Below are 144,179 nucleotides of genomic sequence, written 5' to 3'. Positions count from 1 at the left end.
GTCAATTTGTGTTTGTGTGTGGGTGTGCAAATTTTAATCATGTGACTTCATTAAATATTCAAAATGGCCACCACTACTGTAACAATAAACTTATTGAAGTTTTCACAAATTCTTCATTTTGTATTAGTGAACCTAAAAAAGTCTTCATTTTTCATTGGACTTTGTTGTTCAATGTCATAAATATGTGGAATTACTTGCAAATATATTATAATATGTAAATATTTGGGCACAAAATGTTAGTTTTATAGATATTATATAAATGGTAAACAGCTAATATATCTGTGTGCCATGATGCAAAAAGTGTAAATACATGTATCATATGACAAACATGCTCGAGTCCAAACTGGCCAAGTGTCTTCTGGTATAACCATATATTTGTGGAATCAAAATGCAACATGAAACCTAAATATATGCAAATTACTATAAGCGAACGAAGTTCGCAGTGAGGGATTGCCCAAACAGTCTAGCAAATGTCATTTTCAGACTGGACATTCCATTGAGATGACTTTAAGTGGTGGGTTGGGCCATGTATGCATATACTTTAATATATTCAAGCTCTGCATGCAGGTGTTGACAAACACATTTATGTCATTACTATGTCTTATCGGTTTATGGTAATTGTGTTTGATGAGTGTGTATAGACGTCATTCACACATTTCAGTTAACGCATTGGTGGTTATTTTTACAAGCCCCTCCTTAAGATGAATATGCATGAAAAATAAGCTATTGTCCTCTGTTTGTGTTTGTTGCTAATGTGGTTCGCTGATTGGAGTTATTTATATCCTGATGACATTTGCTCGACCTTGGATGTTCCATCCTCGATAGCGATGTTCGGTCGTGTGTCGTATTGTATCGGAAGAACATCCGAGGTCTAGCAGATAGGCTAAGGTGTACCAGTTTCCCCCTTGACAACTTGAGCACAACTTAGGATGCATTAGGGACGACATCAAAATCAAAAGCATCGTAATTATGCATTGTAACGAGTAAAGATGAGTAGCTACTAGTAGTTACGATGTACTACATGAAACAGGAGATAATGAGGTGTTCAAGTTCATGAATAACTGACAATAGACAAAAATGGTCGACATGTTTGTTGACTAGCCGAAAAGTGCATAAGGAACTTGTGAGGCAGTCCGAATAAGTAGATGTAAAATCCGACGTTTCGAATAAAAACTCTTCTTTAAGGTATTTTTAGGCAAGACATATTAGGTAAACATCTGAATATATCTGAAACACTTAGTTGACTAGCCGACTATACGAATGCCATAGAAGGCATCGAATGAATAACATTGAAAAAAGTAAGTGTTAAACTGATTTGCAAAGGAAAGAAATTTTTTTTGTTTCGTTATTTTTTTCATGATGAAGACTACGCGTAAATGGTCGTAGTTTGTGCTCATGAATAACAGACAATAGGTGTTTACTTTTTATTGTCTGCAACCCAAAGTACACGAATATGCATTGAGACTTATGAATATTCACCGTAGTACATCGTAACTAGTCTAGCTACTCGTCTTTACTCATTACGACGCGTAATTATGATGCTTTTGATTTCGATGTCACCCCTTATACAACACACAGGTGTATGTGACCCTTAATTGATACTATTTGTGCAAGACTCTGAATGAATTCATTTTTGGAGTTGGACGCCAAGCTTTCATGCTAGATGATAAGTCCAGGGATATGTCACAGCTATGCCATTAGAAGTGGGGAAAACATGGGGGGTGGGGGTGTGGTGGGTGGGGGTGGGGGGTGGTTAGATGTATGTGTGTGTGTGTGTGTGTGTGTGTGTGTGTGTGTGTGTGTTCCAACAACAGTTTATGGTATATTTATATAGTGTATACTTAGTTAGGTTCCCAAAGGGGACTATTTGAATGGGCACTGTCCGTCATCCGTAATGTACCATTTGTCACTCATGCAATATCCAATTTCTTTCAATCCAGGGAACAAAGATGATTAACTCAAAAACTGTAATAAATGACACTCCATTCAAGTGTCTACCCCCTATTATTAGATACAACATTTCTTTTGCAACATTGACCTTGACCTTCAAGGTCAATTATTAAAATCAGAGACACGTCTTTATTTGTTGCTAATTTCTTGAAATCATGTTCACATTATAGAAGGGAAATATACACAATTATTACTTTTAAGTGTTCTTATCTTTATTAACCAAATGATGACCATATTTGGAGTAACAAATCAATGTAATATGCTACATAACTCAAACCTCAAGGAATAGACTCATTCAAGTGTTTAACCCCATATAATCACTTGCAAACACCTTGGGGAGTTAATTCTATGACTCAAAAAAATCATGCATTATAAGTGACTCCATTCAAATATATACTCGATGTTTTCAGTATTTAAACTCTCTTTAAAGATCTTGACCTAATAATTTCAGCCAGAGTCAATCAGGAAAATCAAGCTGTCTGATATTGCCTTGATGCTTTGTGGTATTTAGGTGTGATCAATATTTCATACATGTACTCATGTCATATATTTTGTTGCTGCTTATGTGTATCACTAAACGGCGGCCATATTTGTTGTGAACATCCACCATTTGTTCAATAATAATTCAAGAACAAAAAATAAATAAATAAAACAATCAGATACTGTTGTCCGCATATGCAGATCACTTTAATTGAAATCTGGAAGAGATGTTCTACAATTGAACATATCATATTTCATGACCTGTACAATAATATGACAATGATAGTCATATTAATAAAATAATTACTCTGTTCCATTGGGAGACCACATTTGAGGGGTTATACCCATGCTGTTTCATTACTGCTTTCCAATAAGACTTTGACCTTGACCTTTATGTTCAATGTCAATTATTAAAAAAATGTTAGAATAATGGGTACACAAATGACGTGCACAGGTCATTTTCAATCAAACCTGGTAAAAATGACAACACTGGTATGGAATTCAATATATGCACAATATTTTGCTTTGTTACCTTCACAATAATGACCATTTGAGTGGCCATATTTGTCAGAGAAATAATGTTTTACTGCTAATGCTTGAAGCTTATTGGATAGAAATCTCATTTGAATGTGTACATGTACACCCATGATGAAAAATCTGTATGGGACCTTGACATTTGGCCTTTACTCAATGTTACCCAAATTGTTTGTGTGTATGTATGAATGCATTTTGACCAAACCTGCCACAATTTTCAGATTCTATAGTACAAATATGTACACCACTTTACATGTAACTCATCCCAATAATGACATATTTTTGAGAAAAAAAATCAGAGGAGGAATAAGGAGAAACATTTGGAGTGTGTTGGGATGAAGGCTTGTTATATACCTTATAACAAACTAACCAACCAGCTAACTTGCTAATGAAATAACTATCTAATTAACTAACTAACTTCACAAGTTTTCATCTCATAGACACATTTCCAACATATATCTTTATTCGTATTCTGAATATTTAAGACAAATGATGTTACTGCCTAAGGTCATTATTGTGTAGACAATTACCAGTAGACGACAATATCAGACAGTTGTGCCTGTATGTTTTGGTCAAAACTGGTCTATTCATCATTCAAAGATAAACATAAATACTGGATATTTTGAATCTGACATACCTTTCAAGCTCAAGTTTATTGTTTCATTGAAAGTTCATCATGGATAACACAGTTGCAAACACTCAAATGATGCCACTATCTATTAAGCTTAAAAAGTCAGTAGGGAAACATGTATTTTAATGACAAATATGTCCACCCTTCAACCATTTTTGCCAGGGTTGGACAATTTGTCCTAAGTTAGGTTGGAATCAGCTATCCAGGTCAGATGTGTTCGAGCATGTTTTTAGACTTACTTATCACTAAGAAGTGTAGGAATATATATACAAATATTTACAAATTTGATAATGCACCCTTACAAAACACCAAGGAGTAAATCATATCAGGCAAAGCTAATTTATAAGCTTACTTTTATATCAGTTGTTATCAGTTTTATTGGCCCATTATCAGTAATCTGCTGGCTCACCAAGTTGGATTTGTAACACTTGAACGGCTAATAGGGGAAAATCATCATGAGTCAGACCTCAATGAATAGACACATTCAAGGGTATAACCCCATATAATCACTTGCAAACACCTTGTAAGAAAGTGACCTTTGACCTTGACATTGAAATTCTTGGTCAGTTATCACAATCAAGCTATTTTTTGCATATTTGGTTCTCACATAACTTTTAATTGAATGGTAGTCATGTTCGATCGTGGTGAACAATAATAATTTTCTGCATAACTTAAAATTTCTAGTATCTTAAGATTCCATTCAAGTGCCTAGCTCTATATTGTTAGGTGTAAATAATCTTTTGAGATAATGACCTTGACTTTGACATCCAGGGTTATTGAAGGACTTAAACCTTTTTTGTTAGTTTTGAAAATCAAGCTATTTGTGACACATTCTTTTGACTCGTGTTTACAAGTAATAAGCGTTATTATTTTGGTATTCATACCACTTTCACTGAATGGCAATCATATTTGTGGTAATAAATCTTGATTAACTGGATAAGTTATAGTCTCCATTGAACTGTGTACTCCTTTATAGTGAGGTGTATACTTTCTTTTCAGATATTGGCCTTTGACCTTGACATTGATCTTCAGGGTCAGTTATCACTTTACTTTCATATCTGACATCACAGATATTTAAATCACTTTACAGACAAAGGAAAAGTGTTGTATAGATATTATAAACATTATAACTAAAGAAAATCAGACAGAAATAAAGTATTGGAGTGTGTACTATGTCTTCAAGGAAGACTGTAGTTGCTTAGCTAGTTAGAGTGAGTTTGTTAGCTTGTGGAGTGATTAGTATATTTAGTTTGATATTTGAGAGAATGAGTTAGTGAATGAATTGTGTAGGTAATTGTATAAATTCTATAGCTCAAAAAAGTCATGCATAGAGACTCTCATGATAATGCATATTTTCATAAGATTTGGTAAACAGTTGCAAATGCTACCACAGCTTAGAAAGGTTTAGCTTGTAGGTAGTAAATTTATACAGTAGGCATATATATGTAGTACTATACAGTAGGTATTGATATATAGCCATAGATAGGTTTAGATTGGAGGTATATGTACAAATGCAGGAGGTAATGATATATAGCCATAGATAGGTTTAGATTGGAGGTATATGTACAAATACAGTAGGTAATCATATATAGCCATAGATAGGTTTAGATTGGAGGCATATGTACAAATACAGGAGGTAATGATATATAGCCATAGATAGGTTTAGATTGGAGGTATATGTACAAATACAGTAGGTAATCATATATAGCCATAGATAGGTTTAGATTGGAGGTATATGATGTACAAATACAGTAGGGATTGATATATATAGCCTGGTAGATAGGTTTAGATTGAAGGTATATGTACAAATACAGTATGGATTGATATATAGCCATAGATAGGTTTAGATTGGAGGTATATGATGTACAAATACAGTAAGGATTGATATATAGCCTGGTAGATAGGTTTAGATTGGAGGCATATGTACAAATACAGTAAGGATTGATATATAGCCATAGATAGGTTTAGATTGAAGGTATATGTACAAATACAGTAGGTACTGGTATATAGGCATAGATAGGTATATAGTTGATTGATGTAGGTATATACAAATGCATGATATGATAGCTGGGTTTATGTCAGTAGGGAATATGGTAGAGAGAGTGAATGTTTGTGTAGTTGGGATAGGGTGTGGGGGTGTGGGTTTTCGGGGTGGGGGGTGGGTCTTTTCTCTGCTTTTATTGGTCTAACCATGACATATTTCTGGGCTTCTCATTCAGCATGTTAAGCTTGGCGGCACTTACTCCAAAAATGGATTCATTTGGACTCCTGTGCAAATAGTGTCAGGGTCATTACATCTGTGTGAATGATATGCATCCTAAGTGGTTGTTGGGCTATTGATGGCTGGTCTATTTAGCCGCGTCGAGTCCATGGAGTCATGATGGGCAAATGGTTATTGTGGCTGGCTTGGAATCTGGAGGTTGCAGATACAAGCCCCATCGATGCCATTTGTTTCTGAGTGACTAAAGTTCTTGGGCAAGAGTTGAACCATGACTGTGCATTAGTCAACCCAGCTGTATAATTGGGGACCTGGTAAGATAGAGGTTGCAATGTGAATGCTTTAATCCTATGCACTTATAAAGGCTGCAATGGATTGTATGCTCCCTAGGGAGTTGAGGAAGTATAGAGGGCTGCTGTGCTACTATAGATCCAAGAAGCCAGGTGTAATAATTGTAATGTGCTTTGAGCACTGAGACTGGGTTGGAAAACACTATATAAGAATAAACATTATTATTAGCTTCAGTGACTAATTACATCTGTCATTACATCTGTGTGAATGATATGCTTCCCAAGTGGTTGCTGGACTATATATGGCTGATCCCTTTACAAGATTATAACAGGGAATCTTAGACAAGTGAAGAAAGGGGGGATACCTGTCATGTGATACAGTATTTACAGGGATTAACAGGCAAATGAATAAACATTCATAAAATGTATGCTAATATGTCGAGCAACATGACCACACCCATAGCAACAGCCGAATGATTGTGTATATTGCACAGATACCAGCAGGGTTGGATAGGTAACTGGATAGTCATTCAGCAAATTAACAACTATACCTGGCATGATTCAGCGTGTGAGTAAATATTTTTAAAAACTGTACAGTTGTGCTACAACACCATTGGCATTATTTTTTTTAAAATGGGGACAAGAAGAAAATCAAGGGATACTTTGCTAGAACAAAGTGTGCTTCCTCCATCATTAAGACAGCTAGCGCTGACATTGTCGGTTGATGGTAACTGTATTTTTGGTGATGGATTACTGGCTATTATTGATAAACATGGCAAAAGTTTTACATAATTAGCCATAGTGTCAGCTACTACACAAGCTCAAACTAAATGTACTCAGACTAATACCTTTAAACAGCCTTATCAGGGCAAAAAGTCAGAGATATCTCCAAGTAAAAAGCAAAGAAATCCTAAACAATACACTGGCTCTTGGCAGACACATTACTTTCATCCTAACCAGTCTAAAGGTACTTTTAGCAAAGGACAGTCTACCCAAAAAGGGAAGTCTTTTGGACTTAAATAAGGCAGTGATATCTTTATCATGACTGACCTCTCATCCCTGACTAGACTTAAAAGTGTCTGTAATTGCTGCACGATAAACCTTCAGGGTACTTATTTGTAATTTCTTTTATTCAAACAAAAAAATAAAGAAATACGTTAGCTGTGGCATAGAGGCTCTGAGAGGATTAATGTTCCTTCTGATACGTCCAATCAGAGAAAATATGCCATTTGGCCTCATAGGTTGAGAGGGTGCTATCTCTAGTGGTTCTGGCAATGAGTGTGGAAGCCTTTTGACAAAATCCTTTTGCAACTGCTTGTTGTTGGACAATCTCTAGATTCAGCATTGCTGCATCTGGGTGAAAGGTCATCCTGTCCTGCTGGGCTAACAAGTCCTGTCTCTAAGGTAACCTGCGAGGCAGGTTGACTAGAACAGACAATAGGAAAGGAAACCAAGACCACTTTGGCCATTTTGATGCTATCCGAAATCACAGTGCACTGGTCTCTGCTTATTTTGTTCAGTACTTGTGGGGTCAGAACAAATGGAGGGAAGGCATAGACTTCCATTCCCGCCATGAGACTACCAAAGCATCTGTCTCCAGAGCAAGAAGATCGGGATGAGAGGAGATGTAAATTGGCAACTTGTGATTGGTTACCATGGCAAACAGATCTATCTGCAGACTTGGCCATAATAGCATTATTAATTGAAAAACTACATTGTTTAAGCACCATTCCATTGGGACCACCTTCTTGCATGAGATAGCATCTGCTATCAGGTTGTGTTTTCCAGCCAGATGAATTGCCTTTATTAGAATTGCCTTCTGTTTGCACCACAGGATCATTTCCTGTACCAGACAGTACAGAGTGAAGGAATGCATTGGGTACTTCCTTGTTGATTTATGTAGGATACAACTGTGAGGTTTTCTGAGCCTGTTGTCCTTGGATCTGACTCTTGAAATGTTGCAGTGCCAACCAAACTGCTTTCATTTCCAAGCAGTTTTTGTGCTGTTGACATTCTGAATTTCCTCTGTGATCACAGCTTGCTTTGTTGGATCTAGAGGCAATTGGAAGGCAGGGGAGGCCGACTCTATATTCTTGAAAGGGAGTTGGTATCCATTCGCCACTACTTACAAAACCCTGTTGTCCTGTGTAATGTCCTGCCATTGGTTGATAAAAAGTTTCAAATGCTCTCCCACAGGTAGATAACTGAGGGCAGAATGAGCGGGTAGTGGGGGTACAGTTGCCAATTTACATCTCCCTTCATCACGATCCTCTTGCTCTGAAACTACAGTTCTTTTTAACATGTTTTCCAAGTCCTGCTTAATGCATGCAACTCTAGCATCCAAAAACAATGCTTTATAACTACATATGTGATGAATTCCATTGCCACCTATATTAATATGACCACTGCTTGATTTGTTAGGAGTTTCCTTTTCTGTACTAGTTTCAGGTTTCTCAAGGTGTAACAAGAGATTTGACTTTTTTTGGCTATTTCCAGCTTTTGAATGTCTCAGTATACAAATACAGTAAGGATTGATATATAGCCATAGATAGGTTTAGATTGAAGGTATATGTACAAATACAGTAGGTACTGGTATATAGGCATAGATAGGTATATAGTTGATTGATGTAGGTATATACAAATGCATGATATGATAGCTGGGTTTATGTCAGTAGGGAATATGGTAGAGAGAGTGAATGTTTGTGTAGTTGGGATAGGGTGTGGGGGTGTGGGTTTTCGGGGTGGGGGGTGGGTCTTTTCTCTGCTTTTATTGGTCTAACCATGACATATTTCTGGGCTTCTCATTCAGCATGTTAAGCTTGGCGGCACTTACTCCAAAAATGGATTCATTTGGACTCCTGTGCAAATAGTGTCAGGGTCATTACATCTGTGTGAATGATATGCATCCTAAGTGGTTGTTGGGCTATTGATGGCTGGTCTATTTAGCCGCGTCGAGTCCATGGAGTCATGATGGGCAAATGGTTATTGTGGCTGGCTTGGAATCTGGAGGTTGCAGATACAAGCCCCATCGATGCCATTTGTTTCTGAGTGACTAAAGTTCTTGGGCAAGAGTTGAACCATGACTGTGCATTAGTCAACCCAGCTGTATAATTGGGGACCTGGTAAGATAGAGGTTGCAATGTGAATGCTTTAATCCTATGCACTTATAAAGGCTGCAATGGATTGTATGCTCCCTAGGGAGTTGAGGAAGTATAGAGGGCTGCTGTGCTACTATAGATCCAAGAAGCCAGGTGTAATAATTGTAATGTGCTTTGAGCACTGAGACTGGGTTGGAAAACACTATATAAGAATAAACATTATTATTAGCTTCAGTGACTAATTACATCTGTCATTACATCTGTGTGAATGATATGCTTCCCAAGTGGTTGCTGGACTATATATGGCTGATCCCTTTACAAGATTATAACAGGGAATCTTAGACAAGTGAAGAAAGGGGGGATACCTGTCATGTGATACAGTATTTACAGGGATTAACAGGCAAATGAATAAACATTCATAAAATGTATGCTAATATGTCGAGCAACATGACCACACCCATAGCAACAGCCGAATGATTGTGTATATTGCACAGATACCAGCAGGGTTGGATAGGTAACTGGATAGTCATTCAGCAAATTAACAACTATACCTGGCATGATTCAGCGTGTGAGTAAATATTTTTAAAAACTGTACAGTTGTGCTACAACACCATTGGCATTATTTTTTTTAAAATGGGGACAAGAAGAAAATCAAGGGATACTTTGCTAGAACAAAGTGTGCTTCCTCCATCATTAAGACAGCTAGCGCTGACATTGTCGGTTGATGGTAACTGTATTTTTGGTGATGGATTACTGGCTATTATTGATAAACATGGCAAAAGTTTTACATAATTAGCCATAGTGTCAGCTACTACACAAGCTCAAACTAAATGTACTCAGACTAATACCTTTAAACAGCCTTATCAGGGCAAAAAGTCAGAGATATCTCCAAGTAAAAAGCAAAGAAATCCTAAACAATACACTGGCTCTTGGCAGACACATTACTTTCATCCTAACCAGTCTAAAGGTACTTTTAGCAAAGGACAGTCTACCCAAAAAGGGAAGTCTTTTGGACTTAAATAAGGCAGTGATATCTTTATCATGACTGACCTCTCATCCCTGACTAGACTTAAAAGTGTCTGTAATTGCTGCACGATAAACCTTCAGGGTACTTATTTGTAATTTCTTTTATTCAAACAAAAAAATAAAGAAATACGTTAGCTGTGGCATAGAGGCTCTGAGAGGATTAATGTTCCTTCTGATACGTCCAATCAGAGAAAATATGCCATTTGGCCTCATAGGTTGAGAGGGTGCTATCTCTAGTGGTTCTGGCAATGAGTGTGGAAGCCTTTTGACAAAATCCTTTTGCAACTGCTTGTTGTTGGACAATCTCTAGATTCAGCATTGCTGCATCTGGGTGAAAGGTCATCCTGTCCTGCTGGGCTAACAAGTCCTGTCTCTAAGGTAACCTGCGAGGCAGGTTGACTAGAACAGACAATAGGAAAGGAAACCAAGACCACTTTGGCCATTTTGATGCTATCCGAAATCACAGTGCACTGGTCTCTGCTTATTTTGTTCAGTACTTGTGGGGTCAGAACAAATGGAGGGAAGGCATAGACTTCCATTCCCGCCATGAGACTACCAAAGCATCTGTCTCCAGAGCAAGAAGATCGGGATGAGAGGAGATGTAAATTGGCAACTTGTGATTGGTTACCATGGCAAACAGATCTATCTGCAGACTTGGCCATAATAGCATTATTAATTGAAAAACTACATTGTTTAAGCACCATTCCATTGGGACCACCTTCTTGCATGAGATAGCATCTGCTATCAGGTTGTGTTTTCCAGCCAGATGAATTGCCTTTATTAGAATTGCCTTCTGTTTGCACCACAGGATCATTTCCTGTACCAGACAGTACAGAGTGAAGGAATGCATTGGGTACTTCCTTGTTGATTTATGTAGGATACAACTGTGAGGTTTTCTGAGCCTGTTGTCCTTGGATCTGACTCTTGAAATGTTGCAGTGCCAACCAAACTGCTTTCATTTCCAAGCAGTTTTTGTGCTGTTGACATTCTGAATTTCCTCTGTGATCACAGCTTGCTTTGTTGGATCTAGAGGCAATTGGAAGGCAGGGGAGGCCGACTCTATATTCTTGAAAGGGAGTTGGTATCCATTCGCCACTACTTACAAAACCCTGTTGTCCTGTGTAATGTCCTGCCATTGGTTGATAAAAAGTTTCAAATGCTCTCCCACAGGTAGATAACTGAGGGCAGAATGAGCGGGTAGTGGGGGTACAGTTGCCAATTTACATCTCCCTTCATCACGATCCTCTTGCTCTGAAACTACAGTTCTTTTTAACATGTTTTCCAAGTCCTGCTTAATGCATGCAACTCTAGCATCCAAAAACAATGCTTTATAACTACATATGTGATGAATTCCATTGCCACCTATATTAATATGACCACTGCTTGATTTGTTAGGAGTTTCCTTTTCTGTACTAGTTTCAGGTTTCTCAAGGTGTAACAAGAGATTTGACTTTTTTTGGCTATTTCCAGCTTTTGAATGTCTCAGTATTCTTTTAAGAGCAAATCTTTCAACATAACCATAGACAAATGACATAGAAGGATCAATGTCAAACTTTTCAAGAATCTTGCATATTGGCACATATTAGGATTTGAAGTGTTATGGCAACCAGCCAGTGTGAGCACAATTTTATTAATGAAAAGTTTGTTGCCTACCTTAAGCAGTCAACAGATTTATTTACCAAACTTGAGGTACCTACATGTGATCTCAATGTGAACATGATCCATTTGATTAGGACATTATACTATCAGGTACCAGAGACAGTGAGCAAGCTGTACTATCAGATATTAAAGTTGAACTATCAGCCTCTGAATGACCTCTATCCTCTGAAGCTTCTTGTTGATGATCCTCAGAATGTCCCACATGAGAACGAGCAGTTTTCACATTATTTTCATCAGTGGAAACAATTGCACTATTTAGTACAGTATTATTCATAGCACTGGATCATAAAGTTGGTTTGGTTTGGTATGACTTACAGCAATTGAATCACTAGGATTTTGAATATCAGGTCTATTAACCAAGATATAAGACCTGCTGGCACTACAGTTTCACAAGCAGGCTTAGTATTTATTGAGAGAGAACACCTCATTCTTTAAAGGTAATTTTTTACCTCCTGAAACTAATGTATTTACACAGCTGAACCTTTGGTAAACAACCAACTGTACTGCTGTATGTTTTTCATTTGAGATATCAACAGATGAATGGATGTTATCTGCACTACCAGTGGCAGAAAAACAGTTATAAAAAGTTGGATTTTGTTTTAGGTCATCTAAAATGCAAACTTTATCATCTATATTGAACACAGTCCAGAAGTGGCCAGGGTTCAATTGAACAGCACTTGTTAATCTACACTGTAAACCAAAGAAATCTCCATTTTCTGGCATTGTGATTGACAGCGTCTATTCTTCCTACTGTAAATACCAATTTCGTTTATAAAAAACTGTGGTAACTTAACAAATCCTCACAAACAGATAGTGAATTGCAACATATTCAACAACCATGTCTATTCAAACTATTGATACAGTCCCTCACCATCTCCTGCACACTAGCTGACAGATTACCACTGATAGCTAACTGTTATCGAGCCTAAAGTTGTGTCAAATGAGAATTCAAATATACTGTGATCACACTTTAATTATAAAGGCACTGATGTTGAAAATGCATTTAATTATGATCATCATACTTTGACAGTGATTCAAAATCTGCAAAACGTTCAGCATCACCATGATCCATTGGGTACAAAGAAAATGGGACTTCATTGACAACCAACAGCCATACACACTTTCTGACATGTGTGCCTCACAACATACTCTGCACAGTTTGTTTCCTACAGAAGCAAGACCCCTATAAAATATTTTGGCATTTTAAAAAAAAGGCCAAAAAACTAAACATCTGCAAATGGGCACGGTCTTGTCGCTAGGGAAATTTCCACACATTTTTATATCTTTACTGTAATATGAAACATTTCACTGTTGCTGGGGCCATGGTCATGGTTACTGGGGCCAGAAAACAGTCATCTTTATTATCTCAGAGTTGTTCCATGACAAATACTGACATAGGTAGATATAGAATATGGATAAATGAAGAAATTAGTCATTTTCTAAGGACTGATGACAATAGATAATGAATCCCTTACATTTATATGAGATCTATCAGAACTTGCCAATACTCCATACATGTACATCCTCTGAACAGCAAATATGCAAAGATGTTTACTGTACATGACGCTTTCAGTTTACAATGGATATTAAAGTTTTCCTATTTTGGAGATCTGCTATCAAAATGTGGATAAAACTGTAATAATAAAAATCATGTATTGATGCTAGTTTATAGGTATGGTATTCTCCCTAGGATAGATTACAAGGAAAATGGGTAATTAGTATAATATTTACAGGTTAATATTAGTAGTAATTTGCATAATGATTTGAACAGGACAGTAAAACACTTTAGAAGTACAGCCAATGGGGTGGCAAACACAGTGTTTGCACGGTAGTTACCCCTATGGAATATAGCCCCCATACATGTTTATAAATGCATGTTTCTTCCCCAAGGTAGTTAGCCAGTGATGATTAATTTCTACAAATTGACTACTCAAGGTAGTGTCCTCAAATCGCTTGCATTTGTAGATAACTTAAAAATGTATCTGATATCTGCACCCTTTGTTAAATCATGTGCACTTGTATTTTAGGTCAGGAGATGTATTTACTTTGGAATGATACTGTACCTCTCTTGATATGGTACTCCACTTTATAGGCCTAGTTGTTCAGGTCAATAAATGTGTGTTTACTTAGTAATCATACTGTACCCAGTGTTTTACATCACTTTTGGATTAAATTGGTCATTGGGTCTGAAAATTTGGGCGTGCCAACTGCAAATCTGGGGAACATTCACAAAATCAAGAAATTAATGTTTGTTAAATTTGGTAATATGGCCAATGGAGAGGTTAGACTAAGATACGCCGTGACATTTCACCCTCACTGGCCTCCTCTCACAACAACTAGGGGTTGGCCGATGTGTGAGGGAACCCTGTCATGGCGTAGATAAGACTAAAGATACGTCGTGACATTTCACCCTCACTGGCCTCCTCTCACAACAACTAGGGGTTGGCCAATGTGTGAGGGCACTCCGTCACGGCATACCTTACAGACTACTATGGAGAGGTTAAAATAGGCAAGAACAGAATTGAATTGAAGTATATTGGCAAATGAAAACACAAATAGATACTACTATTAAGTCCCGTCTTTATTCGACTGTGATTAGACAACAACTTTGTTATACATGTAGTTTGTAGTTTGCAGTGTATTTTACCTGTAAACATTCTAGGTGCTCTCCAGTAAATTCAAGTAATTTATGACAGGACCAATCAGTATAATAAACATTAACCTGTTCAGTCTTACAGGATTCAATCTATTTCTGGCCCATTTGCTTCTCCATCATCAACATATAGGTCATTGACAGAAATTAATTTTCATGTGTATACTATGTATGTCAAAAGTTTCAAGCATAATACTAACATAAACTCATATTCACTTATAAGTATCTGGCCAAGAAGAGATTTTGAAAGGACCTTTTCAATGCATTCTGGAACTCCATTATGATCTTTGGCTATATGTAATAGGTAATGTCTGAACCGTTCAAATTTTGAACTTTAATGATATCAGTAAATACATGGCAAGGGGGGATCCCATTTAACTATAACATAAACAAAGTGTAATTGAGCAGCTTGTGATTTTAGATTGTCAATCTTCTCTTGAGGTCTATACTTTCATTGGCTACATACATTATGAGCACAGTCATCAAATACTGTTAATGTGACTTCTAGGAGTCGATCATCATATCATGTAACAGTTAAGTTTGGAAATTTGTACATCCCTTCTGTGAGGGATTTTTTGCCTTCATTTTCAAACAAATCTCATATTTCAGATCTCACGTTCAGGTGAGTTCAATGGATTAAGTCCTGAAAAGCATGAGATGAAATTTAGAATTGATCAACAGCCACCCACACAGTCGTTATTATCATGTTTAGTTTTATCATTGACAGAATTCTAACCAAAAACAAGTTTATAGTGGTTCTTGAAGGCATTTACAGAATGTCCAAATAGGGTATATTTGTCACCTCAGGATGCTACTTATTGGTACACTGTTTTCATCATTATAACAGTTAGGGTCCACTAATAGGATGAACAACTTTTGGTTATGATTGAGTTGCTATGGGGTTAGTCTTGTTGCTAGGCATATTTGCACACATATTTTGAATGTTTAGTCCCTCCACTTGTGTATTAATGCCTGCTGTTAATTTTGCAATACACACCATGATTTGGCTATTACTGTGACATTATACCAGAGTATTGATAGTGCCAATCGAGATATCTGATTGGTCAAGACATCAAACTAACATGTAGTTTGCATCCATTTTGACTACTGCATCTGTGCCATTGATCACCTGCACACCACTATAAAGTCATCCATGCCAAATGCTAATATTTCCCTATGAATAAGATATCCAAAGCTGTAGAATTCACAAAGTTAACTCAAAACTACCACCTTAGAGAGGCTCAGCATAAATCTTTGGCCAATTAAAATGCTGCCACTGTGAGACAGCTAATGTATGTAAATCTATCACAAAATGAATGTAATGTCAGACCATTAATAAATGAATTTGCCGCGGTACAAACTAAGCAAAAACTGCATATATATGCTGCACATTAATGAAATATTCATTGTTTCAATATAAATTTAGTGACATTGTCCTTGACTTCATGTCGTGTCATCATTTACGATGCTTAGTTAGCAAAACAGGGAGACGTATGGAATGTGAAAATCGTAAAATGTGATGATTCAGATTACTTTCTTATAGATATTACCCCATATCTCTATACAACAAGGTAAATCTGTCTGGGGTCAAGGCCTACAGTAACAGTTTTTTCGCTCAATTTCTCATGTCAGGTTCATTTTTCATTATCATAAAACTAGTTTCCTTTTGTTCTTAGTCTAAAATAAACACAATAAGCAAATGTTATTACATGTAATAGCATTTCATGTTCACTGCAACAAAACAGAATTGACACACAGCTAGTTTTGCCATATTACTCAATTTGGTTAGGAGTTAAAGATTCCATTTAAATTTTAATCATGGATATGGTACACTGATATTGTTATCGGACAAATTTCAATTTGGTGTTATGAACTGTCAAGATATACCTGTGTCAACATTAAAACTTTTATTTTATTCATACGTGATCATATTCAGTGTTACAGTGCTGAAGATATAAAATTCCTAGCCATCTATTTTAAACCTAAGTGTTCTATTGATGTATGTACTTAGTATGATAAGAGTCATTGAAAATAGTGGGGGCCTGTACAGTAAAGTATAATCAAGTGGTATGTTTGTGTGAATAAATGAAAAAAAGACTGGCCAGTCAATGTATGTTTGTGGTATGATTTGGAAGTACATATATCAATAGCCACTCAGGGACTATTTATTCTAAGATTCAATTGTCTATTTGTCTGTGAATCTGATTCAGAATTTGAGATTTTCAGAAGTCTTATATCCAAAGTTTGTATACAGTATAAGTTTTCACCTTTATAAAACAGTAAACTGACTGTCAGCGTGAATAATTTAGCTTATTATGTTTATTTTGCCACAATAATAAAGGTAAACCAGTTTTATGGTAATAAAAAATCTCTGATGTGAGAAATTGAGTAAAACAATGTCCAGGCTCTTATACATAGCTCCTCGGGGATTCCGTGTTTTTTCATGGCTATATCAATGGTTCAGATCTGAGAAATTTGTGACAGTACTCTTGGAAAATATTAGATGTTTTTGAATGGTGTAAATGGCCGACGTGATGTCAAACACGATTCTGCAGACTTCAACTAGGAGTTTTCTATGTCGTCAAAAAATTATAAGAGATTCAAATACCCTTTGCTTTTAAGTCTGGACATCATGCCCGATCATCAGTTTTGTGTTCAATTTTACTCAGAAAACATTTTTAGTTAGTAGTTTGACATCTATATCGCACGACGATGAAAAGACATGTTTTTGAAAATGGCAGGTAACAACATCACAAACTATCGCAAGATTTTGGAGTCTCCAACAGTAAGGTATAGCAAGTCTCATGTATCACAAGATTTCGTCCAGTTCCTTGACGTCTATGTACTTATTGCAACTTTTTAGAGTTTTGAAAATGTACCTGTCATTTGATATTTACTTTGAAACAATTTTAGCTTTTCTTAGAAATTTAATCAAAATGTTGATTTTTTGTTTGAAAAAAAAGTTGATTTGCAAAGATTGAAATTAGTGTTTTAAATTGACTAAACAAGAAAAGTGAGCTTTTTTCATTTGCAACTTTATGTGACCGCTACCATGATCCTTACATATACCAATTGTGTCCCAACCCTTAGGTAAATACATCTTATTTTCAAATATACTGAAGTATCCTTACCTTTAGATAACCAAGCCTTTTATTATAAATTGAAAAAGCAGGTTTGTGCAATTTGATATTACCTTTGAAGATGTAGTCAAAGTTATTGATAATATCAAGAATAAGATACTGGCCACTAATGGCACTATGTATACTTTCACAGTCAAAGAAAAATAGCCTATAATGTCTTTGACCACATGGTCAGGTATTGTGTTTGTATTGCATGTGATTCTAGTAGGGATGTATCTTCTCCACTAACATGATGCAATCAATCTATATCAATCAATCGTTTATTCAGTACTGTTGGTCATCGGCCAAAAAAATACAAACCTTAATAAATCTATATATATATATATATATCTATATATTTGTAATTTAATGATGTGTACATAATAGTATTTAATATATTGTATATTTTGAGTACTGTTCTCTGAATTTCTGTAAATAAATACCCACTGTTATAGTTATTTCGAAAAATAAACTTATAATAATAAATTATTTTTGTTTTAAATAAGGCTTTTGTGTTGTCCATCTTCTTCTCATTATCTCAAGTGAACTCACTTCAATAGAGTTATATGCATGCATGGTGAAGTATGTGTGTGTTTGGGGTGAATAAAAGTGTTGGTGGCATACAACATAATAATGGCTGACCACTTCATTATGTGTACCTGCAAGTTTGATGACTTTCAATCTTAGATAAATCACATACGTTGGGTGAAAACGACATCAGACAATTTGATGAAAACTACATGTACATCATATATTTGATATAGGCTACTTAAACTTATGCAAGCTAAGTTAGTAGAGGTTTCTTAAACTAATACAGACTGATCGAGTTGATAATGGCTAATATACCTGTTGAGATTCAGTCTATTGGCTCACGCATGAATTTTAAAAAGACAGTGTTGAGAGTTGTTATTCTCAGAATATGTATAACTATAATGTCATGTACAACTTTATATTTCTTTCGTGAACTGACTCGTGATTGTATGTGTATCAATTTTACTGTTCCTCTGTTGATTGTTGTGCCTTGTCAGTTTGTTATGTTTCTTATTTTTTTATAGTTTCTGTGGCAATCTTGAACATCGAATATATACACCTACAAGTACGAGTGTGCTTGTTAGTCACTAAGGGGATACAAGCTTGACTAGCTTTGCTATTTCTTGATCCCTTTTGCCATTTATTCTGTATGTATCTTTTTTAAGATTAATATTTATTATTATTATTATTATATTGGTGAACAAGCTTATTACTAATTAAAATACTACAAACTGAGTTGATATAGGTTACTTAAAGTGATACAAACTAAGTTCATATAGGCTACTTAAAGTAATACAAAGTGTAAGCATCCACTGATCCAATTAATGGAGGTGACATGTCTGTCCATAATGCGTTGATTTTAGCAAATAGTGAGTATGTTTTACTGTATACTAAATGGGCCAGGATGGGAAGACTCTATACCGATTGGGCCAGGATGATATGTTTTACTGTATACCAAATAGGCCAGGATGGAAAGTTTTACTTTATACCAAATGGGCCAGGGCGGTGTGTTTTACTGTATACCAAATAGGCCAGGATGGGAAGACTCTATACCGATTGGGCCAGGATGATATGTTTTACTGTATACCAAATAGGCCAGGATGGAAAGTTTTACTTTATACCAAATGGGCCAGGGCGGTGTGTTTTACTGTATACCAAATCTACCTATCTATCTATCTATCTATCTATCTATCTATCTATCTATCTATCCAGTAAGTATCTATATATCTATATGCATGCATGCATGTATGTATGTATGTATGTATGTATGTATGTGTGTATGTATGTACATGTATGTATGTATGTATGTATCTATCTAGTAAGTATATATATATATATATATATATATATATATATATATATATATATATATATATATATATATATATATATATAATATATATATATATATATATATATATATATATATATATATATAGTTTTGCAAAACTATTACGCTCTGCCACTGCGGTATAGAGCACTGTCTTAGCAGATTGATACTCACCGAGTTATATATATATATATATAACTATATATATATAACTATATATATATATAACTATATATAACTATATATATATATATATATATATATATATATATATATATATGGACTCCATCAACCTAGAGGCCACTCATTCATTAAACCAACAATAAGATTCACCAAAATTGGTAAAAAAAAATTCAAAAGCTTCTAGGGGAGATCCCCTAGGACCCACTTAAAAGGTAGACATGTCCAAGCCTCAAATCAAAGTTCTTCCCTCCACCACTGTCAAGATGCTTTGAAACTTTATTTCAAAAATGTTTCAACCATGTGCAGTTGCTTTTTACAATTGTTGGAGCTGTCTTGTAAAGCTTGCAAATTATTGTCTGAAAGTGTCTGTTAATAGCCTGAAAATTGGCTTTAAGAGTACAAATCATCCAAGGCTTCTAGGGGGAGACCCCCTAGAAACCCCTCCCCCATAAGAGGTATACATGTTCCAGTTTCAAATCAAAGTTCTTTCCTCCACCTCTTACTGTCAAGATGCTATGAAACTTTATTTCAAAAATGTTTCAACCTTATGTAGTTGCTTTTTACATGTTAGAGCTGTCTTGTAAAGCTTGCAAATTATTGTCTGAAGTTTGAATAGCCTAAACATTGCCTTTAGAAGTAAAAATCCTCCAGGGCTTCTTTCCAGAGACCCCCTAGACCAGCCCCCCCCCCCCATTCACACACACTCACACAAGAGGTGGACATATCCCAGTCTCAAAGCTCTTCCCTCTACAGCTTACTGTCAAATGCTATGAAACTTTATTCACGGAGGTCAGTGACTTTTTGTTGGCCCAGTGGAAAAAAACACTGACACACCCCCCCATCCCCCCCAAGCTGGAGAAACTGACCAGTCTATCTGAATGTTGAGCTAACCAATCAAGTTTCCGATTTGTATTTTCAGTGTGGTATAAAAACTGTCAATGATGTGAAAATCAAACATGTATGAAATATGTAGTTTTCTAAATAAAATCTGTGTGTGAAAGAACAGCATCTTTTTACTCTCTGCGAAAACCAAACAGAAAATTGTAGCAACAAAAGTAGGTGTTCAACATTGTCGTAAAAAAAACTGGATATCTCAAAGAAGCAAAAAAAAAAAGTTGCCAGCATAGGCGAAGGAGAAAAAAAATAATTCTCAGGCAAGCAGGTGGGGAAAAAAATAATGACTCTTCGCCAATCTTCCAAGCCCCCCCCCCCCCCGGATATCGTATGGTCTACCCCTTATGTCACTGAAATTGCTTTCCTTCTTCTCATGAACATTTCATATAAACACTTTGAGAATGATTTAATGTGGTTTCATGAGAATAGTTGCGCAACGGCTCGCCGTATGTGGACCATCTTGTGTGTGATTTACTCACAACCAGAAATAGTTTAAATTTTAAAGGTATCTCAGACATGCAGCATTCTGTTTGTTTACAAAACTAATTTATTTGAAAGTTGACAGTTTCTTCTAATAATGTACAGAGTTCATACACATTGTGATTATGTCCTATATGTAATATCTCGGGATAAATTCTCAGAATTGGGGTTGGAGAACTAAACATTTTGCATCAGAACTTAGGGAAGGGTTTGCCTGTGATCACTGATAGTGGTAACATTTACCTGTTAGCAGTGCATATCACTTTGATGACAAAAAATTTCATTTGTCCTTAAAACAGAGAGGACTTAATTTTGATTCTGATTGCTGATTGAAAGATGAATATTTTGACCATGTATCTGGTACTATGAGAAAACATTTAGTCAACATCACAAAAATATTGGCATTTTGCTGAAATCTACTGACAATCTGAATAGCTGTTGGTGAATGGTAAACTAAATAACTATCGATTTGCTTGGAAAAATCATGGAAGTATAACCCACTACCTGGGATATCCTTAAACTCATGTTCATTGTCGAAATGTATTAACATGACAAAAGAGTGACAGTCACCCTTGTATTCAGATTGTAGCAATGTCTGTATGTACTTTACTTTTGCACTCACAGTGATAACACAACATTGTCTTGGCCAGTAGATGTTGTCTCTCTTGCATGATCATATAAATATATCTGTAAGTGAAGCACATCATTTCTGACATATTTAATATTTCATGGGTGCACCATTGAAATTTTTTCTTACTCAGATATGTATATAGGGCTTAAAAGTATATTTTACGCCTATAGTTACCTGACATTCCCCAAATGTTGTTTTCAAGTCAATTAAAAAAATTGTGCATTTTGTCACGGACAAGAAACACTGTCTGTGCTGAATGCTACATTTGGAAATAATTAGCACACTGTCATTGGTTATAAAACATGCCCAACATAATACAAAATATGTAAATAGTATGCAAATGAGCATTTTCCGAATATGATTTAATGACCTGACAGTGTTACGTACTCATGATAAAATATCCTGAGATTATCACAGTCTACATGTCATAATCTGCAAAAGCAGCATACTAGTGCTTGATCGAAAATCATCACGCGTCATGTTCTAGTCTTCAAATTTAATGCTTAGATGGCAATGTTACCATCATATGGCAGATCAATGGAAAGAAGGAAAACTTGCCCTAGTGGAAATGTCACTTTGATACAGAGTGGAAGTGAAAGTTCCGAGATTGTGGTAAGTGTAGCTCTATCATTTTGGAAAGTTGATTTCTGTTGTTGTGAATGTTATCGTCAATAGAAATTTTACATCCATCCTTGGAGTAATTAATTACTCAAAGATCCATCTATGGTACTTCCTTTCTTCTGTCCCACTTCTAGGGTGTATTTTTGACAAGAAATGACTGTTGATCTTAATCAAATGTAGTTTCATTCGCTATTAAAGTCGCTGTGTTGACTATAGACACAGACCACCACAAACTTTTTTACTACGATCTCAAAACTGTTGTTCGATGTTGCACGTTTTTAAATTTACCCGTATGTATGTGCACATATGGTGTTGGCACAGTGTAGACTACCATGCATTGACATTGTATATGTTTTGCAATGACAAAGTGTGGGGCAACAGAATGGTTGATTTTCAAGTGAAGATGGTAATTTTATGGTAACAATTACTAACATGTCATTGTCCAAAACGTGTGAACAGTAAGCATTCTACTGTGGAGTGGCCTTGCATTTCATTTGTTTTCTCAAAGTGTTGAACGAATCACAGACAACTAAGAAGTTAGTTGTCTGTGAACTAATTAAAGTGTAGCAGTCTTTGTTGTTTGCTTTAGAGGTGCTTCCTTATCAAAGTTTCAAACCTTCAATTACTCTTGGAAGCCTTTAGGATATTGTGACCCCAACCCATTTTTACCGGTAAAAGCTGAAACTTCTAGCATAGGCAGTGGATCACATTTGTCCATAAAATATAATGAAGAGGTTAGTCAAGACATGGTGTGAATGGACACCATCTGGCATGGAGTTCTTCTGTACATCAGGCCTCAACATACATATGTTATATCACAGACAAGTAACTTGTCTGTGGTTTTATAATTGGGGTGTGGGCTTTTCTGTACAGTTTATTGTTCTGCTTCCTTGGGCACCTAAGTGCCATCTAGTCTTGCTGCTAGACCCCTCGGGCTATTTTCCTCACTATGATGGCTACCAAAGGTTGCCAGTAAGGGCTAGCCCGAAGTGTCTAGCAAAAGTTGAAATTTTCCTTTGAGCTAATTTCTATTTTGTGGGTTGAGTAATGTATGCACACATGGTAATCTATTCAATAACCCATGACCTCTAGGATATGTACATTAACATACATGGTTATAATGTTTGTGTTCTTACTGAGGATTACATCTTAATGTTTGTATAGCAACCGTTTTGCAATTCTATGCATATCTTTTCTTATTCTGTGTATATGGTGTGAACTGTTTCTTTTGTCTGTGCTTTGTGAAGTATGATTCATTTCACTACTAGTGATGTGATGTGACCCCTAGCTGTACTGTCTGTGGTTGCATTTTAGCCCACATAGCGTATTCCAAGTTCAGACTGGTGATACCGCTTACTTAGTTTCAAATTGATTTCTCACAAAAAGGCAACTAAAGCTTAATTTGGAACATTTCCCTTGAAGCATATGTCAAGAGAAAGGTTCTTGTATCTGATGCCTTTTTCAGTTAGGTTCTATGCTCAGTCATGATGGTAATCTCACTACTGTTATACATGTATGGTAATTGTGAGTTTGATGAGTGTGTAGACATTGTCATTCACACATTTTGGTTGATCCATTGTGGTTATTTTTACCTCAGACCACTAAAGCCACTGTTCTCTGCTGCTGTCAACTACCTTCTCTGATCAGCTGTTATATATATCATTGAAGTGTGGAGATGACTTTAGCTCGACCTCAGGCTTTCACCCTTGATTGTGTCCCACCTATCAGAAACACAGTGTTGAGAAGAAAACCTTACTGCAAAAAATTTTCAATTAACATAATGAGAATGAAGATTTTTTTCCAAAAAGCCTTCAATCATCATATGGATATAATTGGAGCCATTTATAAATTGTATGTTTGTACCAAGCCAAAGCATCTCACAGGGTTGAATGAAAATGTATTCTTTGCCTCAGTAATTATTAATAACATCTGTGTTATTTTGTGATGAAATCTATAAATTTTTCATTGGTTTGATAATCTACCTTAAGTATATTCAGTTACGTAATACAAGATTTGATACAAACTCCTTTTTTTGTTTTTCAGGTTAAAGCTGTAATGACTGCCTTATGGAGGGTGAATGGATTGTGACAGTATATGATGAACTATGTGTGGGAAAGATCATAAAAACTAACTGGAAAAATACATTTTTTTGGAAAAAAATGGTGTTCATGATTTGTGGAAAGGTAATTCTGTTGGGGAGGGAAATTTCAAAATAGAAACTTTGTCTTGGGAAGGGGCTGAGATAAAGATAAATTTATGAAGTAAAATGATACAATTAAGTTAGATGTTTCAATAGTACATTTATGCATCATGGTCTTTTTTCAACATGTGTATGTGTGTGCCATTTCTCATTGTTAACTCTTCACCATGGTTACAAAAAGAACTGTAATTATTGAGAAAGTTTCAAGAATTTTTGTGCTTTGTATCAAACACTTTTTCTTTTTATATTCCATATGGTATGTAAAATTGCTGCATATTTGGCTTGTCAGTATACCTTGTATATGTGTGATGGTCATTGTTATTGTTGCAAGAAAGTTCAAAAGGTCAGTCACAAACACTCATTCGATTGATCTGCCCAGAGCAATGAAGTTTTGCAACCCCCCCCCCCCAAAAAAAAAAATAAATAAATAAAATATATATATATATATATATTAACGTCAAAGCAAGAGTTCATGGTGGAAATTTTGTTGAGGAAGCTTCCAACACTGCAGCAGCTAGGAAGTGGGGAACATAGAATTTTGGATAGTAAATACACAAGAAAGGATTACTTTCAGCTGTATTTCCCATCTACGATAGCTCTCCCAATATTGTCACTGTTATTATACTAGTTTGAAAGTGGTCATTTCTTTTGTCCTGGTCCATAATGTGTAACCTAGCAAAGCAACTAGGCTCATTTAAAATTAATGTTCAAATATTTTAAAGTAAATTGGCAATAACAAGGTGTAGATAGGGGAAATGATAGATAGTGTATAAAAGTAAAATATTTCACAACGTTTACATTTGATGCAACATTTCGTATTAAACATTATGGGATGGAAAATTTGATAAAAAAAATAAGGGAATAATTTCTAAAAATACTGCAAATGGCACTGTAGCACAACTGTATAGTTTTTATAAATGTTTATCCACATGCCAGGTCCACGCTAACAATAGGTGTTCATTTGCTGGATGACTATCCAGTTGCCTATCCAACCATGTTGCTATCTTTGCAATGTAAGCAATCATTTGGCTGTTGCTATGGGCGTGGTCATGTTGCTGAATGTTTACTCACTTGCCTACCTGATGATCTACGTTACCAGCCATTCAGCATTCATCTAAATTACCAGCCATTCAGCATTCATCTAAGTTACCAGCCATTCAGCATTCATCTAAGTTACCAGCCATCCAGCATTCATCTAAGTTACCAGCCATCCAGCATTCATCTAAGTTACCAGCCATTCAGCATTCATCTAAGTTACCAGCCATCCAGCATTCATCTCATACCAGCCATCCAGCAGTCATCTAACACCAGCCATCCAGCATTCATCTAAGTTACCAGCCATTCAGCATTCATGTAAGTTACCAGCCATTCAGCATTCATCTAAGTTACCAGCCATCCAGCATTCATCTAATACCAGCCATTCAGCATTCATCTAATACCAGCGATCCAGCATTCATCTAATACCAGCCATTCAGCATTCATCTAAGTTACCAGCCATCCAGCATTCATCTAAGTTACCAGCCATCCAGCAATCATCTAAGTTACCAGCCATCCAGCATTCATCTAATACCAGCCATCCAGCATTCATCTAATACCAGCCATTCAGCATTCATCTAAGTTACCAGCCATTCAGCATTCATCTAAGTTACCAGCCATCCAGCATTCATCTAAGTTACCAGCCATTCAGCAATCATCTAAGTTACCAGCCATCCAGCATTCATCTAATACCAGCCATCCAGCAGTCATCTAACACCAGCCATCCAGCAATCATCTTATACCAGCCATCCAGTATTCATCTAATACCAGCCATTCAGCATTCATCTAATACCAGCCATCCAGCATTCATCTAAGTTACCAGCCATTCAGCATTCATCTAAGTTACCAGCCATCCAGCATTCATCTAAGTTACCAGCCATCCAGCAGTCATCGAAGTTACCAGCCATTCAGCATTCATCTACGTTACCAGCCATCCAGCATTCATCTAAGTTACCAGCCATTCAGCATTTATCTAATACCAGCCATCCAGCATTCATCTAATACCAGCCATCCAGCATTCATCTAAGTTACCAGCCATTCAGCAGTCATCTAATACCAGCCATCCAGCATTCATCTAAGTTACCAGCCATCCAGCATTCATCTAAGTTACCAGCCATTCAGCATTCATCTAAGTTACCAGCCATCCAGCATTCATCTAAGTTACCAGCCATCCAGCATTCATCTAAGTTACCAGCCATTCATCTAAGTTACCAGCCACCCAGCATTCATCTAAGTTACCAGCCATCCAGCAGTCATCTAAGTTACCAGCCATCCAACATTCATCTAAGTTACCAGCCATCCAGCATTCATCTAAGTTACCAGCCATCCAGCAATCATCTAATACCAGCCATTCAGCATTCATCTAAGTTACCAGCCATCCAGCAATCATCTAATACCAGCCATCCAGCAGTCATCTAACACCAGCCATCCAGCATTCATCTTATACCAGCCATCCAGTATTCATCTAATACCAGCCATCCAGCAGTCATCTAACACCAGCCATCCAGCAATCATCTAATACCAGCCATCCAACATTCATCTAAGTTACTAGCCATCCAGCAATCATCTAATACCAGCCAACCAGCATTCATCTAAGTTACCAGCCATCCAACATTCATCTAAGTTACCAGCCATCCAGCATTCATCTAAGTTACCAGCCATCCAGCAATCATCTAATACCAGCCATTCAGCATTCATCTAAGTTACCAGCCATCCATCATTCATCTAAGTTACCAGCCATCCAACATTCATCTAAGTTACCAGCCATCCAGCAATCATCTAATACCAGCCATCCAGCAATCATCTAAGTTACCAGCCATTCAGCATTCATCTAAGTTACCAGCCATCCATCATTCATCTAAGTTACCAGCCATCCATCATTCATCTAAGTTACCAGCCATCCATCATTCATCTAAGTTACCAGCCATCCAGCAATCATCTAATACCAGCCATCCATCATTCATCTAAGTTACCAGCCACCCAGCATTCATCTAAGTTACCAGCCATCCAGCATTCATCTAAGTTACCAGCCATCCAGCATTCATCTAAGTTACCAGCCATCCAGCATTCATCTAAGTTACCAGCCATTCATCTAAGTTACCAGCCACCCAGCATTCATCTAAGTTACCAGCCAACCAGCATTCATCTATGTTACCAGCCATCCAACATTCATCTAAGTTACCAGCCATCCAGCATTCATCTAAGTTACCAGCCATCCAGCAATCATCTAATACCAGCCATCCAGCAGTCATCTAACACCAGCCATCCAGCAGTCATCTAACACCAGCCATCCAGCAACCATCTTATACCAGCCATCCAGTATTCATCTATTAAATACCAGCCATCCAGCAGTCATCTAACACCAGCCATCCAGCAATCATCTAATACCAGCCATCCAGCATTCATCTGAGTTACCAGCCATCCAGCATTCATCTAACACCAGCCATCCAGCATTCATCTAAGTTACCAGCCATCCAACATTCATCTAAGTTACCAGCCACCCAGCATTCATCTAATACCAGCCATCCAGCATTCATCTAAGTTACCAGCCATTCTGCATTTATCTAAGTTACCAGCCATCCAGCATTCATCTAAGTTACCAGCCATTCATCATTCATCTAAGTTACCAGCCATTCAGCATTCATCTAACACCAGCCATCCAGCATTCATCTAAGTTACCAGCCATCCAACATTCATCTAAGTTACCAGCCACCCAGCATTCATCTAATACCAGCCATTCAGCATTCATCTAAGTTACCAGCCACCCAGCATTCATCTAAGTTACCAGCCATTCAGCATTCATCTAAGTTACCAGCCATCCAGCATTCATCTAAGTTACCAGCCATTCAGCATTCATCTAAGTTACCAGCCATTCAGCATTCATCTAATACCAGCCATTCAGCATTCATCTAAGTTACCAGCCATCCAGCATTCATCTAAGTTACCAGCCATTCAGCATTCATCTAAGTTACCAGCCATTCAGCATTCATCTAAGTTACCAGCCACCCAGCATTCATCTAATACCAGCCATTCAGCATTCATCTAAGTTACCAGCCATCCAGCAGTCATCTAAGTTACCAGCCATCCAGCAGTCATCTAAGTTACCAGCCATTCAGCATTCATCTAAGTTACCAGGCATCCAGCATTCATCTAAGTTACCGGCCATCCAGCATTCATCATTCCTACTCCTATTTCCACACAACTTCCAAACATAGCCTGTTTGGGGCTCAAAAAAGAAACTAAAAAACATCAGTAAGTGTGTCACGCAAAAACCCTCTTTATTCTATTCATGTTTAAGTCTTTAAGCAGTTTCTTAGCTATGTGTGTACAGAGATTAGATTTGCTGCAAAAACGACAAGATATGATGTCATCACATGAATTCTTATGATATACCAATTATACTACTAATGTTTGTATGGAGATATGTGAATAAACTAAATATCTTGAAAACTGAATAGAATAGCCATTTACAATGAGGACTTTATGTGTCAAATTTAACATTGGATTTGGCAACTTTGCAAAAGTTTGCAGTGCTAGAGATAACCCTAAACATACACACCATGGATGGAAGAACTTCAAAGGGAGTATGCTGCCAGTTTTACAGTTAAAATGTATTGTACATAAGTTATAATCTGGCAAAAAATTGAACACACAAAACAATTGGCTACAGTTCTCAAACATATTCTTAGAATGGGACACACAGACATATGAAGGAAGTAAGATCAAATACTGAAGAATAATGAAGACAGAGAATAGCAATGTTAGACATTATAAGACATAGCTTGTAAAATAGAATGGTGACAAACGTTTTGACAATACACCAATAACTGAGATTAACTACAGTTGTTGGCATAAAAGTCTTGACAATACACCAATAACTGAGATTAACTACAGTTGTTGGCATAAAAGACTTGACAATACACCAATAACTGAGATTAACTACAGTTGTTGGCATAAAAGTCTTGACAATACACCAATAACTGAGATTAACTACAGTTGTTGGCATAAAAGACTTGACAATACACCAATAACTGAGATTAACTACAGTTGTTGGCATAAAAGTCTTGACAATACACCAATAACTGAGATTAACTACAGTTGTTGGCATAAAAGACTTGACAATACACCAATAACTGAGATTAACTACAGTTGTTGGCATAAAAGTCTTGACAATACACCAATAACTGAGATTAACTACAGTTGTTGGCATAAAAGACTTGACAATACACCAATAACTGAGATTAACTACAGTTGTTGGCATAAAAGACTTGACAATACACCAATAACTGAGATTAACTACAGTTGTTGGCATAAAAGTCTTGACAATACACCAATAACTGAGATTAACTACAGTTGTTGGCATAAAAGTCTTGACAATACACCAATAACTGAGATTAACTACAGTTGTTGGCATAAAAGTCTTGACAATACACCAATAACTGAGATTAACTACAGTTGTTGGCATAAAAGTCTTGACAATACACCAATAACTGAGATTAACTACAGTTGTTGGCATAAAAGACTTGACAATACACCAATAACTGAGATTAACTACAGTTGTTGGCATAAAATACAACATAATCTAAGACGATTTTTCTTTTATGGTAGCTTCCAAACAATATAAACAATATACAAATATCTGATTGGTTGAATTCATAAATGAAGTATCATTCACACAGTTTTTTAGGTTTTAGGTTAGATAGTAAAGTATCTGACACTGCATAGAATAGTGTAACAATACATAGGAGTTAGTTAACATCAAATGGATATTTTTCTAAATTAAAACTTGTTAAGCACAGTTGGGTTCAAAGCAAAAGTGACATTCACTTTAAACAATGACAAATTGATGTGACCTTTTATCTGGAAATCATCCAACTGTCACAAGCTGAGTTTATTGGTATTAATGAGTGCCAAACCTGATGGTTTCAATCTTTGAATAGTTTCACAACACAGTAGACTTTTTCAAAAAGCTCACTTGTAAGTAGCCTTGTTCACTTGTGTGAAAATATATAAAACATCAATAATGTTGATGTATACCTTTGGTGTTGTCACATTGTTACATTTGTTACTAGCTAAGGGGTCTTCTTGACATTGTAGTATGCATTGTACATATACAATCCACATGTTTTCACAGTATAATACAACAGATAACTTTTTAAAATGCAGAAACATTAGCTCAAATACTACATACACTCAACTTATGCCCCTTTAAACTTATCTTTGGATTTGAACACAAATAGAAAGTAGTAAGTAAACTGGTTATATTATAAGTATGCAAGTATTTGAAAACAAGGACGGATATTACATAAACATTGCAACAAAGACACGTAATACTGACAGTACAGTGATGAAAATAACACCACAATTCATTTCATCACAGCATAGAAATACAGCTAAGGCCCTCTTGTACTGCATAGTATTATTAAATATCTTTCTAAGTTTTTAAAGTAATTTGAGTGATTTGGTCAACTAGCTGATCTGCATATAGTCCGTACCACAAAGTGAGAGAAAATGTCATTGATAACATTTTGGATTGAAAATTTCTGGACAAAGTCAAGAAATTGAATGCAATACAAACAGAATTGAATATCTTACTCTATCTTATCCTATATAAACAACATTCAATTATTGAAAGTCCTTGTAAATACTGCCCTCTGGTGGTAATAGCGATGCTCTATATGGGGATCAAAGGTCAATACACGAAATCCTAGAATACATTTTTTTCGTCTATAAGTTGAAGGCAAAATTTAGTGCAGTCATCATTGTGTTCAGAAAGAGCCATTAGATGGCTGATTTTTATAATCAAAGGGACTATTGTTTCATGAAATTAAGAAGTTAGTGTTTTACTACAATAATGAGATTTGATGTGATCTTACTCTTTAAAATATGGTCTACTTCATTGATAAACTTTGAGAGAAATAAAAGAATAGTTTAACTTGTTTACAAGTATTAACATCAATTCTTGGTACCTGCAAATTTACCCCATGCTAGAGGGTCAAAATAGAACAAGAAGGTTGACTTCTCATGCATGCCTATAGTAATGCATGTGTAGCATGTGGAGCGGAAGTTATGGTGTCAACCACGGAATTGAATAGTCATTACTTTCATGACAAACCTAGGTGGTAGAACTCTACACATGTATTGCAGGTGCCAAGAATATGTGTAACATTATATCACTAGAGGGCACACTTCAAAACATAAATGTAACAGACAAATTCAGCATCATTACGGGGAAATCAGTTTATTAAAAAGATAATAAGTATATCAAGCAAACAAACAAATATCTGTAACTCATGGCGTGCTAGTAGTCTTAGGGAAAGTAAAGACTGTGAGCTGTTTTCATAAAAGTAGGAGGAATCTGAACACAATAAATTTGAGATGTAGAGTGGGTGCATGTCTACAACACAAGGTGTAAAGACACAACATGGTAATATGGTGATATAGAATATGTCAGATCATTACAAATTGTTATTGTCTGTGATAGCTTTCTAAGTATCTCATAATACAACCATTCTGACATTACTGTTACATTTAACAACTGTGTGACTACAGATTTTGTTGATGAGCATGAAGCAGAATTTCTCAAATAAGCATTACAATTGATTGAATGACATGTCCAAAATGTTTCAAGTCAAAACTTTTGTCACAAATTGTATAAGTTGTACAACAAACAGACAGACTGCACAAACTTTTGTTTTGAAAAGCACAGATGACTGTGGTGGCCATATTAGAAATTCTGACACTTGGATCAAAGCTTTCATCAAATTGCATGGGTTATGTGAAAACAGTTGTATGATAGAAGGTGATGTGACATTGTCATAAACCACAGCCACTTTTTTTTACATCAATGGCTAAGATGCTTGATATATCACAATGTCAATGTCTGAGACACTTGATATTTCACAGTGTCAATGTCTAAGACACTTGATATATCACAGTGTCAATGTCTAAGACACTTGATATTTCACAGTGTCAATGTCTAAGACACTTAATATTTCACAGTGTCAATGTCTAAGACACTTGATATATCACAGTGTCAATGTCTAAGACACTTGATATTTCACAGTGTCAATGTCTAAGACACTTGATATTTCACAGTGTCAATGTCTAAGACACTTGATATTTCACAGTGTCAATGTCTAAGACACTTGATATTTCAAAGTGTCAATGTCTAAGACACTTGATATTTCACAGTGTCAATGTCTAAGACACTTGATATTTCAAAGTGTCAATGTCTAAGACACTTGATATTTCAAAGTGTCAATGTCTAAGACACTTGATATTTCAAAGTGTCAATGTCTAAGACACTTGATATATCACAGTGTCAATGTCTAAGACACTTGATATTTCAAAGTGTCAATGTCTAAGACACTTGATATATCACAGTGTCAATGTCTAAGACACTTAATATTTCACAGTGTCAATGTCTAAGACACTTGATATTTCACAGTGTCAATGTCTAAGACACTTGATATATCACAGTGTCAATGTCTAAGACACTTGATATTTCACAGTGTTAATGTCTAAGACACTTGATATTTAAAAGTGTTAATGTCTAAGACACTTGATATTTCACAGTGTTACAGGAGAAATATCACCTCTGGTTTGTGAGAATGATGATGTGAATATCTTTCACATCATGTCAATGTCATCTACAGTACTTATAGATACTGAGTAATTCATAAAAGCTACCATGTGGGTGAAAGCACCATTATTTATCAGTTTGTCAAAACACATCAACTAAGTACAGAAACCTACTACATTCTGACATCCAATTATACTTTCTTGTGACAAATTCCAAATCTGATTCACAGAATTCCATGACAAATGTTTGAATTTTAACTTTTTCAATCGCATGGATTTCATGAAATCCTAGATAGCACAACAAATGTTGTCCTGGTAGGATTATTTTCAAAAATCTTGGTAACATTTACCAAGAGCATTTTAAGTTCACACAGTGTTACCTAAACAAATCTAGAACAAGTGAAAATCCAAATCTGTGCTTTGCATTCATGATAAGTACAAACTAAATAAAAGTACATAGTTACACATCTCTATATTGCTATCTAGTGCGTCATACAGTGCTTAGTACTTTCATTTATCCGTATAAGGTAGACAATAAAAATTCCCTGAATATGCCTATTAGTATCTTAGCAATGCTGGCAGTTCACATCTAAGGTTGCCACAAATGTGACACATTTTAGAGCTTGACTGGAATTTTTGGACTGCTCTTACATTTGTAGCATACAAGTCAGGATATATGCTTAGTAGATTTTAGTTTGGGTAAAGACAAAAGATTAGAAAGTTTGGCCACTAGGAATGCTGTTCAGACTCAGACTTTTCACCAGAACCGAGAGGTCAGGATAATGATTACGTAACTAACATGTAGTATCATTTGAAAGTTACATTTTTGAACTGATTTAGTGCCAACATTAATGGCATTCTTATAGAGTTCAACTTGAACATGTACATTCCTTACAGCAATTCCCTGATAAGAACCGTTTATGCTTCATCAAGTACAAGTTCATGTGAAGCGTTTTCACAGATTGAACCATACACAGGTTACAGAAAAAACCAAGGTATTTTCAAAGACCAAAGTTTTAAGAAGAAAGCAATACTACCATGTACAACTATAGTAGTAACTTAAAACATGGGAGGGTGGCTATCAACTCAAAACCACTTGCAGCTATACACTATACATAGTCAACCACAAAACAAGTACAGATATCACAACTTAGAACAGTGCAATTACTGTGTTATTTCTCATGTATTTCTCTAGTACTTACACTGTTCCCAAACTTACATTTCCCAGTCAAAAAATACTGAGGTTGAATAAAGTGTCTAGTCCATATTTTCAGGCTGGCTTTCATATTTTGGTAATATGATAAAACAAAATCAATTCTAAATTCAAACAACTTCAAATAAAATATAAAAAAAAACACATATGGAATGTACATTACTGATGCAGTAATTAGACTCTGCTGTTATTGGGTAAGATGTCTGGAATGTAAAACAGCACAAATGAAATCTACAAAATCTACTGTTAATATTTCTACACTAATCATATCTGTCAAACCATGCTGATAACAATAGTAAATAATATGAAATCAAATATTGTCACTCTAAATCTGGGATTTCATGAAATTGACGAATGTCAAAATAAAAATGAATTACACACATAATATTTTTATCACTAATGGTCATATTATATTTTTACAATTATTATGCACATTCTTCTGTATGTTTCCTAAAATTTACATGTAAATTTCACTTGAAAATTCTGGCTAAGTACAAACACAGCAAATCTTACAAAGCAGGCAGCAAAGTTTCAAAAATGAAAAAAAAAAATGTCTATGAACTAACTTAAAGCTTTGATAAATGATTCCTTCCAGAGTTTTGATTCATTCTTGTTGCCTTTTTTGTCTTTTGTAAGTGCAGCTGTAAAGGTTCTTGCTCAACAAGAAGAGTGTGCAGTGAAAATGTTCAGGCAATTCAGTCATTATCTGCAAGTAAGAAGAGAAATAGACATGTGTAGATTTCAACATTGATTGCAATAGAGGAAATTTACATCAAGAGGTATTGGTGTGTGGCGCCCCCTGATATAGAGCATCTATGAACAGTGGGATCTCCCAAATCTGTGCTACCTAGCCTGACAGACATATACAGAGAACAAGACTTTAGCAATAATTTACCATCCCAGTTCTCCATACTGTGTCTTTACATATATGTTAGCTTAGCAAATATTTCAAGTAGATCGTGATATTTCTTGATAGCCATCAGATTTGAGATTATTGTATCATTTAGTGAAGACAGAGTACATTGCTTTATTTGATAAGCTGAAATCTTTGCAATAGATTGTTTGAATATCACCAGTGTTCTCCCCAGCTTTGAAGCCAAGCATGGTGGATAATTTTCTTATCATTAGCATAAAATTTACATATATTTTGCATATCTCAAACGTTCAAAGTCTCACTTGTTTATAACACTTATTCACATTAAATGGGTTTGAGTCAAGATTCCTCTTCGTTTAAAAGTATGTATATTTCCAAATATCATTTAAATCACATTTGATTTTTGATTCAGTAATTACTCAAAGCAATTTATTTTAGATCATCCGGTAGCCAGAATGTCAGAAAGCAAATGATATCATTCCAAAGTTAGTACATGTACTAAAAATAAGGCATAATAGTAATTATATTTAGTTGTTGGTGACAGTGGGTATATAGGAATACAACACACATGTAGTGCTATGCAACAAATCACACAGTGTGAGTGCCAAGGTAAAATACACCAATTTGCATACATGCATTAGGTATGGAGCAACACATATAGTAAACTAGCTATGCCAAATAGTTGATTGTTAAGAGAAGGACAACAGCTAAGTATCAGCCTTGAACACCTCACCATCCATATACTCTACATTATTCTGTGACTTAGTGGTATGGTATGTAATCCATATTGATACAGTTCTACATCTCATTCAGTAATTTAAACAATTTTAAATGACAGCCCTGTTTGCCATAATAAAAGTGTGGATTCTTACCACCTTTTACACCCAGTGCAGTCTACACGTTATGCAGACACACATGTCCAGAAATTCCCTGGCTATAAGATATCTCTAAGTCAGCTTTACTAAAACTGCCAATATGTAACTCTAGCTTTAGTTTTGTTTGATACTGTGACTGCACACAATATCATTGCCAGGACAATGTCTTGAGTACACTAAGTCTCACTGCATACCCTATCATTGCCAGGACAATGTCTTGAGTACACTAAGTCTCACTGCACACCCTATCATTGCCAGGACAATGTCTTGAGTACACTAAGTCTCACTGCACACCCTATCACTGCCAGGACAATGTCTTGAGTACACTAAGTCTCACTGCACACCCTATCATTGCCAGGACAATGTCTTGAGTACACTAAGTCTCACTGCACACCCTATCATTGCCAGGACGATGTCTTGAGTACACTAAGTCTCACTGCACACCCTATCATTGCCAGGACAATGTCTTGAGTACACTAAGTCTCACTGCACACCCTATCATTGCCAGGACGATGTCGTGAGTACATTAAGTCTCACTGCACACCCTATCATTGCCAGGACAATGTCTTGAGTACACTAAGTCTCACTGCACACCCTATCATTGCCAGGACAATGTCTTGAGTACACTAAGTCTCACTGCACACCCTATCATTGCCAGGACAATGTCTTGAGTACACTAAGTCGCACTGCACACCCTATCATTGCCAGGACAATGTCTTGAGTACACTAAGTCTCACTGCACACCCTATCATTGCCAGGACAATGTCTTGAGTACACTAACTTAAAGTCTCACTGCACACCCTATCATTGCCAGGACAATGTCTTGAGTAAACTAAGTCTCACTGCACACCCTATCATTGCCAGGACAATGTCTTGAGTACACTAAGTCTCACTGCACACCCTATCATTGCCAGGACGATGTCTTGAGTACACTAAGTCTCACTGAAACCCTATCATTGCCAGGACGATGTCTTGAGTACACTAAGTCTCACTGCACACCCTATCATTGCCAGGATGATGTCTTGAGTACACTAAGTCTCACTGCACACCCTATCATTGCCAGGACAATGTCTTGAGTACACTAAGTCTCACTGAAACCCTATCATTGCCAGGACGATGTCTTGAGTACACTAAGTCTCACTGCACACCCTATCATTGCCAGGATGATGTCTTGAGTACACTAAGTCTCACTGCACACCCTATCATTGCCAGGACAATGTCTTGAGTACACTAAGTCTCACTGCACACCCTATCATTGCCAGGACGATGTCTTGAGTACACTAAGTCTCACTGCATACCCTATCATTGCCAGGACAATGTCTTGAGTAAACTAAGTCTCACTGCACACCCTATCACTGCCAGGATGATGTCTTGAGTACACTAAGTCTCACTGCACACCCTATCACTGCCAGGACAATGTCTTGAGTACACTAAGTCTCACTGCATACCCTATCATTGCCAGGACAATGTCTTGAGTACACTAAGTCTCACTGCACACCCTATCATTGCCAGGACAATGTCTTGAGTACACTAAGTCTCACTGCATACCCTATCATTGCCAGGACAATGTCTTGAGTACACTAAGTCTCACTGCACACAATATCATTGCCAGGACAATGTCTTGAGTACACTAAGTCTCACTGCACACCCTATCATTGCCAGGACAATGTCTTGAGTACACTAAGTCTCACTGCATACCCTATCATTGCCAGGACAATGTCTTGAGTACACTAAGTCTCACTGCACACAATATCATTGCCAGGACAATGTCTTGAGTACACTAAGTCTCACTGCACACCCTATCATTGCCAGGACAATGTCTTGAGTACACTAAGTCTCACTGCACACACTATCATTGCCAGGACAATGTCTTGAGTACTAAGTCTCACTGCACACAATATCATTGCCAGGACAATGTCTTGAGTACACTAAGTCTCACTGCACACCCTATCATTGCCAGGACAATGTCTTGAGTACACTAAGTCTCACTGCATACCCTATCATTGCCAGGACAATGTCTTGAGTACACTAAGTCTCACTGCACACACTATCATTGCCAGGACAATGTCTTGAGTAAACTAAGTCTCACTGCATACCCTATCATTGCCAGGGAGGTATGTAATTCGCCCAAAACTGACCAAGTACGGGCAGAGTTACGAGCTCGTAAGTCTCAAGTACGAGTGACGTCAGAAGTCATAATTTCCATATATGGGTGACGTCATACTCTTGCAGTTGGCCTAATTTTCGATGAGTACGCAGAGGACTCACGCTTGTCGTATTCCGCGAGTACGTGGCGAATATCTGAATTGATCGGTCATCCGAGCTGACTACGTGTCCCACGAAAAAACTTGTTGTTCTGATATCAAAGTAATGTTTCGGTAAAAATTTGAAGTTTGATGAATGACGATCGACTTGTGAATGAGCGCGGTTTGTCTTGGAGCTACAGTGTGCATAAAATCACTGTCCACCACTTGAATGACGTGAGCAAAAGACGACTGCATCGCCGGGGTGCATTGGAACGATCACACCTTCAATAACATCTCAATAAAGTTGTTCTCCTATTGACCGCCCCGTTGTCTTTTGTATGATTCATAAAAGATTTGAGATGATTGTGAAATGGTGAGAACGGCATGTCACACTCTGACTATAGTGGCGACTTTCAAACAACTTGTCGGCATGAGATGTAACGCAACCATTGATGATTGACTGCGATACCGAAAAGATGATTGTCGGTCAGAAGTGAAAGGAGTTTCGTTTCTTTTTCCAATAAAGATTTTCAAAGGTGTAAAACTTTTTCAGCTTCGGCCTACCTATAAATCTGCGATGTCTAGGAAGGAATCCTCATTCGATCGTGAACCTAAAAAGCCGAAAAAGATGTCCCGTGTGAACCAGTACCATTGCACGGCGAAGCGGCAGCTATGCTTTCTCCGTGTTTGTTATGGCTAGAGTCGCAGCCTGATTGTGAACCTACCCAGTTGTTATTGCTCCGTAGTTTACCCAGAAAAGCAGCAGACAGCCGTGCAATGAAACAGAAACCCCTGACTTCGTTTTTCTGAACTTTATTTTTTCTTCTCATTGAGTGGCTAAATTGCGGACACATCGTTTTATACACATTGGTACAATTTGATTACATTTACATGTCAGTGAACACTATTTATAGATGCAACCATGACAACAATACGTTCTTATCAGCTGTCCACCATGTCGTTGTCTTTCTTGTAAATACGTTTTTTGATTTATTCTACACATATTCAATTCAACAATCTTATATTCAACTCTGTATTTAGTTTTAGTATTAAATAAGTACAATTCATTAAAAAGGGTTTCTATGTAGTACGGTACGTTTCATTTGTCTGAGAGTGCATGTAACATGTGTAAGTGTGATATGCAGCGTACGTGTACGTTCATTCTGTATGAGTGACGTCACTCGTACTTGAGACTTGCGAGCTCGTAACTCTGCCCGTACTTGGTCAGTTTTGGGCCAATTACTTACATGTGCCAGGACAATGTCTTGAGTACACTAAGTCTCACTGCATACCCTATCATTGCCAGGACAATGTCTTGAGTACACTAAGTCTCACTGCACACCCTATCACTGCCAGGACAATGTCTTGAGTACACTAAGTCTCACTGCACACCCTATCATTGCCAGGACAATGTCTTGAGTACACTAAGTCTCACTGCACACCCTATCATTGCCAGGACAATGTCTTGAGTACACTAAGTCTCACTGCACACACTATCATTGCCAGGACAATGTCTTGAGTACACTAAGTCTCACTGCACACCCTATCATTGCCAGGACAATGTCTTGAGTACACTAAGTCTCACTGCACACCCTATCATTGCCAGGACAATGTCTTGAGTACACTAAGTCTCACTGCACACCCTATCATTGCCAGGACAATGTCTTGAGTACACTAAGTCTCACTGCACACCCTATCATTGCCAGGACAATGTCTTGAGTACACTAAGTCTCACTGCACACCCTATCATTGCCAGGACAATGTCTTGAGTACACTAAGTCTCACTGCACACCCTATCATTGCCAGGACAATGTCTTGAGTACACTAAGTCTCACTGCACACCCTATCATTGCCAGGACAATGTCTTGAGTACACTAAGTCTCACTGCACACCCTATCATTGCCAGGACAATGTCTTGAGTACACTAAGTCTCACTGCACACCCTATCATTGCCAGGACAATGTCTTGAGTACACTAAGTCTCACTGCACACCCTATCATTGCCAGGACAATGTCTTGAGTACACTAAGTCTCACTGCACACCCTATCATTGCCAGGACAATGTCTTGAGTAAACTAAGTCTCACTGCATACCCTATCATTGCCAGGACAATGTCTTGAGTACACTAAGTCTCACTGCACACCCTATCATTGCCAGGACAATGTCTTGAGTAAACTAAGTCTCACTGCATACCCTATCATTGCCAGGACAATGTCTTGAGTACACTAAGTCTCACTGCACACCCTATCATTGCCAGGACAATGTCTTGAGTACACTAAGTCTCACTGCACACCCTATCATTGCCAGGACAATGTCTTGAGTACACTAAGTCTCACTGCACACCCTATCATTGCCAGGACAATGTCTTGAGTACACTAAGTCTCACTGCACACCCTATCATTGCCAGGACAATGTCTTGAGTACACTAAGTCTCACTGCACACCCTATCATTGCCAGGACAATGTCTTGAGTACACTAAGTCTCACTGCACACCCTATCATTGCCAGGACAATGTCTTGAGTACACTAAGTCTCACTGCACACCCTATCATTGCCAGAACGATGTCTTGAGTACACTAAGTCTCACTGCATACCCTATCATTGCCAGGACAATGTCTTGAGTACACTAAGTCTCACTGCACACCCTATCATTGCCAGGACAATGTCTTGAGTACACTAAGTCTCACTGCATACCCTATCATTGCCAGGACGATGTCTTGAGTACACTAAGTCTCACTGCATACCCTATCATTGCCAGGACAATGTCTTGAGTACACTAAGTCTCACTGTCAGTTTAATAATGGAAACCATAATTCTAAATATACTAGAGTCCTTTTAGTTCAGCACTGTGTTCAAAATATACTTGTATACTAGTATCCAAACTATAATTTTGGTACAAACCACAACTTTTCAATTCAAACGATGATCTTAATAATAACTATTTTCTTACAATATCGTCCTATTTTGCCTATTCTAAAGACTACGCCTGACATCATAAACAGAAATGTGACAATATCAGTAATACTTGATACACTTGTCAGTCACTGTCACTTCCATCTTTGCTGAATTTACCTTCAGTAAAAGCTCCATCTGCCATAACTAGCTGTAATATTTTAGGATAAAGATGTTGCTTCTCGTCTCCTAGGATACCAGTGATAACTTTGATGCCATCTTCCATATTTTCATCTTCATCTTCATGGATGGCCTGAATATGACAAAAATATGACTTTGAAATAACCATAGAGATAATGATAAAAAAACCCAATAATACTGGAAATAGAACTAAGTTTTATTTATATTGATTACATGTACAGTCACTTGGTTCTAAAATTGTACTTAAATAACTGTCAGTGCTCCCTCTAAAGTACAATCCTGGTCCACAATGGCCAAGTAAAGTACTTACACTGTGTATTGCTATAAAACTATACACTACTAGTGATACACCATCCAAATACAATATTCTAACACTATTAACAGTCTAATTTGACAGTATCATGGGTCATTATTTTATACCAAATGAAGGCTTCTTTATGAGGCCATTAAATCCTTCAACATGAGAACAGTAACAACACAGTACAATGAAGGTGACTAGTAACATTATAGATATGGATATTACAGTACAGACTATGTTGATAAAATGAAGGTGACTAGTAAATTATAGATATGGATATTACAGTACAGACTATGTTGATAAAATGAAGGTGACTAGTAACATTATAGATATGGATATTATAGTACAGACTATGTTGATGAAATGAAGGTGACTAGTAACATTATAGTTATGGATATTATAGTACAGACTATGTTGATGAAATGAAGGTGACTAGTAAATTATATATATGGATATTACAGTACAGACTATGTTGATAAAATGAAGGTGACTAGTAACATTATAGTTATGGATATTACAGTACAGACTATGTTGATAAAATGAAGGTGACAAGTAACATTATAGATATGGATATTACAGTACAGACTATGTTGATAAAATGAAGGTGACTAGTAACATTATAGTTATGGATATTACAGTACAGACTATGTTGATAAAATGAAGGTGACTAGTAACATTATAGTTATGGATATTACAGTACAGACTATGTTGATAAAATGAAGGTGACTAGTAACATTATAGATATGGATATTACAGTACAGACTATGTTGATAAAATGAAGGTGACTCGTAACATTATAGTTATGGATATTACAGTACAGACTATGTTGATAAAATGAAGGTGACTAGTAACATTATAGTTATGGATATTACAGTACAGACTATGTTGATAAAATGAAGGTGACTAGTAACATTATAGTTATGGATATTACAGTACAGACTATGTTGATAAAATGAAGGTGACTAGTAACATTATAGATATGGATATTACAGTACAGACTATGTTGATAAAATGAAGGTGACAAGTAACATTATAGTTATGGATATTACAGTACAGACTATGTTGATAAAATGAAGGTGACTAGTAACATTATAGTTATGGATATTACAGTACAGACTATGTTGATGAAATGAAGGTGACTAGTAACATTATAGTTATGGATATTACAGTACAGACTATGTTGATAAAATGAAGGTGACTAGTAACAAACTGATCACATCCAAGTTTAAATAAAACTGACCTGTATTGATTTGTAAGCTTGCATAAACTGATCACATCCAAGTTCTTGTTCTAGTTGTACTCTGGATTCTTCAAGTCGACTGAAAACACTCTCTGCATCATCATCACTGTGTGCTTCATCATCACTCTCTCCTACAGAATAAAAGAAAGGTTTCTCAGTTTACATGCATACATACAGATGTATGTCATATGATATAAATACAGCAACAAAACTGAAAAGCCATAGCATGGCTCAGATTGACATACTGATGACACACCCTAAAATATTATGGTTATTGCAAATTTTATCAGAATTTCTCCTATCTGTGAATACCTGAATTCTAGACCTTAAACTTAAACAGGTAATTTTAAGGTCTAGAATTCAGGTATTCACAGATAGTATGGAATAAACCATTCAACAATAAAGGATCAGGTACGGGGTGGGGGGGTGGGGGTCAAGTATGTTCAAGCATGTCTGAGTTATGGCTTTGGACATGAAAACTGCACCAACAAAATGGCTGCCAGGCAGCCATATCGGATTGTAACACGACGAAAATGGATATGCACATATATGTCATTTAACACTGTCCTAATAGCAACTTTGAATGAGATCTGTTCACGCATGTCTGAGTTATGGCTTTGGACAGGGATAATTCGCAAACAAAATGACTGCTAGGTGGCCATATTGGATCGTATCATAAAACAAATTGACGTGCATATGTATGCCATAGTATGTTTCCCCTGTACCAAGTTTGAAAAAAATCGGTCCAGGCATTTCCAAGAAACGGCTTCGGACGGACGGACGGACGGACGGACGGACAGACGGACGGAACCCAATCCATAAGTCTGACTAATTACCTGAACCAGAGTCCCAGTTGGCCACTACTTCAGGATCTGGTCCAATAGCACCATCTTCTGGTGACAAGCCATCACTATCCATGGTTCCATCTTTTCTACTGTCCATGGTACTTTCTTTATCTGTACTTTGAGCACTGTCTGATCGTGTCAAAGTTTTATCTTCCTGTGATGTTTCACTGCTAGATCTTGCAATGACTGTTCTGGCAGGTGAATCAACTTCAGCGTCATCCTCATCTAAGATGTACAGAAAAAAACAACACTTTTTTCTTTATTTATTCAAGATTTGGAATCATTCTAAACTATCTCTTGACTCTGTGAATAGAAACATTTTATGTTTACCGTTTTATTTATACAGCCTGTAACAATGATAGCGAGTGATTCACTGTATGCCAAAACTGTTTTTAGTGATTGATCTATTAACGGTACTAATTTTTCTAAAATTTCTAAGCTATGATACACTTGTCGTCATACTTTGACCAGAAAATATACAATTGATAGAGTTGTTTTTGAAGTCAAACCAAGTTAGCATAACTATGGCTCACCATCATCTAATATGTTCCTGTAGGATTGCCTAATACTGGCCATATCATCATCATCATCATCATCATCTTCATCATCGTCATCATCATCTTCATCATCACTGCAAACATAAAATGTATATTCACATGAAATGTCACTCACAAACATATTGTTTTGCTATCATCAAATTCAAATTTAAAGTTCAGTATTTGTCTTAAACACATATTCCCTTTGACAAATATGATGAGTCACGTCATGCATGATCAATACAAAAGTGTATGCAAGCTCTGACCAATCTAAAATTCTGAACCCCACATCGAATGCCTGTGTCTTATTTGTATGATGTCAGGACTCACTTGGGGGAAAGTCTTTCAGAAATCATGTAAATTTCTGATCAGAAACAAAATTTAGTTTTGGCACCCTACATTCATATTGCTCACCAATCTCATCAACACTTTACAACACTTTGTAACATCAACAATTTCACTGATTCATTTTCAGGGAGTTGACTGCATTTTTCGAATACCTTTCCAGGAGTCCTTTGAAATTCCAGAACTTTCTCTAGGTGTTTTCAGGAGCATATACCCTGTAATCTTCCAATTACCCACTTTGAAGCCACTTTCAAAAGAAGCTTTGCATTTAGAAATCTTATGAGGAAAACTGAGGGCTAAAGGCAATATTATGGATGCAAACCACAATGGAAATAAAAGAAACCTACCAGTCAGAAGATATGTCCCTCTGTATTTTGGCAAAAAACAAACAAAAACAAACAAATACAAACAAACAAACATGTAAAGAGGACCATATATTTACAATATACAAATGAACAAAGTTCTAAAAAAAAAGAGGAGCCAAATGATTACACACCTCTCATCACCATCATCATCATCATCATCATCATCATCATCATCATCATCATCTTCTTCTTCTTCACTTCTACCATTTTCCTGGTCCTCTTCCTCCTCCTCCTTATCATTACTGTCATCATCTCCATCCTCAATATCTACAAGATTGACATCCAATGACATTCTCTCCGCTTCAAAGAAAGGATTGAGAGCTAGATTGGTTTTGAACAGTTTGCTTAGGTCTGGCTCTGAACACGTTCTAAGTAACTGTGAATGAATAAAGGAAGTCAATGTGATTGGTGTATATAGAACCCGTTTCAAGTTTCCGTTCACTGCCTCTGTCTGCTACAACACAGAAACCAATAAGAAGCTGCATATTCTACACTTTAAGGTAGAAAGACTGCAATTTCATGCTACATTTTGTCTATTATTAAATAAACCATTGAAATGTACTACAACAAGATGCAGACATGTGGGTACCAATGTTTTGATATCTGCATTTGATGTCTGTATGGTGGCACTTTAGTTTATTTCATTTATTGACAAAATGTTGAAAGAAAACTGTATTCATTCAATCTTGGTATCTTTGAAGTGTAGAATGTGTAGTTTCTTATTGGTTTTTATAATCTATGGTGAGAATCCTAGCTAACTGTCATGTACTGTATACTTCATATCACCATCATAATCTATGGTGAGAATCCTAGCTAACTGTCATGTACTGTATACTTCATATCACCATCATAATCTATGGTGAGAATCCTAGCTAACTGTCATGTACTGTATACTTCATATCACCATCATAATCTATGGTGAGAATCCTAGCTAACTGTCGTGTACTGTATACTTCATATCACCATCATAATCTATGGTGAGAATCCTAGCTAACTGTCATGTACTGTATACTTCATATCACCATCATAATCTATGGTGAGAATCCTAGCTAACTGTCATGTACTGTATACTTCATATCACCATCATAATCTATGGTGAGAATCCTAGCTAACTGTTGTGTACTGTATACTTCACATCACCATCATAATCTATGGTGAGAATCCTAGCTAACTGTCATGTACTGTATACTTCATATCACCATCATAATCTATGGTGAGAATCCTAGCTAACTGTCATGTACTGTATACTTCATATCACCATCATAATCTATGGTGAGAATCCTAGCTAACTGTCATGTACTGTATACTTCATATCACCATCATAATCTATGGTGAGAATCCTAGCTAACTGCCATGTACTGTATACTTCATATCACCATCATAATCTATGGTGAGAATCCTAGCTAACTGTCATGTACTGTATACTTCATATCACCATCATAATCTATGGTGAGAATCCTAGCTAACTGTCATGTACTGTATACTTCATATCACCATCATAATCTATGGTGAGAATCCTAGCTAACTGTCATGTACTGTATACTTCATATCACCATCATAATCTATGGTGAGAATCCTAGCTAACTGTCGTGTACTGTATACTTCATATCACCATCATAATCTATGGTGAGAATCCTAGCTAACTGTCGTGTACTGTATACTTCATATCACCATCATAATCTATGGTGAGAATCCTAGCTAACTGTCGTGTACTGTATACTTCATATCACCATCATAATCTATGGTGAGAATCCTAGCTAACTGTCGTGTACTGTATACTTCATATCACCATCATAATCTATGGTGAGAATCCTAGCTAACTGTCATGTACTGTATACTTCATATCACCATCATAATCTATGGTGAGAATCCTAGCTAACTGTCATGTACTGTATACTTCATATCACCATCATAATCTATGGTGAGAATCCTAGCTAACTGTCATGTACTGTATACTTCATATCACCATCATAATCTATGGTGAGAATCCTAGCTAACTGTCATGTACTGTATACTTCATATCACCATCATAATCTATGGTGAGAATCCTAGCTAACTGTCATGTACTGTATACTTCATATCACCATCATAATCTATGGTGAGAATCCTAGCTAACTGTCATGTACTGTATACTTCATATCACCATCATAATCTATGGTGAGAATCCTAGCTAACTGTCATGTACTGTATACTTCATATCACCATCATAATCTATGGTGAGAATCCTAGCTAACTGTCATGTACTGTATACTTCATATCACCTTCATAATCTATGGTGAGAATCCTAGCTAACTGTCGTGTACTGTATACTTCATATCACCATCATAATCTATGGTGAGAATCCTAGCTAACTGTCATGTACTGTATACTTCATATCACCATCATTATCTATGGTGAGAATCCTAGCTAACTGTCGTGTACTGTATACTTCATATCACCATCATAATCTATGGTGAGAATCCTAGCTAACTGTCATGTACTGTATACTTCATATCACCATCATAATCTATGGTGAGAATCCTAGCTAACTGTTGTGTACTGTATACTTCATATCACCATCATAATCTATGGTGAGAATCCTAGCTAACTGTCATGTACTGTATACTTCATATCACCATCATAATCTATGGTGAGAATCCTAGCTAACTGTCGTGTACTGTATACTTCATATCACCATCATAATCTATGGTGAGAATCCTAGCTAACTGTCATGTACTGTATACTTCATATCACCATCATTATCTATGGTGAGAATCCTAGCTAACTGTCGTGTACTGTATACTTCATATCACCATCATTATCTATGGTGAGAATCCTAGCTAACTGTCATGTACTGTATACTTCATATCACCATCATAATCTATGGTGAGAATCCTAGCTAACTGTCGTGTACTGTATACTTCATATCACCATCATAATCTATGGTGAGAATCCTAGCTAACTGTCGTGTACTGTATACTTCATATCACCATCATAATCTATGGTGAGAATCCTAGCTAACTGTCATGTACTGTATACTTCATATCACCATCATAATCTATGGTGAGAATCCTAGCTAACTGTCGTGTACTGTATACTTCATATCACCATCATAATCTATGGTGAGAATCCTAGCTAACTGTCATGTACTGTATACTTCATATCACCATCATAATCTATGGTGAGAATCCTAGCTAACTGTCATGTACTGTATACTTCATATCACCATCATAATCTATGGTGAGAATCCTAGCTAACTGTCATGTACTGTATACTTCATATCACCATCATAATCTATGGTGAGAATCCTAGCTAACTGTCATGTACTGTATACTTCATATCACCATCATAATCTATGGTGAGAATCCTAACTGTCATGTACTGTATACTTCATATCACCATCATAATCTATGGTGAGAATCCTAGCTAACTGTCGTGTACTGTATACTTCATATCACCATCATAATCTATGGTGAGAATCCTAGCTAACTGTCGTGTACTGTATACTTCATATCACCATCATAATCTATGGTGAGAATCCTAGCTAACTGTCATGTACTGTATACTTCATATCACCATCATTATCTATGGTGAGAATCCTAGCTAACTGTCATGTACTGTATACTTCATATCACCATCATAATCTATGGTGAGAATCCTAGCTAACTGTCATGTACTGTATACTTCATATCACCATCATAATCTATGGTGAGAATCCTAGCTAACTGTCATGTACTGTATACTTCATATCACCATCATAATCTATGGTGAGAATCCTAGCTAACTGTCGTGTACTGTATACTTCATATCACCATCATAATCTATGGTGAGAATCCTAGCTAACTGTCGTGTACTGTATACTTCATATCACCATCATAATCTATGGTGAGAATCCTAGCTAACTGTCGTGTACTGTATACTTCATATCACCATCATAATCTATGGTGAGAATCCTAGCTAACTGTCATGTACTGTATACTTCATATCACCATCATAATCTATGGTGAGAATCCTAGCTAACTGTCGTGTACTGTATACTTCATATCACCTTCATAATCTATGGTGAGAATCCTAGCTAACTGTCATGTACTGTATACTTCATATCACCATCATTATCTATGGTGAGAATCCTAGCTAACTGTCGTGTACTGTATACTTCATATCACCATCATAATCTATGGTGAGAATCCTAGCTAACTGTCATGTACTGTATACTTCATATCACCATCATAATCTATGGTGAGAATCCTAGCTAACTGTCGTGTACTGTATACTTCATATCACCATCATAATCTATGGTGAGAATCCTAGCTAACTGTCATGTACTGTATACTTCATATCACCATCATAATCTATGGTGAGAATCCTAGCTAACTGTCATGTACTGTATACTTCATATCACCATCATAATCTATGGTGAGAATCCTAGCTAACTGTCGTGTACTGTATACTTCATATCACCATCATAATCTATGGTGAGAATCCTAGCTAACTGTCGTGTACTGTATACTTCATATCACCATCATAATCTATGGTGAGAATCCTAGCTAACTGTCGTGTACTGTATACTTCATATCACCATCATAATCTATGGTGAGAATCCTAGCTAACTGTCGTGTACTGTATACTTCATATCACCATCATAATCTATGGTGAGAATCCTAGCTAACTGTCATGTACTGTATACTTCATATCACCATCATAATCTATGGTGAGAATCCTAGCTAACTGTCATGTACTGTATACTTCATATCACCTTCATAATCTATGGTGAGAATCCTAGCTAACTGCCATGTAATGTAAACATTGCATTGAAGTTACAAGACAATACAACCTATTACAATCCATAGTTGGTGAAGTCATAAAATAACAAAAGTTTTTACAAACCATGAATAAATTCATTGCAAAAAGACATCCCAACAGTATTAATATGAATTGATTTACTTGACAGAGTATCAGCATCAATGTACTAACAACTGAATGCCAATTAACCACTCAAACCCAAACCCATCCCGCAAAAAACCAGCAAACAACAAAAAACAAACAAACACAACAACAAAGTAAATAAATAAACATAGGAATGAATATGAATTTGTCAATTTTAATACATGACTTCATCCATATCAATGTGTGACTGCCAACTGACCCCTGACCTCCCCCCCAAACAATCAAGAACAACAAAACAGTGTCAATATGAATTGATTTATCTAACTTACCCTGACATCAGCATCAAAGAATCCAGTCTGTAATCCCTTGACAACACCACTGTTATTACCTGTCTTGCTACTGCAGGGAAAGTAAAGACAAACCTATAGTTGCCTGTATCAATTGTATATATATAGATACATGATATACAAATGTAAACAAGGTTTTGATATGTCCAGCCAACATTGTTTTTTCCTGCCAATTGTGAACATTTCAGACATTGTCAATAATGTAGACATAAAACCTAGCATTGGTTTAAATGGGACACTGATAATAAACTAACTGTAACCACCTGTGGATAAATTGCCATGAATGAACAGCTGTAAGAGTTTTCCTTAAATAGATTGCATCTGAGTGATACATGTTCATCTAACATGTTCATCTGAGAGCTAGAGATGCATGTTCATCTGAGAGCTAGAGATACATGTTCATCTGAGAGATACCTATTGATCTATTTTTTGTAATTCATTATCAAACCACCTGTCAATTGGAATCATGACAAAATGTGGTCAAAGTAAACTTGACATACTGCTGTAACAGCCATATCATTCAATGTAAACTTGACATATTGCCGTAACAGCCATATCATTCAATGTAAACTTGACATATTGCTGTAACAGCCATATCATTCAATGTAAACTTGACATATTGCTGTAACAGCCATATCATTCAATGTAAACTTGACATACTGCTGTAACAGCCATATCATTCAATGTAAACTTGACATACTGCTGTAACAGCCATATCATTCAATGTAAACTTGACATACTGCTGTAACAGCCATATCATTCAATGTAAACTTGACATACTGCTGTAACAGCCATATCATTCAATGTAAACTTGACATACTGCTGTAACAGCCATATCATTCAATGTTACAGATACACCTATTTTCAGCTACTTGTTTGTCAGCCCAATGGTTTTGAAACTGATATGATTTCTTTGAATTGTACTAGCAATCATTCACTGGACATTGTACAACATGTGTTTCATGAAGTAATGCAAAGAGACTATACACATAAGAGGTCTGTGTCAACTTACAAAGTAGGGTCCTCTTTATCCTCATCACTGTCAAGTTCTACTTTATCCATCAAAGCTGTAGATAGTAAAGACATAAATTCACTCACTTTATTATTAGTTTACTTTAGTTATAATGTCAAATTATTACTGTATTTAGCAAGACAATATTCTTGGAGTATGTATTTATTTTGACACATAAAATGAAGCATATTGGTAGTTAATTACATCATCAAACTTGTATTGTACATTTGTATTTGGGAAAGGCAACACATTTGGGGATTTTGATTTGTAGGAAACACATCTGTTAGCCACATTAAACTTCACCAGTCAAGTATGAGTTTGAAAATTGATAACTTATTGAATGTCTACTACTAGGATATTTCTAAGTTTGAAGTACAGCAACTAATTTGAGACTTTTCAAATGTCCATATTTATTTAATATTTTATCTATTTATTTACAATCGATGAATAAAGTCCAACCTAATTTCCCATTGAAACAATTACATTTTAAATTAGATTAAAGGAGATATATCACTCCACCTTATTTCAACCTGTTATTGACAGCTTACTAGGTTATGTAAATTAGTAAGTTGGTCAGTATATATACAGTGACACAGCAAGGGAGGCTGGGAAGGATGAGGTATCATAAGGTTATGTAAATTAGTAAGTTGGTCAGTATATATGCTGACATTGACACAGCAAGGGAGGCTGGGAAGGACATGGTATCTATCATAGGTTTAATAAATGGATAGATCAGTAATATTGGGTAAATACTATAAAATCAACTACTACTACTACAAATCAAACACTGCTAGTATCGTTAGTAGTCAATGATTCTACTATCATATCATAACATGCCTTTTAGTTCTTCTTGGACTTGTTCTTTTTCTTCATCTACACTATCATTTTTATCTATATTCCTTTCTGGTGAACCACTGCTAGGACGAATTAGCCCCTTTTCACCAGGACTTTCTGTCTTATTTGCATGCCCTACAAGATTGACCGGGCTCAGCTTAGGGGGTTCTTCATCTGAGCTTGCCCGATCAGGGGTATTTGGTGGTGTCTTGGGGGAACCTTTAACTGGTCTACTTTCCAGATCAGGTTCTGATTCAGGGGTGTCTTTTGGAGGGCTCCCTATCTTACTATATATTTGAGGTGTTTCCAAAGGAGGTTCATTCTCTATACCTACAAGAAGCAAAACAAGCACTTAGCACAAAGCATGAAAAGAAAGAGAAAGAAGACATTCCAGCAAAAAACCTTAACAGAAAATTATTAGCAGAATAAAAATCCATACGAAGCAGAATGAAAGGATTGATTGAAGTTTTAAACAAAAAGATGTTACAAACAAAGATAGATATATCAGATGCTCAGATAACAACGAGATATCACAAACAAACATGGACATATCAGACATTGAGATGACAAGAAATGAAGACTTTCAATAGCACATAGTTACACACAATAATTGTAACAATAATTTGAGTAATACCAGAATGTTATACAACATATACATGTACAGGAAATGATATACTAGATCAGCACCCATTACAACATAAAAGCATGCAGCATTTTAATTTGTGCTGTGAGTTTATTGTCCATATTCTTTCAAATACCAATAGTGACAAATGAATTATTGAGATCAATCCCTTTCAAATTAAAGTCAGAATTACCAAGTATTTTAAAATTGTGGTTACTTATATATATATATTGTTCATCCTTATTCTTTCAATTATCTGATACTAACAAAATGTTATTGAGATTGGTACCTCACAAAAGACTCATACAGAATTCCATTCTACACTGCTGTGAGTTTTTGTTTCCATTCTTTATAAGACCAATATTAACAAAGTGATATAGAGATCATCATTTGATCTCTCGTAGTACAAATCTATACTTACATGCATCTTTTTCATCCTCATTTTTTCGGTTCTTCTCTTTGGCTGTTTGTTCGCCATTTTCTTTTTTCTCTTCCACTGGAGTTTCTGCTTCCTCCTTGTCCTCCTTTTGAGTGTCTTCTTTCTTCTTAGCAGTTTCATTTTCTTGTGTTGTTTTGTCTTCTTCTGGTGTCATTTTCTTGTCAGGTGATGTCACTCCATCTGTCTTGGCTGCACCACCCCATGCATCTTTGACTGTGGGGGCATTATCACCTTTCTTTGACTTGTCATCCGGGACATCAACAGTTTCCTCTACTTCACCAATGTCATCTGGATAACATATACAGAACCACAGACAGAGATGTTTTAACATTATTATAATTTCATTTCTAATTCTGAACACTTAATCATCCTTTAAAAAGCCATGCCACCTTGTGTTACCTAACCATGAAAACAAGTACAAAGGACAATCTAGTGTATAATACCTACTGAGAAATCCAATGATTCAACACCATTGAATTAATATATAATATATATCACTACATTTAGCACATTAAAATATAACATATGTGATGTCCACTCATTCAAGTATTTATGTGATGTCCACTCATTCAAGTCTTCATGTGATGTCCACTCATTCAAGTCTTTATGTGATGTCCACTCATTCAAGTCTTCAAGTGATGTCCACTCATTCAAGTCTTCATGTGATGTCCACTCATTCAAGTCTTCATGTGATGTCCACTCATTCAAGTCTTCATGTGATGTCCACTCATTCAAGTCTTTATGTGATGTCCACTCATTCAAGTCTTCATGTGATGTCCACTCATTCAAGTCTTTATGTGATGTCCACTCATTCAAGTCTTTATGTGATGTCCACTCATTCAAGTCTTCATGTGATGTCCACTCATTCAAGTCTTCATGTGATGTCCACTCATTCAAGTCTTTATGTGATGTCCACTCATTCAAGTCTTCATGTGATGTCCACTCATTCAAGTCTTCATGTGATGTCCACTCATTCAAGTCTTTATGTGATGTCCACTCATTCAAGTCTTTATGTGATGTCCACTCATTCAAGTCTTCATGTGATGTCCACTCATTCAAGTCTTTATGTGATGTCCACTCATTCAAGTCTTTATGTGATGTCCACTCATTCAAGTCTTTATGTGATGTCCACTCATTCAAGTCTTTATGTGATGTCCACTCATTCAAGTCTTTATGTGATGTCCACTCATTCAAGTCTTCATGTGATGTCCACTCATTCAAGTATTTATGTGATGTCCACTCATTCAAGTATTTATGTGATGTCCACTCATTCAAGTCTTTATGTGATGTCCACTCATTCAAGTCTTTATGTGATGTCCACTCATTCAAGTCTTTATGTGATGTCCACTCATTCAAGTCTTCATGTGATGTCCACTCATTCAAGTCTTCATGTGATGTCCACTCATTCAAGTCTTTATGTGATGTCCACTCATTCAAGTCTTCATGTGATGTCCACTCATTCAAGTCTTTATGTGATGTCCACTCATTCAAGTCTTTATGTGATGTCCACTCATTCAAGTCTTCATGTGATGTCCACTCATTCAAGTATTTATGTGATGTCCACTCATTCAAGTCTTTATGTGATGTCCACTCATTCAAGTCTTTATGTGATGTCCACTCATTCAAGTCTTTATGTGATGTCCACTCATTCAAGTCTTCATGTGATGTCCACTCATTCAAGTCTTTATGTGATGTCCACTCATTCAAGTATTTATGTGATGTCCACTCATTCAAGTATTTATGTGATGTCCACTCATTCAAGTCTTTATGTGATGTCCACTCATTCAAGTATTTATGTGATGTCCACTCATTCAAGTATTTATGTGATGTCCACTCATTCAAGTCTTCATGTGATGTCCACTCATTCAAGTCTTCATGTGATGTCCACTCATTCAAGTCTTCATGTGATGTCCACTCATTCAAGTCTTCATGTGATGTCCACTCATTCAAGTATTTATGTGATGTCCACTCATTCAAGTCTTTATGTGATGTCCACTCATTCAAGTCTTCATGTGATGTCCACTCATTCAAGTCTTTATGTGATGTCCACTCATTCAAGTCTTCATGTGATGTCCACTCATTCAAGTATTTATGTGATGTCCACTCATTCAAGTCTTCATGTGATGTCCACTCATTCAAGTCTTTATGTGATGTCCACTCATTCAAGTCTTCATGTGATGTCCACTCATTCAAGTCTTTATGTGATGTCCACTCATTCAAGTCTTCATGTGATGTCCACTCATTCAAGTATTTATGTGATGTCCACTCATTCAAGTCTTCATGTGATGTCCTCTCATTCAAGTCTTTATGTGATGTCCACTCATTCAAGTGATGTCCACTCATTCAAGTCTTCATGTGATGTCCACTCATTCAAGTCTTCAAGTGATGTCCACTCATTCAAGTCTTTATGTGATGTCCACTCATTCAAGTTTTTATGTGATGTCCACTCATTCAAGTCTTTAAGTGATGTCCACTCATTCAAGTCTTCATGTGATGTCCACTCATTCAAGTCTTCATGTGATGTCCACTCATTCAAGTCTTCATGTGATGTCCACTCATTCAAGTCTTTATGTGATGTCCACTCATTCAAGTATTTATGTGATGTCCACTCATTCAAGTCTTTATGTGATGTCCACTCATTCAAGTCTTCATGTGATGTCCACTCATTCAAGTCTTCATGTGATGTCCACTCATTCAAGTCTTCAAGTGATGTCCACTCATTCAAGTCTTTAAGTGATGTCCACTCATTCAAGTCTTCATGTGATGTCCACTCATTCAAGTCTTCATGTGATGTCCACTCATTCAAGTCTTTATGTGATGTCCACTCATTCAAGTCTTTAAGTGATGTCCACTCATTCAAGTCTTTAAGTGATGTCCACTCATTCAAGTCTTCATGTGATGTCCACTCATTCAAGTCTTTATGTGATGTCCACTAATTCAAGTCGTTATGTGATGTCCACTCATTCAAGTCTTTATGTGATGTCCACTAATTCAAGTCTTTATAGTGTCTAAATATATCTAAATATTCAACAACCAATCATCCAAACTCTCACAAGTTACATAGTATGTAAATTTGTATCTAAATATTCAACAACCAATCATCCAAGTCTTTACATTGTATGTAAATTCATATATAAATATTCAACAACAAATCATCCATGACCTTAGAGTGATAAAGACATGTTATCCCTACCTTCTGTAATAGGTGCTGGTTTGATAGGCAGTTCAGGTTTTGGTGATTTCTCTATAGTGATAGTTTTACCAATTGGAGTACTTGGAGCAAGTTTAGGTGTTTTATCTATTGTTATAGTCTCACCAATAGCAGCAGCTTTAGTTGGTGATATTACCTCTGTCTTACCAGGTACTGGTTTAGTATCTTTTACCTGCTTACCAGAATCTGAGGTAAAAGACAATACAAATTATCACTTGTTTATTATTAGGGTTGACTGGTTCTGTTTGATACAACCATACAGAAACCAATCATTCAGATAACAAGATTGCAATTTATTGCTACATTTTGTCTAAATGAAATAAACCATGTAAACATACTGCAACTAGACAGGGGCACACCTGTGCCGATGTGTTGTCTGCTTTTTGCTGTCTGCATGGGGGCACATTTACATGATTTATTTCATTTCGATAAAATGTTGCAAGAAACTGTATTCATTCATTCAATCTAGCTATTTAAAAGTACAGTTTTATAATGGTTTCTATGTGCTTGTATCAAACAGAGGAACAGTAACGTGAAAAGTACACTTACATATTGGGTTCTATGTGCTTGTATCAAACAGAGGAACAGTAACGTGAAAAGTACACTTTCATATTGGGTTCTATGTGCTTGTATCAAACAGAGGAACAGTAACGTGAAAAGTACAGTTTCATACTGGTTTCTACATGCTTGTATGAAACAGAGGAACAGTAACATGAAAAGGGCAGTATTCCACTGGAAATTAACACACAAGGTTCAACTTTAAGTTTTTCAGTTGCCATGGATATAATCATGCCATACGGAATATGATATCTAGCCAAGACTAACAATCCTTTTTGGAGTGACACATTTTTCCTAAAGAATTCTACACTGAAACATTCCTTTCAGGATATGGACATGTACGTGTTCTGTAGTCAAAGAAAACAAGGCTAGATTTGTCTCATTGATACCAATTCAAACTCTATATTGTGTTGATAGACTTACATTTCATTACAAGAAAATATGGCTGTTTATTTACAATTAAATTATATTATTTTGTAGATATGGCCACTTGAGTTTTCCTAGGGTATATAATAGACAATGTATTGAGTTCACTCTTAAGTATTTCATACCAGTGTCATCCTTAGATATTATCATAGTTTCTGAAATAGCAGCTTTCTGCAAAGCATTGAGGATTGTAGCACTGGGGGCATTCCATCTCTTTCTGTGAGCATCATCACCAACTTCACCACCACCAACACCACCACCAGCTGATGGTTTAAGGTCTGGATTCTTGACAACCATGTCACCAGCACCAGTGGCTGTAGTCAAGGAATAAGATGGTACATCATTATCAATCACATTAATTTAAACTGTTTATATTATAACTTTCTCTATATTATCATTGTAATGAAGACATACAACATTATTTCTATCACATATTTAATATTTGTAAAAAATACATAAATTTAATGGGAGTATAAAATAGCAACTGAAGTGGAGACTATTTTCATACTTATGAACTTGACAAATAAATTGTGCCCTATATACAAAATTTACAAAAATCTAGATGTGTACACACATATCAGAATACATTCATTCACACATACAAATGTAAACAGACAAATATACACGCACATATGTAGATACCCATATGGATAAACAGACACACACATGCATGCATGCATGCAAACACCACACATACATACATGCATTCACACACACACACACACACACACACACACACACACACATACATACATACATACATACATACATACATACATACATACATACATACATACATACATGCATACATAAGTACATACATAATATGTACATATGTACATACATACATACATACATACATACATACATACATACATGTACATACATACATACATATATACATACATACTGTACATGAACACATATACATATGGACAGACAGACAGACAGACATGTAGAAAGACACAGACACAGACACAAAGACAGGCAGACACAGACAGACAGACAGACAGACAGACAGACAGACAGACAGACAGACAGACAGACAGACACACACACACACACACACACACACACACACACACACACACACACACACACACACACACACACACACACACACACACTCTTACCTTCCATGACTGAGGCAGTCTCCTCTAAAGGCATGTTTTCAAATGGATTTGCTCCAGGAACCCATTTTCTACGATCTGCAGGCTGAAATTAACCAAACAAATAATAAACAAGTCATTGAAAATGACATACATGTAGTCCTCGCTATGATTGGGTTTTAAGGAACTAGCAGTTTATGTTGTCATTTTCAAACCTGGTTAATGTTGTGTTGTTTGGCCTCATATGGTTGTTTTTGATATCACTACTCTGTTCAAGCATGTCTGAGTTATGGCTTTGGACATGAAAACTGTGCCAACAAAATGGCTGCCAGGCAGCCATATCGGATTGTATCACGACGAAAATGGATATGCACATGTATGTCATAGAACACTGTGCTAATACCAACTTTGAATGAGATCTGTTCAAGCATGTCTCAGTGAGTTATGGCTTTGGACAGGGAAAATTCGCAAACAACGGACGGACAGACGGACGGATGGACGGACAGACAGAACCCAATCTATAAGTCCCTGTCCGGACTTTGTCCGGCAGGGACTAACTATTACCATAATGAAGCCAGATAAATATACATGGTTTACTTTGTAATTGGTACATGATAACTTATTTAACTGTACAGTTTACTTTGTAATTAGTAACTGGTACTTTGTAATTGGTACATAACTTCATTTAACTACATGGTTTACTTTGTAATTGGTACATAACTTCATTTAACTATACAGTTTACTTTGTAATTGGTACATAACTTCATTTAACTACATGTTTTACTTTGTAATTGGTACATAACTTCATTTAACTACATGGTTTACTTTGTAATTGGTACATAACTTCATTTAACTATACAGTTTACTTTGTAATTGGTACATAACTTCATTTAACTACATGTTTTACTTTGTAATTGGTACATAACTTCATTTAACTATATGGTTTACTTTGTAATTGGTACATAACTTCATTTAACTACATGGTTTACTTTGTAATTGGTACATAACTTCATTTAACTACATGGTTTACTTTGAAATATCATGATGTACAAAAGAGAGTATACTTTCAACACATTCAGTGCTGATCAAAGTACTTACTTTATCATTGAGTTTTTTCAAAATCTTATCTTTCTTCTGTTGCAGAGGTGATCTGCAAAAATTAAAGTAATTATGTTACCATGGATTTTTAGTTGAGGATATTAATATCAATACAGATGGTAAGGTTGGTGATACATCACTCAAAACAGACATAGAAATGTTATTACAGATGGTAAGGTTGGTGATACATCACTCAAAACAGACATAGAAATGTTATTACAGATGGTAAGGTTGGTGATACATCACTCAAAACAGACATAGAAATGTTATTACACATGGTAAGGTTGGTGATACATCACTCAAAACAGACATAGTAATGTTATTACAGATGGTAAGGTTGGTGATACATCACTCAAAACAGACATGGGAATGTTATTACACATGGTAAGGTTGGTGATACATCACTCAAAACAGACATAGTAATGTTATTACAGATGGTAAGGTTGGTGATACATCACTCAAAACAGACATAGAAATGTTATTACAGATGGTAAGGTTGGTGATACATCACTCAAAACAGACATGGTAATGTTATTACAGATGGTAAGGTTGGTGATATATCACTCAAAACAGACATAGAAATGTTATTACAGATGGTAAGGTTGGTGATACATCACTCAAAACAGACATGGTAATGTTATTACAGATGGTAAGGTTGGTGATACATCACTCAAAACAGACATAGAAATGTTATTACAGATGGTAAGGTTGGTGATACATCACTCAAAACAGACATAGAAATGTTATTACAGATGGTAAGGTTGGTGATACATCACTCAAAACAGACATAGAAATGTTATTACAGATGGTAAGGTTGGTCATACATCACTCAAAACAGACATAGAAATGTTATTACAGATGGTAAGGTTGGTGATACATCACTCAAAACAGACATGGAAATGCTATTACAGATGGTAAGGTTGGTGATACATCACTCAAAACAGACATGGAAATGCTATTACAGATGGTAAGGTTGGTGATACATCACTCAAAACAGACATGGGAATGTTATTACAGATGGTAAGGTTGGTGATACATCACTCAAAACAGACATAGAAATGTTATTACAGATGGTAAGGTTGGTGATACATCACTCAAAACAGACATGGTAATGTTATTACAGATGGTAAGGTTGGTGATACATCACTCAAAACAGACATGGGAATGCTATTACAGATGGTAAGGTTGGTGATACATCACTCAAAACAGACATAGAAATGTTATTACAGATGGTAAGGTTGGTCATACATCACTCAAAACAGACATGGGAATGCTATTACAGATGGTAAGGTTGGTGATACATCACTCAAAACAGACATGGAAATGCTATTACAGATGGTAAGGTTGGTGATACATCACTCAAAACAGACATGGTAATGTTAATACAGATGGTAAGGTTGGTGATACATCACTCAAAACAGACATGGTAAGGTTGGTGATACATCACTCAAAACAGACATGGTAAGGTTGGTGATACATCACTCAAAACTGACATGGTAAGGTTGGTGATACATCACTCAAAACAGACATGGTAAGGTTGGTGATACATCACTCAAAACAGACATGGTAAGGTTGGTGATACATCACTCAAAACAGACATGGTAAGGTTGGTGATACATCACTCAAAACAGACATAGAAATGTTATTACAGATGGTAAGGTTGGTGATACATCACTCAAAACAGACATAGAAATGTTATTACAGATGGTAAGGTTGGTGATACATCACTCAAAACAGACATGGTAATGTTATTACAGATGGTAAGGTTGGTGATACATCACTCAAAACAGACATAGAAATGTTATTACAGATGGTAAGGTTGGTGATACATCACTCAAAACAGACATGGTAATGTTATTACAGATGGTAAGGTTGGTGATACATCACTCAAAACAGACATGGTAATGTTATTACAGATGGTAAGGTTGGTGATACATCACTCAAAACAGACATAGAAATGCTATTACAGATGGTAAGGTTGGTGATACATCACTCAAAACAGACATAGAAATGTTATTACAGATGGTAAGGTTGGTGATACATCACTCAAAACAGACATGGGAATGTTATTACAGATGGTAAGGTTGGTGATACATCACTCAAAACAGACATAGTAATGTTATTACTCTAGAATTGCTATCTCATATTTTGTGTTTCAAAAAGTTAGAATACAAATTTATAGAAGTTGTAATGCTACGAACAACACACAGAGACAGAGAGACAGAGAGACAGAGAGGCAGGCGGACAGACAGACAGACAGACAGGCAGACAGACAGACACACACACACACACAGACAGATAGGCAGGCAGACACACAGACATACAATTACAGACAGCCTTTATATTACAAGTTCTGAAGACTTCAACATTGATTACTTCATACTAACATTATCATAGCAAGTGACAAGGAAATAAAAGTGTTTATTTTCAAAGAGATAGATCAAAGCTAAATTCTTAGTGCTTACTTGGATCCCACTTGTTTTGGTTCTTCAGCTGGTTGCTGTAAAATAAATCATTATTTCAATATCATTCACTTTACAATCTATCATTTCATCTTGCAGTCATAATATTATTTTAATATATTTGCAGAATTAAATAAAAACTTTCAAGTGAAAATGAATCTAACCATTTCCAACACAAGAACAGTTATTTCATTTCTACGTTACCTCCATTTGATTACTACTTGGGATATCTTCACTGGTGAACAATTTGAAGACACTTACCTCAAAAGCACCTTCTGGTTGTATACCAACTTGTTGAAAAACTTCTGTAAGTCCCACTACTACAAAATGGTAGAAAAGAAGCTAATGTCATAAAGCGTAAAAAGTCAGTCTATTTAGAAATACTACATGTATGTGGGTGAGTGACCAAGGTACACATATTTTACAGGTTCTCCATCAATAGTTTGGTATATTGTACAGGTTTTATCTCAAACTTTAGTCAAACACTGTCAATATTGTATAGGAATCTAAACAGGTTTTATCTATATTCTCAAACTTTAGTCAAACACTGTCAATATTGTACACAAATCTATACGGGTTTTATCTATATTCTCAAACTTTAGTCAAACACTGTCAATATTGTACACAAATCTATACGGGTTTTATCTATATTCTCAAACTTTAGTCAAACACTGTCAATATTGTACACAAATCTATACGGGTTTTATCTATATTCTCAAACTTTAGTCAAACACTGTCAATATTTTATAGGAATCTATACAGGTTTTATCTATATTCTCAAACTATAGTCAAACACTGTCAATATTGTACAGGAATCTATACAGGTTTATCTATATTCTCAAACTTTAGTCAAACACTGTCAATATTGTATAGGAATCTATACAGGTTTATCTATATTCTCAAACTTTAGTCAAACACTGTCAATATTGTACACAAATCTATACGGGTTTAATTATATTCTCAAACTTTAGTCAAACACTGTCAATATTGTACAGGAATCTATACGGGTTTTATCTATGTTCTCAAACTTTAGTCAAACACTGTCAATATTGTATAGAAATCTATACAGGTTTATCTATATTCTCAAACTTTAGTCAAACACTGTCAATGTTGTACAGGAATCTATACAGGTTTATCTATATTCTCAAACTTTAGTCAAACACTGTCAATATTGTATAGAAATCTATACGGGTTTAATTATATTCTCAAACTTTAGTCAAACACTGTCAATATTGTACAGGAATCTATACAGGTTTATCTATATTCTCAAACTTTAGTCAAACACTGTCAATATTGTACAAAGGTTTTATCTATATTCTCAAACTTTAGTCAAACACTGTCAATATTTTATAGGAATCTATACAGGTTTTATCTATATTCTCAAACTATAGTCAAACACTGTCAATATTGTACAGGAATCTATACAGGTTTATCTATATTCTCAAACTTTAGTCAAACACTGTCAATATTGTACAGGAATCTATACAGGTTTATCAATATTCTCAAACTTTAGTCAAACACTGTCAATATTGTATAGAAATCTATACAGGTTTATCTATATTCTCAAACTTTAGTCAAACACTGTCAATATTGTACACAAATCTATACGGGTTTAATTATATTCTCAAACTTTAGTCAAACACTGTCAATATTGTACAGGAATCTATACGGGTTTTATCTATATTCTCAAACTTTAGTCAAACACTGTCAATATTGTATAGAAATCTATACAGGTTTATCTATATTCTCAAACTTTAGTCAAACACTGTCAATATTGTACAGGAATCTATACAGGTTTATCTATATTCTCAAACTTTAGTCAAACACTGTCAATATTGTATAGAAATCTATACAGGTTTATCTATATTCTCAAACTTTAGTCAAACACTGTCAATATTGTACACAAATCTATACGGGTTTAATTATATTCTCAAACTTTAGTCAAACACTGTCAATATTGTACAGGAATCTATACGGGTTTTATCTATATTCTCAAACTTTAGTCAAACACTGTCAATATTGTATAGAAATCTATACAGGTTTATCTATATTCTCAAACTTTAGTCAAACACTGTCAATATTGTACAGGAATCTATACAGGTTTATCTATATTCTCAAACTTTAGTCAAACACTGTCAATATTGTACAAAGGTTTTATCTATATTCTCAAACTTTGGTCAAACACTGTCAATATTGTATAGGAATCTATACGGGTTTTATCTATATTCTCAAACTTTAGTCAAACACTGTCAATATTGTATAGAAATCTATACAGGTTTATCTATATTCTCAAACTTTAGTCAAACACTCAGACTGTCAATATTGTATAGGAATCTATACAGGTTTTATCTATATTCTCAAACTTTAGTCAAACACTGTCAATATTGTATAGAAATCTATACAGGTTTATCTATATTCTCAAACTTTAGTCAAACACTGTCAATATTGTACAGGAATCTATACAGGTTTATCTATATTCTCAAACTTTAGTCAAACACTGTCAATATTGTACAAAGGTTTTATCTATATTCTCAAACTTTGGTCAAACACTGTCAATATTGTATAGGAATCTATACAGGTTTTATCTATATTCTCAAACTTTAGTCAAACTGTCAATATTGTATAGAAATCTATACAGGTTTATCTATATTCTCAAACTTTAGTCAAACACTCAGACTGTCAATATTGTATAGGAATCTATACAGGTTTTATCTATATTCTCAAACTTTAGTAAAGCAAAGAGTATATATAGTAGCACAAATTACAATGTATATGTATTGGTAAGTTTGTAGATTGTTTCACAAATTAGTGTAGTCATGGTAACTGTCATAGTCAGTTGAACTTAAAGGGGACCACCACTCCAGGAAATACAGACATTTTCATAAACTATGGGTTCTGGAGATTCACTGCATGATTTTACATCACATACAATTACTTGTGATTTCAGGGAAACATCAATTTGATCTTGCACCTTTATAGGGTATCTATGGTAGCTATGGGGTGTTGCATCATGGGAGTCAGCAGAAATAATATATTCAAGCTGCCCTTCAGTGTAAAACATCTCTCATGAATATTCAGTGAACAACTTGAAACTTTATATATGCTGGTTCCCATGATGCAATGTCCCACAGCAAAGGTATCCTATAAAGGCACAAGATCAACCTGATGTTTCTCTGAAATTGCAAGTAATTGTAGGTGATGTAAAATCATGAAATGACTTTCCAGAACCCATAGTTTATGAAAATGACTTTATTTCCTGGACTGGCATTCCCCTTTAAACAAACTACATTGATGTTTGACCTTTGACATGAAACTGACCTGGAGCTGCTGGTCCTCTCGGTGTAATATTAATTGGCCTGTGAACAGATATTTGAAATGCAATTTTACTAAAATCATGTCATGAAGTTGTTAAAAAAAATATAAAATATAATTATATACTCAAGTATACAAGGTATAAAAGAATCAGTGTGTTTGCTAAAGGTATAGTTGGTATAATCCATCCAGTTCCCAAGACACTTCACTATAATTTTATGGTTTTCAAATAAAAATACAGTACCTTGAAACTGACAACTATAGCAAGTGACATTTGTTGAAGGCCAGCGTTGAAATTGGCCTATGCATGTTTTGGATACAGGTGCACACGGACACATGCACGTAGAGATGATACATGGGACTCTTGGTAGTACCCCCCCCCCCCCCCCACTCCCCATCTGTTGGGAGGGCTAATAATTTACCTCATTCATTTTATCGTCATTCATTTTATATAGATGTCAAATTTACACAAGTGAAACAGGAACAGTATATTACATAACACAGAAATGGTTAGTTAATAATGGACTGTTGTCTTACTTCCTTGCAACTACTGGTTTCTCAACAGGTCTAGGTCGGTCTGCTTTTGGTGGTGGCGCCTTTCCTCCTTTCTTGGCCAGCTGGGGAGAGAAATTACTATGATGCTAACACAGGCAAATCAAATCAAATCAAATCAAATCAAATCAAATCAAATCAAATCAAATCAAAATCAAATCAAATCAAATCAAAATCAAAGAAAAGAAAAGAAAAGGAGAGAAGGGGGATAGGGTTATCATTAGTTGCTTTAGTACATTTAATATTAATCAAAGTTTCACTGGGAGGCAAATATCATGTAATTATGTTTTTAATATTTGTGTTCTGTCCTACTCTAATACTAATAAATTCAACCAGGCAACACAATTTTCCCTTCATCTTCCACAATAATGTATGTAAGCATATTACATGAGATACAAGTACTGGTATATATCAACTACTTTTATAGATAGTGTAGCGTATTATATGAGATATAAGTACTGGTATATATCAACTACTTTTATAGATAGTGTAGCGTATTATATGAGATATAAGTACTGGTATATATCAACTACTTTTATAGATAGTGTAGCATATTATATGAGATATAAGTACTGGTATATATCAACTACTTTTATAGATAGTGTAGCGTATTATATGAGATATAAGTACTGGTATATATCAACTACTTTTATAGATAGTGTAGCATATTATATGAGATATAAGTACTGGTATATATCAACTACTTTTATAGATATATGAGATACAAGTACTGGTATATATCAACTACTTTTATAGATATTATAGCATATTATATGAGATACAAGTACTGGTATATATCAACTACTTTTATAGATAGTGTAGCATATTATATGAGATACAAGTACTGGTATATATCAACTACTTTTATAGATAGTGTAGCATATTATATGAGATACAAGTACTGGTATATATCAACTACTTTTATAGATAGTGTAGTATATTATATGAGATACAAGTACTGGTATATATCAACTAGTTTTATAGATAGTGTAGCGTATTATATGAGATACAAGTACTGGTATATATCAACTACTTTTATAGATAGTGTAGCATATTATATGAGATACAAGTACTGGTATATATCAACTAGTTTTATAGATAGTGTAGCGTATTATATGAGATACAAGTACTGGTATATATCAACTACTTTTATAGATAGTGTAGCATATTATATGAGATACAAGTACTGGTATATATCAACTACTTTTATAAATATTATAGCATATTATATGAGATACAAGTACTGGTATATATCAACTACTTTTATAGATAGTGTAGCATATTATATGAGATACAAGTACTGGTATATATCAACTACTTTTATAGATAGTGTAGTATATTATATGAGATACAAGTACTGGTATATATCAACTACTTTTATAGATAGTGTAGTATATTATATGAGATACAAGTACTGGTATATATCAACTACTTTTATAGATAGTGTAGCATATTATATGAGATACAAGTACTGGTATATATCAACTACTTTTATAGATAGTGTAGTATATTATATGAGATACAAGTACTGGTATATATCAACTACTTTTATAGATAGTGTAGTATATTATATGAGATACAAGTACTGGTATATATCAACTACTTTTATAGATAGTGTAGCATATTATATGAGATACAAGTACTGGTATATATCAACTACTTTTATAGATAGTGTAGTATATTATATGAGATACAAGTACTGGTATATATCAACTACTTTTATAGATAGTGTACATATACATTACTAGGATGTTTAATGTACTTTAATAGCATGGAAGTCAACTTACATGGTCTTCCCAGGCTTTCCTTTCTTTCTCATAAGCTTCCCTTCTTTTCCTTTCTAAATCTTCTTTAAGTCTTGCTGCCCTCTCATCTGCTTGGGCCTGGAATAGAGTAAAGCGGAAGACATTCGTTAACTTTGATTACAAAACAAATGAGAATACATCGGCTCATAGTGGTTGGACAGAATTCACAACAAGAAAGGGACAAAGACATGTTTCCTGATGGTGAGAGGTTGTCAGATATGATGTATATGTTGACATAATAACTACACTGGCTATTGTTTTCACATGTGAACAATACAATCATAGGTATTGGTTCACATACATACATGTATGTACAGTAGAAAGCAATGAACACCAGTGGATTGACATTCATAAATGTTATGCTATGACAAATTTGATCTGAGAAAGATATGGAGTACATTAAGAAGCATTTGATAGCATGGAGAAAGAGCTGTATCAAAAGAGAACGGATATGAAATGTACAAGAGACCAAGACATAGTAAACTTACTCTCAATGCTTCAATCTTCTTCTTCCTTGCATCAGGATGACGATTAGGATCACCCTCAATACTTTTCTGTGCAATTGAAAGGAGTATGTACAATGTATGGTTAGAAGTTTGTGTCCTTACAATGGTAAGGTGTATGTATGGTTAGAAGTTTGTGTCCTTACAATGGTAAGGAGTATGCATGGATAGAATTTTGTGTTACAAAACATTGTTAAATACATTTATGACATTACCAGCTATATTTGTATTCCCCTATATTAGGTAAACTTAAGCAGTCAATGATGTCAACTCAATAAAACTGCATACATTGAAAACCTGGAACAGACCCATGGTTTATTTACACATTTCTAATTCATACTGTAAAAAGTCTGATTGTGTTTGTTTCTCAACATACTGACTATGTCAAGAACAAGAACAAACTAAAATTTAGATGAAAAACAAAATGAAATATGGTATTTTATCAGTAACTAACATAATACAGAGAAACATGTATTAAATACCTACCCTAACACCTAGTCCAGCTCTTGCCTTCTGAGAAACAAGTATTAAATACCTACCCTAACACCTAGTCCACCTCTTGCCTTCTGAGAAACAAGTATTAAATACCTACCCTAACACCTAGTCCAGCTCTTGCCTTCTGAGAAACAAGTATTAAATACCTACCCTAACACCTAGTCCAGCTCTTGCCTTCTGAGAAACAAGTATTAAATACCTACCCTAACACCTAGTCCAGCTCTTGCCTTCTGAGAAACAAGTATTAAATACTTACCCTAACACCTAGTCCAGCTCTTGCCTTCTGCTCTTCAATCTGTCTTCTTTCATTGAAATTCTGTAGTCTGATTTGTCTCAGTCTTGACAAATATTCCTTAATAAAGATAAAAAGATACAATTTACAAATCACTTTCTAAAGGTCAAAGGTAAGTAAGACTGGATATGACAGTATTGGTTCTTGGATGACTGGCCTGACCTAGAGTAAATGATTTGTTATTGTTGGTGTATCCTGTTAACTGATAGCTAAACACTAACAAGTGATTATTAGGGTGTACACAATAAAGAACCCTTCAGTCTAGGCTTGACTCATAGTGTAGTAGTAGATAATACTTTTAGAGAGTAAACAATTTGGCAGTTTGTACATCAAGGACACCTGTTACTAGTAACCTTGCTGACAAATACAAAATACACCATGTTACAAATAATTGCTATTATACACACTTGTCATTGCAGTTATTATGACTGCAAGTCATCATCAAAATCAAGACACTTACCCTTTCAGCATAGTCTCTGCCCTTCATGTTATTATCTCCTCCTCCTCCTCCTGCTGCTGCTATATGTGCTTTCTTTGGTGGAGGTTGATCTGATATAGGAGTCTACAAATTAAAAGTCCAAATATCAACCTTTATTTTCTTTAAAAACTCCAAATAATCCAAGTTTTCTTTTTTATCAATTGCTGTCATTATCTATACATTGCACCTATCCTATGTCATTGTGTCTCTCTGTCTCTGTCATTATCTATACATTGCACCTATCCTATGTCATTGTGTCTCTCTGTCTCTGTCATTATCTATACATTGCACCTATCCTATGTCATTGTGTCTCTCTGTCTCTGTCATTATCTATACATTGCACCTATCCTATATCAGTGTGTCTCTCTGTCTCTGTCATTATCTGTACATTGCACCTATCCTATATCACTGTGTCTCTGTCTCTGTCATTATCTATACATTGCACCTATCCTATATCACTGTGTCTCTCTGTCTCTGTCATTATCTGTACATTGCACCTATCCTATATCACTGTGTCTCTCTGTCTCTGTCATTATCTATACATTGCACCTATCCTATATCACTGTGTCTCTCTGTCTCTGTCATTATCTGTACATTGGACCTATCCTATATCACTGTGTCTCTCTGTCTCTGTCATTATCTGTACATTGGACCTATCCTATATCACTGTGTCTCTCTGTCTCTTTCATTATCTGTACATTGGACCTGTCCTATGTCATTGTGTATCTCTGTCTCTGTCATTATCTATACATTGCACCTATCCTATGTCATTGTGTCTGTCTGTCATTGTTTCTGTGCATACACATGCACGTGTGGACATACATGCGTGTACATGTTCCTGTATCTGATGTGTGCGAGGTGCAATTTACCTACGAACTATCATATTATCTGCACAGACATAAAATCTAAAGTACAATGATCACATCTTGCATATTCATCATAAAAAACCTTGCTACATGTATTAGAGCACCCACTGTGAAAGACTTGGACAAAACTTCAAATTTAATTTTTCATTGGGGAAAGTCATTGTACTTTCAAGCAAGTAGCTGTATATGATACATGTATCATTCTGACACACTATATCATGGAGATCCCAGTATGCATTGATACAATGTATCATTCTGACACACTATATCATGGAGATCCCAGTATGCATTGATAAAATGTATCATTCTGACACAGTATATCATGGAGATCCCTGTATGAATCGATACAATGTTTTCAAACTCATAAATTCCTACAATAACAGTAACCAGCTTATTATATCCATACTGGGAGTATAAAATATCTTCAAAGTTGGAGATTTTCCGACCATATAAATATTAATGAGATAATACAAAAGTAACGAACTTGGCATGAAAAAGGTTCTACCATGGGTTCACATCTGCCTAGTTTCGTAGCTCTAGAGGTATACCTTGGACTTATATGCAATCAAATATACTAGCCGTATACAGAATATTCCTTTGATTTTTGTCATTTGATCATCATTTCTCGATGTATTTTTGCCTTCAAATAGACATTTTTTGTAAGGTAATACATGTAGTGTGGAAGGTAATCTTTCCAATGATGTATTATACATGAAGATTGGACAATGGGGAAAAATGAGGAATACTTTTTAATGTCACCATGTGTATGTTAACATACAGACGGCCGCGTACCAAGCATGGACAGTTTGACACTTAGCATTTTTCGTTCGCTTTATTCAAACATGTTTGTTGTTCCAATATTGTTCATAGTTTTAGAGAAATAAATGAATAACATTACATGGTATTTCCAATCGAATATGGAACAAGTTTTTGTAAATGAAAGTATGAAATGTTTACAGAGCAATTAGATATCCAACTAACAGTGTGTAACACATCATGACAGTGTCTATGTATCAAGTACATCCAGACTGCTGACGTTGTACAGACTATACAACTCCCATTATGGAGTGGCAATGAGCTGGTAACTGTCATGTTTACCTCTCAACCTCTTTTTTACAACTCATAAACTCCTACAGTATAAGTAGCCGTCATATTTAGCTATCAAGTACTCACTGGTGCTGCCCATCCAAGCTGGGCTCCCACTCTAGCTTTGTTAACAGCAGCTTGTCTCTTCCTCTGCAGGAAGTCTTCTACTAATCTTGCTCTATCAGCTGCTGCAGCACCCATCACACTGTGAATAAAATGAGATATGAGGTGATATGAAGACAGACTACAGATAAATCTAATGTATCTAGCATAATGTATCACAGTATCTACATTCTAAATAAAGTCATCATGTAAGTAAACTATATTTAGTCATTTTAGTATGTATTGTGCATGTCATCTACAAAGCTAAATTCTTGCCAAGATCACTTGTCAAAGATTAAAGGGACACTGGCTACATCTGAACATTTTTCTGTGTTATTTTTGTACAGTTTCATATACAAATAAGTCATGTTAAATCAAGGCCAGTAACTATCAGATAGCTTGTAGCTGTCAGGCAAACCAAATTTACTGATTCGTTGACACAATTTTTGGGCATATCCGGAATTTGTCAATGACATCAGATCATACATGTACATGTATGTATGTATGTATGTATGTATGTATGTACAACCTGTAAACACTATGGGAATTTTTTACTGATTTTATCAATGTACAAATCAACATGACTATACGTACTACTACTACTAGATAAATAATGATGTATTTAGTAGGTAAATAAAAAGAGTGTCTCAAGTTCACCCATGTCCCTTTAAGTTTTAAATGGCAATATGGATGAGGAATAGGTATTTATTTTGGATTTTTACTTGACAAAAGATTAGTTACATTTGTACTTTTACAAAAAAAAAAGACAATGTGAAACAACACAAACTAAGCCTATGTTTGTCACTAAACAATTACAAAACACTACAAAATGTTTTAAAAGTTTCTTTACAAATCACTTCCTGTATAATAACAAACTTTCCACACACTTTTTTTTTTTTTTTTTGCTGTGTTTTGAGTTACAAATAAGAACTTGGTTTATCTTGTTTCACATTGTTCTTACAAGTAATTAAAACATTGTAAAGTTGTTTTATCAAATAAAAATTCCAAAATAGACACCCATTATACATCCATATGACCACTTCAAACTCATCGTACATGTACATGTATTCAGTACACAAACCTGTCAGCTTCAGCTTTCCTAGCAGCACTTGCAGCACTGGCTGACACTGGTCTTTGCTGAATCTGTCTTTTCACAGCATCTCTGTCAGGCCAGGCTTGTACTGGGTCATCATTCTTAGCTCCTCTGCCATTTTTAGCTTTCTGTAAATCATCCAGGTGGCGGTGGTAATGTTCATAGTTACCTCTATCATACTGTAAGTTTACCATAGCAATGAAATGATAATAAACACACACTGAAATGACTTGGTGATATGACATGAGAATGTTACTGTATTCAAATGTACAGATTCTGTTTTTAATTACTAAGGTGTGGTAAGTACTAAAATTTACTCCAATTCCTTAGTTACGTTCCCAAGGTTCTCAAATTTAGCAACCACACTGTATGTATACAGAACAGTACAATATAGTTACATCGGAATGGTAAATTGGAAATGATCACATAATGAATTAATTATTCAGCATTCTCTCTTCAAATACCTAATATTTTGACAAAATACAGTACACTGAGAACATACTACATAGAAACACTTTGCTTACAAAAACAATGACCCCTAGCAATGAGATGTACCAGTACTAGCCCATGTGGAGAAAAATGAACATATTACCTTTTTTATCTTAATTCATTGAATTTACAGCAATTATATGATTATTTTAGGTAAATTTTGTTTCACATCAGAAACAATATGTGATTATTCATACAGTATTTGTGCTAAGACAGATACATATGTGAATTGAGTTTACATCACTATTGTTTAACATGCTAAGCTTTATTAAGGAGATATCAAAGTTTAAACCTTGTTATATGTAAATTGTTCACTTACAAGTATAGATTTCTCTACAAGATTATATCATGGTCTGTAAATGTAAACTATTCACTTGTGACTACAACATACTTTAACTCTATTAATTTCCATCTAATAGCAGTAGTACAGCTTACATACATGTATGATGTACATCTAATAGCAGTAGTACAGCTTACATATATGTATTGTGTACATCTAATAGCAGTAGTACAGTTTACATACATGTACTAGTATTATGTACATCTAATAGCAGTAGTACAGCTTACATATATGTGTGATGTACATCTAATAGCAGTAGTACAGTTTACATGTATGATGTACATCTAATAGCAGTAGTACAGTTTACATGTATGATGTACATCTAATAGCAGTAGTACAGCTTACATATATGTATGATGTACATCTAATAGCAGTAGTACAGTTTACATGTATGATGTACATCTAATAGCAGTAGTACAGCTTACATATATGTATGATGTACATCTAATAGCAGTAGTACAGTTTACATATATGTATGATGTACATCTAATAGCAGTAGTACAGTTTACATGTATGATGTACATCTAATAGCAGTAGTACAGCTTACATATATGTATGATGTACATCTAATAGCAGTAGTACAGCTTACATATATGTATGATGTACATCTAATAGCAGTAGTACAGTTTACATATATGTATGATGTACATCTAATAGCAGTAGTACAGCTTACATATATGTATTATGTACATCTAATAGCAGTAGTACAGCTTACATACATGTATGATGTACATCTAATAGCAGTAGTACAGCTTACATACATGTATGATGTACATCTAATAGCAGTAGTACAGTTTACATATATGTATGATGTACATCTAATAGCAGTAGTACAGTTTACATATATGTATGATGTACATCTAATAGCAGTAGTACAGTTTACATATATGTATGATGTACATCTAATAGCAGTAGTACAGCTTACATATATGTATGATGTACATCTAATAGCAGTAGTACAGCTTACATACATGTATGATGTACATCTAATAGCAGTAGTACAGCTTACATACATGTATGATGTACATCTAATAGCAGTAGTACAGTTTACATACATGTATGATGTACATCTAATAGCAGTAGTACAGCTTACATATATGTATGATGTACATCTAATAGCAGTAGTACAGTTTACATATATGTATGATGTACATCTAATAGCAGTAGTACAGCTTACATATATGTATTATGTACATCTAATAGCAGTAGTACAACTTATGTATGATGTACATCTAATAGCAGTAGTACAGCTTACATACATGTATGATGTAATAATTCTATAAAATTGAAATTTATCATCAATTTCTCACCTTATTTATATCTGGTTTTGGAATTGCATATGGTTTATTATTATCACTGTTATTACTAGCCGAAGACCCTCCACCTCCTCCGCCACCCCCTGAACCACCAGAACTTCCAGAATCCAGTAGATTCCGCCATCCTTCCTGTCTAGCTTTTTGTATTCTGGCCATTCTTTGTTTCTCCATCAACTGTTGATGACCAAGTCTCATTTGTCTCTCCCTCTCACGTCGTATGTTTTCCTTTTCAATCAATTCCTTCTTCTTTCTTTCCAGTTCTTTGCCATCACTTGGCACTTGTTGTTTGGGTCTAGGTCTATCTGCTGACCTTTTGACCGGTCCCCTATTGGCAGACGGGGGTTTCTTTGCCACTGAAACTCCATACTTGGCTGCTGGATCACTTATTCGTACTGGGTTGACAGGTGCTGCTGGCCTCTTTGCTACAGCTGTGGGTAAACACATCAAATAAGATTTGATATAATCTGTATAATAGTATACCACTGAACTTTACTTCATACTTGATACTAGCATTCCATACATTGATTAATTGATTAACTGATTGAACTTGCTTAGTCATAATTGTTACCTATATACATAAACTTAAAGTTGATATGACTGGGTCAGCCATTTCCGTAACAAACAATAACAAGAAATCAAGTGTCATATTGCTCACCCTGCACTGGTGGCCTTACTGCCAAAGCTGGACGGTTTCTATGTAAAACTGTGTGACTAAACTCATCGGCCAATTGCTGTGTAAAAAAAAAAAAAGAGTTATCACAATTATGGGCATTTACTGATCATTTAATACACAAAGAATGATTCAGATTAATAAAAGTTAAATATCTATGAAAGAATAAAATCTGTTCAAGTCAAGCTAAGTCAGAATACAAGGCTCCACAGATAAAATAAAGATTTTTCATTTCAGATGCAAACTCTGATCCTATTACTGCTAATTCCCTCCAAATGAATCCAAGAGAAGTGTCTCAAAAGATAGAAGTATTTTCAACTTACTGCATTTGATAAGAATTGTTCTATTCTTTTCTGTAAAAATGGTTTCTTCAATACTGTGTTAACAGATGGACGATCCCTGGAATAAAATAGTATCAACAATAAGTCAGATTGGCCAAATGACTTAAAAAATTAGAGATATAGACTTGAATTGAGAAAAAAAAGGTCAAAAAACAAGGAACAATCTTAAAGAGTTTCCCAGGTAATGTATAAGATTCCCAGGTAAATCTACCTGAGTTCTACACATATTTTAGTCATAGTTACCTACATGTACCTGTGGGTTTGATAAATCTACCTGAGTTCTACACATATTTTAGTCATAGTTACCTACATGTACCTGTGGGTTTGATAAATCTACCTGAGTTCTACACATATTTTAGTCATAGTTGCCTACCTGTGGGTTTGATAAATCTACCTGAGTTCTACACATATTTTAGTCATAGTTACCTACCAGTGGGTTTGGTAAATCTAACTGAGTTCTACACATATTTTAGTCATAGTTACCTACAAGACTACAAAGTATGGAAATCTATGCAAGGTTAACCAGATTTCTGCCCTTGTTACCTGGGTTCTGAAATCTTACCTAAAACACTGACACCTGTTCATGTACACAATGTTACTTGAAATCATTAAAAAGAAAAAATACTGTTAACAACATTTCTAGAAATTTAGAAATCTGTCTGATGTTGGAGAATCAACATACCTGGCTGTTCGTTTAAACAACTGTGCCAACAGATTCCTTAGTTCATAGCTGTATTTGGGTGATACTGGTGGGTATGAACCCCGAATGATTTTTAAGACTAAATTCTTCATGTTCCCAGCTTCAAATGCATGTTTCAGTGTGCATAATTCATATAGCACACATCCTAATGCCCATATATCACTGGAAAATAACAATAAAACAGTTCATAGCAAAAAATTAGTACATTTCTTTTGCACTAAATGATTCAGGTTTTTTTATTCATAAAATGCAAATGTGAACCAGTAGTCATACCAGACAGACTAACAAGAAAGCCTGGCTGGCTAATCAAGTGGTTCACTGCAGCTACAATAGCCATGTCAGACAGACTAACAAGAAAGCCTGGCTGGCTAATCAAGTGGTTCACTACAGCTACAACAGTCATGTCAGGCAGACTAACAAGAAAGCCTGCTGGCTAATCAAGTGATTCACTACAGCTACAGTAGTCATACCAGGCAGACTAACAAGAAAGCCTGGCTGGCTAATCAAGTGATTCATTACAGCTACAGTAGTCATACCAGACAGACTAACAAGAAAGCCTGGCTGGCTAATCAAGTGATTCACTACAGCTACAATAGCCATGTCAGACAGACTAACAAGAAAGCCTGGCTGGCTAATCAAGTGATTCACTACAGCTACAGTAGTCATACCAGGCAGACTAACAAGAAAGCCTGGCTGGCTAATCAAGTGATTCACTACAGCTACAACAGCCATGTCAGACAGACAAACAAGAAAGCCTGGCTGGCTAATCAAGTGGTTCACTGCAGTTCAGCAGAGGGGTTAAAAACGGGATACACAGGTGAATAAGATAAAATTAGTCAAGCATGTATGTGAACAAATACTCATTCAATTTAAAGATAAGGAAAGTGAATTGCAGGATGGCTGAAGACAAACACTGTGATAGAGAAGGGATAATGTCATAGTGTTTATTTACAGCAACAATGTAGTATCAACTGAATAAATTACATCAATTTCAGCTAACTTAATCTTTGAACCCCATGTGTTTTCACATTACAGCTCTCTCATATCAATGGATCTTGGAGCATTAGATACGTGTAGAATGACCTGGATCACTTTTTGTTGCAGACAAACTTTTTCTATAGATCTCCCAGACACCTGTTTTTCTCACCCACTTTTAATTCTAATCAGGTATGGGACTTTAATTTATTCATGAAGACTGAACTGTTTTTAGCATTGTTTGACTTTTTAACTGGTTAAATTTGGTAAAAGTGGCCAACCTAATTAAAACTATTGGGGGCTCTATCAATAGGAACTTTATTCATGAGATTGATCATGAAAGACAACTGAACAGCAAATCATTGGCAAAGTAAATATTTCAACTTACCTTTTATTATTATATGGCTTATTTTCACACATTTCAGGAGATAGGTAGTAAGGAGTACCTATACATGTCCGTGCAAGCTCAACAGTACTGCAAGCAAAACATAAAATGTCTGTTATTACACATGTACAGTATGTATGACATTGCATGATTGTTCTCAAGCAAAACACAAAATGTCTGTCATTACACATGTACAGTATGTATGACATTGCATGATTGTTCTCAAGCAAAACACAAAATGTCTGTCATTACACATGTACAGTATGTATGACATTGCATGATTGTTCTCAAGCAAAACACAAAATGTCTGTCATTACACATGTACAGTATGTATGACATTGCATGATTGTTCTCAAGCAAAACACAAAATGTCTGTCATTACACATGTACAGTATGTATGACATTGCATGATTGTTCTCAAGCAAAACACAAAATGTCTGTCATTACAAATGTACAGTATGTATGACATTGCATGATTGTTCTCAAGCAAAAAGTAATGTTGTTAAAGGTACACTAGCTGCAACTCGAACACTTTTTGAAACTCTTTTCTTACATGTAATGACTTCGTCATAATATTGTAAACCCTGAACAGCATGGAATCACCTATGAGTAAATAATTTTGTGTAGCTGTACACATACATTTGTAGTATGGTACAATAAATAACATCAAATTGATTTGTGGGTTTGCACCAAAAAATCAGTGACACAAATGCAATCATACTTTCATTCTGTTGCCGTACTATGTATCATGGTATGGATACAAATCGACCCTAATTAATGTGTACAATGTCTAATTAACAGTATTTTAACACTTTTCAGTCAATATAATATTATTGGTTGTTTGATCTAAAAAATAGTACTCCAGTTACAGCTAGAGCAGCTTTAAATGAATGGCAAAAGAAATCAATTCTTCAATGTTTTCAATTCAGTGAATCATTTCATTTCATTTCATTTCTCTGAAATCTAAGATAGTATTTCTTAATGTTACAGTACAGATTTCTAGCTACCTGAGTACTTCAAAGGTTTTTTTTACAAACAACTAAAATAACTCAAAAAGTATTAAATTGCAATTTTATCCTTTAAGTCAAGTGACTGTTTTGATAGCTTCCTGAAGTGTCGTTGAACTTGTTCTGATGACAACCACACATGAATATGATTTGATATTATTATTCATTTCACTTTATGAATAACAAAGACTATAACTTCACTAACAGTGTACAGTGATAGAATTTCTACTGACCTGTTCAATACTTTTGCTATTCCAAAATCACCCAGCTTTATCATTCCTCTTCTCGTCAAAAATATGTTCTGTAAATAAATACATTCAATGAGTAAACTTACATGTACATGTAGAGTGCCTACATAAACAGTACATTTATGTCTGAAAATAATTTAAATGTCTAATTACTTGAAGATTTTGCCATTCTACTTACTGATGTATACTTAGCCATCACTTGCAATTAACCCTTTGCACCCTAAAGGCCGGTATACCGGCCTATTGGAGTTTGACTTTATATCCGAAAGGCCGGTATACCGGCCGTATCGCCTAGCAATATAACAGCCAATCAAACAGCCCGTTACTACACGTGTTTGGCATCCAAACATAGTGATGACGTACAGTGCCGCCATTGTTAACGTCGCTGTGTATTACTTTATCGGACCTCGCTCTTCAAAAATGCCTCGTAGATGTATTACAAATGCTCAAGTGCTGCAAGATGTGTTGAGTTCGGATGAGGAAAATGTGCACGGTAACAATTATGGCCATGATAGTGATTTATCAAGTGAGCATTCTAGTGTAAACGGCGATTTCTGCCACGTTGATTCAGCTACTTCAAATGTTTCAGACGATGATAATTTAGACCTAGCACCTGTTGGCAGAGGGTGTGGCAGAGGGAGGGGGTCGTGGTAGGGGAGGTGGGCGTGGCAGGGGGTGTGGCAATGGAAGGGGACATACTGGAGCTCAAAGGAGAACATTTTTCCCTCCCCTATAGGTTGGACAGTCAGTTTTTATCATTTATTTATCATTTATTCATGTTTACACCTAAAAAAATATATACGGGCAGACAAATATGATTTCAGGAAGAATATGATATTTCGGAACAGTTACCCTGGGGAGCTCAGGGTATACGTCACGTTACGCTGGGGAGCTTAGGGTTCAAAGGGTTAATAACTGAAGTCAAACTTGCTATGAAGATATAACTTTACAAACGATTCAATAACATCATTTATTTTATACCATACCCTGAACAAAAAATATGGAATATATACTCTAGTCGTTCTACATCATGACAACGCATGTCTACATCACTGGTTTTTCTGTGTTCAAAATCAGAGTCAAAACGTTCAAAATTACCATTACTTTCCCAAAATTTTACTATGATATTACTGGCACTGGTATAATTATGTTATTCTCCAATATTTTACTTTAATATTACTGGCACTGGTATAATCATGTTATTCTCAAATATTTTACTTTGATATTACTGGCGCTGATATAATTATATTATTCTCCAATATTATTCTTCATTCAACCGGAAAATACTCGTGACCAACTTCTCTATCAACTTGTAGTGACAAAGAACCCTTAGGTCACTCATATTTTCCTTGGTTGAAAGAAGAAAAATATTGGCAAATAACATTTATATATGTATCACAAAATGTACAGGAAGTCTACTAAGCAATCAACAGCTCTAACAATGCCAGAACAAAATATTGTAATGTCATAGAAGGCCTACATTGACATTAACATTACACTAGAATCATTTATTTGAATATTTTTGCAAGTATTTTCACTTGAGTAAAAAGCTTATGAAAGCTTTTGCCACTTTAAAGTAACTAAGACAAACTTACCGATGATTTAATGTCTCTGTGTAATATCTTCCTGTCATGTACATGTTTGAGTGCCAGGCAAATCTGTACAAACCAGTCTAAAACCTTGTCTTCCTCAAATAAAATACCTCGTTGACGGTTAATACTTTTGTACAGGTCACCTGTTATACACACAAATGAAACAATTCAGTCATTTTAATTAAATAACAAAACACAATACAACAGATTTATTTTAGATTACTCGTTGCTGAGGACACAAATGTCCTGGGCTGACAAACATTTGAATGTTCACCACAAAGGAGTAAAAACAGACCCTGAACTTAATTGATGTCAACTATAAAATATCACAAAACATTTTTTTGAATAGACTAACACTTTATACATTCACTATGTTGAACAGACCACATTAGTAACACTTTATACATTCACTATGTTGAACAGACCACATTAGTAACACTTTATACATTCGCTATGTTGAACAGACCACATTAGTAACACTTTATACATTCGCTATGTTGAACAGACCACATTAGTAACACTTTATACATTCGCTATGTTGACTTGAGTATGTAACACAATTACTGATGACATGATTGCAGTTGGCAAGGTAACATAATTACATTTACCCGGTATTACAAGCAATTCAAACGATGTCAAGGCTGAACTTCTACAGTGACTTGTAATTGAAACACAGATTCATTTTCCTATGCAAATATCTCCCCTAATCCTGATGTGTATCATCACTTGCTCATTCCTGGTAAATGACTCCTTCCTTTGTTACTTGCATTTGATATGACTAAAATATACAAAATGTAGCGGTACTGTTGCCTTGAACTCTCTGCTTAAATTATAGTACATGTAGAGTCCACTATGTAAGGTCTAGAAGTGGTCGGAAGGAAGTGACATTATTTCTATGAATCTGAAACAATAATGAACAATATTCATTATTGTAATCAACGTAAATAAACACTTACATGTAATACTCTGTGTTAGAGTACTTACTGATAGACACTTGAAGTCACTTGTACCTAATGACACCATCACAATGATATAAGACTTACCTCCATCACAGTATTCCATCACAATATACAGGGAGCCTCTATCTGTCAATTCAAAGGTATTTCAATTAACAAATAGCTTACATATATGTACTCTGTGGTGATTTTAAGGGTGGTATTGATAAGTAGGTCAAATTTACTGAAGTTCCCCACCAAAATTACCATAGATTCTATGGGAAACACTGCCAGTTTTACCTCTTCCACCCTTTCTGTTACCGGGGTTCTCCAACCTTAGCAAAAACACTGAATACTAAAAGTAAATCTCTCATGGACACTTCTTTCTAAAATTTCCTTACATTATCAATTTAATTTTCTTTTGTGGCATAATAAAATTTGAAGATATTTATACCTTATACAAGTCAAAGTATGAATATCGACAATAAAGTTAACTTAATTAATGAAAATGATATCTGTTATCTGTAACTGCTAAATTTTGAAGAAAAAAAATTATTTGAAAATTTATCATTAGGCTCTGTCTCAATTTTGTCTCAAGAGGACAAGCTAAACAATCTAAATGTTTACCTCTTTAAATCATTATAAAGTCATCTTTAAATCATTATAAAGTCCTCTTTAAATCATGATAAATTCACATTATTTTCAAGGGACTAAAAATGTCTGAAAACCGAATACAACTGAAACATACATGTGTACATTTTTTAAATTTACTTTTCATTATGATTGAACAGATGTGTAGTTGGTTTAAATTATAAACTATTTACACTGACATTTGAACTCAGCACTAATGATATCATCAAAAGTAGTGAATTAAAATTCAAAGTGAAAACAAATTGGATTCTGTTCTGTGTATTCTGTTCCTATTTTACATGTAAACAGTGAGAAACTTTGTTTTCTACCTCAAACAACAAGATTGTATTTTACACCTTTAAAAATGATAAACAGAATATTGTCTATTTTTACATCTAAGGTGGCCAAATGGATGAGGATTTGGTTTAATTTTGGATTTTTAATGATAAATCAACTTTAAAATTAAAACATGTGTAAAATGATTGTTATTGTACATACAATAACAACATTTTACCACACTTGTTTTTAGCATTTTGCAATTTATTGAATAACAAACATTGACTTTATCAATGCTATTTTACATTTAGTTTCAAGTAGGAAAAAACGTGGTAAAGTAAAAAGTTATTTTATAAATTAAAAATCCACAATAGTAAAATACCCCTTTGTCACCCATATGGCTACTTTAACAGCAAGAAACAGAATAATTTCTAAATCAAACAAAATGTCAGAGAATATGATCTACAATTCAGAATTCAAATATTTAACTCAAGCTGGTACTGAAATTCAAAATCTTGATCTTTTGGAAAGTTCATCAAATCAACTATAACGAAAGATACAGTATATACAGTATATAAATATACTGCTATAATTTATTGCATACTTGATGACATAAACATACTATAGCATTGACATGAAGAAATTGTGATACATTAACTAGTAGTGTATTATGACAGGTTTTAATTGATAATATGACATCTGAGTGCTATGATGATAAATGAACCCCAATCTCCATAGATAGGATTCAGATATCTAAAGTGTATTTACACACTACATTCTACAAATATCAATATAATGAAATATTAAATGACATTTCAACCCTTTTACTGTTGACTGAAATATTCTTAATACAAAACAACCAGTAAGATCATTGGACCTACCTTCAAATGATTCTAAATATGATACAATGTTAGGATGCCTCATCTTGGCAAGAACTGATACCTGGTGAGAAAATTCATATACTGTAATTACCATTCTGAAAATGTAGGTTTAGATAGTTACCATCATTATTTACTGAGAATTATGCATTTCAAAATATTCATTACTTATCTCTCACTAACCAGCATTAAGTCAAGTTCTATAGATTACACTAGACTTGTATTGTTTGTAAGTTCAGCATGGATAAAACTACATACTTGTACTCTTAGCATCTTTGTGAACTCACTGAAACTATGTAATAACAAGCTATTTCCAATAAATGAGGCAGTGAATAGGTATCTGAATCACTACACAAATATCAAGTATCTGAATCAATAAACTTAGGTATCTGAATCACTACACAAATATTAAGTATCTGAATCAATACACAAATATTAGGTATCTGAATCACTATACAAATATTAGGTATCTGAATCACTACACAATTATTAGGTATCTGAATCAATACACAAATATTAGGTATCTGAATCACTACACAAATATCAAGTATCTGAATCAATAAACTTAGGTATCTGAATCAATACACAAATATTAGGTATCTGAATCACTACACAAATATCAAGTATCTGAATCAATAAACTTAGGTATCTGAATCACTACACAAATATTAAGTATCTGAATCAATACACAAATATTAAGTATCTGAATCACTACACAAATATTAAGTATCTGAATCACTACACAAATATTAGGTATCTGAATCACTACACAAATATTAAGTATCTGAATCACTACACAAATATTAGGTATCTGAATCACTACACAAATATTAGGTATCTGAATCACTACACAAATATTAGGTATCTGAATCACTACACAAATATTAAGTATCTGATAATAAACTTAGGTATCTGAATCACTACACAAATATTAAGTATCTGAATCAATAAACAAATATTAAGTATCTGAATCACTATACAAATATTAAGTATCTGAATCACTACACAAATATTAGGTATCTGAATCACTACACAATTATTAGGTATCTGAATCAATAAACTTAGGTATCTGAATCAATACACAAATATTAGGTATCTGAATCAATATACTTAGGTATCTGAATCAATACACAAATATTAGGTATCTGAATCAATATACTTAGGTATCTGAATCAATACACAAATATTAGGTATCTGAATCAATATACTTAGGTATCTGAATCAATACACAAATATTAGGTATCTGATAATAAACTTAGGTATCTGAATCACTACACAAATATTAAGTATCTGAATCAATAAACAAATATTAAGTATCTGAATCACTATACAAATATTAAGTATCTGAATCACTACACAAATATTAGGTATCTGAATCACTACACAATTATTAGGTATCTGAATCACTACACAAATATTAGGTATCTGAATCACTACACAAATATTAGGTATCTGAATCAATAAACTTAGGTATCTGAATCAATAAACTTAGGTATCTGAATCAATACACAAATATTAGGTATCTGAATCAATAAACTTAGGTATCTGAATCACTACACAAATATTAGGTATCTGAATCAATACACAAATATTAAGTATCTGAATCACTACACAAATATTAGGTATCTGAATCACTACACAAATATTAGGTATCTGAACCACTACACAAATATTAGGTATCTGAATCACTACACAAATATTAAGTATCTGATAATAAACTTAGGTATCTGAATCACTACACAAATATTAAGTATCTGAATCAATAAACAAATATTAAGTATCTGAATCACTATACAAATATTAAGTATCTGAATCACTACACAAATATTAAGTATCTGAATCACTATACAAATATTAAGTATCTGAATCACTACACAAATATTAGGTATCTGAATCACTACACAATTATTAGGTATCTGAATCACTACACAAATATTAGGTATCTGAATCAATAAACTTAGGTATCTGAATCAATACACAAATATTAGGTATCTGAATCAATAAACTTAGGTATCTGAATCAATACACAAATATTAAGTATCTGAATCAATATACTTAGGTATCTGAATCAATACACAAATATTAGGTATCTGAATCAATATACTTAGGTATCTGAATCAATACACAAATATTAGGTATCTGAATCAATATACTTAGGTATCTGAATCAATACACAAATATTAGGTATCTGAATCAATAAACTTAGGTATCTGAATCAATACACAAATATTAGGTATCTGAATCAATAAACTTAGGTATCTGAATCAATACACAAATATTAGGTATCTGAATCAATAAACTTAGGTATCTGAATCAATACACAAATATTAGGTATCTGAATCAATATACTTAGGTATCTGAATCAATACACAAATATTAGGTGTCTGAATCAATAAACTTAGGTATCTGAATCAATACACAAATATTAGGTATCTGAATCAATATACTTAGGTATCTGAATCAATACACAAATATTAAGTATCTGAATCAAAATATTAGGTATCTGAATCACTACACAATATTATTTAGGTACAATGTATCTGAATCAATACACAAATATTAAATGCAAAGGGAGAATATAAAACTGATGAAATAGTAAAGTGTTTTACAATGTTAAAACTATCACTGAGAGACTCTCTTTCAACATTCATAGATTATCCACATCTATTTATAAAATAATGCTTATAGTCATTTCCAACTTTAAAAATGGTGTTAAAGCCCTCAGCTGAGGAGCAATAAGTGTGTAATAAACACATAACAATTTTACAAATGGAATTCATATTCACCTTACATTCATTCTATGATTGTATGACAGAATTATACAGTACATATGTATCAATGATGACAATGTCTGACATTAATTAATTTGAAGACAGGTGGATATTTGTTGGCTGACATTTCTCATTTGAATAACAATTAAATGACAGGGAACCATTTGATGGCCGACAGACATTCCTCATCTGAAAACAATGAACTGGCAGGGAGCCATATGACCTATGACATTTCATTTGAATGTTCAAATCTTGTGTCCAAATTGCTATTACATTGTAATAGCTACATAAGGGAAAGTTTATTTTTGGTCATGATGTCACCTCAGTAGAAATGGTGACCACATCCAAAGTAACGTGTCTATAGTATATGTTTGTAAACACAACAAACATGTGAATTTACCTCTTTCTTGGAATCTTCCCTTTCCTTTCTACCCATCTGAATGAAAAGAAACAACATAAGTTATTATGAACTACATGCAGTATGCACGTTAATAGGTCGATTTCAACAGTGTACTGCAATCTATCTTTGTCACTGAATAACATTGCCAAAAAGTCCAGTGCGGTATTATGAGCCACTGTATGTGTCTGGCATGTTTTTTTGGTTTTTAAATAGACACATTCGTTGTTGGCAATTCTGCAATACAGCAACAGATGCAAATGAATGAACCACATGCAAAGTTATACTTCTTTAATAATACTAGTATCATGGATATAGCTTCTTAGTAGCTTGTTAGTTATAGTATAACCATGGAAGTATAACCCACACTTCCATGCTATACCGTATGCAATAAGGATATACACAACGGTGATGTGGGATCATTTGATATTCAATCAAGGTCAATCCATGGAAGTACCACCCACGGGGTAATGCTGTCATACATCAGGTGAAATGTTCAAAACATAAATCGACGACAGTCGGCAGACAAATATGGGCAGTCGTATCATGGATTGCTTTGTCAGCTGGTTTGCTCATAACATGATACATTACGAATTACTAAGCAGCGTAACGTTTTCATTCGATTAATGCCTATTGTATGTTTTTGTTGACACTGTCAATGTGTCACTGAACTTGAAGCCTACGGTTGTATCCTTCCTTTGTCAAATAACTCAACAAATGAAAATAAACAACCAACCTTTGAGATGCTGATTTCTTTAACTACTTTATACTCTCCATCTTTCTTCGATTTAACCAACATAGCCTTTCCAAAGGACCCTTCGCCAATTTTCTTGATTTTCTCGTACTTGTCCATGATTCGGTCAGTTCACCTTGAAGATCAACCTTGGAGTAAAGACGAGTCTGTCAAGTACCGAAATAACAATAGCCTAGGTATTGTTTGAAAAATAGACGTTCGGACTTCCTAATATCGAGATCAAGTCAAAATATATAAATTATACAAGATATTGATCTTTCCACAATGTCAAGCTGCAAATTCATTAAATCCGATTATTTCCGTGGCAAATATTTAGGAAAGTTCGGCTTTAGCATTACAAGTTACATATCGACTGTTTTCCGTCTACAAAAATTTCATTTTGCGGAAAAGCGGCCATCTTGAAAACTGCCGCTCGCGAACGGAATTATGGGGAAAATGAAAAATATCCTGCAAGCAAGTAAAAAAAATCAAGACGGCCCACTTTGTAAGTGATCTACAATAAGGTAAGAATGTCATGACAACTGTAATAAAAATGAGCTCTATTAATCATAAAAATTCCTATCGCTTGTGAAGTGTCGTAAATTCATCCATGTTTTCAATTCATCGCTCACGTACTTTGATTAGATTCCTAAGGGTCCCTAAAAGAACGATACATACCGAACACTTCTCGGTACATTTCGGAATCAAAATGGCGTCTGCTGTTGCAAGAAGGTTTCCAGAGTTCGTGAAAGAGCTCAGAATTCATCTATGTCAGAAATCCCAAGCTAGTCAAGGAGTTAGGTAGGCATCTTATATATTCTTCTGGTCTTAGAGGACTCAACATTTAAAGGAAGTGACGTTAACCCCAATACTTATTGACATCTGATGGTACTGAAGCCAAGTTTATCAATATCACAGCTGCAGTAGTGTCAGTCAGTTAGTTAGTAGTAGTCCTGCTTGCAGACGGTGCACGGTCTATATTACTGACACGACCCTCAGAAGGGAGGGACAATTGTCAGAATCGAGTCCCGAATTACTCCGTATGCAAACAGGACTTGTATAGTAGTAGAAGTACATCATCATGTACATGGGAAGTACGTAGATAGCCTGACATCTATAGCCCTGTTAGCAGACGGGGCACGAGACACGACTCTGACGGGACAACTTACTCCCGACTCCGTCTGCAAGGAGGACTACATGGGAGGTAGGAATGATGAAACATTTGTAGTGAACTCAAGCGAAGGGTATTCCCCAAGTACTAATTATTGAAAGGACAGATTATAATGTCAGACTTTATAAGTTTAGAAAATGATATACTTACAAGATATAGCTGACATGTAATAAAATCAAAACATCATTAGAAAATATAGATTATAAAATAATTAAGAGGATGGTGAAACAGTCTTGGAAAAGCATGTGAGATATTGAACCCAAGAAATATTAGTCCAAAAAGGTTTTGAGCTGACTTGCATGTTTATTAAGTACGAGTCAAATATATTTGGTTGGTACATGTATGACTCTGTTCTCAGTCAGAGATCCAAGTGCTCTCAAACTTGTGAACAATGCATTCAATAAATAATGAGATAGTGGGCCCTCATTCACTGACAAGTCCACAGACCAGTATGATAGTTGATAGGGTCATGTACGCGTATAATACACACATATTGTTCTAACTACACATAGTAATTAGTGAACGAGGACGCAACATCTCAATATCATTCATGACCCGGAAGTCAACTTTTGGAGAGAAAAGTCATCTTTCTTGAGCTGTGCCTTTAAAAAAATGACTGGAAATTATTTGACAAGTTGCCATTGAAGGTTGGAAGAGAAGAATGATAGTCTAGTTCCTTACGGACTGTATTCTGTACTATGGTACCATCATACTATACTGTCTAGTCAATCCCTTTATTCTTGCACAGAATTCTGTAATGGTAACGGGATTGACTAGACGGTATAGTATGAAGATAACAAGGTAGTATGGAATACGGTCCGTCAGGAACTAGAATAGATGATCTATTGACAACTTTACATGTTTTACATGGAGAAAATCAGTGCCAAACTCAAAAGTTTTAACATTGTCACAATGTGTGATTGCAAGTTTGAGAGCACTTACATGTAGAACTCTGACTGAGAACGGAGTCATACCAACCATATATATCTGACTTCATACTCAAGTCAGAGCCTTCCTGGACTATGGAAACATACACTCCAAGGACTCTGACACGTCTTCAGCCATCTCTGCTATGATTCCTTCCTATCTAAAAATCTAAATTCTATTTTGTGTGCATGGATTTTCAGTAAAAAGCCCACCCATACCCTCACTAATGACTATTAAAAATCCAGAATGCTTTCAATCACTAAATTCAACCAGTGTGTTGTCTATTCTGTCATCATCTGGCTAATGTTTGCTTGAGTCGCCAAACAGATATGACCACAGAGTGCAGTGTACATGTGTACAAGGTTGTGTACATGTGCAACATTGGGCCAGTCTGTTTGCATGACTTACCATTGACCATTTTGTGACTGGAGCGAACGTTAGTCAAGAAATTACAGAATAGACAAGACATACATGTGGGTTGAATTTAGTAATTTAAAGTTTATTTCTGTATTTTGTGTGCATGGAATTTTGTAGAAAACCCCCATACTCTTTGTGCAATCTCAAGGTATTAGATAGAGAGGAATTCCTCAGAGCATATATTTCCAGAGTTATCATCATACTTGAATATGTACCAAGTGTTTTCCCCAGAAATGAAATACTCTGTCAGGAGAATTATGCATAAGGTAAAATATGTCACTGTAGATTGCTTTCTAGTATTTTTTCAGAATTATAGCCTACCCGGTAGTGTGGGACTCAGCAAGACTACATGTATCACAGCATGAAATGAGCAGTATTATTTGCCATGTGTAAATTAAAAATTTTACATGACATTACTGCACTCAGATTTTCACAACTAACAATTACTTATAATACCAATATTATTTGTAGGATAATGACATAAAATTGATGAGCTGTTGCTTACATTTTTCAAAAACATATATTGTACCGTAAATGTTTTATTTTTCTTTACAGAGAGTTCATAGAGAAGAATTATGTAACCATCAAAAAGTCCAATCCAAGGTTTCCCCTCCTGATCCGAGAATGTAGTGGTATTGAACCAAGGGTGTATGCAAGATATGGTAAGTACCAAAATATGCTATACACTTGTTACACATAATGCAGCTAAATGAAATGAAATATCAAAAAAGCCCCCCCCCCCCCCCCCCCCACACACACATTTTGTTTCATGTTCTTTGTAGTATAATTACGTCATCAAAACTGGAAAAACTAGAACTGTGTAAACTTGTTTACAATGTTTATACTTTAAATGTGTTATTGTATGTATTGATTCTACCCCTAACCTCTGCTTGAATCTGGTCCAGAACAGCGCCCCCAGTGGCGTAACATAACAATCTTTTATCTTTCAGACAACCAGAATATGTCATACTCAAGGGGAACACAGGTGAAGCTGCACTGATTTTATATTCACTACAGAAAAGTTATTTTCACGAATCCTGCATCATGCAGTCTCTCGGAAGTAGACTCATAGAGTTCATAAAATTGACAAATTTTGCTTCAAAGTAGCCTCTGTACACTAGGGGGAGGCATTCTGGGAAACACAGTTTGGTGCTCTCATTCTCTTTAACCCTTGCCCAATCAATGCTGGGGATATTGTTAAAAGAAATAAGGAGGTTCTAACTTTGTTTTCCCAGGATGCCTCACCTATTGTATGAAAGGCTTCTTCTAATCTTACATGTAGTCTGTTCTAGAGAGGCCACATGATTCAGAATTGGTGAAAATGACTGTACTGAATCCCCAAAACATAAAGAAATGCAGCTAAGATGAAATGATCTCACCTGTGTTCTCCTTTAATTAAAGACAGAATCACAATTCAAAGTTGGCAGAAAAAGAGTCAAATTATAGCAAGTGTACGTTGTGCAAACTTTAGGTTCCTCATATGATATTTTGAATATGATAATACATTGACTAATTAATCCTTGATTTGCAATGAAATGCCCACAGTTGTTTATAAAACTTCCAAAGGATATATGCAAATTACATATTGTGAATGCAAACAGTCTTTCTACTTGGGCACAATTTACAAATTCAATTCTGTAGTGTTATGTTATTAGTCACCATTGTCAGGACAACACACTTGCATGTCAAATGTCTTTATTCCACAAAATTGTCTGTTTTCAAATTTATAAATTGAAATAAGTTGCTTTGCCATGGCAACAAATGACAAAGATAAGTTTTTTGTGGTACATATATAAAAAAAAAAAAGACTTGATCACTATACTTTTCTATACTACAGTTTCTTTTTATACGGATTCCAAAATCAACTTCAACAATAGCAGATACAAAGTTTTATTTGACAGCTAGCAAAAAGTGTTTGTAACATTAACATCATTTCAAAGTTACCCAACAAAATATCAAATTCTAGTAATACAACAGCATAACGTGAGTTCTCTAATCCAATGTCTTTCTTCTTCTTTTTTTTTACTTTCCAGATTTTGGTAAAGAAAAATATGTAACACTAACTCACAAGAATCCTGATCAAGTTGCTAAAGCCCTGGAAACACTTCTTGTGAAACCATAATGTGTCCAGTGAATATTGGTGCCCTCATGCTGTGTTTGTAGAATGTTGATCATTAGACATTGAGGAGTTGACATTGAGCACAAAGTGAAATTATCCTTGTTTACAGCCAACAAACCATTAGACATGTGTATGCTTGCATTGTGTATCTTGCAGCTCACAGCATGTTTTGACTGTAGGTTCTAGTGGGACCAGGAATATTCAGCATGTTGTAATAATTTGACTTATAAGTTTTTAGTGATATTATGTACAATGATTCAGTCTGCTTTGCCGTAACCATAACAACAATGTATTGTACATAAAATTTCACTGGAATGTGTGTGTTTTGTTTGGATTGTTCTGGTATACAATTTTATAGACAATAAATAGACCATGTACCAGTCATTTAGGAAAACAATGATTTCTTGTCTTAGTTTCTTTTATTCCATCATCATATGCATACAATCCAACCAATATACTTCAGAGAGTGCGTAGTTGGTTGTATATGTTTGAGAAGCTTCAAAGATGAATGCAAAGTGAAATGCTATTTATTTCGTGTAATCATGGTGGGGGGCTATGTTACTAAAGGTATTTATCTTGGTGCATGTGTTGAGACACGTCAAGACAGCTATCTTTTCAGTCATATTCAAATTTAGTATAAAATGTGACTTTTTGATCAAAAATCCTTAGTTCCAAAACTATTATGTGTTGACTGACCCTGAAACTTTGTGAGGATGATTCTAGAAGAGTTGTTCACCACATCTTGTCCAAGACATGAAAAGTGGCCCTAGCAACCATGACCATGCATGCCCTTAGCAACATTCAAATGCCTGTATGTATTTCAAAAGTAGCAAAATTATTGGGTAGCCTGGTGAACAAAACTAGACATTTTACCATAGTATATGGAGTTGTACATACCCTAGAAAAAGGAGGGGGGGGGGGGGGGGGGGGGTAGTAGTACAATGTTGTTACATAAAAACTTGTGTTAGCAGTTTCTCCAGCAGAGAACTGTTTGTATTATAGCATTTTTGGTTAAGCTGGATGCTACCCCTGCCAGACGAATTGTCAAATCCAAAATTAATAGAGATGCTTGTAGCATTTGTTCACCACATCTTGTCCAAGACATGAAAAGTGGCCCTAGCAACCATGACCATGCATGCCTTAGCAACATTCAAATGCCTGTATGTATTTCAAAAGTAGCAAAATTATTGGGTAGCCTGGTGAACAAAACTAGACATTTTACCATAGTATATGGAGTTGTACATACCCTAGAAAAAGGAGGGGGGGGGGGGGGGGGGTAGTAGTACAATGTTGTTACATAAAAACTTGTGTTAGCAGTTTCTCCAGCAGAGAACTGTTTGTATTATAGCATTTTTGGTTAAGCTGGATGCTACCCCTGCCAGACGAATTGTCAAATCCAAAATTAATAGAGATGCTTGTAGCATTTTACTTCATAACATTTGGAGGTTTACGGTTTTCATAATAGAATAAGTAAACCTTTCCAAGAGTGAATAGACCTGTTGCCGGTTCCAAGATGCATTGTGTGCATGTATCTTGGAACCGGAAAATCAACTATTAATATTTTCGCAGTGCTCACTTCTACCCGAGATCAAAGTTGAATACAGACCAATTTGTCAAGCTCTCCTTGATGCTCCAGTGCTCTTGGAAAGGTCAGATTATTTTTAAGGTGGGAGCATGTGGATGACGACAGTAAACAGATGATGTTGTCTGATTTGGGAAGGACCTGTACTGTCTGTGATTGTAATGTTGTAGAGTTGGGTGTTTGGTTCAGGGGAAACCTCTCTGTCTTTCCACATCTGTACATGTCCACTCCAGGATCAACCATAAAATGAAGTTGACATGTACGTATGTACATGACTGATGAGGAATACAGCTATCCATCAAATCACAGGGAGCCAAGGAATCATTTTACAAACAAACAACGATGGATAAATGGAATATCATTTTAAGCTCATATCTATATATGCACCTGTATAATATTGAAATAATAACGTGATTTGTATGGATGAGCATACATAGAAACATAGTATATTATTTCAATAGTATACTTATTTGTTTATTTTATCTATTTATTTATTTATTCATTAATAAACCACCCAACAGTCATTGCCCAAAAAGAGGAGGAAGATTCAGTGTTAATGCAGGAAGAAACCAGAGTACCCGGGGAAACCTGTAATGTTTGGTAGAATCAACTGAACTACGCCATTCTTACTCAGCGTGATAAATTTAATCAAATCCTACAAGAGTTCAAACCCCACCATAGTGGTAAGAGGCAAGTGGTTTAACCACTTGCCTACAACAACCCTGAATGGGTTCAAACCCCACCGTAGTGGTAAGAGGCAAGTGGTTTAACCACTCACAGTGGAAAGAGGCATGTGGTTTGATCACTCGACCATGGAAACATTAACAATTTTAAAGGCATTCAAAAAAAGACTCCCTCATTTTGCATTCCCAGAAAAGGCAAAAAAAATGACGTTCAAGCACACATACAGATAAAGTGCACGTAAAAGGTCATTGGTGTACTGAAATTTTAATAAGGACGGCTAGATTTGTAGAGAATGCAATCTGTTATAAATATAACAATACTGTAATGTACAGGTCAAAGTAGATACTGTAATGAACAGGTCAAAGTAGATACTGTAATTTAAGCTGATACAAACACTGACAAATTTCAAAAATATACAACCACATGCATCCACATCTACATCCACATATAGGTTTTTGAGGTCCGACATCCAAGGGAACAATAAGACATGACAATAAAAGAGTCGCATGCATGATGATGATGATGATGATGATGATGATGATGATGATGATGATGAAAGTTTTCACATAGTGAAAATGGATGATTATCCACATAAATAAATGTTTGCACAAATAATCATGTGATGGAAACGTGTTACTTTGATCATTTTACCCATACTTAGTTGCTATGGTTTCCACTCAGACATGATAAAATGTTCAAATATACAGTTGTATATTGATTGGAACAGTTCATATACTTGGGTGTAATTTCAGACTACGGAGTTCATGAAAGTGACCATATGGATGGAAATTGGCCATTTATCTGAGAATTGTAATTGATATAACAAGCTGTACTACGTTTTTCTACTTGGAAATACAATGTGAAAGAACATATATCAAGTCCTTGTTTGGCACTCAATAAATTGCACGAAAAATTGAAGATAAAAAACGTTTGTTGCTTTACATACACTGACAAATTTATGGAGTGTCAAACAAGGTCCTGGTGTGTTATTTTACATCGTATTTCCAAATAGTAAGACTGTTTCATAAATTAAAAATCCAAACTAAATACACATTATGACCACTGAACAAATGTGTGTGTGTGTGTGCGTGCGCGTGTGCGTGCGCGTGTGCGTGCGTTCGTGCGTGGTTTGTGTGTATGTTTGTATATGCATTCACGCAGGCACTAGATCTGAAGGAGTAAGCCCCATACTATGACCAACCCAAATCTATTGGTTTTACTTCTACCCTAAATGACACATGTACTAGTAAAGCATTGAGAGTTCCACTAGAACTAAATAAGTCTCTGCTGTCATGAGAAAGTACGTCTTTGCTAGGTTAGCTTAAACTGTTCACACTTTGCCTATATAGTATACATACATGTACTAGTAGTACATGACATAGCAAGGTGCAGTGGTTCAGCAGATTTGAAGAATCCAATGAATTTTTTGTTTTGGTTTTTTGGTTTTTATTTTTAAATCACCACACTGGCTTGACGAGGGGCAGCAATACTGTGACATACGTCAATAAATATAAAATAAATTTCTTTCAAATCAAGCTAGGTGGAAAGTCAACAGATCAAATTATACATAATGTACATGATGAGGTAAAATTGATATTGCACTGGAAAGAGTGATCCATGGTACTTGTAATCAGTCCACATCTGGATGAAGGTCACACAGCCGGTTAAATTCATTGCCTTTCTCGTGGATCCATTTATTGGCCACTGTAACAGAACATAAAGATGTGGGACTTTGTTGATCATACTAATTAGGGGCGATTATAATAAAGTTGATATAAATGACTTTAGTTAAATAAAATTGTACATTATCAAGTTTTACAGAGACTAGATCATGCTGTATCTGTTATGTGAAGCACAACTCACACTGCAAGCAACATATGCCCCTAAATATACACTTGTAGTACTTTACTATCAAAATCTTGTTACAGCTGTAATAAAGAGACAGTGTTGGTGTCCAGCAGGAACCATGACAACCACTATTACTGACACTGACACTCAAAAAAGCATCCCTGAATGGAAGATTTTCTCTGTACATTTGTTGTAATAATATTGGTTTACAAGATGGCTAGAAGGTCATTCTAGTTTCACATCTAAGTGATTCCACGTATATTGGTACAAATCAGCGTGTTTCTGATCTTACCCCATTTATTTCCAATAAGTACTGGGCATCCAGCATGTCTTGTCAATTCATCACTTTTACCGGAAGGCCTTAAATTATACCAAAACACAGCACCATTCTGTTAAAGAGGAACATGGAGTCATCATTACAGGAATAAAGATGTTTGGTTATCAACAAATGCGTCGTCGTACAACCATTGGCCTCTTTCAAGTTGTAGTACATTACAAAAGCTCTCTTGTATACTAGTTTGTACATGGCTGAGTGTTTGTTTGGTGTGATATAATCTCCCAGAAGATAAGAGATAAAGCAAATTGTTCCTGTAACCGATGCCTTGGTAATTATTAAATTAGGTGTGTTTTAATTTAGATAAGAGGAGAAGAATGAACAAAATGTCTTTATTTAGTCAATAAAGAGAGCATTATATACAGCTGAAAGAGAGAAAAGTAGCCAGGGAAAGAAGGAAAAAAGTTTATATCACCACAATCAATCAGTCAATTGATCAATATCACACAAAATATAACCATTCAATTTACCAATCAATCATTCAAGTAATTAAATAATCAATTAACCAATCAATCAATCAATCAATCAATCAATCTAATACATGCCTGCTGTCCCCTGTGAGTAAGGTTGTATGATCAGTACTGAAAATAACACAACTTTGCAGTGTATGATGTTTTTTATGACTTGATTGATGTGATTTAATCAGTTGGCAACATGTAGTACAATCAAACTAAGACTATGACTTAGTGAGTAGAATCAAACTAAGACTATGACTATGTGAGTAGAATCCAACTAAGACTATGACTATGTGAGTAGAATCCAACTAAGACTATGACTATGTGAGTAGAATCAAACTAAGACTATGACTTAGTGAGTAGAATCAAACTAAGACTATGACTATGTGAGTAGAATCCAACTAAGACTATGACTCTGTGAGTAGAATCCAACCAAGACTATGACTATGTGAGTAGAATCCAACTAAGACTATGACTATGTGAGTAGAATCCAACTAAGACTATGACTATGTGAGTAGAATCCAACTAAGACTATGACTCTGTGAGTAGAATCCAACTAAGACTATGACTATGTGAGTAGAATCCAACTAAGACTATGACTATGTGAGTAGAATCCAACTAAGACTATGACTATGTGAGTAGAATCAAACCAAGACTATGACTATGTAAGTAGAATCAAACTAAGACTATGACTTAGTGAGTAGAATCAAACTAAGACTATGACTATGTGAGTAGAATCCAACTAAGACTATGACTATGTGAGTAGAATCCAACTAAGACTATGACTATGTGAGTAGAATCCAACTAAGACTATGACTATGTGAGTAGAATCCAACTAAGACTATGACTATGTGAGTAGAATCAAACTAAGTCTATGACGATGTGAGTAGAATCCAACCAAGACTATGACTCTGTGAGTAGAATCCAACTAAGACTATGACTCTGTGAGTAGAATCCAACTAAGACTATGACTATGTGAGTAGAATCCAACTAAGACTATGACTCTGTGAGTAGAATCCAACTAAGACTATGACTATGTGAGTAGAATCCAACTAAGACTATGACTATGTGAGTAGAATCCAACTAAGACTATGACTATGTGAGTAGAATCCAACTAAGACTATGACTATGTAAGTAGAATCCAACTAAGACTATGACTATGTGAGTAGAATCCAACTAAGACTATGACTTTGTGAGTAGAATCAAACTAAGACTATGACTATGTGAGTAGAATCCAACTAAGACTATGACTATGTGAGTAGAATCCAACTAAGACTATGACTATGTGAGTAGAATCAAACTAAGACTATGACTATGTGAGTAGAATCCAACTAAGACTATGGCTTAGTGAGTAGAATCAAACTAAGACTATGACTATGTGAGTAGAATCAAACTAAGACTATGACTATGTGAGTAGAATCCAACTAAGACTATGACTATGTAAGTAGAATCAAACTAAGACTATGACTATGTGAGTAGAATCCAAACAAGACTATGACTATGTGAGTAGAATCCAACTAAGACTATGACTTTGAGTAGAATCCAACTAAGACTATGACTATGTGAGTAGAATCAAACTAAGACTATGACTATGTGAGTAGAATCCAACTAAGACTATGACTATATGATTAGAATCCAACTAAGACTATGACAATGTGAGTAGAATCAAACTAAGACTATGAATATGTGAGTAGAATCAAACTAAGACTATGACTATGTGAGTAGAATCCAACTAAGACTATGACTATGTGAGTAGAATCAAACTAAGACTATGACTTTGTGAGTAGAATCAAACTAAGACTATGGCTTAGTGAGTAGAATCAAACTAAGACTATGACTATGTGAGTAGAATCCAACTAAGACTATGACTATGTGAGTAGAATCCAACTAAGACTATGACTATGTGAGTAGAATCAACCTAAGACTATGACTTAGTGATTAAAATCAAACTAAGACTATGACTATGTGAGTAGAATCAAACTAAGACTATGACTATGTGAGTAGAATCCAACTAAGACTATGACTATGTAAGTGGAATCCAACTAAGACTATGACTATGTAAGTGGAATCCAACTAAGACTATGACTATGTAAGTAGAATCCAACTAAGACTATGACTATGTAAGTGGAATCCAACTAAGACTATGACTATGTGAGTAGAATCCAACCAAGACTATGACTATGTGAGTAGAATCCAACTAAGACTATGACTTTGTGAGTAGAATCCAACTAAGACTATGACTATGTGAGTAGAATCAAACTAAGACTATGACTATGTGAGTAGAATCAAACTAAGACTATGACTATGTGAGTAGAATCCAACTAAGACTATGACTATGTGAGTAGAATCCAACTAAGACTATGACTATGTGAGTAGAATCCAACTAAGACTATGACTATGTGAGTAGAATCCAACTAAGACTATGACTATGTAAGTAGAATCAAACTAAGACTATGACTTAGTGAGTAGAATCCAACTAAGACTATGACTATGTGAGTAGAATCAAACTAAGTCTATGACTATGTGAGTAGAATCCAACTAAGACTATGACTCTGTGAGTAGAATCCAACTAAGACTATGACTATGTTAGTAGAATCAAACTAAGACTATGACTATGTGAGTAGAATCCAACTAAGACTATGACTTTGTGAGTAGAATCAAACTAACACTATGACTTAGTGAGTAGAATCAAACTAAGACTATGACTATGTGAGTAGAATCAAACTAAGACTATGACTATGTGAGTAGAATCCAACTAAGACTATGACTATGTGAGTAGAATCCAACTAAGACTATGACTATGTGAGTAGAATCCAACTAAGACTATGACTATGTGAGTAGAATCCAACTAAGACTATGACTATGTAAGTAGAATCCAACTAAGACTATGACTTAGTGAGTAGAATCCAACTAAGACTATGACTATGTGAGTAGAATCAAACTAAGTCTATGACTATATGAGTAGAATCCAACTAAGACTATGACTCTGTGAGTAGAATCCAACTAAGACTATGACTATGTGAGTAGAATTAAACTAAGACTATGACTATGTGAGTAGAATCAAACTAAGACTATGACTATGTGAGTAGAATCCAACTAAGACTATGATTATGTGAGTAGAATCCAACTAAGATTATGACTATGTGAGTAGAATCCAACTAAGACTATGACTATGTGAGTAGAATCAAACTAAGACTATGACTATGTGAGTAGAATCAAACTAAGACTATGACTATGTGAGTAGAATCAAACTAAGACTATGACTATGTGAGTAGAATCCAACTAAGACTATGACTATGTAAGTAGAATCCAACTAAGACTATGATTATGTGAGTAGAATCCAACCAAGACTATGACTCTGTGAGTAGAATCCAACTAAGACTATGATTATGTGAGTAGAATCCAACTAAGACTATGACTATGTGAGTAGAATCCAACTAAGACTATGACTTTGTGAGTAGAATCCAACTAAGACTATGACTATGTGAGTAGAATCAAACTAAGACTATGACTATGTGAGTAGAATCCAACTAAGACTATGACTATGTGAGTAGAATCCAACTAAGACTATGACTATGTAAGTAGAATCCAACTAAGACTATGACTATGTGAGTAGAATCCAACTAAGACTATGACTTTGTGAGTAGAATCAAACTAAGACTATGACTATGTGAGTAGAATCCAACTAAGACTATGACTATGTGAGTAGAATCCAACTAAGACTATGACTATGTGAGTAGAATCAAACTAAGACTATGACTATGTGAGTAGAATCCAACTAAGACTATGACTATGTGAGTAGAATCAACCTAAGACTATGACTTAGTGATTAAAATCAAACTAAGACTATGACAATGTGAGTAGAATCCAACTAAGACTATGACTATGTAAGTGGAATCCAACTAAGACTATGACTATGTGAGTAGAATCCAACTAAGACTATGACTATGTGAGTAGAATCCAACTAAGACTATGACTATGTAAGTGGAATCCAACTAAGACTATGACTATGTGAGTAGAATCCAACCAAGACTATGACTATGTGAGTAGAATCCAACTAAGACTATGACTTTGTGAGTAGAATCCAACTAAGACTATGACTATGTGAGTAGAATCCAACTAAGACTATGACTATGTGAGTAGAATCAAACTAAGACTATGACTATGTGAGTAGAATCCAACTAAGACTATGACTATGTGAGTAGAATCAAACTAAGACTATGACTCTGTGAGTAGAATCCAACTAAGACTATGACTATGTGAGTAGAATCCAACTAAGACTATGACTATGTAAGTAGAATCAAACTAAGACTATGACTTAGTGAGTAGAATCCAACTAAGACTATGACTATGTGAGTAGAATCAAACTAAGTCTATGACTATGTGAGTAGAATCCAACTAAGACTATGACTCTGTGAGTAGAATCCAACTAAGACTATGACTATGTGAGTAGAATCACACTAAGACTATGACTATGTGAGTAGAATCCAACTAAGACTATGACTTTGTGAGTAGAATCAAACTAAGACTATGACTTAGTGAGTAGAATCAAACTAAGACTATGACTTAGTGAGTAGAATCAAACTAAGACTATGACTATGTGAGTAGAATCCAACTAAGACTATGACTATGTGAGTAGAATCCAACTAAGACTATGATTATGTGAGTAGAATCCAACTAAGACTATGACTATGTGAGTAGAATCAAACTAAGACTATGACTATGTGAGTAGAATCAAACTAAGACTATGACTATGTGAGTAGAATCAAACTAAGACTATGACTATGTGAGTAGAATCAAACTAATACTATGACTATGTGAGTAGAATCCAACTAAGACTATGACTATGTGAGTAGAATCCAACTAAGACTATGATTATGTGAGTAGAATCCAACTAAGACTATGACTATGTGAGTAGAATCCAACTAAGACTATGATTATGTGAGTAGAATCCAACTAAGACTATGACTATGTGAGTAGAATCCAACTAAGACTATGACTTTGTGAGTAGAATCAAACTAAGACTATGACTATGTGAGTAGAATCCAACTAAGACTATGACTATGTGAGTAGAATCCAACTAAGACTATGACTATGTGAGTAGAATCCAACTAAGACTATGACTATGTGAGTAGAATCAAACTAAGACTATGACTATGTGAGTAGAATCCAACTAAGACTATGACTATGTGAGTAGAATCAACCTAAGACTATGACTTAGTGATTAAAATCAAACTGAGACTATGACAATGTGAGTAGAATCCAACTAAGACTATGACTATGTAAGTGGAATCCAACTAAGACTATGACTATGTGAGTAGAATCCAACTAAGACTATGACTATGTGAGTAGAATCCAACTAAGACTATGACTATGTAAGTGGAATCCAACTAAGACTATGACTATGTGAGTAGAATCCAACCAAGACTATGACTATGTGAGTAGAATCCAACTAAGACTATGACTTTGTGAGTAGAATCCAACTAAGACTATGACTATGTGAGTAGAATCCAACTAAGACTATGACTTTGTGAGTAGAATCAAACTAAGACTATGACTATGTGAGTAGAATCCAACTAAGACTATGACTATGTGAGTAGAATCCAACTAAGACTATGACTATGTGAGTAGAATCAAACTAAGACTATGACTATGTGAGTAGAATCCAACTAAGACTATGACTATGTGAGTAGAATCAACCTAAGACTATGACTTAGTGATTAAAATCAAACTAAGACTATGACAATGTGAGTAGAATCCAACTAAGACTATGACTATGTAAGTGGAATCCAACTAAGACTATGACTATGTGAGTAGAATCCAACTAAGACTATGACTATGTGAGTAGAATCCAACTAAGACTATGACTATGTAAGTGGAATCCAACTAAGACTATGACTATGTGAGTAGAATCCAACCAAGACTATGACTATGTGAGTAGAATCCAACTAAGACTATGACTTTGTGAGTAGAATCCAACTAAGACTATGACTATGTGAGTAGAATCCAACTAAGACTATGACTATGTGAGTAGAATCAAACTAAGACTATGACTATGTGAGTAGAATCCAACTAAGACTATGACTATGTGAGTAGAATCAAACTAAGACTATGACTCTGTGAGTAGAATCCAACTAAGACTATGACTATGTGAGTAGAATCCAACTAAGACTATGACTATGTAAGTAGAATCAAACTAAGACTATGACTTAGTGAGTAGAATCCAACTAAGACTATGACTATGTGAGTAGAATCAAACTAAGTCTATGACTATGTGAGTAGAATCCAACTAAGACTATGACTCTGTGAGTAGAATCCAACTAAGACTATGACTATGTGAGTAGAATCACACTAAGACTATGACTATGTGAGTAGAATCCAACTAAGACTATGACTTTGTGAGTAGAATCAAACTAAGACTATGACTTAGTGAGTAGAATCAAACTAAGACTATGACGATGTGAGTAGAATCAAACTAAGACTATGACTATGTGAGTAGAATCCAACTAAGACTATGACTATGTGAGTAGAATCCAACTAAGACTATGATTATGTGAGTAGAATCCAACTAAGACTATGACTATGTGAGTAGAATCAAACTAAGACTATGACTATGTGAGTAGAATCAAACTAAGACTATGACTATGTGAGTAGAATCAAACTAATACTATGACTATGTGAGTAGAATCCAACTAAGACTATGACTATGTGAGTAGAATCCAACTAAGACTATGATTATGTGAGTAGAATCCAACTAAGACTATGACTATGTGAGTAGAATCCAACTAAGACTATGACTATGTGAGTAGAATCAAACTAAGACTATGACTATGTGAGTAGAATCCAACTAAGACTATGACTATGTGAGTAGAATCCAACTAAGACTATGACTATGTGAGTAGAATCCAACTAAGACTATGACTATGTGAGTAGAATCCAACTAAGACTATGACTATGTGAGTAGAATCCAACTAAGACTATGACTATGTGAGTAGAATCAAACTAAGACTATGACTATGTGAGTAGAATCCAACTAAGACTATGACTATGTGAGTAGAATCCAACTAAGACTATGACTATGTGAGTAGAATCAAACTAAGACTATGACTATGTGAGTAGAATCCAACTAAGACTATGACTATGTGAGTAGAATCCAACTAAGACTAAGACTATGTGAGTAGAATCCAACTAAGACTATGACTATGTGAGTAGAATCAAACTAAGACTATGACTATGTGAGTAGAATCAAACTAAGACTACGACTATGTGAGTAGAATCAAACTAAGACTATGACTATGTGAGTAGAATCAAACTAAGACTATAACTTTGTGTACATTTGTGTAGTTACTAAACACTGACAGAATTACAACTTACTTTTACTGGTGGTACGAAGACGTCCGCTTCCGGAAAGACTGTATATCCACCGGCTTTAACATCACTTAACTGTGTGTAAAAAAAATCAGACAGAAGTACATGAATAGCGAATGACACTGACATCCTTAGTCACTGATATATGCAAATGTATGTTACGAAGAGAGAAGTCGAAATAGGGAACACAGCATGGATCAGTTAGTTGTGGGTGGAAGGTCTAAACAATGGTTGGGGAGAGCAATGCACATATCAACTAATACTGATAAACGAGTACGATAATGTAGAAAGTAAGTGGACAAATGGATCAGGTTTACCTCAAAAACCCATTCTTTAACGACTTTTACGAGCGTGTTGATGAGAACACTCCAGTTTATACGGAATTGCATGAAATCTAGGTATCTCAGGAATGTATAACATTATGTTAACCTTTCATTGGGGACAAAGATGTGTCGATCAAGTCATGACCCTCTCTACAAATTAATATATACATCTTGTTTAAATTGAAAGTTGAGTGAAATGTAGGACCATTCAGTATAATATTGTATTTCTCCTTTCCTTCTCAACTTGAATGGAATGAAATATGACAGTATTATTGCACAAAAACTACATGTATGTCTGAAGTAGAAACATTTATTGTTAAAGCTAAAAGATACAAAAGTTTTCCACGTATTGCAACACAATGCGACATCAATGTATTGTTGTATATATAGATATAAGTGTAATGTCATATATAACTCACGTAAAACATCCAAGTAGCAATTCTATTCCTTGATCCCGGTAGATGGATGTCTGGTTTGTCCTCGTCCTAGAAGAAGATTGTTGAGAAGAGACAATTTTACTTGACTTTCCTAATACATAAAGATATACGCATAATACCGATATCTTCATAAATCAAAGATCACCAATATTGATGAGCAGTAGTCCAATGAGAAACCATCCGTTTTGGGTTTTTTTGGAGGGGGGGGGGGGTACTCATCTCGCCAAAATTGTTTAGTTCTACTTTTTTAAATCAATTTTCCATCGGAATATTAATCAATTGAAAGTGTGCATTGGCTAAAAGTAGTTTATTTCTTTAAATTATGATATTATCGTTTTTTCCATGTTTTCTCCAATTTTAACAAGTTGACGATAAAAACAATATGCGAGTAACCCAAACTATACATGGTACGAGCTGGTGTTATGTTAGAAAACTATAATCGTTTACCGTTTGGCCATCACGTTTATGTGTTCTTCGTATTTGACTTTAATACAAATGTGTAAATTAGAACGCAATGTCGGCCAGCCAGTACGCCTATGTGACTAGAATTTAACAAACACTTAGGAAGTCTATTTTCAATTCAGTGTGTAAGAGAGAAAGACTATTTACTGTTACAGAACAATTGTCACTCCATAAAACAAAGTTAGAATGGTGTAAATACCACTGGAACAGCCTGAATTTGGTTTTCATACATGATTCATTGAAAAAGTGACTAGTTTTCTTACGGTTGAGTGATCAAAATGTGGCTCATATTGGCCTCCCAGTCCATAGTTCACGACCTGTAGAAATACAAGAGAATTTTTCAGTCATTGACAATTGCAAGTTACTGTATGTGAGTAGAATCAAACTGAGATTCACTCACGGTGATACTTTATGCTATAAACTACATTGAAGACTCTGTAAATGAAAGGTATATGATGAGGGGGGTGTCTAAGTAACCATTCTACATTCTTGTTCTGTGATTGTTCATCTGCACAACCAATACCGACGCAATTACATTAAATATTTCAACAAACTATTTTGTGGGTGCAAATAAATAAATTATAAATTACTGACTCAGAGGTGGATCATGTACTCTAATTGTTGTGTTTTTGACTAATATCAGAAATTTTAAATGTATTTTATTGAAAGAATTAAACTAAATTCTCAATTATTTTCGCTTTTGAATGATGAACAGTCGATGACATATGCGAGACAACCCGTTTGCCATGCTTTTCTTTGCTTTTGTCGTAACAACTACTAACGTATTCTTCTTTTAGACTGTATAAGATACGTCGTGTCGTTCCGCCCTCACCGGCCTCCTCTCAGGAGAGGGGTTGAGCGATACGTGAGGGCACCCCGTCACGGCGTACCTTACCGACTAATTCTTCTTCAGTGTCGGGTTTTTGATTCCCCATACCCTTGATACACAATTCCCTGTCCACTCCCACTCCACCCGTACCTCCACCCGTACCTCCTCCCCTTCTCATGACGTCGTTCTCACATCTCACCTGCCAGGCCTCAGCATGTCGATGTCCTGAATCTGAGAGCGTACTGAGTCCAGTTATGTAGGAAATACGTCGGGATAGCTTAATTCCAAGGGTTGTATGGTGATCCTCCAGCCACCCACTGGAAATACCAATTTATGAGACGACTTAAATACACAGACGATAATACGTACAACAGTTTTATGTCATAATTTGGGATAAAGAGACTATGGCTGACGCTATACAACACGTTTTACATCCATTTTGAACTGATATTTTATAGAGACTATGCGGCTGACGCTATACAACACGTTTTACATCCATATAACTGATAGTTTATAGAGCTATGCTGACGCTATACAACACGTTTTACATCCATATAACTGATAGTTTATAGAGAACAGTAGTGAATCAACTTTTCAGTGAGTTAGAAAATTTAATTTGATACATGAAATGAAAACCATATGTATATCATTAATGATCTTCTACGAGTTTTATTGATATTTGGAATTCCTCGACTATCGAATCAAACACCACTCTTCCTTGTGTTCGGTATAACACATCAGACCAACATTCTTCACAAGGATCCAAGTCAATTCAATATTGTCACTGTTCAGTTTCAAATCATGGTAAGAATGTTTTGTCGGGGTTTTCTATTTGCCCCGCGTTTATTCGAAAATTGCGTACAAATGCTCAACCTTTTGTTAAAATTATCAAAATCCTTTTATTTTTATTGAGAAGAACTCCTTATTTTGTAACCGTAATGAAAACAAGAGAAATACAAACCTACTGCTGATTCTGTAATCTGCATCTGCAGCGCCACCCTGAGTTACCTGATCGACAACCAATGACCTCTTTAACTGAATAGAATTGAATAAGGATATCAGTAGTTTATGGCAGAAACTAAACTAGAAACAAAACCCACTTAAGGCCACGAGTATTTCCCTTGGCTGAACGAAGAAAAATATTGGGGAATAACATCTAAATGAATGTACGTACGTACGTACGTACGTACGTACGTACGTATGTATATATGTATGTATGTGTGTATGTGTGTGTGTGTGTGTGTGTGTGTGTGTGTGTGTGTGTCGTATACTGGCTTACATTTCATACAATTACGACATGTTTTCAATATATAAGAACCCTTCAATCACTAACCTTTGGTTTTGCCAACTCGATAAGCTGCGCTATTTCGACGTCACTGATGACGTCATGATAGACTATAACTTTTGGGTCATAGTTCACAATTTCCTTCTTGGCCGGTTGCAATATGAGCATACTGTTGCCATTGGTTGCATAGTGACAGTTTAATTCAATGACCTCGGAAAGTGACAATGGCTGAAAAATAAACATTATAATTCTGAGACAGGTAAACAGCCTTACAGTGTGAACAGAAATGACCACTATGCTTCGATCGAAGAACAGAACATATATTATGCCCTTTATCTGTCATAATGTTGACACATTGTTTGACATGTACGGGATTAGCAGTCCTCTACCGGAGCTAATATTAAAGTTTGTGTAGCGGGTTATAACCACCTCCTTGTCTGAGTTGCCGCTGAAGTCTTATCAGTATTGGATAGTGTAAGACAAAGGGGGACTTAGAAGGTGTGAATTGGGTTGACCTTTGTAGTTCAAGTAAAACCAGTCCGGCAAAGTCAGAAACCATATGCCTGCACATGGAAGTATAGAGAAGGGGAGCCTCCATGGTCTCAAGAATGAAATGCAAGAGTACGACCCGGACCAAAATAATTTGCCAAAATTACGAGGAGAACTTAATTACGGAGAAAAATAGTTGTGGCGAGTAGTATTAAAAATAAGTCATACTACTGTACCATGAATGGAGTAGTGACTGCACAGTAAGGGTTTAAGGATGAAGGGCACAACTGTTACCATTCAAAAGAAACGGTAAACATTTAAAAAACGAATTTTACACACATCTTCAGATGAGCTACACTATAATATTAGACACGTCTCGTTGTTCAGTCATATCAGGGCTTGTGAATGTTGTATGGCTTATTTCTTCGCCGTGAACACTGCGCATGCTGTGAGTGTCCTCACCCGAATGTGTACACTTTTATCTCAGTTATTATCATCACCTAGCCTGGCAAGGGGTGAGACAGTGTGTACTTTATCTTAGCAAGGGTGAGATGGACTAATCCTGCCATCCTGTGAACTTGTCGGGCATAAGTACAATAGACACCGGTGGAAAGATAAACAACGCGGCTCCGCCTTGTTGTTTATCTTTCCACCGGTGTCTATTGTATACTTATATCTCATGTCTGTAACTACCAAATATTGTCAATAGCTTAGCGTTACATACCACAGGGTTTTTTTTTTTGTTGTTGTTGTTGTTGTTGTTGTTGTTGTTGTTATTTTTGTTTATTAAAGTTCTCTGTTGAAAATGTCTTATTAAATTGAAACCCTGATTCATTTTTAAAACACGTGATTAGTGACAAAATATTCATTACCTACTGACTCAGTATTTTGAAGGTTTCTTACCGATTCTGTCTCTCCTCGACAAAGCGCTTCATACTTTTCTCTATTTGCCAGATAGTTGGACGGTGGTCGCATGTTTGTCTTGTCTTCTAACACTTTCATCTCTTCCTGTTCTTTCTTTTCAATTTCCCTCACATAGTTCCTGACGTTTCTTAAAACTCGTGGATTACTCGGTTCTATAGGAAAAATGAAGAACGGTTGAATTAGAATTACCGGTCACAGGAAAGATGCATAGATAAGGGCCTAGATAGAATGAGTTCCTACATAGATAAGGGCCTAGATAGAATGACATTCTGCATAGATAAGGGCCTAGATAGAATGACATTCTCCATAGATAAAGGCCTAGATAGAATGAGTTCCTACATAGATAAGGGCCTAGATAGAATGACATTCTGCATAGATAAAGGCCTAGATAGAATGACATCCTAAGATATTCTGGAGGTTTTGATTTCGTCATTTTCATACTCGTGTTTAAACGCTGTTGTGTTTTCATTTCAATGAGCCATATCCATGAATTCTACATATATTTATAAAGTGACATTCCCTAAAGTAAGAATGTAATGGCTATGAGAAATGCTCTATTTTCGTTTGTTTTCTTTGACTGATGAGGCATACTTGTAACTTGCGTGACGTGAGAGACACAATCAATGTTATTCGTTACGACGTATTCGAATTCCACGTACATATTTTCTTTGTCTAAGACTGAATTTATATGCCTATATCTACATACCTTGTTTCAGCAGCTCACGTGACAAATTAAGAGCTTTCTTTAAGTTTCCCACCTGCCAAACCGTAAAACAAATTCTGATTAGATTCAAATTTTACATAAGAACCATAAGTATGACAATTGATGTAACAAAGAATAAACTTATACGCTGCCGATTATTGTCTGAGTGACGAACTGAAATGATATTTGATATTGTTGAGTAATACTGCATATAACGTTGATGGCTAAATACAACTGTACGGTAATCTACTGACATGAAAACCCATGATCGATCTACTCCATCGATTGAAATGTTAGATATTAATCATAAATATGACATGTGAAGTAATACCTTAGAATCCAGTAGCGTAAGGATTTTGTTCTCACGTTTATGGCGGGGGAAAGTAGCGTAAGGATTTTGTTCTCACGTTTATGGCGGGGAAAGTAGCGTAAGGATTTTGTTCTCACGTTTATGGCGGGGAAAGTAGCGTAAGGATTTTGTTCTTACGTTTATGGCGGGGAAAGTAGCCTAAGGATTTTGTTCTCACGTTTATGGTAGGGAAAGTAGCCTAAGGATTTTGTTCTTACGTTTATGGCGGGGAAAGTAGCCTGAGGATTTTGTTCTCACGTTTATGGTAGGGAAAGTAGCGTAAGGATTTTGTTCTCACGTTTATGGCGGGGAAAGTAGCCTGAGGATTTTGTTCTCACGTTTATGGCGGGGAAAGTAGCCTAAGGATTTTGTTCTCACGTTTATGGCGGGGAAAGTAGCGTAAGGATTTTGTTCTCACGTTTAAAGGGGAAAGTAGCCTAAGGATTTTGTTCTCACGTTTATGGCGGGGAAAGTAGCGTAAGGATTTTGTTCTCACGTTTATGGCGGGGAAAGTAGCGTAAGGATTTTGTTCTCACGTTTATGGCGGGGAAAGTAGCCTAAGGATTTTGTTCTCACGTTTATGGCGGGGAAAGTAGCGTAAGGATTTTGTTCTCACGTTTAAAGGGGAAAGTAGCCTAAGGATTTTGTTCTCACGTTTATGGCGGGGAAAGTAGCGTAAGGATTTTGTTCTCACGTTTATGGCGGGGAAAGTAGCGTAAGGATTTTGTTCTCACGTTTATGGCGGGGAAAGTAGCCTAAGGATTTTGTTCTCACGTTTATGGCGGGGAAAGTAGCGTAAGGATTTTGTTCTCACGTTTATGGCGGGGAAAGTAGCGTAAGGATTTTGTTCTCACGTTTATGGCGGGGAAAGTAGCCTAAGGATTTTGTTCTCACGTTTATGGCGGGGAAAGTAGCCTAAGGATTTTGTTCTCACGTTTAAAGGGGAAAGTAGCCTAAGGATTTTGTTCTCACGTTTAAAGGGGAAAGTAGCGTAAGGATTTTGTTCTCACGTTTATGGCGGGGAAAGTAGCGTAAGGATTTTGTTCTCACGTTTAAGGTAGGGGAAAGTAGCCTAAGGATTTTGTTCTCACGTTTATGGCGGGGAAAGTAGCGTAAGGATTTTGTTCTCACGTTTATGGTAGGGAAAGCAAAATCCTAACATGACTGGTTTCTAGACTAGTGAAACAATATAAACTGCTACTCCGTTGATTAGTCTGGGCCACGCACAGTTATATGAAAACAATATTGAACTGCTACTCCGTTGATTAGTCTGGGCCACGCACAGTTATATGAAAACAATATAAACTGCTACTCCGTTGATTAGTCTGGGCCACGCACAGTTATATTATTTCTTTAGTTTAGTTTCTTTTATTCAAATGGGTAAATGTGATTATATGGTGATCTATATGAAACCATGTGATCGACTACATGGATTGGAAGTGTGAAAACAAGCTATACGTGTTCCTGTGTTGAGCTGGTGACAAGGAACAAGAACTGATGACAAGGAATACTTTCCGTCGTAATCGTGGCAATGTGTGTATATTGTGAAACAAATTTAGAAACATGACAGATGAAAAGAGTACATATCAGTTTACTTAAGTTTGACAATTTGGTGTAAACTAATACATGATGTTACATTCAAAAGTGCGATTGACATCTCTCAATGCAAAACCTAATACCTGACCTGGTTAAAGGTTACTAATAGATTAATACACTGAAAACTTCGTCGTAAAGTTTATGGATAGTTGGAGGCGACAGTGTAATGCAAGAAACAGTCTTAGCGACCATAATGTAATGTAATATGAATGATTACGAGAACACCACTACGATGACCTAATTTCAACACAGAATAATTACTATCCAGTAAAATCAAACTGTATCTAGTCTTTTAAATGTCTGGAGTCGACAGTTTAACCTAATAGGAAAATTAGAGTCGTACTCGTAGGATGACAAAATGTGTTGTTGCTTTCGATGATGTTATCATCGTTGTTATGGCTACCGTTATTGTTATTGTTGTTAATGACTAGTTATAATTATGCTTCTTGTCACTCGTCGCTGTCACCGTTTTTCATTTGATTTCATCTATTTCAAATAAAAAAAATCATTTTTTTCGTCATCATTATCGCCCAGGTTTTTTCCTCAGTGACCTATATTCCTATATATTCTTCCCCATATTTATCCCTCTCCTCCTCCTTCGTAAACTTCTTATAACAAATCAAAACTTTCTTTTTCTTCTGGCATCACTTTCAAGGTTTATACGTCCTAAGATAATGGACATTTAGAAATTTAAGAACGTTAAAGCAGTAAACAGTCGAAAGTCCGAAACTGTACTGTCCACCGGATAATTCTGCATTGCGTAATCACTTACAAACCAAATCAAAAGTAAATTATTACTTGGGCAACAACAGTTTATGCAAGAACGCCGTCACCATTATCATAATTAAGTACAAAGAGTCGACTTTTCAGGAGCGAACGGGTGGTATTTTTTATCGAAACTGATAGGCGAACTTGTCTCAAAGAATACTGGAAGCGAAGTACTCATCAAAGTATTTATGAGGTCACGGAACTACTCCATTTACGGAACAAAGTTTACGGCGGAAGGGACACGAAAAAGAAATAGGGTGCAAAGGGTGGGCCATAAAAAATTTGATGGTCTGCAAGACGGAGCCAAGAAATATTTTGCTCACAATTTGAATCAAATTAAACCTCAGGAGCAGTTTTTTACTTTGTATATTTGCAAACTTTCTGGCTGCTTCGTCGCAATAAGTTATTTTAATAACGAGGTGGATGAAAGCTATGAGATATGAGATAATCTTCTTGATGTATGACTAAAAGTTAATAAATTACCAACTTAAACTTACGCAGTACCAAATTCTACTCTCGCCGTCGTAGATAAAGTTAGGACTGAAGCCAATGGCGTTGAAGCACAACTGTGTAGTTATTATTTTTCAAAATTGTTTATCCACATGCCAGTCCATCGCTGATGTGACGGTTACAACATACATTATCATTTTACTGTTACTATAGGCGTGGTCTTGTTGCTGGGCAAATATGTGTGTTCGTTTTTAGAATGTTTAACCACTTGCCTATATATATATCACTGTAGTTATCTTTGTCATATAATCCATCATTTGGCTGTTGTCATGGGCATGGCCTTGTTGGTTGCTATATTTGCATACATTTTTTGAATGTTAATTCACTTCTTTTCCCAATAATGATGTTATTTTACGAAATATACTGGCATTTGGCTGTTGTTAAAGGGGCGTGGTCATGATTGCTAGGGCCAATTGTATCAATGTTTTGTACAACATCTGCAGATTACGGCCTCTAAAAACATGCCAACTAAGTTCAGCCCAATACACGTAAAAGTTTGATCAATATTCACATTTTAGACCTAATTTGCATATTATTGACAAACGTCAGCCAAATCTGCCGAGTCGTTTTGGAATGAAAGATTTTTTACTAAAAAGTCACATTTTATACCTAATTTGAATATCACTGAATGGATCATCACGTCATATGCATGAACATATCTTTATCTACACATCACTAAGAATATCTTCACCAAAGTTTAGATCCATTTGCCCAGTAGTTTTGTACTTTATTTTAAAGTGGCCATATGGATGATCATTGGGTATTTGTTTGGATTTTAAATTTATAAAGCAATTTTGTCATAGCTTCCTACTTGAACAATCAATGTGAAACAACTGTGTCAAGTCCTTGTTTGTAACTCAATAAAAAGTTTATTATTGTACGTACAATAAGAAACATTTGACAGTTTGATCATTCTTTCACATTTTATTGAGTTACAGACAAGGACTTAGCATATGTTGTTAGAAATCGCATTTATTTGTTCAAGTATGAAGCCATGATAAAATTGCTTTATAAAACCCAAAATAAATACCCAATCCTCATTCTTCTTTGCTCTGTTAGTTTTTTTTAATCATTTTCAATTCAAGATATACGTTTCTAGTTCTACACTCACATGATTTATATTCCGTAGTTATGAGCGTAATATTGACCATCATCTCTTAATGTCACCAGTTAGTGAAACCTTTACGTTCTATTTGTCAGTTGGTTGTCTCTGTACTCAAACATGATTTACCGAAAGATCACAGATGTTTACTTAAAAGAAATAGTTCTTCTATCATTTGTCTAAATAATTGTACAGATAAACGCACGATATCTCTAATAAATCGGCAATGCTTGGAGTGATGACATCAGAGGTCAATGCAGACTAGATGTCAAACTAAATTGTTGATTTGACGGTCATATTTATTCTAGTCGTACATACCCTGTAATGCGAGAACGCTAAATAATCCAAGGCTTTGGCAACCTTGTTGTCATTATCTGTATTTCTTTCTTCTTGTTCTTTCTTCAACTGCTCCAGAGCTGTATTAAGCCAGATTTCTACGTGGTAATGATCGCCTGACAAATACGCCGCCCTGCCCACATCAAAGCAGTCCTCGCCAGTTAACGGTGTTGTGGTATATCCTTTTATACTACCTTTAATAAATTCTTGAGTTTCTACCTTATAAACATCTTGAAGTCTAAGTAAAGCCTTCGCCGCTCCCTGCAGATCACGGTCACTTGGAATGTGTTCTCGATACTTGGATATATTTACTAACAAATCTAATGACAAAAATTATGGCATAATAACAATTATTGAGCAGTCTGACTTTGAACGGGTGTGTATTCCCCCTCCTTTCCTCCCTCCCTCCCTCCCTCCCTCCCTCCATCCATTCATTCATCTATCAATCATATCCACACATCCTTTCACCCACCCGTCCACCCATCCACTCGTCCACACATCCTTTCATCCACCCATCCATACTAATACTACAGTAGCCTGTGCACATCGAGGTCTGTGTTTTGTTTCGTGAGACAGCAAAGCCAAATTAGACTATATTAGAAAGAGAGACAAGGCGTAATTGGTGATTTCGGATTTATAAATAGACATGTCACAAATCTCAACACTTACGAAAATACATATCATTCTTTGCATCAAACAATGGAGTTGAAAAAATGTGTAACTTGAGTCCACTGCTTTTCAATATTTTCATTAATGACATCAGATAGTTTTAGTGACTCATACTCTGTTACTCTAAACAATCCAAATGTTATTACATTGTGACGACATAGTGACTCCAATACTGAAACTTACTGTAGGTACAAGTAATCAACAGAAGACTTGCTTCAAATAATTTATGATGACTATTTCCTTGGCAATCAACAATTTAATGTTACTTCATATACTTATTTGGGAATAATTTTGCAGCCAAGTGGAAATTGTATGTTAGCTATTAATAATCTATTAATAACATATTGATAATCTATTGATAATCTATTGATAAACTATTTTTAATCTATTAATAAACTATTTGCAAAAAGTGACTCCCTATCCCCCTCCCATTGTTATTACTGAAGGCTCCCTTAGGATAGCTGAAATAGTGTAGTGCCATTAAGTCTACAAGGCTAGCAATGAAAGTCTGTATATTCCAGTATTTGAGAGTACATTAAAACAAATTTATCTGAACAAAGTTTGTCAAACTATTCTTAAAGTAATACTGTAACATTGCAAACTATGTGTATGTATGTATGTATGTATGTATGTATGTATGTATGTATGTCCATCTATCTAATTATATATCTATGGTCTTTCAAACAAAATGCCAGGTTTACGTGTCATTGTGTTTAATGGACTTATTTCAAAATACATTATGAACACGCGTTTCCACTATTAATAAGTTCAATATACCATTCATTAATATGTTGTAAACGCCATTCTTTATACTGCACTCTGTTACTAGAAAGTTGAAATATTTACTGACACAATTTTCCCTAGAGATGAGATGAGATGAGTAAACTAAAGGACAAAAGTTCAACGGGAACTTTATAGTCTTCCGCCGCTTGACACTTTTGAACCAGATCGTCTGTGAAACGTGGCATGGTTTAAAGAATGAAATTATATACCAGTATTTCCTATTCCAGATGTCCAGCTTGCTGCAGCAGCTATATGCATAGTTCACGCCAGTGTTTCTTTGCTGTAAGCAAATCTACTATTTCTATTTTCAGCTGTAAACTGACTGACTATCTTTGTTCTTTGCGGATGCCAACACATAGCGACGTATCAAACCCACAAACTGTAATACCACATACATCAATTAGTTGTAAAAAATTTCACTGAACTTATTTGAAATAGTAAGTCAAGAATTAATGGCGCGAAACATCACACGCAGCTCTTTAGGGAACATTTTTTTAACACCTACTCATCTCCACGGGGAAATAGTGGTGATTTATAGTACCATGTCTGTTTACTCTTAGTGGGATACTCTCTAACAAGTGGTACGAAATAATTGTAATTGCAACTGTTGTATATCTATTTAGAAGTTTATATAATTGTGTGTGTGTGTGTGTGTGTGTGTGTGTGTGTGTGTGTGTGTGTGTGTGTGATGTAAATATATATTATGGTATGTATAGAATACATAGCAGCTTTTTAAAGAACTTTCTGTGTTTCAGCAAAAAGCATTCATCTAAACCAATTTCTCTATAATCATGTACAATGTATATACATGTATTCTGATTAATATGTGATAACTTTTATCATAATAGTAATCATAATTTTACGTATGAAATGTCAAATGCACTAAAATGACGTAGATATTATTCTTTGGTAGTAAGTCACCAAAACTGTCTGAGGTATAGCTACATGGTCTTTTGAAGATATTTCTCTAATTCATTTCGATTTTAGCCTGAGTAGAACATTCAAGTTGTTCGGATAAAACTACATAGTACATGCACTGGCATCTGCTCACACATTGAATAATTTCTTTGTGATATTATTTGAATACCGATACCATTCTTAACGTTTCGTTCATTTTGAAATAAACAAAAGAAGACTCGAGTATGCTTCAACCATGGAAGTATGCTTCAACAGACAGGAAATCTACAGGCTAAAACAGCACGAGATGTCTAACTGTTGGTAGTCTGTGAAAAATGGCTTGTTTTGGACAAATATTTGTTTTCCGGATTCTTTTCCAGATGTTATAGCCAGTCTACAGCGCGATATGTTATTTTGCTTCACCGTCTCACTAACGTTCCCCTGTCTGTTTGACTAACTAATTAGTGAGTGACACGATGAAGCCACAGACCATGATGTGTAGACAGGTTTAGTGAGAAGTGAAGTTAAATCACAAACCGATGTAGACAGGTTTAGTGAGAATTGAAGTTAAATCACAAACCACGATGTAGACAGGTTTAGTGAGAAGTGAAGTTAAATCACAAACCGATGTAGACAGGTTTAGTGAGAATTGAAGTTAAATCACAAACCATGGTGTAGACAGGTTTAGTGAGAAGTGAAGCTAAATCAGAAACCATGGTGTAGGCAGGCTACAAATGTTAAGACATTGAAATGTTTCACTCTTTCTTTATCGTCTGTGCAGACAGAATCCATTGGTATCAAATAACCAAACCTTTTTGCATCGTTTATAATGGTAGCATACATAGTATGTTAAAAATCGTTGACATTTTGGTTAAAGATCATATTTGTTCACTGTTTGGCAAGTATCGAGACAGGTAGGGGACCTACCTTCATGATTTATATTGGCTGTTTTAAGAGTTCCATTGATGACGTCACTCCAACCAATGTGTAATCTCTTGATCAGTAAAAACGCATTTACAGGATTAGCCAGAAACTCATCAATGTTTTCGAATGCAGCGTCTGTTGCTTTAGTTGATGTCTCGGAAAATCTGAAAAATATATCAAATTTCATTCCATGGTCAATATGCATGCAGTATATTCATCAACGCTGCATAGATCAGATACGCTAGGGTCACTTGGGGTCAACTATGTCATCACATCTAACACGGTACATCACCATAGACCCTGGACCCTGGATCTACGGAGAAGAGTCATATGGTAATGACTGATTTGTAAGCTGTAAAATGTAAGGTTAAATAATGTCATCTTACAAATTGAAAGGTTGGCTTGTACCAATAACTATCTTTTACTGACAATAAACACACTTTATTCTGACTAAAGACAAAATATCAATAGAACGTACATGTACACAACAACTGATATTTTATAACAAATTCTGAAAATAACAAATAATTATGTTAAACTAAGATACTATTACTGTGCCTTTGTGAATACCATTTTCCTCCCAACATATTTCCTATTTGAGCATTTACACATCTACTAGAGAGCCTGGCAACAGAAGACTGGGGACATTCGTTTTACCCAATTATAGACTGGTGAATTCTTTGTGTCGATATTGATTGATGGATGGCTGGATGGAGGGAGGGAGGGAGGGAGGGATATGGATGGATAGATAGATGGATGGATGGATTGATTGATTGCTTGCTTATGTCATGTGCTCTTGATCGATATACTATATTTTCACACTTCTAGTAATTGACTTTTTCAGTTCTAGTGGGGCGAGGGTTAGCATATTAGGCAATTTGTATAAATCGTAATAATCAACTTATTTTACTGTGAACGCTGCTTTTTAACGAGGAATCATTCCTTATAGAAAAAAAACACAGACCGACGGTTTTTTTCCTCAAATAAGTAGCGTCTTTCACGACATTGTCAAGCATATTATGCAACACGTATAAAAACTAGTTCTGTCGACAGTTGTTTTAATCATAGCATTCCACCAATGTAATGTGCCAATAGGTCACACTAGGCAAAGTGTACTGGCGGGCAACAAACCTGATCGAACTCTTGCTCAAATACCTAAATATTTTGTTTATTCTATCCATAATTTGTCATAATTTTACTTTAGACAAGGATTATGGAAATTAAAGAATTGTTGATGATGGCGTTATAACGATGGGGGGATTGAAGATTTCATATATTACTTTTCTGATAACTTCTCTATACATTTCAGAAGGTGGTTTCGGCTGACATGGAAGAGGTTCACTAAAAATAAAATCATCAAAACTAAGCAAGGGGTAGTATCAGACACATTTTATTCGTTCTGGAAACGTTCACTAATCATGTACCGCCACTTTTGTTGTCAGAAAATGCAGTCATAAAATCAGCCTAAGTCGTACTTTACTTGACGCTAGTTTTTTTCTTCTGTAAATTAATGGCTCAGCTGCCAGATACTTCAATCTAATCAAGACTTCAAAACCAGCGACGAAGAATGTCTGAAATCTTTGTAAATTGACCAACTGTCTTCAACTGGATCTATTAATACTCTGCAAATCATCGGTGACTCACAGGATTGCCCGTTACTTAGCAACCTCGTATCACGCACGACTCGTCCTTAATCCATGTTGCAGCTCAATTTGACGTTTATACACAATGTGTTCTAATTAAGCCGTGCAAAGAAAACTCACTGAGAATGTACCATGTACAAAACGAACATTCGAAAGAAATAAGGACAAAACCATGATGAAAGAGCGAGAGGTAAAACGCTGAACTCCCTTTTAACAAGTATTTATATATGTACACTGTACACTGTGCCTGCAGCGTATGCTTGCAGTTGTGATCTCGTTCTTACTGTATAAAGCGGCTACTTGATGTACAAACACGTATTGTAGCATAGACCCTTAGTACACGAAAGTGTCTATGATTATAGCAAAAAGTACTTGAGGCAGTGATTGGACTCCCGCCTAGACTTCTCACACTGCATATATAACTATGTCCCACGTCATCAATTGTGTGTTTTAGATCGATTCTACAGTCTGTCCATCACAACTCTACATACGTCTGCATGTCTTGTTCTATCATAACATTACTTCGATGCGACTCTTTCTGATACTCCGTCTTAGTTCGGATATTGATGTTTTCTAGTCCCACTTTTTTCAGTTTAGGAAGTCAAAGGACAACAAATATTGCCAACAAACATCTCGTCTATGAGGCTCACTATATTAATTTGTCCATTTTACGTTCGCAAAGCATGCTAGTTATTTACAATAGTCTTGATCTAGCTCCCGGTAACCGTGACGCAATAGTATATCATGTTGACTGCAAATCTAACAATTCAACGTATCTCGCAAAAGTTTAATATGTCATGAAGCTTCACATCGTTACATGTATTTGTTAAGCGTTTGTACACCCGATGACGTCACGCCGCATTGGCCAGCCCAAACAACAACCTACTAATTCTTTCACGTAGAACATCCTGCTCTTCTTTGCACGCTTTGATGTCAAAGCAAAACAGATACCCCAACTCCCGGTGAGTGCAACATGTGCTACATATTTGACGCAATGTATTCTACGATATAATCTTGAATCCACACTGTCACTACGCCTACCATCATAGAGGTATAAGCCATGCTATCGCATCGAAGAATTTAATGTATGTAACCTTGGATCAAGGTGATTCCGTTCACAGTTCTACTATTTTCGTTAATTGAAATCAAACACCGATTAGTGACTGCTAACGTAAAGATTATTACGTCTAGTTCCAAACAGGACAGCGTGTTACGTATCAAAAACTCCATTACAAAAGTGTAACGAAGTTTTTAATGCACTGTCCTGTTTGGAACTAAACTAAAAGACTATTAGCAGGCACGTGGGTTCAAACTAGAGATGAAAGTCCCATGGAAGTATCACCCACGATACATCCATGCAAATGCTAACATATTAAACTCTTTATATTTTTGAAGCAAATAATTAATTACAGGTCAGTGAATTATTCATACAGGTGAATTAATACGGTCTCGCCATTACGGCATGTTTTTTTAATATATTCCAAACCCTACTACATTTTGTCTTTAGAAGTACGTGCAGGAAAGAGTCAAATATTGATGGCATGGAAAACTGTAAGGACTCATTGTTTTCAAAACTACTTTATCAGGGTTTAAGTCAAACAGAAGCAGATAGCGTTATGTAATATGGAATCACCTAATCTCATCTGATTGTTAATAACCTTTAGAAATAGCCAAGCATCTCAAGCTATCTAAAGTAACGAGATGGCCAAACCACGACAAGTTTTGGGGATACATTTGTACTTTAGAAGTAAATCTCGTTTTGTCACGGTATAATAGGCACAGTGGACGAAGTTTATGACACTATGCTCCGCTCCATGACAAGGAAATCTCAACTCTTACTGAGCACTTGTTCAAAATACCTACTTTCAGAAAAAAAAGTCTGCGAACATTCGTTTCATTTACTGTTTTGTTTCAATGTTTATTTTGCATGCAGACCACATGTCTGGTTTTATTCGTTCTTTTTGAAATAGGATTTTTGTCATCCATGCAAACATAATCAGATCTGGAGCCGTCGGGGTTTTCCTACTATTTGATAGCCCACTTTTCAACTCTAGCACTTTGAAATTCCAAAGGTAGCCACTTGAAGCAATGTACATATACGCCATAAACCACTCCGGCCACTAAAGGAGCATAACGAGTGTCTTTACAGGGTAGATTCGTCAGTATCGTGGTAGCAATGCTATGCAGCAACATATTTTTCATGTGTATATGAATCGTACTTGACATGATAACATTGTAAAACCAACTTTTCAAGGTCAGATTTAGAAGTGACCTCACAGCCTTTACTATTAGTATTACGTAACACTACATGGCCTAAAGCCAAAGGGTAGCTAAATTGGGTAAATTAGTGCATTGTCTTGTCTTTTCTTGTTTAGTACTGTACAAAACGTCAGATGTGGTTATACATGTGTAATTACCGTTCGGTTATTTGCTATCCATAACTTGTCCGTCTACAGTACAGACATATGTAATGTGAATTGACAAACGGTGTCACTTACCGTTTAAGTTCACCAAGTCTATGCTCCTCAGTTGAAATATAATCCCGTAGAACTTGTACAAGTTGGATCTCTACTCTGACTGACTCCTCTAGGTGACTCATAGCTGTGAACACATTACAGTTAACAAGAGTCGACGATGTTACAAGCAGGAGGACACCATACAAAGTAGGTTTCACGATTACCTCCATTCTGCGCTGTGGTGCCGATAACTAAAATTGACAAATTGATGGTATTTGCTGAATAGCATATTAAATGTGTACCTTGTAAAAGACTAGAACTGTACATACACGTGGCAAACAGGTAAAAGCCGTCCACATATTGGTGACAGCTGGTCAACACTTGCACAAGTGTTTGCAACGACAAGTGCAGTCAAACAACGTTTGTATAATCAACTCGTTCATAAAAAGAACTATGATTATACCGACAGTAATTACACAATCCACGGTAAATTAACCTCGCTAGTTTGGCAAATTCGGTTGCAACATAGTGCGTATGGATAGTTGTTGAACCGTTGAAACGCGGCGGGTATGAGACAATGGTACAATACTGTGTAAACGCGGAGATGTCTTTCATTAATGAAGCAAGTATTGTATAGCTTGTGTTCAGTGGATGGACGAACGTTTTGCTACTTAGGGCGAGACCAAAATATGGTACAGTCGGGTGTCGTAAGTCGTCTCAGTTGCGTTAACAACTTGTACACGTTGGATGACATACGTTCTTTAACAAAATATGTCAAGTAGAGAGACAACAAACAGTGAAGAGTAGAGAGACAACAAATAGTGTAGAATAGAGAGACAACAAACAGTGAAGAGTAGAGAGACAACAAATAGACTGTGTAGAGTAGAGAGACAACAAATATACTGTGTAGAGTAGAGAGACAACAAATAGTGAAGAATAGACAACAGCTAGTATAAAGACAACAAATAGTGTAGAATACAGACAACAGTGAATAATAGAGAGACAACAAATAGTGTAGAGAGACAGCAGATAATGAAGAGTAGAGAGAACAAATAGTGTAGAATAGAGAAACAACAAAGTAACAGTGTAGAGTAGAGAGAACAAATAGTGTAGAGTAGAGAGAACAAATAGTGTAGAATAGAGAAACAACAAAGTAAGTGTAGAGTAGAGAGAACAAATAGTGTAGAATAGAGAAACAACAAAGTAACAGTGTAGAGTAGAGAGACAACAGATAATGTAGAGTAGAGAGAACAAATAATGTAGAGTAGAGAGAACAAATAGTGTAGAATAGAAAGACAACAAAGTAACAGTGTAGAGTAGAGAGACAACAGATAATGTAGAATAGAGAGAACAAATAGTGTAGAGTAGAGAGAACAAATAGTGTAGAATAGAGAGAACAAATAGTGCATAATAGAGAGACAACAAAGTAATGGTGTAAGAGTAGAGAGACAACAGATAATGTAGAGTAGAGAGAACAAATAGTGTAGAGTAGAGAGACAACAGATAATGTAGAGTAGAGAGACAACAGATAATGTAGAGTAGAGAGAACAAATAGTGTAGAATAGAGAGACAACAAAGTAATGGTGTAGAATAGAGAGACAACAAAATAATAGTGTAGAATAGATAGACACCGAATAGTGTAGATGATTAAACAGTTTGCCAATATAAAATACTCTCAGTAAAGACGAGTAAACGGCATGGTGTTTTCATCTGTAATATGATCCAACTTTCTTGACTCTGATTAACGCATATGTGTGTTTTCTTACTGGTAGAGGTCAACTTGAGCAATTCTGTAAGAGTAAAGCCAGTGAAGATCTTTAGTCACAGTTTGCCCTCGGCTTTGCCCTGTCAATGATGAAATGCTCCTGTTGACGTTGTGGCAAATATGCCCGCGAACGTGATTTATTGGTTCAGGTATGTATTGAACGAAGTAGGTCATATCTATCATACACCTTTATGAATCTCTCTCTCTCTCTCTCTCTCTCTCTCTCTCTCTCTCTCTCTCTCTCTCTCTCTCTCTCTCTCTCTCTCTCTCTCTCTCTCTCTCTCCGTACAAATATCTAAATCTGCAAGCAAGTAAGTAAAAAAAAGAAAAACAAATTTACCCAACTTCAGCTTTATAATGAAACCTTCAGATATGGTTATTACCCAATATCATTTGATCCCTCAAACTTGGTGTCCAATATTGACTTTACGGTGGTGGTGGTGGTGGTGGTGGTGGTGGTGGTGGTGGTAGGATTATGTAAAACAATCCGTTCAGAAACACAAAGTAAATTGTGGTGTAAACACAAAGTAAATTGTGGTGTAAACCCCAAACCGATCAGAGAAAGGTCACCCTTCTGTTTGTTGTCATGTTTGAGTGGTCGCTCTGATTCTGTTTCATTTTTGAACTTCAGTGTGGTAACCATAGTGAAGTGACCTACATTTGACCATGATTGATAGAGATGTAACTTGTAAGATTACTAGTATTTTGATGAAAAAAATGACAAGGGATTAAATTGTTTTGGATTGAGCTCAGAGTCAGGGGCAAGTGTTGCTTTGTAAATGTACGAACCTTCCACCATACAATCCTCCGTGTTACTATTTTTAGATATTAAACGGTAGAAACTATTTGTTCGTCACAGGGGAATAGTCAATTAAATAGCCGTTCATTGGAGGGGAGTATATGTTATTTCAAATAGGAACTGTTGGAGGTGGATGAATCTGAGGGTGTCACTCATTGCAAAGCTAGAAGGGGACGGTGCTCAAAAAGTGGAAGGTGGGGGAAGCCCAATCAAATTTTATCTTGCAAACATACAGAAGTTTAGCACAAGAATACATATAACGGAACTTGAACACGCCTTCCTGGTAACAAATTTGCAAAATCCAACGTACTGTGGTTTTGCCACAATAATGCATACTTCATTGACTTCAATATGACCTCATCTAAATATAAACATTCTATCATGCCTCTCTCCCTCTATCTATCTATCTATCTATCTATCTATCTATCTATCTATCTATCTATCTATCTATCTATCTATCTATCTATCTATCTATCTATCTATCTATCTATCTATCTATCTATCTATATATCTATCTATCTATCTATCTATCTATCTATCTATCTACCTATCTATCTACCTATCTATCTATCTATCTATCTATCTATCTATCTATCTATCTATCTATCTATCTATCTCTCCTCTCTCTCCCTCCCTCCGTCCCTCCTCTCTCTCTCTCTCACTCTCTCTCTCTCTCTCTCTCTCTCTCTCTCTCTCTCTCTCTCTCTCTCTCTCTCTCTCTCTCTCTCTCTCTGTATCTGTCTCTAACTATGTCTCAAATTCTGTCTCTGTATCTCTCTCTCTGTATCTCTCTCGTTTGGGGAGGGGGTTGCTCGAATTTTTCACTATAGGCAAAGGGTGCTCATCTTTTTTATTTATTTATTTTTGGTTTTCCACGGCAATTTCTCCAGCTGCCACCCCGGCTGTAAATAATGACAGCTCCCTAATGAAAATAACCTATTGAAACACAGTAATGACAAACTCTCAATAACTAACAGCTTGGATCATAATCACTCTAATTTTAGTTATATAATTTCTTGAAATAGTGCCGTGAGAGGGTGAAACCCTAACCCATCAGATAATATCGATAATGTGTATTGAAAAAAGAAATGTGGAGCCAATTTTCGGGGGGGGGGGAGTTGCACTACAACTTGGCGACCTTAAATATAACTGCTTTGTCATTTTTCAATTTAATATATGTTGAAATGGTCCAAACTTTTACAAAATAAGAATATTTACAAATCTTGTGGCTGCGAAAATATGTTTTAACTTGAATGATAATCACAGCTGGACTGTCAGTGACCGGGTATACTTAGTGCATACGTGTGAAATATTGTTTTCGTCATCCCAGATACAACGTACCGGGCAGTACTCGGGGGAAACAACATTTTTTCTCTAAACATTTATGAATACGTTGCTGAGTATTCTTAAGATTTAATACTAATAATTCCCAGGCGGCAGATCAAATCTCTAGATACTATTCCTATGGTATGTATAGCTGCTGTAAACTGACTTGGATATCGAAAACCACACGAAACTCTTACAAGTAAACTTATGCAATACTCTCCTTGTAAACGTTGAGAGGCGATTCATACCAATGAAGATGGGGTCGGTCAGGTAGACAAGCTCTCGCGTTGCCGTTTGTTGGGAAACAAAACAAAACGGGGGGGGGGGTATAACGTCAAAACTCACCCAGCTATCTATTCTGCAACCCATCTACACAAAAATCATGTATGTATCCATCCAACCATCCATCCATCCATCCATCCGTCCACCCAAACATCTATCAACCGCCATCCATAAAGTGAAGTACATCAATCTTTCAAGTGAAATTCTTTCTATATGGATACATGTAAAAATCACCCATAACGTTTCATTTGATATTTACGAAGTGGTTGTTTGGCCATATTATGGGTCGTTCGTTACCTTGTCAAAGTCACGTGACATCGAGAAGGTAAATCACAACGCTTGTGACCGCCTGAATCAAAAGAACTACTATCTACAAATAAGTCGAAACTTTAATCAACAGGCATGTCATATTTTATTAACAAATTAATTGCTATATCAGGCTATATATAGGTGAATACAAGTTTCTGTTTATGGGGCATTTCACCAATCTAACAAATAGAATCCATGTCTAAGCGGGTCAATGTCCTTTTAAAGAGTCTAGAAATGTTTCATTTTAAGGGACTTTTTAGTCTGGAATCCAATATTACAGTCGTATATCCTGGAAAGGTGAAAGGCTCTGGACTACATGGCAATGCAGACAAGCATGTACATAGAGGCCTAAGGCTGCCAATGATGAAAATCGTTACCGTTACGTTATATTTAATAGGAAGCTCATCTTCCGTAAGTGGCTTATTGTGATTTAATTATTGTAATGACCATAGAGCATAGCATCGAATGAGATCTAGGACTTGGTTTTTGACCGCGGAGCTGTGAGCATCTCTCCTGGCCCTGGCTCTTGAGTGAGGCCGTGAGACCGAATATAATTGTCTTTTTAAGTTGATGTCAGTTTCCTCATCCACTATTTCTCCCGAGACTTCACAATTTTTTCTCGATTTTATTTTACGAATACATAAAAAAGTTTAGGGTCGGCAGTGAAACCTGGGTAACCGGAACCAAACAATTGTTTATGCCTAAGTAGTCTTCAATTCTATTCACCACGTACAGTCAGTTTGCGATACAATAAATATTAGTCGTATAAAAGCAAACTACACATGTAAATCTTACATCATGAGATGACATAATATAAATCTTACATCATGAGATGACATAATATAAATCTTACATCATGAGATGACATAATATAAATCTTACATCATGAGATGACATAATATAAATCTTACATCATGAGATGACATAATATAAATCTTACATCATGAGATGACATAATATAAATCTTACATCATGAGTTGACATAATATAAATCTTACATCATGAGATGACATAATATAAATCTTACATCATGAGATGACATAATATAAATCTTACATCATGAGATGACATAATATAAATCTTACATCATGAGATGACATAATATAAATCTTACATCATGAGATGACATAATATAAATCTTACATCATGAGATGACATAATGTAAATCTTACATCATGAGATGACATAATGTAACTACATTCCTACTAATCCTATCACATTGACATTTTTTGAACAGACATACAAACCATTTCAAATGTATTATTTTTATTGAAGTGAAGTTACTAGTAAGACGACAGCTGCAATCATTAACATATAACGAGATGCGTTGTCAGTTTATTTGATAAAATTATAAACATAAAGGTGAAAGTATCATAATTATGGTGATACTGGTGTGAATGATGACATAGTGGTCGCTGAGGTTGACCTGCAATGATCCACATTAACTTTGGAATGTCAGCCCGACGGTTTAAAAATTGATTGCACGGTGGGATGAGATGGAATTACATATGCTTAATCACTTCCTCCTAGGAACAAAGACAATTTCTTCGGCCTGGGGGTTTGGGGTGGTAGCTTGGTAAAGGGGTTACCCTGTTTTTGAAATTGATAGGGGTGTGGTCATCTTGGTTTGAAAATTTTGGATGGGGGGGATTTTGATTTATTTCTACAGTGGTATGAACTAGTCTGAACTGTGGTATTTGTGCTTGTCCTTCTTTCTTACCTATATTTCTTAATATTACTTCACCTGGAGTGACGCTATTGAAAAATAAACCCCCAAACCTTCTAGGGGGAGACCTAGCCCATACCCCCTCCCAATGAGAGGTGCATATACACAGGGAACCTTGTATAATATTTCTACTAGAATAGAGATTGATACATTTGTAGCAGCAGGGTTCGTACGATATTTTCCTAAGAAAACGGCAATCTAAGCAATAATACGTGCCCCTGTGATATTACTGTGGTAAATTACTGCCTCGTTGTGATAGAAAGTTAAGTGCACTGTTTATGGTGAATTGAGTAGCACAATCGCTGTAGATTCTATTTGGTGGGTGATATTTGTCCTTTCTCGTAAGTTTGTGATTTTTGGAATTGCAGTAACGTCCAGGATAAGTTGAAGGAGTGGTTTGTTGTGATATATTTCTTCCAAATATTGAGTTCCAAGGTAATAACAAGTTCTAGTTTATAGGTGCTGTCTTATGAAGTATTTTACGAGACATTGTCAAGCAGTCAAATATCTGTCATGTAAATGTAATATATTGGGGTAGGTCATCGTGTTCTAGAATTAAGTGCCTATTTTCGGTTTTACAGGGAGGGGGTCAGTGAACTTTCGTCGACCCGATGGCAAAATCCACCAACCCATCCCCACTCCAAGGCCGGAGAAACTGACCGGTCCCTTACTTCTACTACTCCCTTCCCTTCCATTCCGATCTCTCACATCTTCAACTCCATACTATCCCCCTTTTCTGTGTTTCCTTCGTCCCTCTCCATCTGTCTGCATGTAGTGCCTGTCCCAGTTTTCTGTGTTTGTCTTACTCTTCCCCTCTCTCTCTCGATCTGCTTCCCTCTCTGCCCCCACTCTGTCTCTCTCTTTCCTCTGTGTGTATCTCACTGTCTTTTCTGTTTGTTTGTTTGTTTGTTTGTTTGTTTGTTTGTTTGTTTGTTTGTTTGTCTGTCTGTGTCTGTCTCTGTCTCTGTTTCTCTGTCTGTCTGTCTGTCTGTCTGTCTGTCTGTCTGTCTGTCTCTCTCTCTCTCTCTCTCTCTCTCTCTCTCTCTCTCTCTCTCTCTCTCTCTCATAATCAACATGAAAACCTGCATTGCCCCTCATGGTCCGCGTCTATCTATAATAATGCTCCCCCCTCCCCCCCCCTGATAGTACGACTCGACCCTATTACCGTCATTCCTACATGAGATTTAATAGAACCTGTAAGTGATGCTGATACTATAATAATGTGTTGTCACCAATACGGTACTGCCATTCTTGCCTTTCGATGCAGCAATAATAAGGTATAGAAAGTGGTATTGAATTTTACCCTTCAAAAGCTATATCCAATTGGAAGGACCTCAATGGCAGTTCAGTTATTTTAAGATGAACTGTCGTCACCGTCTTGTTTACTTAACCTTATCCACAAATCTTTTTCAGCCAACACAAAACGAAAACGTGTGTTCTGCCAAAGTTTGAACTAGACCATGAAGTTGTGCAGGATAGTCCGAACTTGGTATTTATAAACATTATTGCCCAAATAATCAAACACATTGTTTTATACAGTTTTAAAAGTACATTTGATATACACCAGTGTTGAATTACCAAATATCTACATGTAATCGTTCGGATTACTTGGTATATCTATTCAAGGTTAACTTAAACGCGAACGTCACGTAGGGATTACTACATAGTATTTGACTTTAATTGTTTTACCAAAACCCTTTATCTTTGCTTAAAAACCTCTCTCCACTTTGAGTTCCAATTACCAACTATAAACGTTTGGTACACGCACAGTATAAGAAACATGAGGTGCTATATATTAACAGCTATAGCGGTCGGGCACGAGTAGAACCATCGTCAAAGAGGAGTGCCGGTGCCGCCTATAACAACAATAACACTGCTAATTCAATGGATGCAGGTGTCACATTTCAAAATGACGAAGGTTGCGAATGTTTTATTTGAGAGGCTTTGAAACAAATGTTAATCGGATAAATCCCGATAGCTTTGGGGGCAGTATTTCATCATCAGAGGTCAAAGTGCTAGTAGTGCATACTTCACGACCAAGGTGGAAATAATATGAATTCCAATGGAAACCCATACAGTTCAGTTAAATTAGTCTCACTCTATGCACTGTGTGAATCGAAGTTCCTGATAAAGTACGATTCCATGACGACTCAACTTCTCGGCAAAACATCACTATTGTCCCAGTTTGGCCTAACGACCATAATTACGGATCCATTATCGTCAAGGGTTTTATCAGACATGCTGTCTGTTTGTTCACTACCTTTCTCACGAACTAGACGTATAAAATGGTTTACCAATGTGCCGATATATACCCTCCGGCTTTCTACATCTCTCCCAAAGTGACCCTGTCCAAACAAGATTGATTTCATTTCAAGATATCTCCTCAAATAAAGCTGAATACCAATCTAAACCCATGCATGCACGTGTGTGTGTTCTGTCTCCTTTGTTTACATTCTATCATTCGTGAGCTAGCCTCATGTACATTGTATCATGGGGATCAACTGAATCACGTCTCAATGTTAAGTTCAGTGGGGTTAAGGCTAATGTCTTAATTAAGTGGAAAGGTCGTCCCTGTCCAATCTTTTTCTGTTTTTGTAATGGGGGGGGGGGGGAATACTGTAATGACGTCTTCAATATTTGACGTCTGCTATGCACAACGTTTATTGCTAGATATACAGAATGCATGGCCCCAGCCCACAACTATCAAATGTATACAAAATACCCATAATACCATACCAACAATATTTACCACTATACAATACCCATAATACCATACCAGCATACCAACAATACCTACCACTATACAATACCCCTAATACACCAGCATACCAACAATACCTACCACTATACAATACCCATAATATACCAGCATACCAACAATACCTACCACTATACAATACCCATAATACCATACCAGCATACCAACAATACCTACCACTATACAATACCCATAATATACCAGCATACCAACAATTACCTACCACTATACAATACCCCTAATACCATACCAGCATACCAACAATACCTACCACTATACAATACCTCTAATATACCAGCATACCAACAATACCTACCACTATACAATACCTCTAATACCATATCATACCAACAATACCTACCACTATACAATACCCATAGTACCATACTAGCATACCAACAATACCTACCACAATACAATACCCATAATATCATACCAGCATACTAATAATACCAACCACTATACAATACCCATAATATACCAGCATACCAACAATACCTACCATTATACAATACCCATAATATCATACCAGCATACCAACAATACCTACCACTATACAATACCCATAGTACCATGCCAGCATACCAACAATACCTACCACTATACAATACCCATAATATACCAGCATACCAACAATACCTACCACTATACAATGCCCATAATATACCAGCATACCAACAATACCTACCGCTTTACAATACCCATAATATACCAGCATACCAACAATTACCTACCACTATACAATACCCATAATATACCAGCATACCAACAATACCTACCGCTTTACAATACCCATAATATACCAGCATACCAACAATACCTACCACTATACAATACCCATAATATACCAGCATACCAACAATACCTACCACTATACAATACCTATAATACCATACCAGCATACCAACAATACCTACCACTATACAATACCCATAATACACCAGCATACCAACAATACCTACCACTATACAATACCTATAATACCATACCACCATACCAACAATACCTACCACTATACAATACCTATAATACCATACCAGCATACCAACAATACCTACCACTATACAATACCTCTAATATCATACCAGCATACCAACAATACCTACCACTATACAATACCCCTAATACACCAGCATACCAACAATACCTACCACTATACAATACCTATAATACCATACCAGCATACCAACAATACCTACCACTATACAATACCTATAATACCATACCAGCATACCAACAATACCTACAGCCATAAGTTTAAAGTTTGCTATTGTAAGTAATTAACTATTTTATCGCAGTATTAATCCTGCGTAATCTAAGACGTTGTGTGAATTTAAATATAATTGGTTGCTATGCAACAGCACAAAACAAACTTTGGATGCTATTGCTAGGATTCGACATTTGTTGAAACCTGAAATGCCTTACAGCTATGCAAGAATACTTGGTACATCATAGTCTCAGTCTTGTCTATTGTGGTCTCAGATGTCAATTCTTTTCACTCAAATCAGGTTCTTTCGCCCGAGGTCTCCCTGTACAAGTAATCTCAGACAACGAACAGAAATTAAATGTTTTTGTGTGAACTCTGAAGTGATTAATTATGAGCAAATACGATTCGCTGAAAACATATATTAACACTTGTAAAGAGATTTAATGTAGTCTCTCACAGAATATACTAAAAAAGGTTTTGTTACAATTAGTAAACCAAAGTATTGTATACGGTAAACTATAAGGTATGAGTATTTATCTATTTATTTATTTATTTATTTATTTACTTATTTATTTCCAAGGGTGACCTACAGGACAAATCCCATTTACAGGCTCCAACAATAAAATTGTTCAAGACAAACACCACAGCATGCCTAAACTAAAAGTGTACTCGTAATGAAAGACTGACAAAAAATAAACACCTAAAATAAAAACAACGAATATCACATTAAAATAAAAACACTTACACTCATCAACTGAAAAGTACTCGGCGCTTTTCAATGTCATAGCCCCCCCCCCCCCCCCTTCCATACTCCCCATTCCAAGCCTCAACTCCACTAGAATGACAAGGCGTCTTACCACAAATCCTCTAAAACGTGTCAACTAAACATAATCAATGACCTTGGTTTTGACAGCCAGCCAGACCGCACAATAGCAAAGAATTCTAGTTTTAAGTACATCCCTGGGCAAAATATATTCCATATGGCTAGTAATGAGGTATATTTCTATGAATGAGTTGGGTTGTGAAGATTTAAGACTTGTATGAATGTCGATGTCTAACGTAAGACGTGTACAGAGACCGTTATCGTCAGGTTAAACAGAAGGTCACACAAATATTACGTTAACTCCTCTTTCTGGTCACGGTTCAACTTTTGGAGTCTGTATCGATTTCCTGTAACGATTCCAACTAGTTTAGATAGTGTCCAATTATTGTACATTGAGAAAATACACAGATGAATTAGATTGATATCAAACATATACATCAAATAATTATGTCTATACATCTAAACAGATAAACACGAAACATCAATGTTACAACACAGCAGCTAATCATACCAATTCTAGTCAATGTATAAGTTTCAAGTACAATTGGAATTCATGTGAGGGTACACTCAAGTAAAACATGGGGATTGCATGATGACGACGGGTGAACATTTTAATCATGTCATATTTTATCGAGAGTAATTGTAAATATATGGTGGTGTGTGTTTTGTTTATTACTCTGTAAATATATGGTGGTGTGTTTTTTGTTTATTCTGTAAATATATTGGGGTGTTGTTTTGTTTATTACTCTGTGAATATATGGTGGTGGTGGTGGTGGTGGTGGTGGTGGTGGTGGTGGTGGTGGTGTTTTGTTTATTCTGTAAATAAATGGTGTGTGTTTTGTTTATTATTATGTAAATATAAGGGGGTGTTGTTTTGTTTATTACTCTGTAAATATATGGTGGTGTGTGTTTTCTTTATTATTCTGTAAATATATGTCAGCTAGTTTACTCTCTATGTAAGAATATTTCAACCCCTATGTGGAAATGAGGGTATGATTTTTATAATCAGTAATGGGTGGGATGTCGTCGTACTTTGGTTTTTGGAAGGGCGGGGGTTCACAGACGTCTTGTTGTACCGATGAAAAATTCCTCCGTCCCCCGGCTGAAGTGACTGATTAGTCCCTACTAACAGACCCCTGGATACCGTACTGATCCGTAGCGGATGTCATGAATAACATGCTGAAAGTTTAGAGTAAGAAAATAGGCGATGACATCCGTGTTAAATATCCAATGTGCGTGCACGAGTTTGAATGCGACTGATGTGATAGTATATATGTATATATTCAGCATATACAATGTGTCCAAACTGGAGCAAACAGTGCTCAATACATATACATGTAGAGCGGTATAACTATTAATAATAGTACAGTATCGAGTAAGATACACAGGAGCCGTTACACAGTGTTTCATATATATATATATATATATATATATATATATATATATATATTATAACACACAACGGTAAATATTACCCTTACAGAAAACCCAACGACAACCCCATGTACATACACACGCAGTCTAACCACCCACCCAGCATCATCAAGAACATATCGTCAGCCATCGGCCGTAGAATTTCCGACATATCATCCGACGAACACATCTTCAACCAGGCAGCCCCACTGTACCAAAATGCACTAAAAACCAGCGGCCACAAAGAGAACATCACGTACACCAGCACCCCGACGCAGAAAAACAAGAAAAACAGAAATAGAAACACCATCTGGTTTAACCACCATACAGCAAAAACGTAGCCACCAATGTAGGCAAACGATTCCTCAACCTAATCACAAAACATTTCCCAGCAGACTCTAAGTTACACAAAATATTCAACAAAAACAATGTCAAAGTCAGTTATAGCTGCATGCCAAACATGGCTACCATAATCAAAGCGCATAACGCCACCATCTCCAACAGCGAAACTAAACACTCTCAAAAACCTTGTAATTGCAGACAGAAAGACACCTGCCCTTTGAACGGCGAATGCCAAACGGAAAACATCGTATACCAAGCCACCGTCCACGGAAAACAAACAAAAGTATATATCGGTCTAACAGAGAACAACTTCAAACAGATACGCCAACCACAAACAGTCATTCAAACATGAAAAACAGCACAGAACTATCAAAACACATTTGGAAACTGAAAAGAAACAATGAGCCTTTTTCCGTATGCTGGTCCATCAGCAAGACAGCCCAAGCATACACCAATAAAACAAAACGATGCAACCTGTGTTTAACCGAAAAACTAACTATTATTAAAGCAGACAAAAGCTCCACACTAAACAAAAGAACTGAGTTGATATCCAAATGCCGACACGAGAATAAGTTTTATTTGTCCAACTTCAATAGAGCATATATCACCTAAACTAAACCCGTTAACTAACGGAACATCAAAGCCCAACATGTAACAACCCGCCAACACTTACTTGTCCGCACCCAATACCTCACACAATAACAACCAACACCCCCACACATACAACACCAACCCACCGACACAGACAATAGTGATGGTATTTCTATTGTCTACACTCTATATATACAGCACACCCAGAGAGTAGGCCTCAGAGTTGTCTGACGATCGCACTATGCGTGAAACTCCGAGTTACAACCAAGAAAGAGTTCCAGTACTACCAAAACTATATATTTATATATATATATATATATATATATATATATATATATATATATATATATATATATATATATATATATATATATATATATATATATATATATATATACATATACATTCATTATATGTAATTGGGTTTACTGTCAGTATAGTGACAAATCACTCACCACTTTACATTTTTCACGTTACAAAGCCCAGTTGATAACACTCGTAAAATTGTGAGGAACCTAAACTCAATAGCCTAACTGTAGACGTGTAGGACTAACACTACTACAATATTTCTATTAACACTAACTGAAATTTTTGATTTTTTTAACTATTCACTCGTCCAAAGACGACATGGAGGAGAGTAAAAATCAAAAATCAAAATACCCGTTAGGTTAGCAAAATAATGTAGTATTGAGATAGGTTATGAACTCGGCATCTATCGCTTTGTATTTGTGCCTAAACTTATTAATGACAGATGTGATTCTGTTAACATCAATACTTTCTTAATATAAAATAGAGCCTGGGTGACGGGCTATGGTTGAAATCGACGGTTGCGTTGACACACACAGTATCACACGTTCTAAATGATGACGTTTGCAGTACAAGTATTGGCCCAGAACTTCCGATATGAAAAAGTGACATCAATGGAATGGTGCCCACAATTTTATCAAGTTACTGCTAAGGGTTACTTAGCTTTCAGATGGTACAAACCGGCCATTTGTAGTTTGACAATTAAATACCAAGTGACATAATAACACCTCAACCCACAATTTACAACGTTGGTGTAATAAATTATTCGGAAAAAACACAACTGGACTCGTTATTGGCGTCTCTTAGTCATAAGTCATTGCATTTTAATTGGTTCATGGACTTTTAACGTCAAAAGGTTAGCAATCGTGATAATTCAATTTATGTTAAGCAGCAACAATGTAATTGCTCCATCGAAAAAAAATTGTTTCCTGCATCTGCAGCTGATTACCAATGTTTCAGATTTCAGTCGTTGGTAGAATTTATAGAACACACCACACATTTGAATCATGTATAGGAGCATACCATTACCATAGAGTAAGTGTATAACAATGCATTGGGAGTTGATCTTTTCACTTTCTTAAATAGTTAGCTTTTTTTTCAAATAAAAGTGTGATTTATTTAAAATGTTTGTTGTTGTAAATTAAATGCATACCTTGGAACTAGAAGATAATAGGACGATGAAAAGCAAGCATATGCAACAAAATCTACATTGCGCTAATATTTGCCAGGTTTTTGTCACACACTTCGGTTGTTCATGACACCTGAAGGGTGTAAGGGAATTTTACATTAAAGGGAATTTTAACTGCGATGCATGACGAACTGTACGTGTATAGCCACGTCTGGCGTTTTGTACAGTAACAGACAAGACAAGACAAGACAAGACAAGACAAGACAATAAGGCTTCCAATATTTAAAAGTGAGTGAGGCAACATGTAAAAGTGAGTGTGGGTGCTTAGTTAGCTATGTACGTCACTGTATAACAAAATCTCACCACGAGGATAAGCATATGAAACAGTTTAGGGTCCACCGAGTTAAATTTGAATCCCTGGACTGTTTGATATTTTGCATTCATATTCCACAAACATTGTCCCCATGATAAGTCACCAAGACTTGGCCTACTAGATACACGGAAATGTAAAACAGTGATTTCTTTTAAGTCCAATCTTAAAACTCACCTTTTTAAACAGGCCTATGGCAAATAAATAAGTTGGTATTGACTTTTTCACCATCTATCAGACCTTAGTTTATTTTTTAATATGCATCTCTTGCCATTTTAACTTGCGTACAATTGCTTTCTTTGCTAGTTTAATCTTCACGTTTTTACAGTGGTTTTTTGTGGGTTTTTTCTTGATTTGTCTCATTTTAATATTTCCTGTTACGCGCCTATGAACACTTTCTGGATATAAGGCGCTCTATAAGTGCTTATATATTGTTATTATTATTAGTAGTAGTATTATTACAATTATTATTATTATCATGTACTATTATTATAATTATTATAATTATTATCTATTTGACGTAGACTTTATAAACTATTTGTTTCTCAAGTTCATCAGATTTTGTGGCGCCTAAGCCTTTTTTTATTCAAGTTTATTCACCTGGCAAGACATCACCGCCTCAAGTCGCTAACCCGCTTTTAATATGAAGCCTGTCGTATATAACTACAAGTATGCCAGGGTGACGACTTAGCTTTAACATTACAACAAAGTTCAGCTGACCTGAAGCTCACTGTCATTACCCATACAGACGTCACTGGTTGGCGACATTCGATCTGTTGATGACATACAAATAAACACACAGTGTGAACACAATGTATCATGTCAACCAAGCTTTGACACTTGTTTATCAATTGGTAGGAATTTTAATGAACATAAAAGCTGTGTATAAAGCCATCCTCATGCTCATGACTAGAACTCGATGCTATAGTATGTTCTTGATCTACGCACAATAGATATAATATTACGGTGCCTTGGTTTTATGACCACCATTCGTTTAGAGTCAGGGGTATGTTTAAAAGCTTTCAATGCCTACTTCATTAAACATAGGAAAGGCATGTTTAGGCAAAGTTAGTAAGTTTATAAAACAAAGAATAAAAATACTAGTACCAGGCCCACCACGAATGCTCTTGTCAAATCTTCAGACATTGTCTAAGCTAAAGTTTATTGCTCAAGGCAAATGAAAGTATAGGTAATCGATTTGAAATTTAAAAAAAAGACCAGTGGTTATGTAACTTAGTGCACCTCACATGTACGTATTCAAGTTTTAAATGAAATAGTTACCAATTCAAACTTGAATTGTGACAAATTGATAAGTGTATGTCATGTTGAATATGAGAGTCGACAGTGACCACCTCAGATTTACAAAGGACTCGATAAGATTTTGTTACTTGGTAAAAGTGCAAAGGAGTTACCTCAGTTATAGACCCCTTGATATCAATGCAAACACATTCTTAAAGTTTTGTCTTGCTTTTCAAAAAAACAATTCAAGTACCAGACACTCCATCACCTATATCAACTCTCTCCGTACAAGCACTATCGCGAGCTGTCAAAATGCCTAACACAAAGAATTTTTTTCGAATGACATCTCACCCTAAATGTGCGACCTAACTGATCCTGGTAAAATAAGACGTAAACTGAGATCTCTTTACTTCTAACAACAAACCTTCTTAGTATCAAAGGCGGAAAAATGAAAAAGTGCCTTACGTAATATGACCGCACTACGAGCTGCTCTGGATTTATACCCTGCGGGGTTTCGACACGTCTTCTCCCTTGTGTGGGGTTCGACCGAAAACATGGTGTGTGTATGTAAGGTAACGTACATTCATTGTGTACGTCAACATGAGTTGTTGGTATACTGGAAAGTGCAAATGTTTTCCTGGTGGGAGTGTGTAAATAATTCACAATATTGGGTAGGCAGCTGTGATGGACTGGCCTTCAAGTACTCTGTGGGAAGGAGGGAGGGCGAATCCCGGGGGCGAATATCCTTCACCACCAGTGGGAGGGCACATCAGAAGAGCTAAACACCCTCCCCCACAATTTGTTTTTTTGAGGGGACGATTCTATTAAAACATCATTTTCGGTCTGAAACAACATGCGAATTAATGAAAACCACAATCTGCCAGTTGACTGCGCCTGAGTTACATCCAAACAGAGGCATTTTTAATATACACACAAACTCGGTGAAAATCAAACAATAATGTCAATGTGGTGTGGTGTGATCTTTACTACAGAAAACTTGCCAGTCTCTAATGGGAGTTGAAGCCACGACCTCCTGACTACTAATCTTGAGCTCTAAAACTATGTCACATGGAGGCGGCGTTAAAAATGTTTTTCATTGGAATATTTGAACATTTTTCAGAGAAAGGAAATTTACGTAGGGCCATTTTTAGCACAATGGACTAGGGGGGGACGGACACATTTTATGCCACAGACTGCGGTTGAGTCCCCCCCCCCCCTTCTCCACTCTTGTAATTACTGAAAATTCCCGTATGTATGCCATGGTCAAGTTGTAATATGTTTATTTCGAATTTTGTTTACATCCCGTCGCACAGTATTAGTACATCTGGTTGTAGATATGAGCCCAGATCACATGTTTCGATCGACTTTAACTGATGGTGGTAAAACAAAATCGCTTCTGCACGAAACACTGGACTTGAAAACATTATAAGACACCCAGCTGACCTGAGAGAAATTGTACGCCTGAAAGCTACTAGTATCTCTAATCACCCAGGCACGGAGTTATCGAAACAACACATTTGGTTAACTATTTTATGTCACTTGATCAGCTTTAACTACAATAATTGTCATGGAAACGTCTAACCTTTAAGTATTTGGTATGAATTATGTCTATCGCCGGTGGTTTACTAACGATTATTACAGAACAGCCGGATCTAGACTGGTTTACATCAGGACTTGAAATGTACAGGACACTATCAATAACACAGCTGTACAGACTGACAGTAATGTAACATATTGGGAGTTCATATCATTCTACATAATCGTTATCGTAAGATTGCATAAGTTGTATCAATGCTATTCTACTCTTTCATTCAATTGTAAGCTAACCTGGAGGATGAGAAAGAAGGCTGACAACAAGAAAAACAACTTCTCTACGAAAAGAAATTAGCTTTTTCTAAAATTATGTGGAAGATCAAACAATTTCAAATCAATGATGAAAGCTGATCAGTGTAAACGTTTAGTCTAGCTTTAAAAAATTAACATCGATTCGCACCATATGAGTTGATCGCCAAAGCTTTCGCCAGATATCCACCATTTACTCAATACACACAAGTCCAATCCTCTGGCCGGTCAGAGCACTGTTGATCATAGACGGCCAGATCAGCCGTTGAGGGCGCGGTCTATGATAAGCCCGGACCAATATTTCTGTATATGATGTAGTCAGGTATGTGTCAGTATGAACAGCATGTAAGAGTTATAAATTGAGAAAATTAAGTAATTAATTATTGTTGAAAAATAAACTATTCTTTGTACTTTATTCCACTCTGTAACATGTATATTGGAATCTAAATTCCTTCAATCTTTTGGGATCGGAGGGTTAGCTGCAGATATCGATCTACATCGAGTATAAAAGATCTGTGGTTTCCCACTAGGTCCAACAGTTTTTCCTACCTGTCGGCCCTAATGACCAACTGTCATTTAATTTCACACACTGGTCGTTATTTCAGAAAACACTGGCCAAGCAATGGTGGATACCTAGTAAAATCTTTGGTGAAGTTAAATTTATGAATTTGAACAATTTCGATTTATCATATATATATATATATATATATATATATATATATATATATATATATATATATATATATATATATATATATATATATATATATATATATATATATATATATATATATATATATATATATATATATATATATATATATATATACACCTAAATGTATAACTAGGACAAGGTTCTATAAATAACAAAACAATGCGAAGAATCCTGGTGACGTTTATTACACTTTGGCAAGACAAATTGAAATATAACAAGTCTTACAAATGAACAAACTCATCAAGTGATCAATAAACGGTAAGATGGCAATTAAAGAGAGAATCAGTCAAAACGTCGGATCCAATTAATGAATGGATGGTGAGAACGTCGACGGTGGTGGAGTTGGCGGAATATACAATGTGTGTACGTGATGAAAACGTCGACGGTGGTGGAGTTGGCGGAATACACAATGTGTGTACGTGATGAAAACGTCGACGGTGGTAGAGTTGGCGGAATATACAATGTGTGTACGTGATGAAAACGTCGAAGGTGGTAGAGTTGGCGGAATATACAATGTATGTAAGTGATGAGAACGTCGACGGTGGTAGAGTTGGCGGAATATACAATGTATGTAAGTGATGAGAACGTCGACGGTGGTAGAGTTGGCGGAATATACAATGTATGTAAGTGATGAGAACGTCGACGGTGGTAGAGTTGGCGGAATATACAATGTATGTAAGTGATGAGAACGTCGACGGTGGTAGAGTTGGTGGAATATACAATGTGTGTACGTGATGAAAACGTCGATGGTGGTAGAGTTGGCGGAATATACAATGTATGTAAGTGATGAGAACGTCGACGGTGGTGGAGTTGACGGAATATACAATGTGTGTAAGTGATGAGAACGTCGACGGTGGTAGAGTTGGCGGAATATACAATGTGTGTAAGTGATGAGAACGTCGATGGTGGTAGAGTTGGCGGAATATACAATGTCATGAATGTGTATAAGTGATGAGTGAATACTGCGGTATAGATACAAATGGGTAGGGTGTGATGGGGAGGGTGTAGGGTGGATGGCATTGGACAAATGAATAAGTGAGAGTTTGAAAATGAACAATTTAATGAAATAGTAGAATTTAATTCGACCCTTTATTTCCTTCCTTCTAACATCAATCAAATAGTTAACTTTGTAAGTGCATGCCAAATCCCTCGCACACTTCTGTAAATGGTAGTTGTCCCGACTTCATCAGTTATCAGGAGTGAGACTACACTGTCGTCTGAACTCTTGTCCAATGTTATGAATCCATTTATTAGCCACTGAAATGCCAAATAAAATACACAGATATTGAATGACAATGAATGACAATAACGTTTATTGAATGAACTTAGTTGACGTGAACGTTATCTTCGTCGACAGAAGGGTGATCGTTGCTTTGGCAGATCTTGGCAGTGTTGCGTATAGTTTATTGTTGTCGTTGCAGCTATTTCTTTTGTCGCTGTTATTGTTGTCGTTGTTGTTGTTGTTGTTGTTGTTGTTGTTGCTGCTGTTGTTGCTGTTGTTGTTGTTGTTGTTGTTGTTGTTGTTGTTGATGATGATGATCCCTGTTATTTGCGCACGCCTACAGTATTGTCGACGTCTATGCATCGAAACATATTTACACAACAACAAAAAACATTAGATTATGAAATTCAATAAATTTGATAATGTCAAATGATTTCCTTTGGGTTTTTGGTTTCTTAGGTAGACATGGCGCAGAGCAATAAAGCCACGTGGAGTCATGATGGGTGAATAGTTAGCGTGACCGAATCTACAGGTTGCAGGTTCGAGCCCCGTCGCTGCCTGCTGTTTGTTTCTGAGTGGCCAAAGTCCTTGGGCAAGACCACGACTGTGCCTCAGTCAACCCAGCTGTATAACTGGGGACCTGGTAGGATGTAGGTTGCAATGTGAAGGCTTTAATCCTATGCGCTTAAATGGCTGCAATGGATTGTATGCTCCCCGGGGAGTTGAGGAAGTCTAAAGGGCCGTTGTGCTGTTCTGATCCGGGGTAATAATTGTAAAGCGCTTTGAGCACGGAGTGGGAAAGCGCTATATAAGAACCCAACATTATTATTAAACTCCTGATTCTACAACCATTGATAATATAATAGTCTTTGTATACAGCAAGACGTACCCCATTTTGAACCTAGTAATACAGGACAGCCAGCATGTAAAGTACGTACATCACCCTGCCCTGATGGTAAGAGATTCCACCAGAACGCTGCTGCATTCTGTAGAAAACAAAACATTGTGGTAAATAGTAATAAATGTTGTCGTATACGCAATTTATTTGGAGCTGAGACTACAAGAACAAAACTAAAGCATGTTTGGTTTATTCACAGGTACGCTATTCACAGGTACGCTATTCTCCCGTACGCTATTCACAGGTACGCTATTCTCATGTACGCTATTCTCATTGTAAGATCATAAATTGGTTGTGAATCTTAGCATTATTTAACATAACGTAAGATGGCTTTAATGCTAATTTTCTGTGCTATTATTTTCAATTTTTCATCTAAATTTGCATGACACATGGTGTTTCGTCCAATGTGTTACTCACATGTACTGTATTGCATGTGGCACTGATAATATTGATAGTGATTCTGTCTCTCGAATCTCGACCCGTGTACAACTAATCATCATCATCATCATCATCATCATCATCATCATCATCATCATCATCATCATCATCATCATCAGGTCGGGGCATCTGGACACCATTGACGAGTTGCCTTCACACCTCTCTGTTCTGCATTATGTTTTGCAGCTCCTTTCTCGTTATGCCAGTGTCTATTTCCAGTTGCTCGATGTCGGTTGTTGCTGGGCGGCCTCTTCTTCTTCGGCCATGATTAGGTTGCCAGAAGAGGAGGTTTGCGATTTCTTGTTTGCTTCGGTAGCAGTAGCCAGCAAATCTAAGTCTTCGCTCTCGTAGGGTGTCAGATATTAAAGGTAGATGTCTATATAGTTGAGCATTTGTTAAGTGTTGCCTCCAGTTGATGTTTAGTGCTGCTCTTAGTCGTCGTGTGTAGCATCTATTTAGACGTGTTTCTAGAGTTTTTGTTAAGCCCCGCTCTCTGCCCCATATAGTAGAATGCTTTCAACGTACAGTAACTCTGGAAAACTGGATTTTGAGATTTCTTGGGAGGTCTGATTTCCAGATGTTGTCCATTTAGTGCAGACCAGGCTTTCCATTTCCTGATTTCCATGTCTTTTGGTGTTGAGTCTATCCAATCATGCGCCTAGATATTGAAAGTCATTTTGTCTCTTGATGTTGTGTCCTTTGAGGCTGTTTATGGGCCATGCTGGTTATAGCTTACGAATTCTCTTTTATATTCATTTATATGAAGTCCAACTTCAATGGCAGCAGATTCAACTCGTTGGAGGAGGGTTTGTGCATCTTCAATGGTATCTGATATAAGTGCAATGTCATCTGCCAAGTCTGTATCTGTGAGGTAGTTGGCAGGGTAGCGAGTGCTTCTTCGTACAAAGATTGTTAGCCCTAGGTGTTCATAATTATTGGTGGCATTTCGCATTTCTGTATTTT

The 144,179-nt window shown here is 35.8% G+C and overlaps 4 protein-coding genes across 4 annotated transcripts in view; 1 reads left to right on the top strand and 3 right to left on the bottom strand.

Annotated features, from left to right (window-relative positions):
• Positions 1-33,053: 33,053 nt before the first annotated feature.
• LOC144438707 (serine/threonine-protein kinase Nek1-like) lies at positions 33,054-87,715 on the bottom strand. The gene is made up of 35 exons (XM_078127853.1): positions 87,330-87,715; positions 86,597-86,632; positions 83,429-83,489; positions 81,750-81,791; positions 80,710-80,849; positions 79,100-79,167; positions 77,863-77,949; positions 76,482-76,661; positions 75,782-75,857; positions 75,444-75,519; positions 74,776-75,216; positions 72,632-72,824; positions 71,536-71,653; positions 69,479-69,580; positions 68,983-69,078; positions 68,217-68,282; positions 67,711-67,806; positions 65,909-65,988; positions 65,378-65,415; positions 62,321-62,379; positions 62,063-62,097; positions 59,598-59,649; positions 58,524-58,605; positions 57,516-57,704; positions 56,389-56,592; positions 53,178-53,483; positions 52,138-52,464; positions 51,301-51,355; positions 50,271-50,340; positions 45,217-45,451; positions 44,363-44,449; positions 43,821-44,054; positions 42,985-43,115; positions 41,426-41,558; positions 33,054-35,066 (listed from the first exon to the last, which is right to left on the bottom strand). The coding sequence occupies exons 1-35, from the start codon at positions 87,444-87,446 to the stop codon at positions 35,056-35,058; spliced, it is 4,323 nt and encodes a 1,440-aa protein (XP_077983979.1). The 5' UTR covers positions 87,447-87,715; the 3' UTR covers positions 33,054-35,055.
• A 315-nt stretch (positions 87,716-88,030) lies between these two features.
• On the top strand, positions 88,031-92,338 carry LOC144439028 (NADH dehydrogenase [ubiquinone] 1 alpha subcomplex subunit 2-like). The gene is made up of 3 exons (XM_078128270.1): positions 88,031-88,127; positions 90,397-90,503; positions 91,875-92,338. The coding sequence occupies exons 1-3, from the start codon at positions 88,036-88,038 to the stop codon at positions 91,961-91,963; spliced, it is 288 nt and encodes a 95-aa protein (XP_077984396.1). The 5' UTR covers positions 88,031-88,035; the 3' UTR covers positions 91,964-92,338.
• A 3,373-nt stretch (positions 92,339-95,711) lies between these two features.
• On the bottom strand, positions 95,712-129,450 carry LOC144439044 (prolyl 4-hydroxylase subunit alpha-1-like). The gene is made up of 14 exons (XM_078128292.1): positions 129,423-129,450; positions 121,759-121,900; positions 117,621-117,781; positions 114,327-114,664; positions 109,687-109,738; positions 108,960-109,132; positions 107,616-107,795; positions 107,244-107,317; positions 106,482-106,599; positions 105,717-105,770; positions 104,974-105,039; positions 104,238-104,306; positions 96,367-96,463; positions 95,712-95,930 (listed from the first exon to the last, which is right to left on the bottom strand). Exons 1-14 carry the CDS (start codon positions 129,448-129,450, stop codon positions 95,857-95,859), a joined length of 1,626 nt encoding a protein of 541 aa, XP_077984418.1. The 3' UTR covers positions 95,712-95,856.
• A 12,394-nt stretch (positions 129,451-141,844) lies between these two features.
• The window catches only part of LOC144438706 (prolyl 4-hydroxylase subunit alpha-1-like), a 12,953-nt gene continuing 10,618 nt past the window's right edge, over positions 141,845-144,179 (bottom strand). The window contains exons 12-13 of the mRNA XM_078127852.1: positions 142,770-142,866; positions 141,845-141,915 (exon numbers count right to left, since the gene is read on the bottom strand). Of these exons, the coding sequence (XP_077983978.1) occupies positions 141,845-141,915; positions 142,770-142,866 (168 nt within the window). The remainder of the gene's footprint in view (positions 141,916-142,769; positions 142,867-144,179) is intronic.

The sequence above is a fragment of the Glandiceps talaboti genome, chromosome 8 (genome assembly GCF_964340395.1).
Source record: "Glandiceps talaboti chromosome 8, keGlaTala1.1, whole genome shotgun sequence".
Lineage (NCBI taxonomy): Eukaryota > Metazoa > Hemichordata > Enteropneusta > Spengelidae > Glandiceps > Glandiceps talaboti.
The sequence above is the reverse complement of the archived record's forward strand: the minus strand, read 5'-3'. Positions and strand labels throughout refer to the sequence as shown.

What these genes read in the sequence shown, in the direction of transcription:
- LOC144439028 (XM_078128270.1), top strand. Translation starts at nt 88,036, where the DNA reads ATGGCGTCTGCTGTTGCAAGAAGGTTTCCAGAGTTCGTGAAAGAGCTC. An exon ending in CAAGCTAGTCAAGGAGTTAG is followed by an intron (nt 88,128 to 90,396) that starts GTAGGCATCTTA and finishes TTTTCTTTACAG; the next exon opens with AGAGTTCATAGAGAAGAATT. An exon ending in AAGGGTGTATGCAAGATATG is followed by an intron (nt 90,504 to 91,874) that starts GTAAGTACCAAA and finishes TTTACTTTCCAG; the next exon opens with ATTTTGGTAAAGAAAAATAT.
- LOC144439044 (XM_078128292.1), bottom strand. Translation starts at nt 129,450, where the DNA reads ATGTGTTTGATTATTTGGGCAATAATGT. An exon ending in TAGCGTTCTCGCATTACAGG is followed by an intron (nt 109,739 to 114,326) that starts GTATGTACGACT and finishes ACGGTTTGGCAG; the next exon opens with GTGGGAAACTTAAAGAAAGC. An exon ending in ACTTATTGGAAATAAATGGG is followed by an intron (nt 95,931 to 96,366) that starts GTAAGATCAGAA and finishes GTTCTGTTACAG; the next exon opens with TGGCCAATAAATGGATCCAC.
- LOC144438707 (XM_078127853.1), bottom strand. Translation starts at nt 87,446, where the DNA reads ATGGACAAGTACGAGAAAATCAAGAAAATTGGCGAAGGGTCCTTTGGA. An exon ending in AATATCTAAGGATGACACTG is followed by an intron (nt 56,593 to 57,515) that starts GTATGAAATACT and finishes CTTTTACCTCAG; the next exon opens with ATTCTGGTAAGCAGGTAAAA. An exon ending in GATAAAGAGGACCCTACTTT is followed by an intron (nt 50,341 to 51,300) that starts GTAAGTTGACAC and finishes CTTTCCCTGCAG; the next exon opens with TAGCAAGACAGGTAATAACA.